The following is a 116,110-nucleotide window of genomic DNA, read 5'->3' as shown; positions in this document are numbered from 1 at the left end:
TTCCATTTTCCCCCTCACTTTCAGGCACCCCAATCAGATGTAGATTTGGTCTTTTCACATAATCCCATACTTCTTGGAGGCTTTGTTCATTTCTTTTTCCTCTTTTTTCTCTAGACTTCTCCTCTCCCTTCATTTCATTCATTTGATCTTCAATCACTGGTACTCTTTCTTCCAGTTGATCGAGTTGGTTACTGAAGCTTGTGCATTTGTCATGTACTTCTCGTGTCATGGTTTTTATCTCTGTCAGTTCATTTATGGCCTTCTCTGCATTGATTATTCTAGTTATCCATTCTTCCATTTATGTTTCAAGATTTGTAGTTTCTTTGCGCTGGGTATGTAGTTCCTCATTTAGCTCTGAGAAGTTTGATGGACTGAAGCCTTCTTCTCTCAACTCGCCGAAGTCATTCTCCGTCCAGCTTTGATCCATTGCTGGCGATGAGCTGCTTTCCTTTGGAGGAGGAGATGCGCTCTTATTTTTTGAATTTCCAGCTTTTCTGTACTGCTTTTTCACCATCTTTGTGGTTTTATCTGCCTGTGGTATTTGATGATGGTGACGTACTGATGGGGTTTTGGTGTGGGTGTCCTTTCTGTTTGTTAGTTTTCCTTTTAACAGTCAGCACCCTCAGCTGTAGGTCTGTTGGAGCTTGCTTGAGGTCCACTCCAGACTCTGTTTGCCTGGGTATCAGCTGCAGAGGCTGCAGAAGATTGAATATTGCTGAACAGCGAGTGTTCCTGTCTGATTCTTGCTCTGGAAGCTTCGTCTCGGGGTGGGGGGTGTGAGGTGGGGGGTGTTGGTCTGCACCTAGTGGGGGTATCTCCCAGTTAGGCTACTCAAGGCTCAGGGACCCACTTGAGCAGGCAGTCTGTCCGTTCTGAGATCTCACCTTCCATGTTGGGAGATCCACTGCTCTCTTCAAAGCTGTCAGACAGCGTCTTTTACATCTGCAGAGGTTTCTGCTGCTTTTTGTTTAGCTTTGCCCCATCCCCAGAGGTGGCGTCTACAGAGACAGGCAGGCCTCCTTGAGCTGCTGTGGGCTGCACCCAGTTCGAGCTTCCTGGCAGCTTTGTTTACTTAAGCCTCAGCAATGGTGGGCACCCCTCCCCCAGCCTCGCTGCTGCCTTGCAGTTAGATCTCAGACTGCCGCGCTAACAATGTGCGAGGCTCCGTGGGTGTGGGACCCTCCCAGCCAAGTGTGGGATATAATCTCCTGGTGTGCCGTTTGCTAAGAGCCTCGGTAAAGCACAGTATTAGGGTGGGAGTTACCTGATTTTCCAGGTGTTGTGTGTCTCAGATTCCCTTGGCTAGGAAGGGATTCCCTTTCCCCTTGCGCTTCCCAGGTGAGGTGATGCCTCTCCCTGCTTCAGCTCTGGCTGATCAGGCTGTACCAGCTGACCAGCACTGATTTTCCGGCACTCCCCAGTGAGATGAACCCTGTACCTCAGTTGAAAATGCAGAAATCACCCATCTTCTGTGTTGCTTCCGCTGGGAGCTGGAGGCTGGAGCTGTTCCTATTCGGCCATCTTGCTCCAGGACTCATTTCCTCATTTTTTGACATTCGTTCACTTGAAATCTCTTTCTCTTGTATGTGCTAGAAACTATTCACAAATGATTCAAGCTGTGATGTGTGGCACCTTGAATGTGTCACACAGGTGGATTAGTAATTCTTTTCTGGTTTTTTATTTTTGCCTCCACAGAATAACTGATTACATTGTAAGGTTAAGAGTAAGAATGTACGAGAAAAAATACATTGGTTTTTATTCTGCTAACAGTAGACCTAGGATTTCAGTGCCTTCACTTGCAAGGAAAAGTCTCCCCCAGAGCCTCTTAGAGGCTCCCAACTGTGTGAGCAAAGTTAAGGATAAGAGTGGGGTCATATGAGAAGACCTTAGAATTTATGTTATAGATGAGAGTGTTTGAAATCTTAAGATAATAAGAGGTACAGCAATCACACCACAGATGTGATAGGAGACCTAATATTCTCATTCTGAACCAAAGGTGTCTTCTGTCACTGCCTATGACAACTGGCATTGAACCCCATCCTCATTTTAGAGGACAATATTCATTTTTTCAGGCCATTGTGAGAGATCTCAGCTTAGCATAATGGGCAACTTCCCATTACACTGGGCCACTGGGTTATTCTGGGACTTAACTACCCTGAGTTTTCTCACTAGAAAGTTAGTGATCACACAAGGAAAAGGCAACAAGTACCTAGTGGTCTGGGGTTTACTCCTCTTCTCCAGTCTACACAACCCCCTCTCTCTGCATCCTTGCATACATTTGTATAGGTCTTGGAACCTTTTGCCCCCACACAAATGTCTACTGTTTGTCCAAGCTCTTGCCATAAGGCTATAGTTCTTTCTCTTACTTGGGAAGGAAAGTGCTTTGTAATGAAGTAAATGCCGATTCCTAGGAGTTGAAGAGTCCGAGGTCTCCCAGGAGCAACTCAGAGGCTTCATTTCCTGAGAGTTGGAACTGGCATGCCTGATAGGGTGAATCCTTGATCTTTAATAGAGAGTACCCTGGCCAGGGAGAACTAAGCTCACTCTGGTTCTTGTGTTTTGGAGGGCTGTTATTTACGTAGAAGCAGAGTCTGCCCTCTTGCCGGTCAAAAGGATTTCAAAGCTGCTGTACCAAGAACTGTTTTCAGATTACTGGTTTCAGAAACTGTTGACCCTTGTCCTCCCTTTCAATAGTGAAATCCCAAAATGGTCCTAGGAGAGACAAGTAAATTCTGACAGCTGCTTAGAGGTCATCTTAGAACTAAATTCCAAAGAAATACTTTTAGGCTGATAAAGAGTCTAGAAAAAGGAGGAGGGAGAGAAAAAGAAAAAATTAGATTAGTGTACAGAATGGTAGCTATTTGCAGCTCACCCAGGTGTGCTCTTAAGGTCAAAACCCTACATCAGCAATTTGTAGCAAACTCTTGATCTCCTCTACCTCTTAGAAAGCACAATTGAATCAGATATCATGCGAAAGACATACACACTTCATATAATGCTACCTGCAAGTCTCCCTAGAAAAGCAGTTTTTGTAGGTGAAAACAATGAAGCCAGGTAATATTCCAAGGAGGCTGTAATTTTAGCAGACCTACCAACAGCACTGATATAGGAAGGTCATTATTTTAATTTCTAGAGCCTTTTAATTTTTTCTTTAGAAAGTGTATAAATAGTTGCAGTGCTGCTTTGCTTCCAAAACTGGGCGGTGAGTTCAACAGCGACAACAGCAGCAGCAGCTCTTAACCTGGCTGTCATGGAGTTTCTTGAAAGAACTTATCTGGTGAATGATAAAGCTGCCAAGATGTACGCTTTCACACTAGAAAGGTAATAGATGCCTGTGTCTGCTTCACAATTTTCTCTCTTGAATATCATCCAATTAATTCCTATACCTTGTTGCTTCTGAACTGTAAACCTTTACTCTGCAACTTGGGGCACTCTGGAACATTTTATAAGTTGTTGACTGACATGTATTTTATATTCCGAAAAATGCAATACTTTATATAGTTGATTTGATTCCTTAAATAACCTAAGTGCGTAAAGAACACATTTTATTGATGTGTTTTTCATCTGTAGTGTTTATTCCAAAAAATAGACCTATATAATCTAATGTGTTGACTTTTCCTTTTCTCAATTATTCTCAGTTTTATGATAGATAGTAAATTTTATTATATTTAGAAAAAATTAAGACTTCAACTGTATGGCGTAATTGTAGTTATATTGATCTTAAAATGAGTTGTTGCTTTCATGCTCATAAAGTATCATTATTAATATACATACTTATAATAAATATAGCTGATTCTAATGTTCTACAAAGTATTCCATTTCTTTTTAATGTCTCCCACAGTGTCACATGCAATACATTCATTCATTTTTCACTTGGTTAACGATTATTGATTGAACACACCTGTGCTAAGTGCAGGACTTAGAAAAAAATGTCTAGTCTCAGATCTTTGTCCTCTTGAAACTTAGTCTAATGTGAAATACGTATTAGAGCGAGGCAATTACAAAACAGTGTATTTGTGTCATACTGAGGGCATTCAGTAAGAATAACTGGACTTTGGAATCAGAGGAAGCTTTTTCAGAAGTAATAGGCTAAGAGCTGAAAAAATAAAAAGGAATTAAAGTAGGGTTAGGGATAACCTACATAGAAAATAGGTTTAAGGAAGGTTTTGCAGACTTAGATAATTGCACAGTAAATATACTTTCACATACATAAGATGTGAGCTTGGTTTGTTTGAGGAGTTGAATCCAAATGGGGTTCAAAAAAGAAACACATTCAGTGAATATAAATGAGCTAATGAAAATCTGAAAAGAGTTCATGTTAGAAGAAGAATTTAAGAGAATACTTGCCCATTAATAGTATGTGTAACGTTCTTGTTTGTTTCACAAAGCCAAATTAATTTTCTAAGGACCAGTGATACTATGTTTGATAGCATCAAATATTTTAGCAACAGCAAGGAGACTTTATAAAAAGGATATTTATAACTTGTCTTAAAGAATCTAGCAGTCTCACATTGGAATAATTATTTTTCTTGGAAAATAATATTAGATATGATTTATTGAGGTTATTAACATAAAAAACAAAGCCTCGTGGTAAGTCAGGCAGAAATTTTGGACAGAAAATTGTTAGCCCTACAGATACTATCAATAGAGCATCTCCACATTACTGAAATAACAATGTTTCCCTTCTCAGTAACGTCGACTATTAACATTTTGTTGTGCAAATAAGCCAACCACTTATAGTTACAAAGTCTCATTCACCCCATAAATAGGTATGGTTTTCAGGACACAGTGTTTATAAGAATTGTCAAACTCATTTGTATTTTCTTGTCAAGGGTAATAAATTAAATCTGCAAGAGATTATTTATCTCGATCCCTCATTTTAACCATGTAGGAAACTGAATGCCAGATAGAACAAATGCCTTTCTTGAGGTCAAAATAAATGCCTTTCTTGAGGGCAGATGGCTAATTACAATAGAACTGTGCTGTGGACCCAGGCCCCCTGCTTGTTAATTTAGTGTTTGCCTTCTCCCTCTACATCTCCTGTACTCATACGTCCACCATCTGGGCTCTTGAATCCTTAATCTATTTCCTCCTTAGGTCACATGTCCCTGAATTCCCTCACTTACTCACTTTTTCCCTCACCTCTCCCAATCTATCTCATTTATTTTGTTCTGTCTCTATTAGTCATAGACAACTTTGTCCCCCGATATTCCTCCTCTTTTCTCCTTCTACTTCTTTTTCTTTCTACTTATGATCAGTTTTCTATTTAAACTGTTACCAGCTGTTAAGAAACTTAATCTGAAGAAAACTTTATTATCTAATTCCACAAATGGAGTGTTCCATTTATCTATTGCTTTGCAACAAACTACCCCAAGACATAGTGGCTTAAACAACAACTATTTTATTATGATTCTGTGGGTCAGGATTTGGGCAACATTCCATGTGATATTAGCTGGAATGGAAAGCTGCATTCTGCTGGTATCTGGGCTAGGCTAGGTTTAAGATGGCTTCACTTACATGACTGAGATCTTTGTGTCGGCTTTTTGCCTGGGGCGGGGGTCTTAATTCTTCTTCCCATGGCTTCTCTCTCTGTATGGTGTCTCACTTTATCTGGTTAGCCTGGAATTCCTTATGTGGCAGTCCAGAGTAGCAAGAGAGCAATAGTGGAAGCTGACCATTCTCAGATAGCTTAATCCCAGAACTGGCAGAGTATCATTTTTATCACAATTTATGGGTTGGTTAAAGCAAGTCCCAAGTCTCAGATTCCATGGGTGAGGCAATAGATTCTATCTCTTGATTGCATGTGCATATTGGATGACAGGAATTGCTGGAGGTAATCTTTACAGACATTTTACTACAGGAAGTAGTAATGTTGGACCCAGTAGGTGCCATGAACCATGTTTTTTACCCTCTCCAGTCTCTCCAAATGTGTTTCATTGATGGGATTCTCTGGGCTTTGGGTTCATTGTAGCGCAAAAAAAAAAAAAAAAAAAAAAGCTGTGTAAACTTGAACTACAACAAGAAAAACAATCAATGTTTTTCTTGGTGCTAGGTGGAAAGGATCAAGTTTCTCTTTTCCCCAGCCATATGTTGAAGAAGTGCAGAGGAAGTAAGGGTAGGGACAGATGATAGAGGTAAACTGCTAGAACATTTTCAACAACTATTTAACTGGTAAAAGTTATAAAAAAGAAATGAAAATCTCTGGAAGTTGTCTTAAGGTCATGCAGAAAATTAAGAATTATTTATTCTAGAAAATCTAAATCTCAGTAAGAAGTGACAGTCTATGGCATTTGAGCCAGGATCTGCTCCATTAACCTCTGCTCTTCCCCAAGCTCAGTATGACGGGAGCTCAACTCTTGAGTGGATGTAGCCAAAAGACAATGCTCCCTCTCCTCCCAGCTTCCAGTTAAAGATCATAGCTCACCCCTAGAGCAAAAGGCTGTTGGAATCTCTTATTGTCCCAGCCTCAGGTTGCAGAAATTCTCTTCATTGTAGACATGACCAAGAGGACTATGATTTCCTTCCTTCACCCAGCCTCCTCTCATAGGGTATAATCTCTAGCCCAGGAGGAGCAAGGTCCTGAATATCCCTGCCCTGGATCACTCATAGTGTGCAGGACGTATTCCAGGAGGCACAAGCAAAAAAGGCTAGGGACTACTATCCGTCATCAGTGCTGCACTTGTGGAGCAAGAATATGGCTCCAGGAGAAGTAGGTCATGGTCTCTTCTGCCAGCTCTAGTGCAGTGGTGTAAAGGTACTACTTATGGGAGAGGCAGGCCATAAGAATCGAGGGTTATGTATCTTTCCCTTAGAAGACTGATGATACACAAGCTGGAATTTTATTTGTAAGAGAGCATGGGGCATTTCAAGCTAATGGGGCACTGTTGAAAACAATGAAGATTCTTCTGGTGAGCAATTAAGAGTAGGCTTGTTGCTTCATGATAGCAATAAGCTATTGGCAGACCTGCTAGAAGTTAAACAGAGACAGGCAGAAAAAGAGGTAAGAAATGCCCTCCTGGATTTGGCACTAGCCACAAAATTTGGCCTCAAATATTACCCCTATACAGAAGCCTGTTATAGATTGAATGTTTATGTCCCCCACAATTATATGTTGAAGCACAAATGCCAGTGTGGCTGTATTTGGAAATGGGGCCTCTCAGGAATAATTAAGGTTAATTGGCGTTATAAGAGTGGGGTCCTGATCTGACAGAAGTAATGTTCTTATAAGAAGAGACTCTAGATAGCTCACTCTCTCTCTCTTTTTGGGTGCATACACTAAGGAAAGACCACGCGAGGAAGTAATGAAAAGGCAGGCATCTATTAGTCAGAAAGAGAATCTTCACCAGTGAATTTGCTAGCACCTTGTTTATGGAATTCCATCCTCTGAAGCTGTGAGAAAATAATATTTGTGTTATTTAAGACACACAGTCTGTGGTATGTTGTTATAGTAGCTGAAGCAGACAAATTTAATTGGATCAGATTGTTGGTCCATTCATACCTCAGAGTATTATTGAAAACCGTAGAGCAACAATTCAGCAAACAATTAAGAAGGCCAAAATCTGGGTGTGATACTAACACAGGCAGAACAATCACTTAACAGCGAGACCATGGAAAGAAACAGTCAAAGTGAACACAACTAAAGTGATTATTATCCTTTGGAAATGGGAGAGGATAAGAATGACTGTGCATCTACCCAGTCATGCACCCTCTGAGGAATGACAACAGAGGCTGCGCATGGAGGGGAAGTCAGACAACACCTGGTTTAAAAAAAGCAGTTAGTAGAAACAGTCCAGGTGTTGTATTTAGAATTCGAATGTTTCAAAACAGCTATTATAACTAGGTTAAAAGAATTAAAGACAATCACAGAACAAAGAGTTAAAGATAGGTATGATTAAAGTGTCTCATAAAATTGAGAATATCAATGAAGGGTTAGAAATTATTTTTTAAAAAAGAACCAGATGAAAATTCTGAAGCTGAAAAGTACAATAAGTGAAATTAAAAATTCACTAGAAGGGTTCAACAGTAGAACTGTACTCATAGAAGCTGGCAGAAGAAAGATTCACTGAAATTGAAAATAGGTTGGAAGATATTATGCAACATGAAAAACAGAAAATAGAATGAAGTAAAAAAATCAACAGAGCCTCAGAGAAATGTGGTACATTGTTAAATATATTTACATATGCATAATAAGAGGGCCAGAAGGAGAGAGAAAAAGGAGAAGAAAAATAAAGAAATAATGGTCCCAAACTTTTGAAGTTTGTTGAATATTAATCTATACATTCATGATGGTCAGTGAACTCTAAGAAGAATCAAGCAAATAGATTTACACGCTCACACATTATAGTAAAACTACTAAAAGCAAAACACAAATAAAAAACCTTGAAAGCAGCAAGAGGAAAAAAAAGATGCATTATGTGTGAGAGCATCCTGATCAGATTAACAACTGACTTCTACCAGAAGCAAAGGAGGATGGCAGTGAGATGACATTTAAAGTGGTAAAAGAAAAAGAAATTCCTATCAACCAATAATCTTATATCCACCTAAACTGTCTTCCTAAAATAAAGGTGAAATAAAGACAAACAAAATCTAAGATAATTTGTTGTTGGATTCACTTTACAAAAATCAGTAAAGAAAGCAATAGTAACAGAAATATTAGAGAAAACAAATGACACCAGATATTAAGTTGAACCAATACTAAAAAAAAAATAGCACCAATAAGGGTAATAATGTGGGTAATTATAAAAGACATGATTTGTTATCCTTTTTTCTCTTAACTGATAGTTAAGAGGAAACTGCATAAAATAAAATGTATATAATCTTAGATGAAATGGATAAATTCATAGAAAGACAAACTGCCACATGAACTTAAGAAATAGAAAATCTGATGAGTAAAGATATTGAATTATTAATAAATTTCATAAAACCGTATACAAAGAAAGCTCAAGTCCAGATGTCTTCACTGGTGATTTCTACCAAAATTTAAAATAGAATTAATATTAACTCATCACAAATTCTTCCCCAAAATAGAAGAGGTGTAAATACACTTCCCAACTCATTTTATGAGGTCAGTGTTCTGCTGATAGCAAAAAAGGAGGAAATATCACAAGAAAATAAAACTACAGAACAATATCCCTTATGAATACAGACACAGTAATCCTTGAAAAAGACTAATGAACTGAATCCAGCAACATATAAAAGTAATTACAAACAATGATGAAATGGGATTTATCCCAGTGACGCAAGCTTAATTTAACATCTGAAATATAATCAAAGTGATACAACATATTAATAGGATACAGAACAAAGCTCATATGATTATCTCACTGGATGCAGAAAATGAATAGACAAAATTCAACACCCTTTAATTATATAAACACCTGCAAAACTAGAAATAGAATGAAACTTCTTTAAAAGCATCTATGAAAAACCTGCAGCTCACATAATTTTTTTTCATTAGGTTTTTTGGGAACAGGTGGTGTTTGGTTACACAGATAGGCTCTTCAGTGGTGATTTCTGAGATTTTGGTGCACCCATCACCTGAGCAGTGTACACTGTACCAAAGTGCAGTCTTTCATAGTAATTATGGCGAAAGCCTGAACACTTTCCCCTAAAATCAGGTACAAGATAAGGATGTCCACTTTCATGAGTTCTACTCAACATGGTACTGTATGTTCTAGCCAGAGCAATTGGGAAGACGACAACATAAAAGACATTCAGATTGGAAAGAAAGAATTAATATTATCACTGTTTTCTTTTCTTTTCTTTTTTTTTGAGACAGAGTTTTGCTCTTATTGCCCAGGCTGGAGTGCAATGGCATGATTTCAGCTCACCACAACCTCCGCCTCCTGGGTTCAAGTGATTCTCCTGCCTCAGCCTCCTGAGTAGCTGGGATTACAGGCATGCGCTACCACACCCAGCTAATTTTTGTATTTTTAATAGAGACAGGGTTTCTTCATGTTGGTCAGGTTCGTCTCGAACTCCTGACCTCAGGTGATCCACCTGCCTCGGCCTCCCAAAGTGCTGGGATTACAGGCATGAGCCACCATGCCCAGCCTATCAGTTTTCAAATGACATTATCTTATATGTAGAAAGTCCTAAAAGATCCATTTTAAAAATTTTAGAACTAATAAACAAGTTTGGTAGGGTCACAGTAAAGGAGATTAATATACAAACAGTAATTGTATTTTTATACAGTAGCAATAGAAAATCTGAAAATGAAATTAAGAAATCAACTTCACTTACAATAGCATAAGATAATGATGTGTTTTAGAATAAATTTAACAAATGAAGTGCACAGCTTTTACACTAAAAATTACAAAACTGAGTTAGAAATATTAAAGAATAAAAGATATAAATCAATGAAAGATATCCCATGTTTGTGGATTAGAAAACGTAATATTGCTAAGATGACATTATTCCTAAAATTAACATGGAAATTTGATGCAATTACTACTAAAATCCTAACTGTCTTTTTGAAGAAGTTAAGCTAGCCTGATAATTTATATGGAACCAGTAGGGGCCTACAAAAGGCAAAAGAATCTTGAAAAAGAATAAACTTGGAGGACTCACACTTCCTGATTTCAGAATTTAATACGAAGCTATACTAATCACAACAAGAGTGTGATATTGGCATAAAGACAGACATACACACCAATGTGATAGAATTTATAGTCCATAAATAAGTTCTTATATGTGTGGTCAATTGTTTTTCACCAAGGATTCCAAGACAATTCAATGTAAAAAAAAAAAAAAAAGTGTTTTCAATAACTATTGCTGGGACAACTGGATGTACATAAGCAGAAAAATTAATTTGTATACGTTTCTGACACCATTAAAAAAATTCACTAAAAAGTTGATTACAGACCTAAATGTAAGAGCAAGAGCAAGAGCAAAACCTATAGAACTCTTTTTTTTTCTTTTTTTTTTTTTTTTGAGATGGAGTCTCGCTCTGTCGCCCATTCTGGAGTGCAGTGGTGCAATCTCGGCTCACTGCAAGCTCCACCTCCCGGGTTCAGGTCATTCTCCTGCCTCAGCCTCCCGCTGGGGACTACAGGCGCCTGCCACCATGCCTGGCTACTTTTTTTTGTATTTTTAGTAGAGATGGGGTTTCACTATGTTAACAAGGATGGTCTCGATCTCCTGATCTCGTGATCCACCCGCCCCAGCCTCCCAAGTGTTGGGATTACAGGCGTGAGCCACCACGCCCGGCCAAACCTATAGAACTCCTAAATGAAAACACGTGATCTTGGGTGAGGCCATGGTTTACTGGTATGATACCCAAAAGCATAAGTGATAAAAGAAAAATTATATATATTGGAGAGCATCAAAATAAAATATTTTGTTCTGTAAACAATACTAACAGGAAAATAAAAAGATAAGGCACATATTGAGATAAAATATTTATAAATTACATATATGATAAGGGATGTGTATAAGAATATGTAAAATAATTGTTATAATTAATAAAACTATAAATAAATCAATTAAAATATGTAAAGAATACTGATAGACATTTCTCCAAGAAAACATACCAATGTATAATAAGCACATGAAATATGCTCAACATCATTCGTCATTAGGGTAATGCAAATCAAAATCACAATGAGATGCCACTTCATACCCACTAGAATGGCTATAATAAAAAAAAAATAACAAGTGTTGGCAAGGATTTGGAGAAATAGGAACTCTCTTACACAGTGTATGGGAATGTCTAATGGTACTGTGCTTTGAAAAAGAGTCCAGCAGTTCTACAAAATGTCAAACATAAAGTTATCTTATGACTCAGGAATTCCATTGCTAGATTGGAAGAGAAGTGAAAACATACTTCTACAAAATACTTTTATACAACTTTTCATAACAACATTATTTGAAATAGTCAAAAAACAACAAACATTTTATTGTCTCTACTAAACAGACATTTTATTGTCTCTACTAAAGACAATATCCATCAACTGACTAGTAAAATTTTATGTATCCATACAATGAAATACTATTTGGAAATAAAAGGCAATGGAATACTGATGACATACTGATATTTGCTACAATATGGATAAACCTTGAAAGCATGATGCTAAGTGAGAGAAGCCATTCAAAAAAGTCCTCATATTATATGATTCTATTTATATGAAATGTCCAGAATGGGCAAATCTGTAAAGACAGAAAGTAGACTAGTGGTCACCTGGGAGAGGGTGCAAGGAGAATAGGGAATTACTGCTAATGAATATGAGTTTTTTTGGTAATAGTTTCACAACTCTGTGAATATACTGAAAACCATTAATTTATATAGATTACATAGACCATTTCCATAATATTAAAATTACATCTTTTTTTTTGATACAGAGTCTTGCTCTGTTTGTTGCCCAGGCTGGAGTGCAGTGGTGTGATCTCAGCTCACTGCAACCTCTGTCTCCTGAGTTCAATCAATTCTCCTGCCTTGGCCTCCCCAGTAGCTTGGATTACAGGTACCCACCACCACGCCTGGCAAATTTTTGTATATTTTTGGTAGAGATGAGATTTCACTCCATCTCTAATGAGTGGTCTTGAATTGCTGACCTCAAGTGACCTGCTTGCCTTGGCCTCCCGAAGCACACAAATTTTATAATTTTATCTTAATAAAGTTATTTAAAAAGGGGTGTGTGATTGAATGCCTGTCTAGGACAAAACATGACGTCTGATTCTGTAAATGTTTATATTTCCCACTTTCTCTAGTTCTCACCCTTCAAACTATTTCTTCTACATCACTCATTTATTTCATAAACATTGAGTGAAATATAATCTCAATAAATATGTACTGAGTATTATGCTGAAGACAGGGTCTCAGACATTGAGCATATAGGACTATTTCTAGGGCAGACAAGGAGAATGGTGAAGCAGGGAAACAGAAGTGAAGAACTGCTAAGGGATTACAGGAATGTTATTTCCCTCTTTGATATTTATCTTCTGTTCAGGAATGAACAGTCAATCTTCAGGGTCAATTCATACAAGACTGATGTCATGTCACTGGAGTAAAATCTGGAATAGTGGATGTGGGCAAAAGAGAAACAAAAAATTGCTTTTTTATTATCTAATTCTTGTTATAAAAATGCTTGTCATGAAAGTTGTTTTGCAGTATAGCCTACTTAATCCTTCCTAAATAACAATGATAATAATGTAATGTGGTTCATGAATATGGTAAAATGATTTTAAAATTTGTGCATTTATCTTGTTCCAGTTACACTTTGAAGTGATTTATATGAATTAGCTAAAATCTCTCAACCAGCCTATGAGAGTGATGCTATCATTATTCTTATTTTCAGATGGGGAAATTGAGGCACAGAGAGGTTAAGTAATTTTCTTACAGTCATATGACTAGTGAGTGGTAAGGTTGGAAGTTCGACTGAGGTGATGGGTTGCCAGAGCCCAAGCTCTCAGCCTCTATACTGCACTGCCTGCCACTCAGCCCCATCTTGGGAATTGGCATTCCTTCCTCCTGGTTACTGTAACCAGAAACCAACAAGTCATCTTTGAGTCCCACCTCTCTATTATTCCCCCTGAACTAATGCTATTGATTAGCAAGTCCTGTTGACTCCACCTCTCAAAAGTCCCTCAAATATGACTACTTCTTTCCATTTTTATTGTCACTACATAGGTCCAAGCCACCAATGTGTTGGCTGTAGTCATCTCCTAAGGGTTTCTATGTTTTGATCTTCTACACTCTAGTCTTCCAGGTAGCACCCAAAGCGATCATTTTAGAAATGTGAACCATGTAGTGTTACTTCCCAGCTCAAAACTTTCCAAATTTTTTCTTTGAGACCTTGAATTAAATTGAACTCTTTATAATGACCTGAATTGTTCTGCAAAATCTAATCCCTTTTCTGACTTCTTTCCATTTCACTCTTTCTTTATGCCACAGGGGCCGCCTATGTAGTTTTCTTTCTGTTCAAGACAAGCACTTAAACAAGAAAATCCTTCTTGTCTTTGGGCTTTTGCTCTAGCAATGCCCTCTACTTGTGATAGCCTTCACTTACGTAGGTTTTCTCCTGGTAATTCTGTAACTTGTTGCTGAGATATCACCTCCACAGAGGTGGCTTCCTTTCCCACCACATTTAAGGTAGTTCATCTTCCCTCTTCTGCTCACCATTCATCATACTATATAGCCTCTACTAAAGACAAAGTAAATTGATTCATTTACTCTTTGTCTCCCTCTACTAAAATACAAGCTCCTTACAGAAGGACCTTTGCTTGTCTTATACAACATGGTATCATTAACACTTCTGCTGGTGCAGGCCCTTTTTAGGCATGCAATAAATATTTAATGATGAATGAATAAAATGTTAAAAATTCATGGTGAGTTTGAAGCTTTTTCTCCCCTTCTAACAGGAATAGTGATTTGAGGTTCTTAGGGAAAGTGATGTGAAACTACAAAATCAAAGTGATTTTTATGTGCTCAACATTTGAAATAAGAGGGTAAAAAATAAAAATTTTACCAACATTATTTTGGGGATAGAAGCAAAAGAATTTAATTTCTACCACTGAACAAAAATAGAATTAAAAAATAAAAGTTTCTCCAAGATTGCAAAAGTAAAGTCCCATTGTCTAAATCCCATTTTTGCAGATGAAATCAAAGTTTTAGAATATTGGCATCAAATTTTCTAATATTTCCATACTTTTTCATCTCTGTTTCTCCATCTTTTTTTTCTTTGATGCTACAGGAAATTTCTTTGGCCTATTATTCCTAATTTTTAAAGCTTTGGCCATATTTGAATACATGGGAATGTTTTGGGATTTATTCATTAATAGCAGATTCACATTTCAGTGTTTGTTGCATCATAGAACTTGCTTTTTATAACTTTCTTCTTAAAATAATATTGAAAATTCACATCATTGTTGTGATCAAGAGCCGTTCCGCATCTAGGGAGACTTAGATAACTTTGCTTTAACGAGATTATGAGGAATATAAGTTCCTTTGGGTTTTAACTTCTTTGGGGTCACAGACTCTTTTGGAAGCCAAGTGAAGACTGTGTACTTTTGCCTGTCCCATAAAACACGCACACACACACACACGTGCACACACACACACACACACACAAACACATTGTATACAATTTCAATGGACCTTATGAAGCCCACTTTTGGATTTCTGGCTTAGTTCTTCAAGAAGCAGTCTCAGCTCATAGTATACCCATATTTGTTAAACTTAGAATCCAAGATAGGGAAACAGTACACAAAAGTAAAAATTGCCCACATTTTCATACTTTCCTCCTGGTGGCATTGCCCAGGGGCTTTTTCCCAGGTTTGATTCTTGCTTTGGTCTGGCTTCTAAGCTGCTCCAAGATAAATTCTCTCTCCTGGTCACTGACTACTTGGCTTTCCCTGATCATAAGATTTATGAAAACCTAACATAAAGCAATGCTTCATATGACCACAGCACACCAGGCAGTTCCAGAACAATTGGTGAGCCTGCTTTGCTCATGAGGTATTCTCAGCCAAGGAAGGAGTAAATCTCAACAATGTGTTTGTGTTAGTACTCAGGTTCCTCTGAGTTGATGGCCACTGGGGACCCATACTACCATATTCTATGGTTGTTTATTATTAGAATATTGTTACATAACAAAAGCAAAAGTCTATTGATTTTAAATATAAATACTTTATTTGTTACTTTCCAAATTGTTCTTATTCCAACTAAGAAGCTTATTTGGAACTACTCAGAATCCTGAGTGCTATTCACATAATTGATAAAAAATAAACCAATGATGTAACTTGGCTGTAATGTATATTCCAAAGCCGGTTTGGCAATATATGTCAAAATCCTTAGAAATGTAGGTATCTGTTGACCAAGTAATTTCCCCTTTAAGATTCCACTTTAAGGAGATAATATATTGAGCAAAGATTATAAGGATGTGAATCATAGTAGTGCTTATATGAGCAAGTAATTGCAAAAGAACGAGTTGTCCAATAATTTAAAAACATGAGTTAATTATGCTATGATGTAGCTATGTTAAATATATACTGCCCTCCATATTTTAAAAATAATGATGTACATTTTATAAATGGAAAAAGTATTAACAATATTTATAGCTAAGAATCAGGTTCAGAAGCTGTATCTTTGGTAGGATCTTCTTGTGATGCAATCATCTTATTCACATCCATTCTAGCACCTCCCCACTGAGGAGCAGCCAGGTTTAGGTAGAATTTTCCGTATTCTCAGCTCTGTGAGTCAGCATGGCTGGATTTTGCCAGTCTTCTGAGTATAACAATGCCTAAGTCAATCAGCTCTTCCATATTCCCCTGGCTATAGTGGTGGTTTCTCATTTAGCCAAATCCACATGCACATCAAGACTCTTGTTTAGCAGTTTGAGAGGGGATAATCTTTCTATGTATACGTTAAAAAATAAATACATAGTCTGATTACCTTTGGCAACCATCCTGCTACCATGGGAAAGACAAGCCTGAGGTTGAAGAATAGCTGAGAACCAAGACATGAATCTGGAGACCTCGTCAAAGAGTGTCTGAAACCTGGCCCCTCTAAATGTTTTCAGTTGCAGAACCAATAATTCTTACTTATTAATTATTCTAGCAAGAGTCTTGTTTTCCATACTTATAACCCAAAACATCCTAATATGAAATCTAATTATGTAAAAAGTGTATTCATATATTACAAAGCTATACAATAAAATATCAATAATAATTGTCTCTTGGAGAGGATTACCAGTTATTTTTCCCTCTGTGACTTTTTTGTAATTCCAGATTTTCTATAACGAATATATATTATTTTATTCAGAAAAATCATATATAATAATTAGAGTCAGAATAATAATGTTCATCTAAGCCAAAACCATCAGACTTTTAATCCTGAATGGTGATAGGCTAAATGAAATAAAGTGAAAGCTAATATATTGCTAATTTTGTTTGTTTGTTTGTTTTTACCTTTCAGAGTCACGAATGCAAAGTTCTTAATTCCAAGACCCTTATTTATTTCTGTACATGAATTTATTTTTAAAAATTTAAAAATATGATTAGTTCAAGATCCATGGATATTGACATCTGCCTTTCTGCCCCAACATTAGGACACCTAAAATTGGTTTTAGGCATGACAGAAGAAACACTGGGCTTGGGATTCCCACTCCAAAATTTCCTGGATATTTGACCTCAGGCAATTACTTAAACTCCCTGAACCTTAGTTACTTCAGCCAAGAAATATGGGTTGCAGTTAAGTAAAATAAGCCAAGCACGGAAAGACACATATCACGTGTTCTCGCTTATATATGCAGTGGCTCTCATGAAGATAGGAGAGTAGATTGGTGGTTACAAGAGGCTGAGAAGGGTAGAGAGGAGAAAGGTATGAAGGAAGGTTGATTAGTGGGTACAAACATATGATTTGAGAGAAGAAAATGATCTAGTGTTTGACAGATCTGTGAGGTGACTATGGTTTGCAGTTATCTGTTATATGCTTCAAAGTAGCCAGAAAAGAATAATAATTGAAATGTTTCTAGAATAAAGAAAAGAGAAATATTTAAGGTGATGGACATCTCAAGTGTACTGATTTGATCTTTAAAAATTATATTAATGTATTAAATTATCACATGTACCCTAAATTAGGTATATTTATTATGCATCAATAAAAATTGTTTAAAAAAAGAAAAAATAAGTGTTAGACCAAATGTTACCTACTTTTCCATCTGTGAAATTCTATGAGTGACTCTAAATTTTGCTTTATATTTGAATGGAACTGATATTCACTGCCTGCTTTGGGAAGTATAAGTAGGTTTCAACTCTCATAATAACATTGATTAATTAGTAGCCACTGTCTGCAGAGCAGTGGTAAGAAGGTCCCAGAGTACATAGGGAGTCAGCAGGAAAAAGTACTATGATCTGTCAATGATGTTGATGAATATTTGAATCCTCAGTCTGGCTCATATACACATATCGTACAATGTAGCCTGATTTATTTTATTATTATTTTTTGTAGCACAGTGTCCAAATCTTTTGAGAGTGAAATAACTGGGAAGAAATCCCTTTAAAATGTATCTGCTTCTTTTCTCCTATTCCTTTGATATCTCTTAATCATTGGTGGCATTGACTGAATAAGAGTTTGACTGAATAAAAGTACAACTTTTAGTAGTTAAAGTTTAGAAGGATATTTCTTGCTTGTTTCTTACACTTGATATTGTCTTGTAGAAAGAGCTGCAAATGGACACTTCCTAGCAAGTAAGCAAATGTCCTAATAGTGGTTCCAAGTATGGGTAGGGTGGGTCAGTGAGTGGCTGGTTTGCAACTATGTTCACTTCTTGCTTCTGTCAAACTCATTCCTAGTGTGGAACTCCAACAGAAACCGGTGAATAAAGATCAGTGTCCCAGAGAGAGACCAGAGGAGTTGGAGTCAGGAGGCATGTACCACTGCCACAGTGGCTCCAAGCCCACAGAGAACAGGGCGAATGAGCACGCCTATGCCAAGTGGAAGCTCTGTGCTGCTTCAGCAATATGCGTCATTTTCATGATTGCAGAGGTCGTGGGTGAGTCTTTCTGCAGACTTTTTTGATTAAACAAGCAAACAAACAAAACTCTGCATCATTATGGGAGGGTTACCTAAGTTCTTTTAAAGTAAGATTTAGTATTTTCTGTAAGTATAAGGTAACAGTATGCTCATTGTAGATAAGTTGAAAAACAGTAGGAAATAAAATAAAATTCATCACTATTCCATATTCGAGTCATAGCCTTCAATACTTTTAGGGAGTGTTTTGTGCAATGCATTTTCTGTTCATAGCTCACAGGTTTTATTTTTTAAACATAACTGAGACCATACTGAATGCTTTTGACCACACTGTCAAATACTCTTCAAAAACATTTTTATGCCTGAACAATATTCTCTAATATGCTCCACTGTAATTTACATAACGATTCCTCTATTGTTAGAAATTTAGGGAATTTTTTCCTGCTTATGGACAATGTTGCAATGCAAAATCTTGAAGAAAGTTCTGCCTGCCTTTCTGGTTAATCCCTTCAAAGAGATTCCTAAAAGTGGAAATAATTGCTTGAAGGACATGAATATTTGTATTACTTGATTCATATTGCCAGAGTGCTGTTGAGAAAGCTAAACAATTCATGTCTACCAGCTCTACTTGAGAATGATTCTGACTCCAAATCTTAATGACAACTAATTTTAATCTCTAAAATCTCTTTGCTATTGTATAGACGAATGTTTTAATATTTATTTATTTAATTGTTACTATTAGACTATTTTTGCATGTTTATTAGTGATCTGTATTTCCCTCTGTTAATGCATTTTCTCCTTGTCTCTTAATGTCTGTTACTCATTTGTTTTTTAGAAAATTTTTTAATTCTCTATATTGATCTCTGGGAGCTCTTTATGTATTAGGATATTAGACCTTTGTTATATTAGTTATAAGTACTTTTCCAGTTTGTTGTTTAACCTTTTGATGTTTGTGTTGACTTAGAGAAGTTTTAAATTTTACATAGGTAACTTTTTAAACTTTTCATGTTGAGCTCATTTATTTTACTACTCTTTTGCTGTTTTAGTGCTTAAGAATCCTTCTCCATCTACTGAGAAGATAGCTTTTTTGTTGTTTAATTTTTGTATTTAATTTTAAAATTATGTTGATATTAGATATATTTGTATGCTCTAAGAACTGAATTTTTTTCTAAATAGCTAACACAGTTTTCAGCATCATTTATGAAATAATTAATTATTTTCCCCATTGATTTTTGATATTTCTTTAATCACTTATCAACACTTTATAAATAGCAGGTCTATTTCTAAGGTGTTTCACTGATCTGTGTTTCTGGTCTCTGTCAAGGACATAATTAATGTAGATTTATATGTTATAATATCTGTTATTTCCTATTAATGATTTTTAATTTAGCAAAGCAAAGGCTGTTCATCTCTGTTTATTATCCTAATTAAACATGAGAATTGTTCTGTTCAGTTTTCCCCCATCCAATTATGATTTTATTAATATTTAAGTTAATTTGAGAACACAATATCTTTAAGTATTCGGCTTTCCCTCCAGGAATATGTTATGTTTCTCTATTTATCCAAATCTTCTACATGTCTCAGCAAGGTTTTATGGTGTTCATCTGACTACATGGACAGCCTACTTCTTGAAAGAGTTATTTCTGATTATTATATGTGCTTGGCTTATTCTTTCCAGGGGTGAGTGCAGTCCACCATTTTTCATGTTTTGTTTTCTAGATAATTACTTTTTGTATTCTAAAGTTTTGATTTTTGTATATTCACTTTGTACTCAAATATGCATTTGAATTATTGTCAATTCTAAATATATTTCAGTGCATGCCCCTTTTCCTGTCTCGTGCATCTTCCTCATCCCAGGACATCACCCTCTCTTGTGCAGAAAACATATTTCTCCTCATTTCAATAGTTATATCTCTTTTGTGTGTTTCATGTTTTTATCATGTTAAACAATACCTTATGCTAAATCAAATCTATGTTTGATTATGTAGCTGTTAAGCAAAATGCTTCTTGAAGGGTTGTTTTGTATTATGTTAATGAAATGTTTCTTTGTTTCAGTTTTGTAATGATTAACAAAGAATCAAGGATGAGTGTTGACTTTCAATCAAATACCTTTTCTTTTGAATTTATTGTTTTTTAAAGCTTTTTGACCTGTGTTTGAGGTGCGTTACATTAAGAGATTTTGAAACATGTTATGATCTTTGCATTTTTGGCATTATGATAATAGCTATTATTTATTTAATGCTTACTATGTGTTAGAAGCTGTGACAAGTGCTTTCCGTGTATTACCTTAATTAATCCTGGTGAATTCCCTAAGAGGTAGCTCTCATTGTTAATCTCACTTTATAGAAGGAACTAGAAGCACAAAGAGTAAAGTAACTCTCCCTTGGAAACATACCTGTAAGTGAGCAGGCTGTCTGAATTCCAGAGCTTATATTCCTAAGCCCTAACTATGGTGCCTCTCAAATTGACTGTGGTGGGCCATCCTTTTAATGCATTGCTGAATCTGAGTCACTGATATTTTTGTTAGGATTTTTACATCTTTATTAATAATTGAAATTTATAGTTTTCTGTTTTTATGTCATTTTTCTAGGTTTTTATATTTGAATTATGCATGCTTAAATGGAAAGTTTAATAATTTTATAAAGAAATAAAAACAGTTTATATAACATTTTATTATCTCTTCCTTTTTAACAAACTACCTAGTTATTTGTATGGCTTTGGAGACATTTTTGAAGATGATTTTTAGATATGATTTTTAGCTTCTTCCTCACTTATTGATATACTCAAAATTTCTCCATCTTGGGTACACTTTGGCCATTCATTTTTTTTTCAAAGTCATTCATCTCATTGAAAATTTCAAATGTATTATCATACCATGGAACATGATAGCCTCATGTTGGTATTAACTTCGTTCAAATGTCCTGATATGCAATGTTATCTTATTATTTTTCCCCAAATAGAAAAAAGAACACTGTAAAGTACCTGACATATAGGACCATAAGCTACTACCAATCTGTTATGAAATGTTACCTTCACACTCTGTTACCAATATTTTGGTGGCTACATTTCTGTTATCCAAAGGGGTAAATGAATCATAATCTGAGACTAAAGAAAAATAGACTCTGCTTAGCTATTTTTTGCATTATAATATCTAGCAACCAGAATTAGCTGGTTTCTTCTAGCTATGGAGTCTAATGGCCTATACACTCATATTTGGACATTTATAACTGTTGAAAACCATGAAAGAACTTAGACACGTCTAGTCCAAGACAATTCCAGGATTGGCAATATCCTTTCAGTCAAAGTTTACAGAACTAACTCATACCACAAAATTCCTGGAGTCAGTTCCTTTGAAGAAGCTGAATTAATAGCTTGATGGAGTCGCAAAGAACTTACTTTTAGCAGTTCTAATCTGGAAAACACCTTTTGGAAATTCACTAACATCTATACCAGAGCGATATTGTTTATCATTATGGGAATTAATAAATTTGTGGATAATATTCAATAGCTTATGTAAAAGATTGACATAATGAAAAACCTAATAACAGAATTCATTTGAAATGTGATTTGAAAAAGCCATGTTCTTGGACATCCAAATAAAATTCTGGCACTACCACCTGCAAACACAGCTCAGGAAGATTCATTGACTGACTTCTTTCTTCCACTACTTTCTTCCTCTGCTTTTCCCTGAATCCATATGGATGCTGAGAATAGATGGCATTGTCCCTCCGGCTGATATCTAATAAATACTCTGAAAAGAGATGATCTTCCGCTCACAAAATTAATTTATGTTAATTGACAAATAAAAATGATATATATTTAATATGTATAACATGATGTTTTGAAATATGCATATATGGTGAAATGACTAAATCGGGGTAATTAACATGGACATTACCTCACATACTTAACTTTTTTTGTGGTAAGAACACTTAAAATCTACTCATTTTAGCAATTTGGAAGAATCCAGTACATTGTGCTTAACTATAGTCACCATGTCCTACAATAGATCTCTTAAACTTATTCCTTCTATCTAACTAATATTATGTGTCCTTTGACCAACACCTCCCCAGCTTCTTCCTTCCCCAGCCCCTATCTCTGCCGCTGGTAACCACACTTGTACTTACTGCTCTATAAATTCAACTTTTTTAGATTACACATGTAAGTGAGATCATGTGGTGTTTGTCTGTCTGTTCCTGACTTATTTCACTTAATAAAATGTTCTCCAGGTTCATCAATGTTGCTGCAAATGACAGGGTTTCCTTCTTCTTAAAGGCTGAACAGAACTGCATTGTATATACATACCACATTCTCTTTATCCATTTATCTGTCTATGAACACTTAGATTGATTCCATATTTTGGCTATTGTGAATAATGCTGCAATGAACAGCATTGAAAGGCAGGGCAGATATATCTTCAACATATTGACTTCACTTCCTTTGGATATATACACAGTAGCAGAATTGCTGGATCATGTGGTAGTTCTATTTTTAATTTTTTAAGGAACTGGTTTCCATAATGGCTGTACTGACTTACATTGCAGTTTGCAAGATTTCTTTTCTTTTCTCCACATCCATCCCCTCACCAACATTTATCTCTCCTCTTTTTGGTAATAAGCACTCTAATAGATGTGAGGTGAATTTTGCTGATGATTAGTGATGTTGAACATATTTTCATAGACCTGTTAGCCATTTCTATGTCTTCTTTCAAGGAATGTCTGTTGAGGTTCCTTGCCCATTTTTAATCAGGTTATTTGTTTTCTTAGTATTGAGTTGTTTGGCTTCCTTATATATATTTTGGATATTAACCCCTTATCATATGTATGGTCTGCAAACATTTTCTCCCATTCTGTAGATTGTCTCTTCATTCTATTGATTGTTTCCTTTGCATTTGAGTTTGATGTAATCCCAATTGGGTAATTTCACTTTTGTTGACTGGGCTTTTGGGGTCACATTAAAAAAAAGCATTGCCCAAACCGATGTCATGGAGCTTTTTCTTTATATATTTTTTCTAGTAGTTTTAGATTTTCAGATCTTATATTTAGAGTAGTTTAGAGTAGTTTTAGAGTTTCAGATCTTATATTTAAGTCTCCAAGCCATGTTGAGTTGATTTTTGTGTATGGTATGAGATAAGGGTCTAATTTCATTCACAACCTCCTCTTTCCCTTCTCATTTTTATACATTAGAGTCTATGAGTTCTAATCTGACTTAAGGAGCAGAAGTAAGTGATGATGTCAGTAAATAAATTAAATTGATACGGACTGAAAATTATTCAGCATTTGAGCTATATTGAGATTGAGCCAATTTTCCTAAAACATTGCTCTCCTTGTGTTACTTCTGTCTTCAAAGTTTTTTACTGATGCCAGTGCGGTGGCTCATGCCTGTAATCCCAGCACTTTGGGAGATCAAGGCAGGTGGATCACATGAGGTCAGGAGTTCGAGACCAGCCTGGCCAACATGGCAAAACCCCATCTCTACTAAAAATATAAAAATTCACTGGATGTGGTGGCACATGCCTGTAATCTCAACTACTTGGGAGGCTGAAGCAGAAGAACTGTGCATGAACCCAGGAGGTGAACGTTGCAGTGAGCCAAGATTGCACTACTGCACTTCAGCCTGGGCGATAAAGTGAGACTCTGTCTCAAAAAAAAAATTTTTTTTTAACTGGCTCCCCTTTGCTTAGTTCAGGGTTCACAACCTTTTTCCCTTCATGACAAGCGTGGGACATTTTACTGAGCACTGGGATAAACTGACAAGGGTGTTTGTAGCTGGAAGAGACTGCTTCAGAGGCTCCCACTGTGCTAGGCACTAATTGCTTGCCTCAAGTCAAGAAAGATCAATATATTGGAAAGCTCTAGCATCCTGGACAAAATGAAAAATTCCTACTTCAGTTTTCAAGACATTGCATAATCTGGTGGCAAAACTATCAATATTCTTGTCTTGCTATTTCCCTGACTACTCTGTTTCAGCCACATCTGTTTATTCATTCTCTGCAAGATAATCTTTGCACTTTATTCTTATGCGTTTTTTCTTTGAATAGAAAAGCCTTCTCCTCTTTCTCCATACTCATTAAAATCCTGGTCATTAGTCAAGACCCTGATCCACAGCTCACCTCCTCCCCAAAGCCATTCTTGGCTATGTTAGAGAAAGCAATTACTATCCTCAGATCACTTTTGAAAATCTGAGAGGTCCTCCTGCAGGATATGGGGTTTGAGCAAGGCTTTGAAAAGTGAATAGGAATTGAGATGTGGCCAAAAGGTAGATGGAGTGGCCTGAAGGAACAGCACACTACTTACTGCTGTGGTCCAGGAGATAGATATTTATCAGGGCTTGCCTTGAAGGATTCCAAGTGCGTGAGTCTGAAAGAGGAAAGGAAATCTGTATTCTTAGAAATTTGGGTACCACTGTCTGTAGTAGACTGGTATTTCCTTTCAGCAAGCTTTGTCATATTCTTTTCTCTGGTTGCAATTTTGGTCCTGCTGGTCTGAGAACCTCATGCTCTTAGGCTGAGCTGGATATGAGATACCAAGCTGGACTGATCAGAGTCTCCGGGTCTTTACATAGGGAGGCTGGAAAAAAAGCGTTCTCTCTTTCCTCTACAAAAACTGAGCTGAAGTGATACAGGTCTGGAGCTTTTAGAGGTCTACCTTTGTTGCTGAAATGGAGGAAAAGTCTTTCTTAAACTGAACAATCAAAAGCAGTAGCTGGAGACAGAGCAGACAAGAACATTTTTGAACCTTAGGACTGGGCTGCATCTGATCCAATCCCACTCAGATTTGTTCTCAGTTGTATGAGCCAATATACTGGTATATTATTGTTGTTGGTATTGTTTAAGCTAGTTTGGGTTAGGCATTCATAGCTTACAACTGCGAAAGCCTATCCAAGGCAGGAGTGTAGGGTAAAATGTGGTTAATGGAGAATATAACTAGAATGGTAGTTGGAGGGCCAAGAAGAGCTGAGGCTCGGCTGGGGAATATGGATTCATTCATAGATTTTGGGAAATAATTGACATTTAGAATGGGGGAGAAGCAGGTCATAGAGCTGTGTTGAGGGAAATAATTTGCAACAGAGTACAGAGCAAACTGGAGAATGAACTAAAGAAGGATATAAGCATAATGTATCCACCTTTAAGGGACCTTTGAACCTGTTGAATTGGGACTCTTTCTGATAGCTTGTGAAAATTCCTACTTGTAGAAAGGCCAAAAAGAGGTGTTATGTTGCAGATGTAAACATGTTTCTCTATTTGAATGGATACACGTTCAGATGCTAAGACCTCAGAAGAAAAATAAGCTCAGGTATGGCCTTTGCTGGAAGAAATTGAGAGTAGTTAGGGGAGATATCTGAAGTAGGACTATTCCGAATTGAGTAAGAATAGAGAAAACACGGGCCGGGCACGGTGGCTCACGCCTGTAATCCCAGCAGTTTGGGAGGCCAGACGGGTGGATCACGAGGTCAGGAGATCGAGACCATCCTGGCTAACACGGTGAAACCCCGTCTCTACTAAAAAATACAAAAAACTAGCCGGGTGAGGTGGCGGGTGCCTGTAGTCCCAGCTACTCAGGAGGCTGAGGCAGGAGAGTGGCCTGAACCCGGGAGGCGGAGCTTGCAGTGAGCTGAGATCCGGCCACTGCACTCCAGCCTGGGCGACAGAGCGAGACTCCATCTCAAAAAAAAAAAAAAAAAAAAAAATAGAGAAAACACCAGATTATCAGACAGGAATTCAGATCTGGGAGCAGCCTGGGGAAGACGGTAAGTATCTGAGTGAAAAACTTCTCTTTTACTAAGAGAAAGATATTGCTGGGTGGCGTGATAACCACAAGTTTTATCGATCAGGGCACTTACCTTGTTCTACACAGCCAAGGAATTATAGTAGCTCAGGCCTCTTATATTTTTGGAGGTTCCTGGTATTAGTATTTTAAGAAATGTCAAAACATGGCTGTGAGAACTGTGATATATTTTAAACACAGTAAGTCCTCACTTAACATCATGGAGAGGTTCTTGGAAACTTTGCCTTTCAGTGAAACGACATATGACAAAAACCAGTTTTACCATAGGCCAACTGATAGAAACGAGTCAAGTTTCCATGCCATATTACTGGTCACAAAAACATCACAAAACTTCTAAATAAAGGCCAAAACACTTCAAATATGAAACACTGAAATAAACGTGAGCTCTACATACATCAAAGAAAGATGATAAACACAAGTGATACGATGACGCGATTTTGGGTGAATCCGTGAGTGAGGGTGGTCGTAATGGTGGTGGTTACATCAAGGAATAAATGTTTGCAAAGTGAGAATTGTCAGGAGTGCCTCCTACCACCACACAGTTCAAACCCAAGTAAGAAAAAATGAGCTGGGCTTGCTGAGCACTTTCATACGCTTTCTTGTTAGGCCTCTGTCTGATGATCATCTACCTTCACATATTTATTTTACAATCATTTGTTTTCATTCATTCTTTTTTCAGCCTTCCTATTCCAGTTTCACAGCTGGAGCCTTTCACAGCTCAGGGCTCAAGGTGGGAAGCAGCCCTGAACAGGATGCCTCCCATTACAGGACACAGTCACACCCACACTCACTCCCGCCAGGACCAGGACGATGTAGATGCGCCAGTGAACCTCACGTGCACAGTTCTGGAATGTGGGAAGAAACTCTAATACTCAGAGAAAACCCACGCAGACATGGGGAGAACGTGTGAACTCCACACAGACAGCGGCCCTGGTCAGGAATCCATTTTATTTTCTTATCGACGTTATAAACAAAGGATGTTGAATGAAATGATGTTATTTGAGGACCTGTTGTATTTGTTAAGTAACAACTCAATGGGGTTTTGACACAACATATGGTATAGTATCATAATACTGTTCACAAAATAATTAAAGAATTTAAAAAAATTAATTAATAGCACACAACTGTGTAGCCCAGCAATGGGACACATGGCTAATGTTGTCAGATAAACATTTACTTTTTTCATTGCTGTCAGTGAGTCTCTGTTCTCCATGGAAACCCGCATGGGGAATTAACACCATCTTAATTGGAGGTAGTTTGTGAGACCCAGGCCCCATAGTTCCTCTGCTCTATTGCTGTCACCTTCACCCCACAGGCCTTAAGTAAAGTCTTCCAGGTCTGAGTCTTTTCTGTGTGTCTCTTATCTTGGTATAAGTGTACTGCTCTCCACATCTTGTCAAGTATTCCAGAAATATGACTGCTGCTGCCCTAGTTCATGCCTTTATCATAATTTCCCTTGGCTAACACTGTCGAGTCTTAACCTCTAGCTCCTCCTCTCTCCAAAGTCATCCTCCGTATTGCTGGCTAAGACGTCTCTCTTAAAAATAGATCTCAACATACCACAACCTTGCCTCAAAATAATAAGTAGATCCCCTTAGCCATAGAATCACATTCAAACCCCTTGGCTTGACATATAATACCCCACACAGGCATTTCCAGTGTGCTTTCTCAGGCTCATTTCCCATTTTTCCTCCAACGCTCCATACCTTCTGCTTTTCCCGAAAAGTGCTATGTTCTTTCGCTCTATTTTAGCCCGTGGTTTTATCTCTTCCTGAAAACCCCTTCTGTTTTTGCTAATTCTTACCCCTCTCTTTGTGAAAAGTTCCTCACTCCTCCCAGTGAGAGCAGCTCTCTGATCCCTTAGCCCATTACCTTGTCTCTGGTACAGTTAGTGTTAAACAAGGAGATCACTGAACAGAGGCTGTGATTTGTTTATCTTTGTATACCCAATCCCCGGTACCATGCACAATAAGGGCTCAATAAATATTGGCTGGATAATTGAATTAATTGTCAATAGTACTCCATGCTTTCAGAAGCAAATGCAAGATCAGTCACAAATTACCTCTTGCAAGCAGTTTGCTCTATGTGTCAGTGATTGCCTACAGTTTTCTGGATGGCTCCTATAAGTAGCTCTGAACGTTGCAAAATGGTTCTCAGTTTCCAAGCCTCCATAGTAACATGCTTTCTTCCAAAGCAAGCCCTTTTTCTTCCTCAGGTGCTTCCTGCCTCAGCTGAGACTGTTGAAGAGACTTTGTAAGACTGACTTCATTTCCTTGATTTAGACTATATTTCATCCCAGCACGTAGAATCATCATCACTCATTGCTGTGATTGCAGCATACTGCTTATCTGCATGGAGTTATTCTCCAGGCAAGAAATAATGCCTTATTAACACAGTTTTATCATCAGGACCAAGTTTGGCAGATAGAGCAACATTAGAGGATAATTGGAAGGACAGCTGATTTGTTAGCAAAATGTTGCTTTTTGGCTAATGAATCATTCTGATTTTTGTACTGACTGTTTGGTAACAGGCTCGAAGATTACTTTGCTTCAGCCCATTAAACCTTGACAAACCAGTTATTAACTACAGCTAGAGCCAATGGCCTGTGGGGATTATTGCAATTATGAGCTATCTATGTAATTTTTAAAAATCATTAGGCGAGACAAGGTGAGTCTGATGATGGCGGGGCTGATGGCTGACAGTCTGCTATTTTGTAGTACACAAGGCAATAAACAGCTGTAGGGAGAACCAATCAGTCAGCAAAAGCCCTTTGCTAAGAAGATGTAGTAAGAGCAATAAAGGTTATTGCTCTCAAACAACAAACCATGTCTGGGAAGGAAAGGGCAAGGTTTTTCTTTAACTTCTATTTTGGAGGCTGGAGGTCTTTTCTCAAAGGAGGATTAGAGGGAAGTAGAGGGAGCACATCAAATAAAGGGAAAAGCCAGGCAGGACTCTATGGCTTACATTGCATCCCTGTGCTTTATTGGATTGTAGCACTCAAGACGCCCATTGGAAGGTACCTGCCCTTTCTCCTTTCTGCTCCCTATTATTTAGTACAGGGATTTCAAGCTCAGGTGGATAATATGAATTAATAGAGAAAAAGGAAAGGGTAAAGATGATGATTAAATTATAAGTCAAATAAAAACACATCTGTGGGCCAGATCGCAACATCTAGTTTATAAACAAAAGTCCATGTCCTCAGTTTGGATTATGAGACTCTTTGAATCTGGCCCACACTGCTTCATTCAGCCTGATCCTCTTGTATTTTTCTCTTTTGAATCCTCTTACCCCAGTCTAACTAAGGTGTTCCCAAGATGTGCCTGCCCCACACTTTCTAATCTCTATGTCTTTGCTACCCAAGGAATGGCTTCTCCTTTGAAATTGATGTCTACGTGTTCAAATCATATCCACTCTCTGAGTTGCAGAAGGAGTGAATTAAATCAACTTTAAGATCTCTTTCTCCTCTAAAGTTTTGTGAGTCTGTGGCATTTTCACCCACGATGGTTAGCATGTCTATGAATCTAGCTGTATTCTAGGGCCTTAACACAGTGTACTATTTTGCATTCTCTAGGTGGGCACTTTGCTGGGAGTCTTGCTGTCGTCACAGATGCTGCCCACCTCTTAATTGACCTGACCAGTTTCCTGCTCAGTCTCTTCTCCCTGTGGTTGTCATCGAAGCCTCCCTCTAAGCGGCTGACGTTTGGATGGCACCGAGCAGGTACAGGTCATAGAGTGAGCAATAACAGCAGGCTGGTGCTGCAAAGTCAAACCAAGGGTAAAAATGGAAGATACAAAGCAAAGCCTTGTTGGAAAATCCTTAGAGACACATTTCTGATGCACAGGATAAAACAAACGTCTATGTGGGAATGTGTGTTTTCAATATTAATTCAGATAACAGATTAATGGTGCTATCTCTAGTCCTCTGGGACAACAGGAACACGTGTATCACTTCAGCAACCGCCCCAGCCTCAGGGACTCTGTGCATGGTGACAGACATAACACAATTCACTAAATTACTCTGCATCCCTGGAAGAGAGGATAGGAGTAAAGCTTCTGCCATGTTGCAAAATGAGGCACGGAGCACCCAAGACAGTTACAGAGATTGAAGAACTTCTTATAGAGGATTCAGGAATAGAATATAGGCTTCCTGCTCACATACAGCATTTAGCCATTCAGTGGATGGTCCAACTGAATATCTTGCTCACTCAATCAACAATAATGCAAAAAAGGAGGAGGAGAAGGAGGAGGAGAGGATGAAAGTTTAGTTTTTCTCCTTTCTTGCAGCTGGTTCCTTCACTGAGTAACTGCTTACTCTTGTATAGGAAGTAGCCAAAGTAATGATAAGGGGTGTGTGTTCATTTTTTATGGCTCAGTTGACTGTTGTAACAGGATGAAAGCAAACATGTGCTGAAACATGTGCCTGAGCCTTGCCTTCCATTTATTTAATGTGGTTCACATGTGCTTCCTTAAATAATTTCACAACAATAGACAAATGAATCCACTCTGATTAAGAAAGGGAGAGAAGAAGTCCAGGGCAAATTCCAGCTTTCTCAACTAATAATTATAGGGATTTCAAATAGCATGTATGCACTAAAACAGACATAAATAACTTAACCAAGCAGCATAAATAAACAACTTGGAGGTCTCTAAATTTGGTTGGTAACACATTTGACTGTATGCTTTTATAAATTTTAATTTTAATAAATTCTGGGGTACACGTGCAGGATGTTTAGGTTTGTTACATAGGTCAACATGTGCCATCATGGTTTGCTGCACCTATCAACCCATCACCTAGGTCTTGATACGGGTTTTTACTTTGACTCATTTTTACAATCCCTCCCTTACCCACCCCCACAACCCCACACTCTGTAACTTCAGTTCTCCTCTGTGTTATTCCTTATATCAGCTGGAGGAGCTTCTGACTGAATATTTTGTGCAAATCATGTGAACAAATAGCCACAATTCCACATTTTCACACTGGTTGAGAACCTCAATGTAGAGGAAATCGGAGAGCTGAGCAAGGGTGGCCAGCCTTCACTGAAAGGGCTGCTAGACACGTGTCACAGCTTGTAGACTGACACCTGTGGACTGCAGTTTCTTAAGTTTAGAATGGTAGGAAGTCCTAATTTCATACTAAACCACTGATCATCACAGGTGTTTTGACTTGCTTCCCTTTAACATCCAGGAGACGAGGCAATAAACAGCAGTAAAGAGAGTTCGTGACAATGTGATGTGAAAATGCTTTTTCCGGTGCTTGAACAGCACTACACTTGGAAAACATGGACCTCTGGCTAAGCACCCATTATTTGTCGGTGTAAAGTTTTACATGTACTTGACCCTTTCTGATACCATTTGTCAAAGCAGTTTTGTAAACCTAAGATGGTTTGAAAACGTAGGGTGAACTCAGAATTTAGATCTCTGCTTGTACTTTGGTATCGTGGCCATGGAAGACCCTGAGCTGTTCATAGAACTCTCTGCTGCGAGGGCAATATTCTGTGATATACAGTATGATGTAGCTATTGAGCACTTTAAATGCGGCTAGTGCTACTGAAGAACCAGATTTTTAAATTTACTTAATTTCATTTTAAACAGCCATGCATGATTGGTGGCTACCATATTAAACAGCACCTCTATAGACATAGAGGTGAGTCCAACACATTCATACCCAACACACCCATCATCTGGTCAACCCAGTGAGCCCAGCTAAGCTATTTTTTTTTTTAAGCAATCATGGTAGCATTTACCAATGATCCTCATGTGTCTCCTGTTCTAACTAGTTACTTTTGGGTTTTTGACTCTTTGTTTTGTCTTGAGATCTGACTCCTGACTCTTGCTGTTGGTATTGAGCTTTACACCTGCAGCGCTTTTCCCACTGTGCTTCCTAACCATGGGTTTTGAGTTAGACATGCTCCACTTTCATACCCTGATTTGGATTTTCACGGGTAGGAAACACACTTCCTGACATCCACAGACTCAACTTCCATTTCCGGCAAACCAGAAATTTTTGGGCCTGTTCCTCATAAACTTCTGCAAAGGGGAGTTGTAAGTAGCCTGAGTAGACTAATAACAGATTCTTGAGTGTTTGCTGTATGTCATATTAGGTTCCTATGGCTACCTTAATAATGTACTACAAATTGGGTACATTATTTTGGGGGTACATTATTAATTTTCATAACAGATTATGAAGGTTGTCTATGAATGACTGAAGTCTGGGAAGTAATTGCCACACACTGGGTAATAATACATTACTCGGTTTTAAATACATTTCTGTTTCAACAACTGACATTTATTGCCTCACAGTTAGGAAAAACAGAAGTCTGCCATTGGGCGTCAGTGGGGTTGGTTCCTTCTGAGGTCTGTAAGGGGAAATCAGTTTCAGGCCTCTCTCTCAGCTTCTGGTGGTTTTCTGGCAAACTTTGTCAGAAACTTTGTCTGTCATTCCTTGGCTCATAGAGCTCTGCTTTCATCTTTACATGGCATTTTCCCCATGTGCATGTCTGTGTCCAGGTTTCCACTTTAAGTAAGGACACCAGCCATATTGGGCCCATCCTTCTCCAGTATGATCTCATCTTAACAACTTCATTTGCAATTACCCTATGTTCAAATAAGGTCACAATCTGTGGAATTGAAGATTAGTACTTTTTTTTTTTTTTTTTTTTTTTACACAGAGTCTCGCTCTGTTGCCCAGGCTAGAGTGCAGTGGCACAATCTTGGCTCATTGCAACCTCCACCTCCCTGGTTCAAGCAATACCCCTGCCTCAGCCTCCCGAGTAGCTGGGATTACAGGTGCACACCACCACGCCCAGCTAATTTTTTTTTGTTTTTTTTTTTGTATTTTTAGTAGAGATGGGGTTTCAACATGTTGGCCAGACTGGTCTTGAACTACTGACCTCAGGCAATCCGCTTGCCTCGGCTTCACAAAGTGCTGGGATTATAGACATGAGCTGCCGCACCTGGCCAAAGATTAGCACTTTAACATATAAATTTGGGCGGAACATAATTTAACCCATAATCTATGTATATTTTATTACTCTATTATTATATTCTACATATATTCTATCATTATAATACATATAGATAAGAACATTCAGGCTCAGATAGGTTAAGTGACTTGTCTAAAGTCACAGAGCCAGTCCATATACGTCTGACACTTGAGCTCATGCCTTAAACATCTGCATCAGCATTTCCCATAGTGTGAGATGTTCCACAGTTGGTTAGTCAGATAATTTTAAGTATCACATGGACAATACTTACACATCCTGATGTCCATTACAAAATAAACTAGCACATCAAATATGTAATTTCATGGATAACATTGTTTAGGAAGAAGCTAAGTATAAAAAGGGAATTTATTTGAAAAAAATATTGAGTGGTTAATAAGGCAGGTAGCATGTGGATTTGGAAAACGTTATGAAGGTTGTCTGTAAATGACTAAAGTCTGGGAAATTATTGCCACACACTGAGTAATAATATATTACATTGCTCTGCTTTAAAAGGAGCTAATCTCTGGGATTAGCTTAAAGTGGGGAAGGACTAAATGATGGATTGTACCTGACCACTGACTCAAAGAATGTTTCTAGACCCTTCTGGGTTTTTAGAATCTATCTATGGTTTTGAATTAAAGGTCAGAATGAAGTGTTAACTCCTAAGTGAGCAAATGCACTTTCCTCAGTGGGCAGATTGAACACCATTTTATCTTTACATATTGATGTAAACGCTTCTATTCTGATGCTTCTTTTCCTTACTGTTGCTCTTAAAATGCAGTCAGAGTGTTAGTAAGCCTCTGAGTTCACCTCTGTGTTTATAATATGTTGCATTGGCAAATAAAACTCATTTTCTTCAAGTGCTCTCTGAAGCTTTCCCTTTTCACTATTTTATTCCATTGAAGGTGCTGGCACTGGCAGGTTGTAAATGTTTTATGGTGAAATTAAGAGTTTCTAAACACATTTTACTCTCTGTGTCTCATTATTTTACCTCCTAATAAGTTTCAATCATTTTAGCACCTGTTTAAATTAAGATCCCCAAGGAAAACGGTGGTGGGGGGTTGGGAGGATAGGCAGCAGTTAATATGTTCTAAAAATTTGCTGGAAATTACTTAGTAACATGGAGCATAATGACTTACACGCTGGTGTTTTATGAATGCAACATTAAAATTCCTTCTCTTAGTTTTAAAATCTGTCCAGACTTTTACTTTGTGAATCACTGAGTGAACTAGTGTGAAGCCTCTTTTTGGGGTAAGTGGCAAAGAGTCTTATGACTTTTGGGGGTATAGGTGATGGAGTTATATGTGTGTGGGTTTCTGTATGTGTTTGAATTCCTAGAGATCCTTGGTGCCCTGCTCTCCATCCTGTGCATCTGGGTGGTGACTGGCGTGCTGGTGTACCTGGCGTGTGAGCGCCTGCTGTATCCGGATTACCAGATCCAGGCGACTGTGATGATCATCGTTTCCAGCTGCGCAGTGGCAGCCAACATTGTGTAAGTCATCCCCTGGTCCCCACACAGTGCCCATGAGGCTCTCCTGTAACTCTACCTGGACAAAGACTTTTTAAAAACTCAGTACTTGTGAAGATGATAGAGGCCAGACAGAGTGTTTGAATGGTTTTAAGATTGAAAATAAGGTTGACTGCTTTTGTTTAAGCTAAAGTGTTTTTTAATACTGGCTTCTGCTAGCTATCATGTTTTGAAAGCTTCTGGTGTGCAAGAGGCAGGGTTAGGATGTTTGGATATACATTACCAACTTTAATGTTCACAACACCCCTATGTTATAGATCAGGAAACTGAAGCCCAGTGAGGTTAAGTAGTACAGAGCCAGGATTTTAATCCAGATTCACAGGCCAGAATTGCGCTCCTTTACATTCTGCTCTCAGGCATGTTGATGGTTCCACATGGGGCGTGACTTACTACTGTTCCATTTCTGTGAGGTGAGCAGATGATGGCCTCCCAGTGGGCTGCATTGGAAGGACCCTAAGTTGTATTTACTTCAGTCCCCGTTTTACTTTTGCATTCTCTTTTGCAACATTTCCATAAAATGGTCATTAGTTTCATATATTTTAATAGAACTCATAAAAGGAAATTTATTTCCCTCAAAAACAGCCTCTATTATCTTTGCAGCATTGTGACTGCATGAAAATTCTTCCTTGTGCTATGTTAAATTCTCCCTTTGGTTTCAACCTGCCGGTCCATTCTTTTATCTAGGCAGTCTTAAATCTTCTTACAGGAGATGAGCATGTGTCCCTTGACAAATGAGTCTGCCTTTCCTAAAATGAACTACTGGATTGCTCAGGCAATGGGGTTTTGAGGCCAGGACTTTGATCTTTTTGAGTCAAATTTCTCCTTCCTATTTGAAGATCTAATTCTGGGCAACTCTACTTAAAACTCCATCCATCCATCTCTCTGTCTAGTGATCTAGTTAGCTATCATGTTGGTGGACAGAATAATGACCCACTCCCCTAAAAAGATTTAAACATCCTAACCCCTGGAACTTCTGAATATGTTATCTCATATGGCAAAAGGAACTATGCAAATGTGATGAAGGATATTAAGATAGGGGATTATCCTGGATTATCCAGGTGGGCCCACATAATGACAAGCATCCTTATAAGAAGCAGACAAGAGATCAGAGAGGAGAGAAGATGCTGTATTTCTGATGTTGAAAATGGAGAAGACAGCCTGGAGCCAGGTGACCTCTAGAAGCTGGAAAAGACAAGAACATGAATTCCCTTCTAGAACCTCTAGAAAAGATGCAGTCCTAGAGACCCGCTTTAGACTTCTGACCTCCAGAACTATAAGTTTGTGTTGTTTTAAGCTGCTAAAACATCATGGTAATTTGTTACAGAAGCAATAGGAAACTCAGCCTATTTATTATCTCCCTATCTAGCTTGCAATGCAACTTGATACATGCTCTGAGGTAGATTTTCACATGAAGGTAGAGAAGACAGTGATCGAAAAATGAAGTTTTAAACAGTGGATTTTAAGAGGGGGCACAATGGCATCTCTGGAATTCAAGAATAGCTGAGCACGTACACTTTGAAAAAGGTCCTCAGGTCATTCTAAAGCCTTGCCCCTTGACATCTCACTTACCCAGCTCTCAGTTTGTGAGCCATTGCTCAAAATCTCTGAGCTAAATAATTAGAAGAATGGTGTTTGATCTGCTGTCAGTGACTAGATCCCCATCTTCAGCCAGTTAACTTGAAAATGTGTTTCACATTGGCACTGGGAGAACAAGTGTGAGTAGATCAATGTAAATCTGTCACCTCTAGGAGACAAATATGCCAGAGCACACATATTGCTGACTACGGGTCAATAATGTCTGCTTTGCATAAGGAGAACAATATGGTCTTGAGGCAGAAGGAAGAATACAAGTATTAACTTCCTGAGAGTCATATGTCACGTAGGCTGTCTTGATGCTACACAAAGATGAAGGCTACAAACCTACCCAAGTATCACATCAATCTGGAGCCTCAATGATCAGGTTTGATTTTCTAAACGGATATCATCCAAATTTTCTTTTTCTTGTAACTGCTTTTGAACATTGCAGTGAACAATGTTAATTGCAGGTGCTTTTTACACTCAGAAAGTCAAGGCGGTTGGAAATCTCTGCCTTCTTTGTGCGAGTAGATATTTATGGATAAGAATGCCGAGTGACTATAATATTTTCTCCAAAAACTGGGATTACAGGTTTCAAATGCTGCTAGATGCTGTATTGTTTGAATATAAAGATATCAGAACCGCGATTCAGGAATAAATCTATCCCTTGGGGACTCAAAATCACGACAGAAAGTTCCAATAGAAGTTGTGAAGAGATGCTAGGATGAAGGTTATAAATAGAGCCTGAAGGCTATTGCCTGCTAAGTTTTCACTGCCTGAAACGTTTCCCTCCCTCAGCATATTTAACTCTAGCTTAAGCTTTTGAGTTCAACTCAGCTGTTATGTCTTTCTAACTAAATCAGACTCCTCTGTTGTATTACCCATAGTACCAGTTCTTGGTGGACTTATTGTAATTAGAATTTTCCACTTGTGTGTGTGGAGGAGAGGAGGGTGCTTAAACTTTACCTTCTCCAGCACATTTAAAGCTACACTGGGGAATGACCACATCTGTTTTCACTCACCTTTATGGCCCAAGATTTTACAGGTGTCTGCATATGAGTGACTACATACGTTTTTTTCCTGTCTCTTTTTGTCAGTAAGATGAGTAAAAGAATGAATGACAATGTGATGAACACACTTGGCAGATCAGATGAGGGTCTATGATCTGTCAGCCATATCAGGCTGTCTAAGGGACCTTAAATGGTAACTCCTAGTGGAGAGTGAATTTCTACCCAAACACTGAAAACTGTACATTCTGTAGTGATCAGATCTTGATGCCTAGTGGTCATTCCACTTTGTGGTGATGACCTGAGATTTAACAGACACTTTACCTGAAAATAGAATGGGATACATGACATTGAACAATATGTTGCTATTTTTAAATATTTGTTCCAAAATGTTTAGAAAAGGTTCAGAAAGGCAAAACACTAAGCTGTCAATGAAAATGTTCTGATTTTACCTGTAGTCTAATACCTCTTAAAGGTATAGATAAACAGAATTATGTACATAGTTTGTAGTATTTGCTATTGATCACTTTGAGACAAGAGATGCTCAGCTTTGCAGTATATTGTGTATATATATATATATATGTACACATACCAGATCATTTTTAATACATTAATATATTTCTACTCCTGGATTAAGAGCTTTATATACATGAGCACAATATTCTCATCACTGGACATTAAGAAATCATTCAAATTTCAAATTCTTTTGAAAATGCACAAAATTAAGTAAAATAAAAGGTAAAATAGAACCTCAATAAAATTCACTATTTTATTTTTCCCTTATTTATCCCTTTCTGTGTTTTTTGCATGTGAAACCAGTACTTTTAATTAAGCTCCCAATGAGGCTTGACTTTAAGTCAGCTCAGTGCCTGACAGTCAACCTTCAATAAAGGAGATTTTCTCCCTTCATTGTCAAATGCTTGATTTTCATCTAAGAAGTGATGCTTTCCAGTTTCAGTGTGAAACAGAGAAACATTAGGTGGATGAATGAGTAAACTGGGTGTGTCTTTGTGGTTTGTTTTTGTATAAAAGTATTAAAATTTTATGACAAGTGTATTTAAACATTAGTCAAAGATAGTTCTTTTTAAAGCATAAATACTTCAACTATCCATCATTTTGGATAATGCATGTTATTGTCAGCTCCTCCATTATGCTGCCTACATTTTGAAAACTGATCTCATGTGTGCTAAGAACATTGTTCTCTCTTTCAGACTAACTGTGGTTTTGCACCAGAGACACCTTGGCCACAATCACAAGGAAGTGCAAGCCAATGCCAGCGTCAGAGCTGCTTTTGTGCATGCCCTTGGAGATCTATTTCAGAGTATCAGTGTGCTAATTAGTGCACTTATTATCTACTTTAAGGTGAGTTTGAGTTTACCCACCATCATAGTACTTACGTAGATTAGGTAGTACAGAAGTTCCAACATTAACTTAAAGAGAATGGGCATCCTCTGTTTACCTATACAAACTACTTTGCAAAGCTAAAGCAAGCAAACAAACCCTCAGCCATGTGTTAAGATGAACAGCAACAAAACTGTGAATACCTTCAGGTTCTTGGATTCTAAGCAATAGGGAACATCTCTGGCTCACTTCAGCAAAAAGTATATTTATTGGCTGAAATGTACTGTGTGTGCTCCTAGACAGACATCAAAGTAGAAATAAGGGCAAATTTTGATATCTAGATTTTAGAAACGATCCAACTTCTGTCCGAGACACCACACTGAAATAAATGTGTCTCAACAAATTTTTTTTTTCTGTTTTTGTCACTTCTGAAGAATGATATTTCTGTGAACGGGAGTCCAGTTGACCTAGGTTGTGTCTTGTGTCTGCTGCTTGGCTGAAGGGAGGTTAGGGTACCTGATTTATTGTTCCACCAGTATTGCCCACAATGGGGGAGAGGTAGCTTCTCCCCCAAAAGCCAAAGTGCTAATGAAAAGTGGGAAAGACTCCCTGGTAAGCCTCTGACCCTAAATAAATAAATATCCACTACAGATCTCTACCTGGTAATACTGGTAAGAGAGATGGGTTAGCAGGCACAGAATGGAGAAGAACATTTAGCTCTGTCTGTTTGCATCACAATTGTCTAATTTGCAGAGACTCACAGCTTTTCCTGAAAAGGGGAAAACATGTAAATAAAAATTACAAAAATATCTGAATTCAGTTGAGCAAAATGATCACTGAAAGCTTTAAGTCTAAGGCAAATCTAGTTCAAAATTATAAGGGTACGTGGAGTTTGAGGGTCCACTTACAGAAGTTGAGTTGATGCTGAATTTCTTAAAGAGAGTGGGGCACAGACTTTTCTGTGGCAAAGAACGTCATCAAGGATAGAAAAGCAGACATTTCACCCTGAGACTAAGGGTTCCAGTGAGGAGACTGAGCAAGGATGACACTTTGGTTCACACCCTTAAGACTGCATCAAAGATGCCAGCCTTGAGTATGTGCAATACTTGAGAGGCAAAGAAAGAAACTCACTCCAGTCAACCAAGAGTATAGTCCAGCTGTATGCTGGCCATATGCAATTTCTGAGCAAGTAATATCCTTTCTTCTGCTCATTATAATTAAGGCCAAAACGTCATTGGATCTTGTGGGCATATTTGTGCATACTTTCATCACATACTCTGTACTTTTATTAATCTTCAAGAAGTTAAATCAGGGCTCTTGAGAACAAACTTAAGAATATTCTTCCTTTTAGTTCTTAAATTATGGGGAGAGCATGTCTTGTAGTCTCACTTCTTTATTTGCTGGTAGTTTAAAGCTAAAAGGAAGGATTGAGTCTTCAAAAACAAAGTCTTGCCTCTGAGTTGGATGACACATGTCAAAAGGGTGAATGAGTGACAAAGAAGGAAAGACACAGGGAGGTTTACTTATTAATCAGACTTTCTGGAAGAGAGGTATGAATTCAGTTAACCAAAATCCTTGTTTTTTTCTAGCCAGAGTATAAACTAGCCGACCCAATCTGCACATTCATCTTTTCCATCCTGGTTTTGGCCAGCACCATCACTATCTTAAAGGACTTCTCCATCTTACTCATGGAAGGTAGGAGTGATTTTATTATCACTCCCAGGGTCAGTGTTTTCTCTTCCCTAGAATCACAAAAGGGAAAGACTGTAAGGCATGCTCACTGTTAATTTGAATTATGGGAAAAATTTAAAGTGATAAGGAATTTTTGTGAAAACGATCATTTGATTTTGTTCATATGCGAACAAGTAAAAAGAACTGGCTTCTATTCCTGCTCTAGCAACTGTTATGTAATATCTTACAGTGTAAAAACAGTAAGTATAAACACCATGAGGAGATACTGCAAAAATATAAATTATTCCCTAAATATACCTGGAAAAGACCTAAGAAAAAACTACATAAATTTACCTCCTAGGCTGCATTAGAGCTAAACATATTTTTTCAAATTGTATCTCAGAGTAGAAGAAAACAAGGGTGACCCTTTATTTGTTTGGCAAGTGTTTATTGAGCCCCAACTCCGTGCGAGGTAATGTGCTCAGAACTAGAGTTACAGAGATGAGCAGAGCAGAACACAGCTCTCTTAGGAAGTTCTGGGCTGTAGTGTGCTATGAGGTTCAGATGTCTGCACTAAGTTTAACATCAACATGGCCTCCTGGGAACAGGGTACCACTAGGTTGCCTAAGGAAGGGTGAACTGGCACAGATCAGAAACAGAGTGGGTCAAAGCTCTTGTGCTGATCAGTAGTGGGATTGTGCCTGTGAATAGGCACCGCCCTACAGCCTGGGCAACATAGTGAGACCCCATCCCTCAAAATAAAGTATAGTGAAATGAAATATGGGCTGGGCACAGTGGCTCATGCCTATAATTCCAGGAATTACAGTTTGGGAGGCTGAGGTGGGAGGATTGCTTGAATCTGGGAGTTTGAGACCAACCTGGGCAATATGGGAAAACCTCATCTCTACAAAAAATACAAAAAATTACCTGGGCATTGTGGTGCAAGCCTGTAGTCCCAGCTACTCAGGAGCCTGAGGTGGGAGGATCACTTGAGGTTGGGAGGCAGAGGCTGCAGTGAGCTGAGATGGCGCCACTCTACTCCAGTCTGGGTGACAGAGTAAGACCCTACCTCAACAAAATTAAAAAAAAAAAAAAAAAAAAAAAGGCTTTGTCCTCATGGGGATAATACTTTAATAAGGGGAGAAAGAGATTATTCAAAAAATTACACTGAAATGCAATAGTGGGAACCGCTACAAAGAAGAGGTGTGGGTCTTTTATTAGAGATCTTAACATGGCTGGGAGCAGGGGCCAGTGGTCCCAGAGGCTTTGCTGAGGCCTCCTATTAGGCCCGAGTAGGATCTTACATTATTAACCTCATCACTTACAGCCCCATTATCATTATCCTTGACTACTCTCCCAGGCCTGTGAAATTTCTGTGTGGCTCTTTGAGTCTTCCAACTATCCAGGAACAGATCACATAAATAACCCTCACTGCAAAGAAATCCATCCTTATGCCTAAAGCTTACTGCCTGCCTCCTTTCCTCCTTTCCCCCATTCTGCAATTTGGTGATTTTCTTTTCATTTGGCATAAAATGGTTGAAGAACTACTGGTTTCTGCCCTTTCTAGGCTACATCTTTACTGGCAGAGTTAGCTCAGAGAGACACATCATATAGTTGAAAAAGCAAGGTCTTTGTATCAGACCCACCTCCGTTCAAATGCTAGTCATGCAAGTTTCTAGCTGTGAGACCTCAGGTAACCTCCTCTGAACTTCAGTTTCGCCACTCAAAAATGGGAGTATCACATCCACAATACAGTGTTGTTGAGACCATTAGATGAAATAAATGGCATTACGCTAGAACACAGTGGAAGCTCGGTAAATATAAACTATCAGCTAGCATTTTTGTGTTGACTGGAATATAGAAAATATGAAGCTACACTGTGGAAATAAACACTGTCCTGTATATTTATCTGCACAGGGAGAAATTCCCAATTCTTTGTTATAGACTGTGGTGATAGCACTAGTCAGCCATAGATGCTGATGGCCTCAGAAAGGCCAGATAAGAGAGTCTTGATCAGAATAAAGCCATCTTCATCACCAGAAGAACTATTCAGTGGTACTTGGAATGGGAGAACTACTGACTCCCGTTGACATTATCTTAGAATATTAAAGTATGTCAGAGAGTGACATCAGCAAGATGGCTGACTAGAGATGCTGGGGCTAGTCCCCCCAACAAGGAAGGGCCAAGGCAACAAATAACCAGAGGAGATTTGACTGGAGCATCAAAGGGAAAGTGTGGTAGTACAACCTAGGAGTCCAACAATAGATGAATGGATCAAGAAAATGCAGTGTATATACACAATGGAATACTATTCAGTGATAAAAAAGAAGGAAATCCTGTTATTTGCAGAAAAATGGATGGAACTGGAGGACATTATGCTAAGTAAAATAAGCCAGGAAATGAAAGTTAAACATCACATGTTTTGGCTCATATGTGGAAGCTAAAAAAAAATGTTCTCATAGAAGTAAAAAGTAGAACAGATAACAGAGGCAGGGAAGGGGAAGAGTAGGATAAGGAGAGAGTTGTCAAAGGATGCAAAATTACAATGAGATAGGAGGAATAAGCTCTAGTGTTCTATAGCACTATAGAATGACAAGAATATAGTTAACAATAATACATAGTTTCAAATAGCTAGAAGGAAGATATTGAATGCTGCCAACACAATGAAATGATAAATGTATGACAGGATGAATTTGCTAATCACCCTCATCTGATCACTGTGCATTATCTGTATGGCAATAGCACTGTGTGTCCTGTACATATGTACAATTATTATGTCAACTTAAAACTGCTTAAAATTTTAAAATAAGGTTTATTGGAGACCCAAGGTGCTCAATTATATTTAGAAGGTGATTTATCATTGCTACATTGACCATTTGTAATTAACAAACGATACCATTTTCTATCCCACATTCCAGGAAAATAGGTATTATGAAGGACTTGCCTAAAACCCTTATTAGACTAACCCAGCAGTTCTCAAACTTTAGTGGCATGAGAATCACCTGGAGGGTTTATTAAAACACAGATATCTGAACCCACTCCCACAATTCTTGAGTCAGTATATCTTATTGGGCAAGAATTTGAATTTCTAACAAGATGCTGGTGCTGCTGGTCCCAGGACAACATTTCAGGAACCACTGGACTATCATCTTTTCGTACCACTGAAGGGATTCCCACATGCTGGCCCTGGGAATGGCACCTGTAAAATTCAGCCAGAGCTATAAGTTTGCATCATATCAAATATCTGGATGATTGAAATATCCAGACAGTAGCTGATTTTTAGTAACATAAGCATCATCTCAGAGCAGAACTTACCATACTATGATTTTTTTTTTTTTGTCCAGCACATTTTGACATAAGGTAGATCTGGTCTCAGAGTGCAATTGCCTTTAGTGACAGCTCACATTTCATTAGCGTTCACTGCTAAGTATACATTTAAAGGTTTGTTCTTGGTGGTCACTACAATTGTTGAAAGATGATAGTGTTGACAACAGTGAAATGGATAATGGAGTCAAATGTCACAGAGTAACAGTGAATTTTCTGGCTCTAATATTTGGCTTGTTAAGCCACAGAAGCACCCATTTTCTTTCCTGAGCACCAAGTGCTGAGCTGCAGCTGTTGTTGCTATTATGGAAGTTATTGACTTAAAGAAAGATAAAAGACAAGTTGATACACAATTTGAAATGAGTTATATTCCACTTTTTTTGTGTGTCTCACTATAGCTCTTCCTTGGTGATTATCTTTCTTATTTTACTTCAGGAAAAGTGCAGAGACTGGTCTACGTCAGCTAATTATAGAAACTGGCAGATAACTCCTTTCTGGAAGACAGTTACTTTTTAACTCAGGTTTTCAGATTGTGTTAGTATAGTACTTAGTAAAATTTAAAAATAATACAGAAAAGTATGCAATAATTTTAAAAAGTCTCCTTATATTTCCATCTTTGACTTCTTAGTCCTATTCTTCAGGGATAATACCTATTAATAAGTTGACATTTATCTTTCCAAAGATATTTGTGCATTTGCATATATATACACACACACATGTATATGTATATGTGTATGTGATGTATGTGTGTGCCTTTTTTTATAAAAGTGGGATTACATATTGATTCACATTTTTCTCTGCACCTGACATTTTTCACTTGGAGATCTTTTATATTAGCACATACATAGATATACCCCATTCTTCACAGCTGTAATTACTCCACAGCATGGAAGGACTTGCTTGTGATGGACATTATAAACAATGATGTAATTATCATCCTTGGATATATATATTTTTAGCACTTGAATATCTGTGGAATAATTCCTAGAAGTGATATTGCTGTTTCAAAACTTACATGCTGTATTAGTTTGTTTTTGCACTGCTCATAAAGACATACCTGAGACTGGGTAATTATAAAGAACAAGAGGTTTAATGGACTCGCAGTTTCACATGGCTGGGGAGGCTTCACAGTCATGGCAGAAGGCAAAAGAGGAGCACAGTCACACCTTACATGGCAGCAGGCAAGAAAGCTTTTGCAGAAGAACTCCCATTTGTAAAACCATTAGATCTATGAGACTTATTCACTACCAGGAGAACAGTATGGGGGAACTGCCCTCATGATTCAATTATCTTTACCTGGCCCCACCCTTGACATGTGGGGATTACTACAATTAAAGGTGAGATTTGGGTGAGATTTGGTGGGGACACAGCCAAACTATATCACATGCATTTCAGAATTTGATAGATACTACCATTTCTACCAAAGATATAGTATCAATTTCCTTCCCCCCAACAGCATATGAAAATGTCCCTTTCCTCACATCATCGCAACCACTGAGTATTATCAAACTGTTCATTCTTTTCTACTCTGATAGGTGAAATATTGTATCTTATTGATTTCAAATGCAATTATTTAACTATGAATGGTGTTCAGTGGTTTTTAAAATACATTTATAAGTCTGGGAAGTTATTTATTAAACACTAATTTAGATATTTTTCTGGATGCATTAATATTTTTTTCAGACTCCCCCCCAGGCAAAAGAAAGTTCTAGGATGTGATGGAGCATTGAGGCCAGTAGGGCCATGCCTCTTGCCTGGCAGCACGATTTCTTATAATAAAATAAGTCATGGTGGACCTGTGTTCTCTATAATAGTAATGAGATGAAGGAGACAAGTGAAAAAAGGGTAGTGGGATCATGACTTAATTTCAAAGGGCCTAGATGAATGATAACAGGTCTTCAAATGGTAATTCCCCAAAGAGATGACACACATTAGGCATAACAGACAATGTTTCGATTGCAATTCCTAGACTCTAGTATTTGCATAACACTTTGTACTCAGAGCACAGACGTTGGGATCTGATATCCCTGATTCTGCTACTTCTCTTTGTGGCCTTAGCAATGTTCCTTAATCTAACTGACCCCAATTTCCTCTCCTCTAGTTAAATAAGAATTGTAACCTTAATAACTAGCTTCTAAAGTTTTTAGGACTATTAAATGAGATAATTGCTATAAATGAAGTATTTTGCACAAACTTTACACATAGTGAGCCCTCAATAAAAGTTTGTTATTATTATTAAAACGGTTTTACCCATGACTTTATTCACATTTCATGGCTAATTTGAGACAAGAACTCCTTTCATCTGCTTCTAGGAGCCTAATTCTCTTGCCACTCATAGAGTAAAACAGCATAATGACCAGCTCTTTGTTACTTCCCCAAACAATATTAGGTAGGATCGAACACTCCGCTTATACTGTAGAGAATTTTGAGTTAACTTCAAGGAAGAAATCCCCCATAAACAAGGTTCTTAGCCTATTTATGCCTAGTGTTCCATTATTGGAATGCTAAGCATGTGGGAGTTATTTATATCCTACTGTTTAAGGTCATTGCCAAGGTCTGATTACAAAAATTCAAAAAATTGCAACCTCAGGCATAAATGGGTTAAATTTTTCAAAAGGAGGGTTAAGGGTTCCCTATTTCTTTAAGTAGATGGTTCTCAGCTCTAGCTGCTCATTATCATCCTCTGGGAAGCTTTTAAAAAATACTTATGCTCAGGCTTCCCATACCCAGTGTATTAGGCTGTTCTCACATTGCTATAAAGAAATACCTGAGACTGGATAATTTCTAAAGAAAGTAAGTTTAATTGGCTCATGGTTCTGTAGGCTACACAGGAAGCATGGTGGCATTTGCTTCTGGGGAGGCCTCAAGAAGCTTCCAATAGTGGCAAAGGGCAAAGGGGGAGCAGGCACGTCACATAATGAGAATGGAGCAAGGGCAGGGAGGTGCCACACACTTTTAAATGACCAAATCTTGTAAGAATTCACTCGTCATCCCAAAGACAGCACCAAGCCATGAGGAATCTGGCACCATGACGCAAACACCTCCCACCAGGCCCCATCTCCAGCATTGGGGATTACAATTTAACATGAGACACTGGCAAGGACAAATATGCAAACTATACCACCCAGAGATTCTGATTTAATTGTCTGGGGTTGGGGCTGGCTTTGGTATTTTTAAAAACATGTAGTCAGGCTAGAGAACCACTGCAAAGCAGAGTCGCTCAGTGGCTCATGAATGTTAGTGCAGTGGTTCAATCTCGGCTGCCTGTTAGAATCACCAAATGAGCATTGATGTTGGGCCTTCTCCAGAGAGATTCTGATTTAATTGGTCTTGGATTATAACTTAGTCATCAGGATTTCTAAAATCTCCTCTGGTAATACTAATGTGCATCCAAGGTTGAAAACCACTCCAAAAGACTCTAGATTTTGGAGCTTCATCCATAGAAATTTCCTTTTAGGTCTGGAATGGAGTCGTGGTACATTTATTTTTAATAAACACCCCAGGTGTTTGTGTTGCTTGTACATAACTGAAGTAGAGGCTAAAAAAGGGCTGTACTTAGACGTCTCTTATACAGCATCATCCAACATAGCTAAAATAATGAAAAACTTACAAAAGGAATAAGATGGTATTATACAATGTTAGGATCTTCTATTAGCACAGTTCACTAAATGACCTGTTGGGTAACTAATCTTTGTACAACATTGCCGTTCATAATGTTTAGATATTTTCTGAATTGCTCCTCAAAGAGTTCTGTGATCTATGTGTTGTTCTTATCACCCATATTTTACTACAAATGTGCTGAGGATCAGAGAAGTTCTGGGATTTGGGTAAATTCACAATAGTTGTCATCAGCATGCTAACCCATGATTATTTGATACCAAATTTCATGTTATTCATGTTACTTTGCAGAGTGTATATAAAGATAGTTGGAAAAGGCACAGTTATAGTATATCATAAAAACTAAGGATAATCACCGTTGTTGGTTATTGCGTAGTAAATTCTGCAAGTATTCTGAGTGGGAACTTTTGGTTGATGGTAAACCTTGAAGTAGTCAGGTAAATCTTCTTTGTAAACATTTGAAGTAAGAAACCAGCAAAGGGATAAGCACATTGAAATTTGGGTGAGGACTTTGCAGCTTGTTTAGGTAATTCAGTGAACTGTATTTAGTTGAATAACTACAGCCTCCATCTCTTACCTTTTGTCAGGTGTGCCAAAGAGCCTGCATTACAATGGTGTGAAAGAGCTTATTTTAGCAGTCGACGGGGTGGTGTCTGTGCACAGCCTGCACATCTGGTCTCTAACAATGAATCAAGTAATTCTCTCAGCTCATGTTGCTACAGGTCAGTGAGTTTTGTAAACACCCTAGAAAAAAATTCAGTCCTTGTCCTGTAAAGTCAGTAATTTCCCTCCTTTTTGTAGAGCTGCCCTTATTGTCTGTTGCTTGTCAAAACACTATAAAGTGTTTTCTATTACCAAGGGCCTTTGAAACCAGCCCACTTATTGATGTTGTCATAGCAACAATGATACCCATGACATCGCTGGGGCTGACTACAGAGGGCCGAGGACAGACAATTTCAAGGCCTTGGACTCTGACAATTCAACTTCTTCTGCTTGGCTTGGTGTCCTATCAGTCAAATAATAGGAATGAATTAAAAACTTAATCTTAATTGAGTATCTCCTCTATATATGATGTTTTTCTTAGCACTGAAAATAGGAAGATGAAAGAGACACAGGCCCCACTCTTCACTTTCTAACAAGCAAATGGATGTGCTAATAGAAATTACGGCGGGTCCCGCACTGTGTGGTTAGAAATTCTGTAGCCATGTGAGAAAATTCTTATAATATTAGGTTTATACTAAAAATTACCTTTTCAGAAAGTTAATTTTGTCTCTGATATGTCCTAGAGCTGGGAGACTAGGTAGTGAGAGAGCATTTACTGCCTCAAGAGAAAGCTCAGGCCAAGGATGATACATTAGGCTGCTAAAAAATGACTCAAGAAGTTACTTAGGGGCAGGGGACAGGAACACTAGTGACAGTCATTTGAAAACTGTGCTTTCTCAGACATCCTCTTCTTCTCGACGGGGCTCAGGTCTGACTTCAGGGAATTTACAGCATTCACTATGCCAATATTTCACTGCAAATGGAAGAATCTAGTAAACACTCAGGTTGCTATGGAGGGGACTTTACAGCCTGCTGATAGCATTTGGGACAGGAAAAAAATATGGCAGTGAGGGTTGCTGCTCTAAGAAAGGTCTGTGGGGAGCTCTAAACGCTTCTTGGTTCCTGTCACTATCCTTGATATAAATTCTGATTACATACAAGGCCTGCAACCCAGAGATCCCTGGGAGCTGGTGAGCAGGGCTGTATAAGAAATAATAGTTCTGTCTTGGCTTTTTCCAGGGCTTGTCTCCCCTTCCATACTAAGCTCCTAGGAATGCCAGACTCCAGAGATAACAGTGGACAGAGAGTTCCCATAGCGACAGGGCACTTTCCTGCACTAGAGTTTCCCCTGCCTTGTCTGTGTGAGTGTAGCTGATTGTCAGAGCCAACATGGCTTCCTCTGAGTGCCCTGCCTCTGCCCTGCCCCAGGAGGTCAAAGACAAAGTACTTGAAGTTGGAGTCACAGCAGTCACCCATGCGTGTGCAATCAGCGCTAATCTCCCTGTGGTTCTTTATCAACAGCAGCCAGCCGGGACAGCCAAGTGGTTCGGAGAGAAATTGCTAGAGCCCTCAGCAAAAGCTTTACGGTGTACTCACTCACCATTCAGACGGAATCTCCAGTCGACCAGGATCCAGACTGCCTTTTCTGTGAAGACCCCCGTGACTAGCTCAGTCACACTGTCAGCCTCCCAAATTTGACAGGCCACCTTCAAACATGCTGCTATGTAGTTTCTGCATCATAGAAAATAAGGAACCAAATGAAGCAATTCATGTCATGGTGCAATGCACATTTTATCTAGTTAGCTAGCTCCATTCACCATGAAGGAAGAGGCACTGAGATCCATCCATCAATTGGATTATATACTGATCAGTAGCTGTATTCAATTACAGGAATGTGTATATAGATTATTCCTGAGTGGAGCCGAAATAACAGCTGTTTGTAACTATCGGCAATACAAAATTCATCTCCCTCCCAATCATGCATCTTGAGGACATGCAGGTAAATTTGAACTCAGGAAAGTCTTACTAGAAATCAGTGGAAGGGACAAATAGTCACAAAATTTTCCCAAAACATGAGAAACAAAAAATAAGGAGAGCCAAGTCAGGAATAAAATGACTCTGTATGCTTAACACCCCATTAGAACTTGGTTCTCTCACCAAGCTGTAATGTGATTTTTTTTTCTACTCTGAATTGGAAATATATATGAATATACAGAGAGGCACTTAACAACTAATTTTTATTTACTTGTCACATTTTGGCAATAAATCCCTCTTATTTCTGAATTCTAACTTGTTTATTTCAAAACTTTATGTAATCACTGTTCAAAAGAAAATATTTTTACCTACCAGAGTGCTTAAACACTGGCACCAGCCAAAGAATGTGGTTGTAGAGACCCAGCAGTCTTCAAGAACAGCTGACAAAAACATTCGAGTTGACCCCATCAAGTTGTTGCTACAGATAATTTAGATATTTACCTGCAAGAAGGAATAAAGCAGATGCAGCTGATTCATTCAGTCCACGAGCATGATCTGAGCACTGCTTTGTACTAGACATTGGGCTTAGCATTGGAACTATAAAGAGGAATCAGATGCAGCAAGTGCTTCTATGTCATGGTAGCAACTCAACACTATATGTGGAGAGTAAACTAAAGATGTGAGATGTGCAGGCCAACATTCTGGAAATCCTAAGTCAATGGGTTTGGTTTGGACCCTGGACTTCTGCATTTTTAAAAGTTACCCAGAGATGCTTCTAAAGATGAGCCATAGTCTAGAAGACTGTCAACCACAGGAGGTCATTGAGCGGGACACCTGGACACGTACACAGGCAGCTACAGTAATATCTTGAATTGCAATGATATAGTGGGGTATAAAAGGAAAGCAATAGATACTGCTGGATGGGCATGGCCAGTGAGGTTTTATGTCACTGAGGTGACAACCCTGTTGGACTTTGAATTACATATGGAGGTTCTCCAGGCAGATGAAGAAGAGAAGGCATTCTAGAGAAAAGGAAGACTAGGCGCAAGGCACACTTACGTTTGTCTGTTAGCTTTTAGTTGATAAAGCAAAATACGTGATGCAAAGAAAACTCTCCACGCTGTGATTTTTAAAACTACATACTTTTTGCAGCTTTATGGTTATGAATATTGTAGAGAACAGGAGATAGGTCTTAGATGATTTTTATGTTGTTGTCAGTCTCTAGCAGGGTACTAGAAACCTAGCAGGCATTAATAATTGTTGAGGCAATGACTCTGAGACTGTATCTGGGCCTTGTCATTATTTGTCATTTATATTTGTATTTTTTTCTGAAATTTGAGGACCAAGGAAACATTGACTTTGACTGAGAAGGTCACATCTGTGCCATCTCTGCAAATCAATCAGCACCACTGAAATAGCTACTTAGCATTCTGCTGAGCTTTCCCTGCTCAGTTGAGACAAATATACTCATCCCCCACCTCAATGAGCATGTTTAGGCAACCAGGATTAGAGCCCCTCAGGTTCCCAATGTCTCCTGCCACATCAGAGTCTCAAAATGGAAAGAATGGTTTATGCCAAATCATTTTTCCTGTCTCAAGGACCACTGAATGGTTTTGCTTTCCATATTTTGCATAGGACACCCTAAAGACTACGTGACTTGGCAAACACACAAGTTTTAGTATAATTCTTGGCTTCTGCTTCCTTTTGAAAACCATGTTTAGATTTGATTTTATGTCAGAAATTCACTGAATGTCAGGTAATCATTAGGGAGGGAGATTTGTGTGTCAACCAAAGGAACCCATGGCCGCAGGGTGTTTCTGCTATTTCCCTGAAATTCTGCTTTTTTAGTGAGCTAGACTGAAAACTCTGAACAGTAGATGTTTATGTGGCAAAATGCAAGGCAAACTACAACAGAGATTTTAAGGATTTTGAGATGAAAAAACAGATGCTACTCAGGGGCTTTATCCACCATCCATCAATTCTGAAGTTCTGACTCCCATTACCATTTCCCTAGTGTGGTTAGAACTCCAGGCCACCAGAAGTAAGTGGAATAATGTAGTTGAATTCTTTACTTCATGGTGTTGTGTCCTCTCCAGCTATCAAGACGTTAATGATTTTCTATGTCTTTTCTTTTTTTAGTATTATTATACTTCAAGTTCTGGGGTACATGTGCAGAACATGTAGGTTTGTTACATAGGTATACACATGCCATGGTGGTTTGCTGCACTCATCAACCTGTCATCTACATTCCTTTATGTCTTTCAAAGCAACACTCTATTCTTCTGAGTGGTGAAATCAGGTCAACTTTACCACCACCCTCCATTTTTAATATGCTTTACTGTCATCCAGCACCCACTTAAGATTTATCTAGGGCTCTATGGTGATGTTAGGACCCATAAAAGAAATTGATGCCTTCCATATGTTTGGTTACAGATGTGAAATGGGAGTGTTGAAGGACATGAAAGAAAGGATGTTTACACATTAAGCATCAGTTCTCAAGCTAGATTGCCTGAATTTGAATCTTAGTTCTTCCCTTCATTAGCTCTGTGACCTCGAGCTAGTTACTTAAATGCTCTGATCCTCTATTTCCTGATCAGTAAAACCTCCCTATTCAAATGTGTGAGAGTTTAATAAATTCGGACACTTTAAAAGGTTGGAGCTGTGCATAGCATGTAGTTAGCATTCAGTACATGTTAACTGTTATTTTTTATTATGTACAAACATGAGTGGGCACAGAATTTTAAATCATCTAAACTTTTGAGAAATTTTGAGTTATCAACACAGTTCCCACAAGACAGTGGCAAAATTATTGGTGAGAATTAAACAGCTGTTTCTCTGAGGAAGCAGTGGAGGCTTGCTGGGATAAAGGCATTTACTGAGAGGCTGTTACCTAGTGAGAGTGATGAATTAATTAAAATAGTCGAATCCCTTTCTGACTCTCTGAAAGCTTCCACTTTTATCTTTGAAGAGCAGAATTGTCACTCCAAGGACATTTATTAACAAAAAGTACAACTGTCCACTGCGATGAAGGCAAAGTCATAGGTCTCCCAAGTCTTACCCTATTCCTGTGAAATATCATGTCCTTGGCTTTTCTCTGTCATGTAGCCTCAACTTTCTCTGACCAGGTGCATTTCCTTCTCTGGTTTCTAAACTGCCAGGGGCAAATTTGGATCACTTAATATCTGTTAAATTTTGTGACCTGACAAAGTCTTTTAGCACCGTAGTGTCAAAAAGAAAAACACCTCCCAGGCATATACATTTTACAGATTCCTGAAGAATGTTGCTCTCCAGCTCCATCCCCACCCAGTGAAATATGATCCAGAGAGTCTTGCAAAGAGACAAGCCTCATTTTCCACAATTAGCTCTAAAGTGCCTCCAGGAAATGATTTTCTCAGCTCATCTCTCTGTATTCCCTGTTTTGGATCACAGGGCAATCTGTTTAAATGACTAATTACAGAAATCATTAAAGGCACCAAGCAAATGTCATCTTTGAATACCCACATCCCAAGTTTTACAAATCCTGCCTGGCTTGACAGTGATGAGGCCACTTAACAGTCCAGCGCAGGCGGATGTTAAAAAAAATAAAAAGGTGACCATCTGCGGTTTAGTTTTTTAACTTTCTGATTTCACACTTAACGTTTGTCATTCTGTTACTGGGCACCTGTTTAAATTCTATTTTAAAATGTTTGTGTGTGTTGTTTAAAATAAAATCAAGAAAGAGAGAGTTTGGGTTAAGTCATCAACTTTTTATCACCAAAATCATGGCAGGACATGTTTTTCATGACACCAATGAGGACTGTAATGAGAATACATTTTTCACTCTCAGTCGTTTATTGGAAGAAATAACTCATTTGGGGGAACATATTTGTCTAGAGAGATGGAAGATAATGTGTTAGAATCCAGGGTGCTTTTGAAATTACGGGCATAAAACCCCAATGGGGGAAGAAGATGGTGATCAGATGTGGCAGGAGCCCTTGACAGTTGTGAAAAACAAACTTGTGCTTCTTCAACCATAAAGCCAGGAAGTGATGAGAGATGTTAAGCTGAATTGCACCCCTTTCAGGAGTGTCAATCAAGTCCTGGAGACAATGCATCATTATAATTGCCCTATATTTCCTTTCTTCAAAGGGATACCCATTTGTCAAAAACATAATTATCCTATTTACAGCCATTAAAACCCTATGGTTGTTATACACAGTCCAACAGTCTATCAAACATTATTTCGCTGAATCTGTTGAGGTTAGGAGTATTTTGGGATATTGCAGAAAAAGAAAGGGCACCAGCTGTACTGAAGATATTGTAAACCATGGTGAGTTAACCTGTACAATGGAATTAGGATCAGATGCAAATTTAGGGTCTCCTTTGAAGTTAAATTGTGTTCTTCAAATGGGAATCAGTAGAGATTTAATGAACCAATGCCCTGGTTTGTTTCTAACTCCTCCTCCATTTTTATAGAGATGAATAGGGGATTTTATTGGGCATATACGTGAGATTGATGAACAAGAATTTCTGTCATTGCCTTATTCTCCACTCCAAAATTGCCTCTGACATGGCAAAAGTCCATGGTCAGGGAAATAAGAATACCCTGTGTTGGCATTTCTTTACAGCAACACTTTCTATGAATAATTAATGCCCCAGAAAGACGAAGCCTTTTTTTCTGGTTTCCACCTACTCATAAAGTTCAGCACCTTGTATCAACTTGGATGGGGAAAGGAGAGTAGATTTCCCTGGCTCAATAAGCTCTGAATTCATAAACAAGAAGCAGATTCCCTTTCCATTCAACCTCCAATCCTTTATAAAGATAAAGCTGTGGAGATGGTCTTTCAGGATCTTAGATTAGATAATTTTTCATGTTCTAATAAGAAAGTTCTGAGGGAAGCACTGTGATCAAACATAGCTGATGAGAATACACAATTATTTTTATTCTTTTTCTTATCCTCCTCCTTTTCCTCTTTCTGCTCCTCCGCCTCCTCTTCCCCCTTCATCTTGATAGCTCTTAAACACTGTAGAATTTACCACTTATCCTTCAACGAAAGAATTCTTTTTGCCCAAGAATAAACATTTGCACAATAGTAGCGCTATTACAATATATAGATTTTGGAAAGAAAAACCCTCAAATCCTATACCCTGAGACTTTTAATTCGTTAATTCAATTAATGTATTCATCAATCAACTGCAAGTCAAAACAACAGCAGGGAGTAGAATATTGCTTTAGGTAAGTTTGTATTTGTCCAGAAGAGTTTTATTAATATTTGGAATTAAAATATTACTGAATTGCTAAACCCTAAGGGTCCTGAAAAAACTCAATACTGATATGGTAGGCATCAACTTTAGGAAGTCAACACACCTGCATTGCTTCTCCCTTGAAAAATATATTTCATAAAGATACTTTTCAGGGTAAGCAAATCATGGAGTAATTTATATTCCCTGATGAAATTTTCCTGTTTATTCCAGAACTTGGTATTTCACTTTACTTTCCTTCTCTCATTACTGAGGTGACAGTTTCTGCATTGTCCAGTGGTAAATATTGGGCAATGATGTGAATGTTGGTATTAGGCTTGGACTGTTAGTGCTGGAATAGATCTTAGAAGTAGAGCCAAGAAAGATTAGAGGGGAGGATGCCTATAAGATGGGGCAGGATTAGGAATTTGGTATTGGGCAAGTTGAGTTATTAAGCACATAAAGATGTCAGATAGGCAGTTGTTTATATGAATGTGGGCTAGAGTTACAAAAATAGTATTTTCATCCAGGAGAGAAGTCTGGGCTGCCTTACAAAAGTCATTATCTTGTGAGGGCCACACAGTTACACAGGTGTTCATAATAATGAAGGCCCTTCCATCTTGTAATTGCACCATCTGGAACATTATTTAGCCTCTGAGATAGCAAGGGAAGAGAGAGAAGAAGGGAAACCACATCTTAAATTTGTTACAGTGCCTTTTAAAATGGATGCTTTTCACTTCTGCTTGGAGGCCATTGGCCAAAATTAATCCCATAGCCCTAACCTAACTGAAGGGAAGCTGGGAAATACAGAGAAACACATGGGTTTCTGATGGGTATTAACTGCCACCAACTCACAGAGAGAGGAGAGAATTGCTGGAGTGGTATACATGAGGAAGCAAGAAATGATGGAATCTAGTGCACAGGCCGTGTACCTGGTTCTAGATGGAGGTATTTATGTACAACACAGAGCTTTTACAATAATAGACTTCTGCTGGTAGATGGCTAGGTACGATGGAGGCAATCTGGCATTTTCTTCTGATTGCTTCATTCTTCTAATTGAAGTAGGAAGCAAGGTTATTCTGAGTGTGACAATGAAAGAGGAGGTATTAGTGATGTAAAACAAGAGGAGCAAGAGTGAAATTGTCATCTAGGAGAGTGGAGAGTGAAAAGGCCATAAGGAAAGTAAGATTGCCTGGTTGTGCCAGTTTTTAAGCTATTGTCTCTCAACCCCCAACTCTCTCAGGTATTCTTGGCTTCATGATGCTGGGGGCAGGGACTGTGATAACTACATTTCTCCTTTGCTGGCTGCTCCTTGTTAGGAGGCCCTAGAGGGGTATCAGAAGCCTAGAGGGAGGAAAAGGGGACTTTCTTCTTGTTTTGTTTCCTGCTTGATCCTCTCTCAAACAGTGTCAACCCGGTAATACTTCTTCACTATGGCAGCAGTACTTCATTCTCTTTTCCTGCAGTATTTCCAGTTTGCAGTTTACCCCAAACTCAAAGAACCAGCCTCATCACATCCCCTCAGAGAAAAGCACCAGGTTACTATACTCTTTCCTTGGAGGTCTAGATCCCAGCTCCATAGTGGCTCTCCCTGGCCAAGATATCAGCATTAATTAATCAGTGTCTCCTCCTCAGAGGACAGTGTTTTAGCTTGGGGTTTACTCCTCCAAGCTTCTGGGTTCTATTAATTCCCTAAGCCTTAGGAGGGTTAACTGCTTTATGCAATTCTACTTCTGTTATTTTTTATTCTCTTTTTGCTTTCAATTTCTTCAATATCTGGCTAAATTTTACTTATAAAATAATATAAAATAATTGTGATCTTGTTGGACTATGTTTGATACAGTGGTTGTCTGAGCACCAGCAACCTAGTCAATCTATCTGTCTCAGTTTTTTACTCAGTGAAGGAATGAAAACTACCCATTTTAGAATAGATGTGAGGATTAAATGAGAAGCTGTATGTAAAACACTTAAGGCAATTCACTGTTCATAGTAAGTTCTCAATAAATTCTAGTTATCATTTTTTGAGAATCCATTCAGATGGCCCCTTGTCCAGAAAGCTTTTCCTAATATTCTACCCAATGCCAATCATTCCATCTTCAGTGCTGCCTTTCAAGCAATCACCTTTTTGTGTTCTTGCTTTTGTCACTTTGTGTCTTGTGTGTTTTGTTTTTCTATGTTCCCCTCCTTAACGTATTAGTTTCTATTTATCTCTGAATAATAACACCTAGCACCGGGCCCAGCACAGAGTAGTAGTATTACGTTATCTGCAGGAACACACCTTCATCTAGCAGACCTCAATAGTTATCAATAAGATGATGAAGCATTTTAATTCTTTCAGATGTTTCATTGTAAACACCAGACATCTGTGTCTAACCTCTAACATTATATTCACTCAGCCTCTGCTTCTAATCCAGTACATCTTCTTTCTAGCTGCATGGTTTTGGCCACATTGTGAAGCAGGCTTCAGTTACCTCACAATAAAATGGGGAAAACGACACCTATATCACAAGGTGGTTGTAATCATTAGCTAACTAATGTGCTGCTCTCAGCACAATGGCTGGTGTATAATGTGAACTGAGAGCATTAAAATTTCTTTTTCTCTGAACTAAATCCCTGCTTTTAAAACATTACTGATGGTGTCATAGAAGGGATGCGTTCCTTACTTAAAGATTGATGGACTATTTGAAGAACCAAGTGATCAAAATATGCCATAAAAATTGTTGTGGCATATATCAAAGGACCTTTAAAATTAGATTCATTCTATTGGATATACAACTATTTTAAGGAATTGGTAGAAATAAATAAGAGGTGAAAAGATAGAAGGCAAAAAGGAGTTTTTGTTTTTATTTTTTAAAAAAGGAAATAGGTAAGTGGAACAGTTACAATGCAAATGTGTAGGGTCTGGCAATATTCAGAAAGTGTTTATAATAAATCAGATTCAGAGATCATACTTAAGAAGTGCTTAGTGCGGTACTTGGTATGGAAGGGCGTTATACCAGATAGTGAGCTAAAGCGTACATTCCTTCCCTATCACTCACAGAAATAGACTAGATTGGGAGAATGGGGACATGGTGGGGAGAATGGGGACATGGGGAGGAAAATGGGGTGGAGTGAAGGGTCAGGAGTTGGGGGTAAAGAAAAATTGATTCACAAGTTACTTAGATGAAGGATATTAAAATAATGTGATGAAAGTGAGATAATATATAGCTGTTTCTTTCCGTAGCTGGAAAAGTCAAGTAGAAATTGGGGTGTTTGAAATATTGATGCCTATAGAGGCAGAATTTGACTGTCTCCAAAACTACCTTTGCTTTTTCTGTCACTTTTTTATTTAATGGGTGACTATTCTGTGCCAGGCCTTGTGGTGAACATGGGGATCCCGGTAATAATGACACATTATAGTGGGAGATATGGACAAAAAACAAATAAAGACCAAAATAAGACATTTTCAGATAGTGATAAGTGGTAAGATAGAAATAAAACCAATGGATATGGTAATAATTGGGAGAGGGCTAGAGCGAGGCAGCTATATCTGCATGACCTTTATGAAGAGGAGACATTTGGGCTGAGCCAGCCATGCAAAGTGGAGGAGGAAAAGGAAGGATAGCTTGGACAGAGGCCACAGGTAGGAAGAACCTGGCAGCCTTGAGAAAAAGAAAGGAAGCAGATGTACTGAGTGCAGCGAGCAAGGCTGGGGGAAGAGGGGTGATCTGGGCTGGACTGGGCAAAAGCCCTGTAGGCCATGAGAAGGAGCTAGAATTTTATGGTAAGTGCAAAGCTCTTGACTGAAAGGAAGAAGAACCACAGCCAAAGTGTGGCAGGCTGCAGTTCTTTAGTTAGGTTTGTATTATTTTGGCAAAATACATTTTCTACCAAATTTGTCAAACAGGTACCAAGTACCCCAAAATCCCTTGTAAAGAAGTGCTTCACATATTTATTTATTTATTAGGTATTTGTACTTACTATCCACATACACTCACTGCAAAGCACTAAACAGGGAAATATAACCCACAGTCAGTACGGGAGAATCATCAGGTGGAGAGGTGGGAGACTGGAGAATTAGTCCCTCCCATCTCCATGCTCTTGAGACACATCTCTTCCTCAGAGTCTTTCTGCTATCTGCCATCGCCAACATATAAATAAGATTATAAGATTATAATAAATTAGAACCATCCTTTTTTTTTTTTTCTTTTGACATGGCTTCCTTCTCTGGGTCTGCACAAGCTGTCCCTTTTCTTCATGTGGCCACCCAGAAATAGCCACGGCACCCAGACAATCTCCACTATTGATCTCCAGGCCCATATCCTATCTACGCCTGTCTTGGAACAAACTTGGCCTTCTTCCACAGAAGGCATTTCAAATATTGATGTACTTGGTGCTTGGTACTGACCAAGTACTTAGGTGAAATGCTTATTTACAAAACTTTTTTTTAAAAAAATTAAATTCTGGAAATATATATAACGCACAGGTTTAGGAACTAGATGTCTCAGTATGGAGCCATCTGGCCTGATTTTATTCTGTAGTCTCACCTATTACCAGTTCTCCCAAATATCCTATAATGTAACACACCGAGCTGCTCATCTTTTCACAAGTAGGCCATATTTGTTCATGACTCCGTGCCTGTGCTCATTTCCCCTTACTCAAATACCCTCCCTTCTCTTCCTTTCTCTTCTCTGCCTTGAAACTCTTATTTATCCTTTAAAGCCCTGCCAAAGATCAACCCTTTCTGAAGTTTCACTGACTTCCACTCTCAGAAAAGTTTATTCTTCTCTCTTCTTTGCTTATTGAACACTTTGTAGGGACTTACCACATTACACAAAAATATTTACAATTTTAACTTCTCCAAGTAGACTTTGAGTTCTGCAAAAACAGTGATCTTTATCTTATTTAATGTTTTCTCTTCCTCCACAACCCATTATGGTGCCTACTATCTAAGTAATCACTGGATAATTTATTCAATAAATGATTATGCAATATGTCAACTTTTAAAGTATAGGAGTGGATTCAGTGATCCCGGATTGAGCCCTTAAGGAAGAGAAGCATCAGGAGCAGCTGAGAATATGTGATAGGGAGTGTAGCAGGAGAAGTGTCAACATGGCCAATTCTGTCACTGTAAATTGCTCACAGCTGACTCTAGGGGCGCTGCTTCCCTGTGGATAAAACAGGAATAAGAATCCTGATCCTTCTTACTTCCTTCAATTGTTACGGAGATCAAATGAGATACCATAGACAAAAGTCCTTTGTGAACCATCAACCGTCATATAATCAGCAGTTAGTATCATTATTAACTGAAATGATTCCTGTGGCAACATACTGTAGACATTTTACAATAGATTTGCCTATTTTCATGGGACTACAAATATTCCTCCTCCCCTCTCCAACTTACAACATGTCTAGAGCACACACATTCATATCTACATTGACTATTTGCTTGTCTGGTTATGCAGAATTGCTTTTGAGACCTTCCTGTAATACTACCTGACCATGAAGTTTGGAAATAAATACCAGTGGAGCTAAAGTTGCAAATAAAAACCCATGGAAGCTGAGGAATAGTTCTTTTGGTTGTACTGAATTTAGCAGACATTGGACCAAGCACCTTCCATGTGCTTGTTACTGTATCTGGGGAAGTAAAGATAATACCATGAAAAATGAGGCAGAGGGTCTGATCTGAAATTTCCCTCAGCATTTTATGTGAAATGGGTCAAATTTATAAGATAGGGTTTTAAAAAGAAGGTCTTGCTTAATTCTCTGTGGAAAAGTGGATACCCTTAGACTTCCCTGAATACCATTTGTCTGGGCTGAAGCAGGTAATGAAGTAAAGAAAGCAATTACAGGATGCATTTTGTGACTTAGAACTGAACCCTGTCACTAATCAACCTGTTGGAGGGGACAGCTTCTATACTAATGTTATGTCCAGAATTCAGAACACCCTTGGCCTTAAAGCAGTTTTTGGAAGGCTAGGAGGTCATGAACTGGGCAATACTAGAAGCAGTGCTTGGCCCTTTTTCTAAAAAGAAAGGGAATTTGGCATTTTTTCAGTAGAATTATTATTGGACTGGCAAGGCCTTAAGTCCCCAACTGTGTTCAGGGCTCTTAAAGCGAGAGTTTGGCAGTGGTGTTCAGTCAAATTAGGGTTTTACTTTATTTTAAGGGGAAGGTTTTACTTTATTTTAAGGTCTCTGTTTTCCAGGGGATCAACCTAGCTGACAGAGGTGAGATGAGGCAGAAGAAAAGAGCAACTTGATTGATGTGGGTGCCTATACTTCACATGCCTCTTTAGGATAAATTAGCATCTTAGACGGGAGGGCTTGGAGAATGTTAATGTTAAGTTGATTAGAAGCCAAATAACTTAGTTTAGTCAGAGGCCCCACAGATTTCCTGGGAACCCTGGTTGCACTGGTCCAGATGGTCTTTTTTGGCTGTACTGTTCTCAGCCACATATCCAGCCAGCTCCAGGTTTCCTTCTCCACTCAGAGTGGGAGAGGCTGCCTCTACCTCCTTCTGTGTTCCCACAAATGCTGCATTCTCTCAGTGCTCAGTGAATACTAAATAATCAAAATGGCAATAAATCCTGAGCTTGGCACATTCCTTTAGAAGTCTTGAACAAGACACTGGTAATGCTGAACTGGCTGTTGGAGGGAAAAATAGAGTCCTAATCTTTTCTCATTATAAATTATAATTGCAATATATTATTAACATAATATCAATAATAATGATAGTAATGCTTGGCAAGATGTCAGGCACTGGGCTGAGAAATTAAATTCATATACTTATTTAACCCTTAGTAAAACAATGATGTATGTATGATAACCTCCATGTCACAGATGGAAAATAGTTCAGAGAATTTAAGTGACTTGCCTAAATCTAATAAACAGTAGAACTAAGATTCAAATTCTGATTTGTGTCATTCCAAATCATGTGCTCTAGAACTTTATTCTATACTCCTCCTCTAGTCCATTTTCTATTGTGGCTACATGAATATATGAATAACTTTGGATGGCATGAATGGGCCTTCAACCTCCTCATTTGGCACCAAAGGAGCAAAATTTCTAAGTAGTAGTAGATGGTGAGGTGAAGACTTGGGGCTGGAGTGAACAGACTAATAATAAAGAAGGGAAAATCACATTATGGTTTCCACATTCTGTCTCTTGAACCCACTACCCCAAGATATAGTGCATTTTGCCTCATTAGAGAAAGACAATTATACTACTAATAATGGTGATTATAATGGCCACAAAACTTCAGAGAAAATGTTCCCAGTTGTTGAATAATACTAAAAATATTATCAAGATTAATTGGCTATAGAATTGTAAATGCAGCCCCCATATACGATGACCTGGAAACATCAAATGGCCTAAGAAACTTACTGGCATTAAATATGCCCCAATTTATTCTACTTAAATGAGAATCTAGGATTTGTGCATGCCCTTAGCTACTGTTGAAATAGAAACTGAAATGGCTTTATTTAAGAATGTCAACATCTTTCACATTCTCTTTTAGGTTGTCAGGAAAAACAAGTAGACTAGGAAAATTAAAACCTTTATGCTCCATTTTCAGTCACTCTAGGAGATGGATGTAATATTGATTCCAGTATTTGCATAAGACTTTCAACATTAGCTAGTATTGAGCAGAAGATGCATGTGAAAAAACGAAGAAGCATAGAGAGAGGACCAGTAGGACAGAAAAAGCAGATCTAAGACGTTTACTTGTAGCCAAAATGGAGTAACAGAGACTTACCATGATGTCAAACAAATAAAACGTGGACAAAAATCAATGGTCCTCAAGACATTGAACACCAGTCAATGAAGGACAATTATTCCCAGGAGTCAGGGAACCAAATAGTGAGCCCAATAATTTCCCTAGTTTATTGTGTTGAAAAAGTGTCCAGACTGTGTCACAGGGCAGGGAATTGTAGACAGTCTGGCAGTCTCCCTGAGTGGGAGAGATAGAGCTAAGAGTCTGAGGATGCCTGAGTAGGTAGAGTTCATAGGACATGGCACTAGAGGTGAGGGAGATACACAGAGAGAGAGAGAGAGAGAGCTCCAGAGATCTGCAGGAAGACTCCCTCAAGTCCTCAGCTGAGGAGTGATCAGTGTCTGTCAGTGGAAACACTAATTAAGTCTGGAAAGGACCTACTGAAAGAATAAAAGGGAATCATTCATAACTCAAACAAGGCTGAAATAGTGCTTGTTCCCAACACTCAGACTGGAAAACCTCATAAGTTAGGAGGCTTTAGTTAGAGTAGTAAAAATGGATCTTTATTCAATAGCAGAGAAAATCAACCCTAGACTAAATGGTGCTCAGCTAAACAAAGCTAAAAAACAAGGCCCAAAATGATTAAATTCTTTTAAAGTAGTCTAATTAGTAAAGGAGATTAAAACAGCTATTATGAGTGTATTCCATAAACTTGAGGAGCTAGATTGGGCATGTAAAGCAGAAACAAGATTTATAAAAAGGCCCAAATCAAACTTGTAGGGGTGAAAACTGCATCTAAAATGAAAAATACATTGGATGAGATTATCAGCTGAACAGACATTGCAAATGAAAAGTGGTGTATTTGAAGATATAGCAATAGAAACTATCTAAAATGAAACAGAGAAAAAGGACTAGGAAAACAACAACAACAACAAGAAATTGAGCGCTGTGACACTGTAGGGCAAACTTAAATGGTCAAAGGTGTATGTAACTAGAGTCCTTAAAGGAGAGAATTGGAGTGATGAGGCACACAGAATGTTTGTGAACATATCAGCCAAAAAATTTTTCAAACAGTGAGCCCCCAGGTCCAAGAAGTTCAACAAATGCCAGTGACAAAATATGAAGAAAACTATAACAAAACTTATCACAATCAAATTGTTTAACCCAGTGATAAAGAAAAAAATCTTAAAAATATCAAGAGAAAATATGCATTGCCCAAAGAGGAACAAAAACAAGGGTAATATTATATTTCTTATTTGAAACAATGCAAGCTAGAAAACATCAGGAAAACATTTTTAAAGTAATGAAAAAAAGTTTTCTGTCAGTCTATACTTCTTTAGACAAAATAAAACATTTCAAATATAATAAAGCTGAAAGAATCCATCTCAAGTAGACCAGCACTATGAGACATATATTTTTAAAAGTTCATGCAGGAGAAAAATAATATGAGACAAAAATGTTGAGCTCCACAAGGTAATGAAGCACACTGAAAATGGTAGTTACAAAAATAAAATGCAGATATTTCTTCTTCTTAAATTCCTTTTGAAAGATGGTTGACTTTTGAAACAAAATTATACATGGAGTTTATACAATATGTTGAAGTAAACAAAGGGCAACAATATCCGAAATATCAGAATAGCAGTAAATTGCTGCAGTATGTTTACGGTACATGTGATGTGGGAGACTATCACTTGAAGACAGACTGTGATAAGTTAAAGATGTATAGCATAAGTCCTAGCAACTAATAAAATAATACAACATAGAGTTGTAGCTAATACATCAAGTGATGAAATGAAATCATTAAAAATATTAATTTAACCCAAATGAAGGCAAAAAATGGAAAAGAGGTCACAAAGAACATAGAGAACAAATAAGCAGGATGATGGATTTAAATGTAATACAATTCAAATCACATTAAATATAAATGGCCTGAATACTCAATTTAGAAGGCAAAAATTATCACACTGGATATAAAAGACCCAAATAAATGCTACCTGTAAGAAATTCACTTTTTATATAAGCACAGAAATACACAATTATTTAGACTTCTTGTGTAGATATAAATTAACCCAAATATTTAAGAAAAAGAATTTTAAAAATTAGAAAGAGGTAAAACTATCACTATTTCCAGACCATAATGATTATATATTTTCTTTGGAAACCAAAGATAATCAACTAAAAACTATTAAAAAGAATACAAGTTTTCAGAAAAACATACTACTACAAAATTATTAAATTAGTATTTTTATATATTAAAGCAAGAATAAATTATTAGATGTGATTACATAATCTTATTAACATAAATAATAGCAACAAAAGAGATAAAATACCTAGAAAAAATAAGAAATATGCAAGACATATATGAAGAAAAAGATAAAACATCATAGTACGTCAAAAACAATTGAGAAATTCGATAGATACTATGGCTCGAGTAGGAATAGTCTACATCATGAAGAATGTCAAGTTTACCTAAGTTAATTTATAAATACAATGCTAACCTGATAAAAGTATCACCATTTCAAAAACCAGATAGACTGTTTCTAGGGTCATATAGCAATATAAGGAAATAAATATATCCAGGAATAGGAAAAAAATTAAGTGAATTTGAGAAATCAATCTATTAGATTATTGAAACGAATACATTTTGAAGAGTCAATAAAAAAGCAGCATGGTGCTGAGACATTAGTAGGAAGACAATCCAGTGGAACAGAAAAGAAAAATCTGAAAATATTACTTTGAGAGTTTATTATATAGATACTAATTCATATTAATGTGCAACTATGTTATGTAAAATGGTGACATTTCAAATAAATAAAAACAAGTTTTGATAGACCAAAAAAATCAGAAAAAGATTACTGTAAATCTTTCTTACATCTTACTCCAGGATATACTTCAAATGGATTTATTACATGTAATAAATAAAAGCATAAATGTTCTAGGAAAAAAAGACAATGGAAATTCTAATTGCCTTAGCATAAAATAGACATTTCTATTTATTGCTAATAATCAGAAACCATATATAAAAATCTCTAAATTTTACCCAATAATATTTTAAAAAATGCTGCATAGCAAAAAGTTTAAAAAAAAAAAGTCAAGTTGCATTTTCCCTAATTTAAAAAAGTGCTTTTATAACTACATTTATAACCATATTGTAAAACATCAGTATCCTCATTAAAAGATAAGCAAGGCCTAGGAATAAACACTGAAAACAGTAGACCCTGAAAATGGCTCCCAAAACATGAAAATGGATGGGCCCTGAAAATGGCTCCCAAAACATGAAAACAATGCTCATGGTTACTAATGTGGAACTATTAAGAAGACAGGTATCCAAAAATTTGATACCACTCAGCTTCCAAGCTTGTGATCAAATGTTCAATTTCATGCATGACTTGCAGAAATGTAAATGGATTCCAGCTCTACAGAGCTTTTAAACAATACATATCAAAATAGTTATTTGATAATAACAATTCTACTTCTGAAATTACATACATATGGGCTGACTCATTGCAGCATTATTTGTAAACAGTAAGCAATTAAAAAACTCCAATCAATATGGAACTGGATAAGTAAACCATTCACACACACTGGAATAATATACAGCTCTAAAAAAAAAGGAAGAGGGACAAACCAAATCCAGCAACATATGAGAAGGATTATAAACCATGTTCAAGTGGAATTTATCCCAGGAATGTAATGTTAGTTTAACATTCAAAAGCCAATCTGTATAATGCAGCATATTAATACAATTAAGAACACAACCTACATGATCATCTCAATAAACATTTTTTTATCATGAAAGGGTGTTTGATTTTGTGAAATATTTTATCTGTAAATATTTGACAAAATCAAACACCCTTTCTTGATTAAAAAATGTTCAACAAACTAGAAATAGAAGGTAGATTCTTCAACCTTATAAATGATATCTAATGAAAAACGCATAGCTAACATCATAGTTAATGGTGAGGGACTGAATGCTTTCTTCTTAAGATCAGGAACAAGGCAAGAATGTTTGCTTTCACCATTTCTAATAAACATTTTACTGTGCATAAAAATTAAAGATGTCTAGATCAGAAAAGGAGAATTACAATTAATTTTCTTTATAAATGGCATGATCTCTCATATATAGAAATTCTAAGAAATCAACTGAGAATTTATTGGAACTAATTAATGAGTTCAATAAGTTTACAGTATATAAGATCAATATACAAAAGTTAACAGTAATTCTATGACTAACAATGAAGAATTCAAAAATGAAATTAAAAAACAATTCAATTTATGATAGCATCAAAAAGAATAAAATATTTAGAAATAAAGGAAACAAGGGTAAGACTTATACATTGAAAACTAGAAACACTGTTGATAGCAATTAAAAATCTAAGTAAATGGAGGCAACCCATATACATGGACCAGAATACTTAATTTTGTTAAGGAAGTCTTATTCTGAGAATTGATTTACAGACTCAGTGCCATCCCTAACAATATCTCACCTGGCTTTTTTTTTTTTTTTTTTCCAGACACTGACAAGCCACTTCCAAATTGATATGAAAGTGCAAGGAGCCCAGAATGACTAAAAGAATCTTAACAGAGAAAAATAAAGTAAAAAGACACTCACTTCCTAATTTTAAAATGTAATACAAGAAAATGGTAATTAAGACAGTGTAGAACTAGCATTAAGAATAGCATTTAGACATATAACTCATTGTGGGAGATAACTGAGAATCTAAAAATAAACCTTTACATTTATGGTTAATTGATTTTCAACAAAGGTGCAAACCAATTTAAGGGAGAAAGCGTCTTTTCAAAAAATGATACAGGGTCAACTGGATATCCATGTGCATAAAAGAATGAAGTTGGACTTCTTCCATTCATCATACACACAAATTCACTCAAAATAAATCAAAGACTTAAATTTACTCAAAATTGATCAAAGATCTATAGTTAAAACTATAAAACCCTTAGAAGAAAACCTAGGAGTAAATCTTCATGGAGCTGGGTTAGGAAATGATTTCTTAGATATAACACCAAAAACACAAACAAAAATATACAAATTTGACTTCAGCAAAATTAAAAACTTATGTGTCACAAATGATACCATCAAGAGAAAAGAAAAATCAACAGAATGGAATAAAATATTTGCAAATTATGTGTTTGATAAGGTACTTTATCTAGAATGTATAAGGAATTATTACAACTTATTGATAAAAAGACAACCCATTTTAAAAATAGGGAAAGGATTTGAATAGACATTACTTGTAAGGCATACAAAAAGCCAATAAGCACATGAAAAGAAACTCAAAATCATTAGTCATTCGGAAAATGAAAATGAAAACTACGAGATACCACTCCACATATACTAGGATGGCTATAATAAAAAAGAGACAATAATAAGTGTTGATGAAGATGTGGAGAAGTTGGAAACCTCATATATTGCTCGTAATGCAAAATAGTGCAGCCACCTTGGAAAACAACTGGCAGTTTCTCAAAATGTTAAACACAGAGTTACCCATATGACCCAGCAATTACACTCCCATGTATAAACCCAAGAGAAATGAAACATATAGAAGCTCAAAGACAGATGTTTGAATATTACATGCTGCAACATGGATGAATCTTGAAAACATTATACTAAATGAAAGAAGCTATTCACAAAAGACCACGAATGGTTTGATTCCATTTAAATTAAATATCAAGAATAGGAATATCTGTGGAGATAGAAAATATACTAGTATTTCTTAGGACTAAAGGAGAGGAGTTTGAGGGAGCGAATGGGGACTAACTACTAATGAGCATTAGGGTTCTTTGCGGGGGGTGATGAAAATATTCTAAAATTAGATTGTGGTGATTGTACCTAATTCTGTGAATATACTACAGACACTGAATTGTACAATTTATTTTTATTTTTTACAGATTTTTTTTTTTTTTTTTAATTTGGAGATGAGATCTTGCTTTGTTGGCCAGGCTGGAGTGTAATGGTGTGATCACAGTTCACTGCAATCTTGACCTCCTGGGCTCAAGAGATCCTCCTGTCTCAGTCTCCAGAGTAGCTGGGACTATAGGTGCATGGCACCATGCCTGGATAATTTTGTTTATTTTATTTTTTGTAGAGAAGGGGTCTCTGTATGTTTCCCAGGCTGGTCTCAAACTCCTGGGCCAAGCAATCCTCTGGCCTCAGCCTCCTAGATTGCTGGGATTACAAGCCTGAACCACTATGCCTAGTCTGAATTATACAATTTAAATAAGTGAATTATGTCATGTGAATACTATCTCAAGCTATTAAAAGACAAAAAGTTGTTCTAGCCACATGCTCAATAATCACATATGACAAATAGTTTAAAGAAAAGTGAAGACACTTCCTAAATATTTATGTTATATGAAAAACAATGGCTGCAGAATAGTGTGCATAGTATGCTCTTTTGTGTAAGAATGAGGAAAAAAAATCAATCTCTGGATGGGTACAGAAGAAACTAATAACAGAACTTACCTATTTTGGAGACGTTTGGTGGGAACAAGAGACTTAGAGTAGGAGGAATAATTGAAACTCTGTTTCCATATACACAAATATATGTGCATATGTATGTACATATATATCTCCATGTGCATATATGTATATATGTATGTATATGCATATAATTTTAGTAGGATGAGTGAAAAATTGTATTTGTATTGCAAATATATTACTTATTTAAAAAACAGACTTTGAGTGAAACTTTCAACAGCTTAAAATGCTTAGTTAAAATACGCTTACTGTAGAGTTCTACATCTATATTCTCTGAATTTTCCATATGCAAAAATACACAAAACACAACTAAACAATGAGCTTTTTGTGTTTTATTTCCCTTGTTTCTCACACTCAGGAGCTAGGTGGGGAAGAGTTTTCTGTAGTAGGTGGTCCTGGGGAAGCAAAACTCAGTAAGTTTCTAGCCTTTAAAACATTGGCTACAGTTGCTAAGATTCAGAACCACCCAAGGGCTCAAGATCTGGGTTTGAACTTGTGCTTCTCACCTTCAAATTATTGCACTATGACATCAGGAGTAGAATACAGGATGGCTGGGTAAATGAGAGAAGAGCACTTTCACTAAGTAAGGAAGATCTTATTTATCCAAGGCTTGCCACATGACAGGAAGTGTGGGAAAGGTACATGACAGCTTAATGGAAGTTGCTGAAATATGGACTGCCTTCCATTTTTTTTCAGAGGCTTTTAAGTGCAAAAATGTCTAATAGGTGCAGAAAGTACTTCTGGTTGTGATGTTCACATTTGTCAAAAGGCCTCCACCAGCTGTACACAGCCAAGGCAGATAGATGTCCAGTGATTTCTTCTTGAGATCCTATTCTACTCTTGTTCACGGACATCCAACTGAAGAAATGTGTACGGAACACGTTTAACAATCTGCTGCCCTCTGAAGCACAAAGCTGCTCATAAGAGGCAATGTCAGGTAACAGTTCAGCTCGGTTCTGGAGCCAGGCTGCTGGGTGTGAATCCCTGTTTGGCTTTTCTGCTGATTGTCCAACATCAGTTACTGAAATTTCTAAGGCTGAACACCCCATCTGATAGAGGAGATCAGTTTATCTACCTAGTAGGATTGTAGAGTTAACAGATTGTAAAGTTAACAAACACAGAAGAATTCCTGGCTCGTCATTACTATGTTATACCCAAGCTTAAGACCCTTCATGTGACCTCTCAGTGTCCTTAGATTAGTCTGAAATGCCAAATGTGGTTGATAATGGCTTCCCTCACAATCCATCTCTCCAGTCTCTTTAACACTGCTCTTCCTTCCCTCTGTTCATACTCCAGCCACATTCCCATGTATCAGAAATTCCAACTTTCTCCTTTAGGAACTTCACGTATTCTATTTCTCTCTTTCGAAGATTCTTTCTTTCTTCCTTACAGAACAAAAGTAAAACTCCCATTCAAGTCTTAATTTAAATTACACACAATTAGGCCGAATTTAGATCCCCTACATTGAATTCCCACAGCATCCTGGACTTCTTTGTAGCACTAATCACATTTACAATTAAACATACATTTCTGTATTTTTAAAATGTTCTCCCCACCCTAGATTGACTGTAAGTATATGTATGGTGTTGACATTTAATAGATGCTGGAGAAATATTGGCTGAATAAATAAATGAATGGATGAATTCAAATCTACTGTGAACCTGTGTTACACAGTAATAGACATAGTTCCAAGTTCACCAATATGGGCCTGATGCACAAGTCTTGGAAAATGTTGAACAACAATACTTCTGGCATGTTTTGTCCCAGTAGCTGCTGCTGTGTCTATCTCCTGAAGTATGTAGCTCTCAAAGACAGAAGCTGATGGTTGAACTACAATGAATCTAACATAAAATCTGCAGAAATTATTTAGTTAAAAATAATTTTAAAAGATTGGTTACTCTGTGTTCTACAAACCCACTTGGCCTAGTGAACAACATTCTCTGTTGCACATAGTGTGTAAGAATTCACCTAGAAGTTGACACTTTAGGGGTGTTCTTACTTACAATTATCTGAGTGCTGATAATGCTCAAGGTTATGCATGTGGCACCTGACCTCTCTGTGCTACATTCCAGATAAGCATCTCTGTCTACACCTGGATGTCATCTGTCACTTTGTTTTGGTCTTTGCTCCAGTGGTTGTTAGTGCTTCCTGCTCAGAATCAGCCTATCTTATTACCACATATCCACATATGCCAGTGTGTCTTTCTGCCACAGAGGTGTCTTAGCTGCACTATGCTTCAAGTAGGGTGTGTGGTTCTCTTGTACCAGTGTTTCAACCTGCCTGTCTACTATTGTTTCCCTCTGAGCTGTGGCTTCAGCATCTGTAGGTAAAGGCACCAGTAATCTTGGTCCAGTGGTTTCCACAATAGCTTCTGTGCAACATGTAAGTTAGCATGATTGGTGTCTCCAGAAACAACACGGAGAGGTAGGTATGAGCATGAACAATGAAGTGAGGGGAACCGGGGTTCATTTCTGCCATTGACATGTACTAGTTATGTGGCTTTGATAAATCTGACCCCGTTTCATCAGCTTTTAAATGACCATCTTGCAGAATGTAAAAATAATTTAGTGAAAAAATGTATGTAAAGTGATTAACATGGTGACTATTACTACTACGACTATTACCATTACTACCGCTACTATTAATATTTCATGTTATGCCTGAGCTGAATGAATTTCACTAATCCATATGATCTATGGCAGATATCCAGAGACCATTTTCCTACAATTAAAAGTGCCTTAAAATATCCAAATAGACAGTTCTATACTCTTTTGGGAAGCCTTCAGGCAATTCTTCAGAATGTTTATGCTGATAGATCTGTTTAGGTTCAAATGATGTTAAAGAAAAGAAGGGCAGATGAAAAGTGAGGACAGATAAAAGACTTGTAAATTGAAAGTCATACTTGAGAATCACATGGAAGCCCTTGTTATCTATTCTGCAAATTAGTTTGCTTTTTAAATTTCCAAAAAGCTCAGCTTGCCTAGCTAGCAAGTCAGCAGAAGCAAGATTTTGGTGAGTTTCTTATGCATACTGCATATTCATAATAATTCATTTCATAAAGTATATAAACACGTGTGTAACGTATCCTTAGGTACAAATACATAGGCTCCTGTTTGGAGTCTGATTTTCAAAATTACCATTTGTCAGCACTAGATAGCTTTGCCCTAGGGCTACTAAAGATGGTGGAGAACAGAGAAAGAGGCATGGTGGCTTCTGCACAGGTGGCCATTGTCCCTTCTCTCCAGTGCCCTTGTAACTTTCACATGGGGGATCTTTTCTCTGGTGATGGGGTAAGTACAAGCATCACATCAGGCTCATTGGCAGGTGAGTTGACTATAGGGTGTTTTCAGTGACATTTCAAGGTAGAGGAGAATGTGCATATTCTTCATCTTGGGTGTTTTTGAAGTTTTAACCCTCTTTGTTGGGCATTGGGTGAGAAGATAAAGTGATTGTTCCAGGTCTTGAACTCCAGATATTAGACTCAGGGTAGGGTCATATTTACTTTATCTACCCATGAGGCTTCCCTACCCACCTTCTTTGGACTTGGGGCCCACTGCCATGATGATTTTTACTTAATTTTACAGATAAATTTTATCTCAGTGAATTTTCATCTGAACCATACTAAACAATATCTGCCACCATCTTTGGTAATTTACAGAGATGAATTTATGATGCTTGGAAATATACTTGTGCAGGAATATATATACACATACATGCATATATGTATCTATATCTATGTAAATGTAATATACACATACATAAAATAGGTGTACAAACATACATATCTGTGTGTGTGTGTATATATATGTGTGTGTGTATTTATGCTGTCCAATGAAAGAAACTTCAGTTTCTGTAAACTTGTTTTATGAATCTTACAACTGACAAACAGTATTTCTATAGCTATTCTTGACCAGTTCCGAAATGGAAGAGAACCTTCTGCAGATACCCTTCTGTGCCACTGCATCTAAACATTCAAATTATATATGTATATTACATTGTATGTATCACAGACTGATGATAATCCTGATGCAAGTTGCTAGGGGCCTCACGTTACAACTATGGAGGTTCAGATTTCCACTTTATCCCATTTCTCAGGCATCCCATTTGGGGGTTGTCTGTGCTGGGGAGCAGAGGAGAGATGCCAATTTTTCACTTCTCACCTATAGGGAAGTGATATCTCCTGAAACTGCAAGCTGTGTTCATTTCTTCCTTTAGGCTTACCGGCTAATTCCAGGACTCTGAGCTATTTGTGACTATTGGGATTATGCTTTCTCAACCTCAGCAGCCTTCTGTGGATTGATACTTAGAAGTTTCCAGCACACTGAATATGAGTTCTGCTGTCTTTGCTCTTTTGACATCAGGCAAAGATAACATGTTTCAGTCCAGATGGTGTCAGTTTAATCACTGCACCTAATGTAGCATGATACACTAGTGTTGACCCAACGTACATTATGGGTAATTTTCTGAGATTTTGCTTTGGAGAAGAGAATAGAGAAGGCTTTGGAGAAAAAAAATTATTTGTAGTAGTATGAAAAGCTGACTTAAGATTTTTATTTTTCAAAATTAGCATCAAATATGTAAATATTGCCATTTTAATAGTAGTAATAATCACTTATTGAAAATCTAAAATGTGCCATTGAATGTAATTGGTTGCTTTATATGTGCTTGTAATCCTTAAATTCTACACTCTTTGCCATGCATGGTCTGCCTTCTGTTAACCTCTACAACTGTATCAGCTAGGAATAGTGGTTGTGTGTTAGGTAAAAGAAAATTCAACAAAATGAGTCAGTAAAGAAAGAAACCAACTTTTCTTGTGTAAAGGTTTTTCTAAAGTAGGAAATCCGAGCAGATAATCAAGAGACTCATCCAAGAGCCCAGGCCCCTTCTATCTTTCTTCTATGCTCTCTTTATCATGGAGTTTTTGTCTTTATGGTCACAAGATGGTTGCTACATCTCCAGATACTGCATCACTGTTCTAGGCAAGAATAAAGACGTATAAAGGGCAAATGTAAGAGTTTGATACTGTTTTCAATTCAGACAGAGAGGCTCTCCACTGGGAATTGTGCCTCATCTCATTGGCTAGAGCTGTGTCACATGGCCAGCCTCATGCAAGGTAATCAAAGATATTATTGGGAGCAAACAAGGGCAGAATGGAAGTCAGTCAGTGTCTGCCTCTATAACTGCATCTTACACCACTCTGTGCATCATTCACTGTGCTCCAGTCACACTGGTTTCCTTCAATGTGGCAAGCTCTTGTCTCCTCAGAGGATCTTTCCATTTACAGCTTTTTCTGCTTGGAATATGCTAAGCAGAGCTATGGCTATACTATGTCAGATGGTGCCCCTACTATTCCTAACCAGTTGTTCTCTATTTCATGACTCTAGTCCCTGTCCATAATTATACCATTTATTTGTTTACTTGTATAATATCTGATTATGTGAACTATCCATACAGTTTTCTATTTTTTTTCTGTTGCTCATCCCTGTGTTCCTAACACCAAACATGTCAGCTGCATAGAAAGCGCTAAATAGAAGTTAATTAATTGAATATTTTACTATTTCCAGAAGTCCAGTGGATAGGTAGCCACTTGCTTGCAGTCACAGAAGTATTGAATGCATCAGAGCCAGAATTAGAACCTAGGTTTGCCTGGCTCTTTCCAAAAACACTGTTTCTCACAGAAGGAGGCTCATCTGGCAGTTCTCAGAAGTCTCTCTATTTCAGAGCCCAAGGTCATGCTCTACACCAAGCTAATTGATTTGTTTGTCACTTCCATAATAGCCCGGGGTTACTGACATTAGCACTTCTCTAGAAAGCCAGTTTTTCATTTGATTCTCCCAAGAAGGCCAGAAGCAAGAGTATTTGTGGTTTCCCTTGAATGGCTTCATTCTCAATGATGGAAAATTAACTTCATTTTGCTGACCAGTAAATGGGAAACTGAAGTCCTTAAGATATTGATTAACAAAGCTTTTTTGCTCAGAGATAAGAAAGTTATTCTTTTCAGAGAAAGGATGGCTTTTCGATTCAGGTTAGTTATTTCCAAGCATTAGTTCTAAACTGTAGTCAAAATTCGTTCTGCACATAAATCCTGTTTAATGAGACCCTCTCCTGATACACCTTTTATGAAACTATTGATCAAAGGCTCTGGTACTGGAAAAAGACTCTGACATTAGAAATGGATCAGCTCTAGTGATCTAGTATACAGCATGGTGACATAGCTAATAATACCACACTGTATACTTGAAATTTGCTAAGAAGTTTGATTGTTAAGTATTCGTACCACACACATATACACTAAATAGTTAACTATGTGAGGTGATATGTTAATTAGCTTGATTGCAATAGTCATTTCACAAAGTCTATATACAAACATCAAAACATTACATTGTACCCCTCATATATGTACAATTTTTTACTTGTCAAGTATAACTCAATGAAGCCGGAAACAAAAGCCAGGCACCGTGGCTCATACCTGTAATCCCAGCCCTTTGGGAGGCTGAGGTGGAAGTGTCGCTTGAGCCTGGGAGGTCGAGACTGCACTGAGCTGAGATAGTGTCACTGCACTTCAGCCTGGGTGACAGAGTGAGACCTTGTCAAAGAAAAAAAAAAAAGCAGAGAAATGGATGAGGTCTCATTAGTTGTCTTACCCTCTTGGCAATTCAAAGTTTCTCGCTCTTGCACACTTGGTAATTTCTCCAGTCCATTTTGAGAACTCTTAATGTGTTTCTATTCCCACTCTGGAAGCTTTGCTGCACATCTGGAAGGCTTATTTTTGTTATTATTGTTGTTAATTTTTCTGTCAGCCATGCTTCTCTGCCTGCTTCTGCCTGAATCACCACCAGAATATGTACTTTTTAAAGCCTTCAAATTCTTTTTAAAAATTTTCAGGGGTTTGTGTTTAATTTATCTTGGAATAAAAAATAAAGACCCAGCTTGATTTTTCTTCCAATCTGTTCCCATTTTCTTCAGTTCTACACCTTTTTCTCATTGGTTTGAAATGCCACATTTACCATGTATTAAATTTCTATTTGTATTTGGTTCTAGTTCTTCATTTTTTTAGTTCCATTGAAACTGATACTCTCGTGTAGTATAAAATGTTTTATGTACCAAAGTTTTGTCATTACTCCTATCTGGCAGAGCTAATTCTGCTCAATGCTGTTTTACAGAATTTCCCCACACATTCTGCATTCATTCAGCAACTATTTATTGAAAATTTTACCATGCGCCGTACACTATTCTAGGCCCTGGAGATATGGTAGAAAACAAAACAGAAAAAGTCCTTGCGTTTGTGGAGCCTACAGTTTTGGTAGAGGATACAATCTATAGGAAATTAGGACTTGGAGAACATTAGAGAAAGGTAAAGGAAAGCAGGGTGCCAGGAGCCCTGGGGGGTGGTTTTAAGTGAGGCATCACTGAGATGACATTTGAATGGAGATTTCAGGGAGGCAGAAATTAGCTATTTGGGGATGAACATTCTATGACTAACAAAGAGCAGGCACAAAGTTGTTGATATGAGTATGCACCTTGTTTCTTACAAAAATAACAAAGAGGCCAATGGGTCTAAAGTGAACAAAGTGGGCAGGGAAGGTATTAGGATACAGGTTCAGAGGGGGATGTAGGCCAGGTGGTGTCAGACATTGAAGGCCATTGCACGGATGTTGGCTTTTACCCTGCCCAACGTTGGAAACTATGAGAAGGTTTTGTCCAGTAGAGTGACATGAAATGCCTTAGGTTTTAAAGTAAATGAGGCCAGGCATGGTGGCTCATGCCTGTAATCCCAGCACTTTGGGAGGCTGAGGCAGGTGGACCACTTGAGGCCAGGGATTCAAGACCAGCCTGGCCAACATGGTGAAACCCCGTCTTTAATAAAAATACAAAAATTAGCTGGGCGTGGTGGTGAACATCTGTAATCCTAACTACTTGGGAGACTGAGGCAGGAGAATCACTTGAACCCAGGAGGCGGAAGTTGCAGTGAGCACCACTGCACTCCAGCCTGGGTGACAGAGGAAGATTCCATCCACCCGCCTCCCCCCCCAAAATAATAATAATAAATAAAAAAAAAAAAGAAAAGAAATGACCTGACTGCTCTTTTAAGAGTATACTGTGGGGTAGCGGCAGATACAAGAGAGCAGTTGATAGACCGCAGCTGTAATCCAGGTAGACAGATGATGTTAGATGGAGCAGAGTGATAGTAGTGGAGGTTATAAGAAGTGGAAGGAATCTGAATATATTTTCGAGGTATAATTGGAAGTATTTTATGACTGATTGGATATGGGGTATTGGAAAAAGAAAGACATCTTTAAAAACTCTAAGGATATTTTTGGTCTAAACCAATGGATGATTAGAATTGGCGCTAAATGAGATAAAGAAGGCTGCAGGTGGAGAGACTTAGGGAAAGTCAGGGCTCTGCTTCGATATGTTCTTCTACAATATCTTTTATTATCTGATTGAAGATATTAAGTACGGAGTTGCATACATGCATCTAGAGTCTGAGATGTCTGAAGTGGATCTGAACATTTATGGGATTTTGGTATATTGATGATATTTAAAACATGAGATAGGCTTTTATCATTTTTTTTGATAAAATATGCCTAAATCAAAATCCAATTAACTTTATAGATTAAAAAGATAAACTACTTAGCCTCCCAAGTAGTTGGGATTACAAACATGATTAGGGAGAACTGATTTCATTGAGTCTTCTCACTCAAAATAAAAAATCTTCCATTTTCCAATTATTCAAGTCTTTTTAGTCCTCAATCTGATTTTTATGTCTTCTTCATATAGATAGTACACATTTGTTATTGTTTATTCCTAGATATTTTTATAACTTTTTGTTACGAAATACGAACATCATATTCTCTGAATCGGGGTCAGCACTTCTTTTTGGTAAAGGCCAGATAGTAAATGTTCCAGTCTTTTCAGGACCCTGTCACATATGTGTGCAGGCGTGTGTGTGTTTTACAATCCCTCTACCATGTAGGGGCTAGGCGCAGTGGCTAGCACCTGTAATCCCAGCACTTTTGGAACCCCTGGGCAGGAGGATTGCTTGAGACCAAGAATTCTGGACCAGCTTAGGCAACATAGCAAGACTGTGTCTCTACAAAAAAAAAATGAAACAAAAAAAGGGTGTGGTGGTGTACACCTATGGTCCCAGTTACTCAGGAGTCTGAGGCAGGAAGATCACTTGAGCCCAGGAGTTTGAGGCTGCAGTAAGGTAGGATCATGCCACTGTGCTCCAGCCTGGGCAACAGAGCAAGACACTGTCTCAAAATATAAATAAATGAGGATATTAAAACCATCCTTAGTCTGCTGGATTAGGTGCTCACACCATAGTTTGTCAATCTTTGCTCTAAGTAGTTACTACTTATAAATAGGAAAGCTATTGATTTGTATATATTAATGTTGTAACCAGTAGCATTACTTAATTTGTAAAATTAATCTTAGTTTCCTGATATAAAATTATATTATCTGAAAATAGTAACTTTTCCCTTTATTAATTTTAATAGATCATTCTTTTTTCTTGTTTAATGATAAGGGCTAGCATCTTCAAAACTCTGTAAAATTATAACGGTGTCTTATCTTCACTTAGATTTATTTCAGAGTTTCAGAATCTATATTATAAAGTGATGTCTTTAGAAAACATTTATTCCTATTTTACTAAGAATTTTTATTTTCAGAAATAAATATATACATTTTATAAAATGCTTTCCAATATTTATGATGACCCTTACATGGTTTTTCTTCTTGGGTCTATTAAAATATTAATTTAAATGGCTATTGAAGTGATAAGTAAAATGTAATAGGCAGGCTGTATGTCTGCAGAAGTTAGGGAGGACCATTCCGCCAAGGGAGCCTGGCTGAGGGTTGCTGATAGGAGCTGAAATCTACCTTCCTCTCCTGCTGGCAACTCTGTCACTATTCCCCTGGAGTAATGTTCTCCCTCCTTAGCATCTATCAGAATCACCCAATCGATCTGTTAAAACTGATTACTGGTCTCTACCCCTAAGGTTTTTGATTCAGTAGGTCCAAGTAGGGCTGAGAATTTGCATTTCTAAAAAGTTCCCAAGTGAAACTGGTACTGCTAGTACTGGGATCCACAGTTTGAGAACAATTGACCTAGAGAAGGATCTGTCATTTTCTAATTTGTACAAAGGAACCTGGGTAGCTAATGACAGTCTTGGTGAATCAGAATGGAATATGAGCATGTAGACAGTATTGACACTATAGGAAAAACTACAGATGTAAGATACCATCCAAAGGGAATGGTGGATGACTCAGCTTTGGTAGACTTCAGGATATATGTAGGAGTCTATTAATGGATAGCCTTTGAGAGATCAATTTTAGTAGGATGATTAAGGTGGAGGCTAAATTTCAAGAGGTTAGAAGTGAGTGATATATTAGGAATTAGAATTAAACAATTGGATAATAAGAAGAAAAGGAGCTAGCAGAAAGGAAAAGACTGCAAATTATACAAATTTGAGACAGACATTTGTAAGGAAAAATATCAGGAACATCTAAAAAATTTTTTAAATAGGGGTTGTCCAGGAACTGAAGCAAGCCAGAAATGCTCACATCTTGGCACGGTTTGCTTTGTGTATGATGAAAACTGTTAAAGTGTTTTGTGCATGGGTGCTTTCATTTGCTTCTTCCTATGGCAAAGTGTAGAAATAAAAAATCCATGAGGAATGATGCGAGTCCAGTTGATGATCCCCTATGCCTTTGCCTGTTAAATAAATGGGAGGTAAAAAGAGTCTTGAAGATATACAATCAGAGATATTGCTGTTACAACAGAAAGTTGTGAAAAAATAAATAAACCTACTCAAAACGTTTTTAGGCTGCTGAATGGAGTCTCAAATGCCTCTGCCAGCAAAAGATGCCATTAGGTAGGTCTTATCCTCTTTCATCCTTCCCTGTGACATGAACTTCCCTTCTTTACTTCATTCAACCACTGGTAGAGAAAGAAGACCAGAGATAGCTACGATCAATACTTTGCAACTGTCTTTGGCTGAAATCCTATAATGACCAAAGGCAGATAGACAACTCTGTGCAACAAGGCCTCTTGGGGAGCTGTGATAGGAAGTGAATTTGAAAAAAAAAGATCAAGAGCTTTTGGTTTCCATGGAACTGAAAACCCTAATACTAGATAAACTAGAAATCACTGTAATTATAATTGGAAGTAGCAGTACTCAATCCAGAGCCAAGACTTGTGCCCATAATGTGAACTAGAGAATTAGCTTGGGGCTGGGTGTGTGTACACATGTGTATATTCTGGACTTTCTATTGCCTTAAGCAAGTGCAACATGGAATATTGACTTGAGCACTGCAAAGAATGAACCATTTTAATTCATGTATTACACTTCAGAGTCTGATCTTGCTTCAATATGGCATATAAGTTTTAAGTAACAACCTGTCATTTTCATATACACTGATTCATTTGATGCCTCCACCAATCTGTGAAAGTGATCTCCTTATTGCTATGGAAAAAACACTGGTCAAAGAATGAGCTAAGCTGAAGTATAATTAATATTAGCTCACGTTCACCAAGGAAACACTGTGCACCCATCACTTTATATGTATTTTCTTTAATACCTGAAAATACACTGTGAGGTAGAGATAGTAGTTCTCAACGAGAGGCTATTTATCCCTGACATTTGGTAATATCGGGAGACATTTTGGGTTGTCATAGCTGGGGGTGAAAAGGTGAAAAAGGTTATGCTATTAGCATCAAATGAATAGAAGCCAGGAATGTTGCTTTATCTCCAGCCCAAATGATAATAGTACCAAGATGGAGACACCTGCTCTACATCTCATTGTATGGGTGATGAGATGATGAAACTACAGGTCAAAGAGGTAAGATGACATTCCAAGCACACAACCAGTAATAATAGAGCCTACATTTGACATAGATTAACTAGCTTGAAAGTTTCTGCTGGTCCCACTACAGGGCACTGATCCTGAATTTTCTATAACCTTAAGTAAAACATTTGACTTCTTGGTATCTCCGTGTTCTGATTTTTTAAAATGAAAATGTCACTGTCTGTCTTGCTCTCTTGAATATATTTTTTAAATAATCAAATAAGGTCTCACATCTGAAAGTGTTTCACAAAGTAAGATTTCATTTCTAGAGGGAATGTTAGCATGGTGATGGAGAGCACAGACTCTGGAGTCAGGATGACCAGAGTTCAAAACCTAGCTCTGCTATTTGTTTTCCCTATGACCTTGGCCAGCCTTGTTGAGATACCCCTCTTTACCTCAGTTTTCTTATCTGTAAAATGGGAGATGAAAATAGTACCTCTTGGTAAGATGGTTGAGTTAGATAGCACGTGAAATGGGTTTAGATGAGTGCCTGATACATGCTAAATAAGGGTTAGCTCTTATAAATCTTATTATAAATATAACTGTACATATCTAATTATGAAGGATCTAGATTGAGAATACAGCCAGATTCACAAACCCACATCCCAAGCACCTCTGTCAACAGCCCCTATAGTTGGTAGGAGCAAACCTAAACCAAACCAAATCAGCTAGAGCAATTGAGATGATTAAAGAGGTTCTAACTCAGAAGCAATCAACAAACTATACATTCCTCCCCTCACTGCCACCAGAAGACTAAGAACAAAACTGAGTGGACAAAGTTAGAGTTGAATTACATGATATGGGGTTGAAAAGGCTGCACTGTAGACAAGCTTCAGAGTGTACTTATTAAGAGTTACAGAATATTTTATCTTGAAGGAAAAACTCCCCATAGTATTAATTATTACAAAAGAGACCCACAGGATTAAATCCTAAATGTAACTGTGTGTATTGGCCTTCGGGGAGTTGTAGATTTTCATTAGCAGTATCCTCGTCTAAGAATCTAAAGACCCTTATAAAAGGTGTAAGACCAACTTAATACAGAAATTTAATTTCAGACTGCCGATTGATACAGTGACAGTGCATGACTACATTAGTTTTAGGTCCTAGGTTCCAACAGAGTCCCGGCCTTTCAATGAACCTAATATAAAGTCACTCTGCTTTAGAAATATTTTTTACATTGATTCTGAACAGTCATAGTGGCTGGGTTCTTCACTGTGAATATTCTAGTGTGGAATAAGAAAATCATTAAGAAAATTGGACTCACGGGTAAACACTCCCATCTGCAGTAAAACTAAAGTAAAAAAAAGTCATTCATTCATTCAAAGTAGTTATTGAATGCCTGTGTTTTGTGTCAGGAACTGTTTTAGGGGCTGGAGATGACTTAGTGAGTAAGACTGATATGAGCCTTGTCCTCCAGTGAGGGGAGGCAAGCGATGCACAACTGAGCAAATCCATAAATGGGATGATTTCAGATAGTGGTAAGTCCAATGAAAGAAATAAACAAAGAAATAATGTGAAGCATTGGGAGCTTCAAGAAAAAGAGATAGGAAAAAAGAACACCCGATAATGCTTTAAACTCATTGAACAAATATTTGACAGCTGAAAAGTTCAGGCCTGATTATGAGGGATCTTGCACCTTTCCAGCTTATTAGTCTTCGATCCATTCTTAAGGTACCAACCTTGTCCTCATGGTTCAAGATGACTAAAGAGTTCTAGCCATTACATCTCTGTTCCAAGCAGCAAGATGGGCAATAATGAAGACAAGGAAATATCTCATCCCTCTGGAAGACTTCCTAGTATTCCTACAAGATACTTATTCTCCCACTTCATTACTCTAAGTCACTTGGCCTTACATGCCTGCAAGAAGATGTGAAATGTAGCCTTTAAGTCGGTTAGTGACGTATCCAATGAAAAGTTGCAGGTTTGTTAATGTGAAAGCAGAGAGGATAAAATATTGGGTAGAAAGCCAACAGTGTCTGCCATGAGGGATACTTTAGAATGCATAGTCACAAATGGTTTTCTGCCAACATAGTATTTGAGCTACAGCATGAAGAGATAAGAAGGAACAGATATTTGAACAACTCTAGGAAAATCATGAGCAAAGTGGTGAGAACAAAGGCCCTGGAGTGGACATAAGTGTGGCTTTTTAAAGAAGGGAGAGACGATGTGTGAGAGGTATGACTTGAGTATTGGGAGCCAGGGAGAAAATGGCCTGGGTAAGAATGTAGAGATTAGCATGGGTGGATCACACTGGGCTTTCACTGGCAAATTGGTGAAGGTTTTAAGCAGATAAAAGATGAGATCAGATTTACAGGTTTGTAAGATTGCTTTAGATGCTCTGTGGAAAATGAAGAACAGAGAAGATGAGTCGATGTTTGGGAAAAATACATAGGCTTCTGATAAAATTCAACATCCCTTGTTGTTAAAAACTCTACATAAACTAGGTATTCAAGGAACATACCTCAAAATAATAAGAACCATATATGACAAACCCACAGCCATTATTATACTGAATGGGCAAAAACTGGAAACGTTCCCCTTGAAAACCGGTACAAGACAAGGATGCCCTCTCTCACCACTCTTATTCAACATAGTATTGGAAGTTCTGGAAGTGAAATCAGGCAAGAGAAAGAAAGTAAGGGCATTCAAATAGGAAGAGAGGAAGTCAAACTATCCCTGTTTGCAGATGACATGATTCTATATCTAGAAAATCCCATCATCTAAGCCCAAAAGCTTCTTAAGCTGATAAGCAACTTCAGGAAAGTCTCAGTATACAAAATCAATGTGCAAAAATTGCTAACATTTCTATACACCAACAACAGCCAAACTGAGAGCCAAATCACGAAAGAACTTCCATTCAAAATTGCCACAAAAGAATAAAATGCCTAGGAATACAGCTAATAAGGGAACTGAAAAATCTCTACAAAAAGAACTACAAACCACTGCTCAAAGAAATCAGAGATGACACAAACAAAAGGAATAATATTCCATGCTCACGGATAGGAAGAATCAATATCTTTAAAATGGCCATCTTGCCCAAAGCAATTTATAGATTCAATGCTATTCCCATTAAAATACCATGGACATTCTTCACAGAACTAGAAAAAATGATTTTAAAGTTCATATGGAACAAAAATGAGCCTGAATAGCTAAAGCAATCCTAAGCAAAAAGCACAAAGCTAGAGGCATCACACTATCTGACTTCAAAATATACTACAGGGCTACAGTAACCAAAACAGCCTGGTACTGGTACAAGAACAGACACATAGACCAATGGAACAGAATAGAGAACCCAGAACTAAGACCACACACCTACAACTATCTGATCTTTGACAAACCTGACAAAAACAAGCAATGGGGAAAGGAATTTTCATTCAATAAATGGTGCTGGGAGAATTGGCTAACCATATGCAGAAAATTGAAAATATACCCTTTCCTTACACCATATACAAAAATTAACTCAGTATGGATTAAAGATTTTAATGTAAAACTCAAAACTGTAAAAACTCTGCAAGACAACCTAGACAATACCATTCAGGACATAGGCATGGGCAAAGATTTCATGATGAAGATGTCACAGGCAATTGCAACAAAAGCAAAAATTGACAAATGGGATCTAATTACACCAAAGAGCTTCTGCACAGCAACATAAACTATCAATAGAGTAAACAGACAATCTACAGAATGGGAGAAAAGTTGTGCAAACTATGTATCTGACAAAGATCTAATATCCACCATCTGTAAGAAACTTAGATAAAATGTACACGAGAAAAACAAACAACTCCATTAAAAAATGGGCAAAGGACCTGAACAGACACTTATCAAAAGAAGACATACATACAGCCAACAAGCATATGAAAGAAAGTTTAACACCACTAATTATTAGCAAAATGTAAATCAAAACTACAATGAGATACCATCTGACACCAATTAGAACGGCCATTATTTAAAAAACCAAAAAAATAATAGATGCTGGCGAGGTTACAGAGAAAAAGGAACACTTACACATTGTTGGTAGGAGTGTAAATTTGTTCAACCATTGTAGAAGACGGTGTGGCAATTCCTAAAGACCTAGTCAGAAATACCATTTAACCTAGCAATCCCATTACTAGGTATATACCCAAAGGAATATAAATCATTCTCTTATAAAGTCACATGCATGCATATGTTCATTGCAGCACTATTCGCAATAGCAAACACATGAAACCAACCCAAATACCCATCAATGATAGACTGGATAAAGAAAACGTGGCACATATACACCATGGAATACTACACAGCCACAGAAAAAAATGAGATCATGTCCTTTGCAAGGACATAGAGCTGGAGACCATTATCCTTAGCAATTAACGCAGGAACAGAAAACCAAATACCACATGTTCTCACTTATGTGTGGGAGCTAAATGATGAGAACACAAAGACACACAGAGGGGAACAACACACACTGGGCTCTATCGGAGAGTGGATGGTGGGAGGAGGGAGAGGATCAGAAAAAACAACCAATTGATACTAGACTTAATATCTGGGTGATGAAATAATAGGTGCAATAAACCCCCATGACATGTTCTCCTCCTATGTAACAAATCTACACATCCACACGTGTACCCCTGATCTATCTATCTATCTATCTATCTATCTTATCCATCTATCTACCTACCCACCCACCTACCCAAAACTCTTAAGTGGAAGGCATGAAAGGAGGAAAGAAGACTGTCTTTGTCGTCATTCTGGATGTCTTCATTTGCCCCCTCCAGCTGCTTTTCACCTTTCTCTACCCTGCCTTTGCATTAACAGCCATCCTTGCTCTCTGACTTGTCTGCTAATCTGGGTAGTGGTAGGAATGCAGGCAGGACACAAGCAGATCAGGCCACACGAAGTGAGTGCGTTTGCGGTATTTTTCTGCCTATCTCGCTGCTAAGTTGCCAAGGGTCTACTGGATCTCTCTACTGAACACAGCTCCTGCTAGGTGAGCTCTTCCACGCCCGCCCTCCTTAGGACTGGTAAACACTTCTCACCAGCTCAAGGCTAGGAATGGTAATGGGTCCTCACAGTTGCTAGCCCTGGGCTGCTACATGATCCCTTAGAGCTCCCTAAACTTTATCCTCAGCTTTGTAAAGAGTTCAACAATTAAACATTCTCCAGTGACTCAATTTAAATGTACTGTCTAATTATTAGCAGGGCAAAGCTAGCAGAGCTACTTTCAAAGTGCTGCGTACTGCACGCCATCTAACTTCCAAAATAAAATGGTAGGGGAGGAATTATAATGACTGTTTTAAATATGAAGATATTCATTTCTGAAATATTAAATTAACATAGTGGCAGGGGAGCCAGGTGTCTTGACATTTCTTTAACCTCCCTTTGTTTCTAACTACAAAAACCTGACTTCAGCATGTTTTTCTTCTTTCCTTTTATTTCAGTGCTCAAAGTGTATTCATTATTTTTTCTTTCAGGCTCTTTTTCTCCCCTTTGTGTTATATACACTACATATGTGCATTTGAGGGACTTCTCTGTCAACTTTATTATGGATAGCCTGTGAAAATGAAAGTACAGAGAAGACCATTTCTCACCCACCACTGGTACATAAGAGCAGTAAAGAAAATAAAGCTCAATTCTTGCAAGTGACAACCACAGATAATAGATACTACCAAACCAGGAATTTGAGGGTGGATTATAAATCAAAAGAACACAATATGCAATCAAATAAACAAGAAATAGGAGCGATAAAGGCTCTTTTCATCTATATATTTATCCACTCTCAGCAAAAGGCACTGACTCTGGAGAATTTGGGCTCCTAGAAATGCCAATTCTCATTGCTGAGCAAGGTTGGATGCTGACATGTTATTTCACACCAGGCATCAAGCTGCCACTGTGGTCTCCATGGCAAAATCTACTAAGCACCTGAGAAGGCTGTGATAGAGGAGTGCATGTTTTCAACAAGGGTAAGAAAAATAATAAGGTCCAGCAACGGAAACATCCACCAGAACAGAAGCTGACAGTTGTCTTTGACAGTAAAAGGGTCGACTGCTCCTTCACTGTAATTCCATGAGAAGCTGAGTGACACTTTTAGATTATGATATGATATCACTATTTAAGATTTATAATGCCTCTTTTATTTGGTAGGAGACAGAGAGTGGGAAAACCACAGAAGGTATTGTGAGTTTTGCTCATTTCATGCTAATTGCCCCGGCTATAAAATAGTTCATGGAGTCTGGACAATGTAACAAGCTAGCTTACAACTTATCTTGCTTCTAAATTAGTAGTTTGCTGGTTCTGAAAATACGGTGTCAATTAATGATACACAGTAGACTTTTTTCCTACAATATGTATGTGCATCAGATATTACATTGTTTTGTTTTCTTAAATCAGAATAAATTTGGTTCTGAGTGCCCCCAGAACTACGATGGAATAGCCAACATCTGTCTGTATTAAGGAGTTTTCTTTTCACCTTGGTTGTTCGGAGTCCCAAATGGCTTATGTAATCCAGTGAACTTGAGCAGGGGTCCTTCAGCTTCATGGCATCAGGGCTTTCCTTCCAGGAAGGGAAGCTTAAGATCTTTGCCCGGGGCTTCCTAGTCCATTTAAATGTACCTGCTTTCACCAACTTGGTGCTAAGCTGGGACACAGAGAACTCTGCCAATGGCTCCCTAGGCCACCGTCCTTCGTGTTTGCTTTCCACTCCATCCCTTTTGAAATCCATGTATTAGCCCATCCATCAAAGGAACTGTCAATCCTAGGTATCTCACAGAAGTGGAACTTGGCTTCCTCCACACTCTTGGAATTCACCACCATTGTCCTCCTCTCTTTGGTCCCAAGGAAAGAGGTCCCTAAGGAAAACTGCACTTTAATTCTCCTCAATCAGGGGTTGACAAACTATGAGACCTACCAAAGGCCAAATCCAGCCAAAAGCCTGTTTATTTATGGCTTATAACCAAATTTTTAAAAAATGTTTTTAAATAGTTGTATTTCCAAATTGTTATATAAGTACCTATATAATATCATTGATATTTCTTCTTGGTCCCAAGTGCCTAAAATATTTACTATCTGTCTCTTTAAGAAACTTTGCCAACTCCTGCTCTAGATTCCCATACAAAAGCCTGGTGACCTGGAGTCTCTGGTTCAGACTCTGAAATAGGAAAGTCATTAACAATCTCACTATAAGCCAGAAAACAAATTAGTATCAGTTAACTATGAAGAAATGGAGGAAGAAGGGAAATGTTATTTTGATAGTTGTCTAAGGATTTGCTACAATATGCGAAAACAGAACTGTGTATCTCAATAAAGTATGTTGTCATAGAAAATCTTGAAAGTTTCTAAGGACAGGACTTATTTTCATTTTTCTCACTCATGTACTCGAATTCCCCTAATTTTGACTTGGTCAATCCTAGACATAAATCTGGCCCAGTGACCGCTACAGAAAACAAGAATGACCATGAAAATAACTACCTGTCTGTTTTTCTATATCCAGCCTCTATGGAACAGGGGGACACTCAATACTTTCACAGGCCATAATTCCTTCTCAAGCTCTGAGAACACCTATTTTTCTGGTATTAGGGAAGCTAAGGGATGTTGAGGCAGCAGTTTAGTGACAACAACACCAGCTTTGCTGCTGGAATCACTCTGTTGTTTTACCACTGGTGTAATAACAAATTACTATCATCCTTACAGTTTTGTTTAGGTATATAAGTTATGTTATATAATTTATATAGAGTAAACTACACTCATCTTAAGTATACAGTTTTAAGTTTTGACAAAAAACATATCATGTGCTACTACCATATTTAAGGCATTCTTATCACTCCAACAAGCTTCCTGGTATCTCTTTGCATTGAATCTAGCCTCTATTCTTCTATCTCAGGCAATAACTGATCTGATCTCTGTTGTTATACATTAGTTTTTACTGCTGTCTAATTTAGATAAATGGGAAGGATATAGTAAGTATTCTTTTGGTTTGGCTTTTTTTGCTCTGCAATGCATTTTTTTTTTTCAGATTAATCCATGTTATGTGCATCTGTGGTTTGTTCGTTTATTTCGGTTATTATGAGTAAAGCTGCCATGAACATTTAATATAAGTTTTTGTGTGGATGTATGTGTTCTGTTTATTTGGTAAAAACTTAGAATTGTTGGGTCATATGATAAGTATATATTTAACTTTATAAGATGATAATCACGTTTTAAAAGTGATTGTCCCATTTCACATTAAGCAATGTTTGAGGATTCCAGTTGACATATATAATGGGATCTCAGTTTGGCTTTAATTAGCATTTCATTGATGACTAATGATATTGAGCATCTTTACACTTGCTTATTGATTATCGTCTGTGAAGTCCATTCAAATCTTGTACCCATTTTTGACTTATTATTGAGATGTAGGAATTATTTAGGGATTCTGGATGTGAGTGTTTTGTCAGATATGTGGATTGCAATTATATATTTCTTGTATTTTTAGTGTTTTTATGCTGTCTTTCAATGAGCAGAAGTTTTAAAATTTAATAAATTCCAATTTATCAATTTTTAAATGATTTGTGCTATTTGTGATCTATCCAAGGAAACCTTGCCTGTGTCAACTGCAAAGATTGAAGATTGTTCCTTTTGTTTTAACCTTTGTACTATTAAGAACTGGCAGCATTTTACCTCCATATATCTACCTTAGTTCCAAATTTAATTGTCTGCCTACTTCTTGATTTTCTAGAAGAATAAAGAGAAGGAAGTAGTGGTATCAGTCAACCATGATTTTGGGTTTTTATGATGTGGAAGGCATAAGTAGTGAGGCCTTACAGACATACAGGGCTAGGAGTTGGAGTTAAGACTATTGCATAATTCTGGGACCCTTGAAGAACTGCATTTGTTGTGAACATCTATGGTTTGTAACAAGTAGAAAACAAAGATTGTTGTCTGTCTAGGCTTGGCTTATGGCAGAAAAAATAATTACAAATTCAAGATTTATGTTGCATTGAGGTGTATGTTTTGAACTACCCCACTCATGTAACCTGGAAACCTTAACCCCAAAATTCAATAGGTCTCAAGTAGTTCCTGTCAGAAACAAATGCAAACTAATCCTTGAAAGAAACTTCTAGAATTCAGGTCACACAAAATACTCAGTTAAAACAATAACAAAATATATCACCTAACAATGAGCTTGTTATAAGAAAGCATATGAAGAAACAATTTAAAGGCTTAGAGGCAACACACAAGGTAACAGTGGGATTAGTGTCATAGAAACTTGAGGTATTTGAATGACAGTTTGAAAAGGAACATAAAATAATCATATTTAAGATGAATGAGAGTTAAAGAAAGGAATCAAAACATCAAACACACACAAAACATTACATGAAATAAAAATATTTGGAAACATAAATAAAACTTGGAGAAGTAAAAAAGAGTATAAACACTGGAACTAAAAACTCAATAAACATGCTTAACATCAGATAAACACAACTAAAACAGAATTAATGAACAGAAACATATATCTGAGAAAAAAATCAATAATGCATCATAAATGATAAGAGACAAAATAGGAAAGCAATGTTTAGAATTGAAGGCAAAGAAATGAGAAGGTCCAACATACATCTAATAGGAATGCCTATGGAAACTCTAGAGTGAATAAGACAATGGCAATATTCATATAAGAAAATAGCTGCTAATTATTTTTAATTAAGAAAAGAAAGGGATCTACAAATTCATAAGTAGAACAATACTGAAAAATAATAAATTAAAAATTTTAAAAAGAGAAAAATAAATTACCTTTAATAGAAATAGGGACACTGAAATGAAACTTCTCAACAGCAATGACAGACATCAAATACCTTTGATGCTAAGGGAAAATAATTGATAACCTAGTTAGCCTAAGCCACACAGAATATACTAATGTTAAATTATATACCTACAAGATGGAAATTACATATAGTTTAGTTACACACCAAATTTTATTCAGACACATTCTTATTTAACAGTGAAGGTGAGATTATGACATTGTCAGTAAAAGACAGATATTCGCAGTTTTTTATTACAGACACAATTTTACTTTGTTCATTACTGTACTTCAAGTATCTAGAATAGGTCCTAGTACTCATAAGTAACTAAATGAATGCTTTAATGCTTGGTTGAAATAATAAAAATTGAGTTGCAATCCTATTATATTCTATTATTTACAAGTGACACATTTAAAACAAAACGAAATAAACAAACTAAAAAGGCTTAAAAGTAAATGACAAGTAAAAAATTCACCAAATTACTACAAATTAAAAGAAGGCTAATGTTTCATGTATAACACAAAATATAGCATAAGCAATTTATTAAGGATAAAAGCCTCATTGAGGATAAGGAATCACCACATATATTAGTGACATAAGAAAGGTTTTGCTTCAGTAAAAATTAGCTCCAAATCCATCCTGTTTAACATGTTTTACTCATATTGTATAACCACTACAGGTCAGAATGGTATACTATTCCACACAATCATCCAGAAACTCAGGCTGATAGAGCCTCTATTGTCTTGTAGTGGCCCTGTCAGAAATGCATAACCTTCTTTTTGCCATGGAAAGGTAAGACAGCACTGGATTGTCTCACGCTATAAATTGAATGCTTCAGCCTGCAAGTGGTATTTACTTCTTCTCATAGACACTTTGTATGAACTAGTCACTTTTAGTCTTGCCTTATTTCAGAAAGTCAGGGAATTATTATACTCTACTGTACCCAGAAGGAGAGAAGAATTATGTATATGGATTAATCCATTTCTGCATTGCTATAAAGAAATACATGAGGCTGGGTAATTTATGAAGAAAAGAGGTTTAAATGGCTCACAGTTGTATAGGCTGTACCAGCATGGCTCCAGCATCTGCTTCTGGGGAGCCCTTAGGAACCCTACAATCACGGAAGAAGGTGAAGGAGGAGCAAGTGCATCAAATGGCCAGAACACGAGCAAGAGAAAGAGACAAAAGGTGCCACACACTTTTAAATAACCAGGTCCCACATGAACTCATCACCAAGGGGATGATGCTAAGCCATTCATGAGGGGTGAATGATGCAAACACCTCCCACCAAGCCCCACCTCCAACACCGGGGATTACATTTCAACATGAGATTTGGAGGAGACAAATATCCAAACAATATTAATGAGCCAGCACTAGAAGCCTCTATCATAACGATAGAATTACAGTTCTAAACTTTTATGAGCCTAATATGTCCTCATATAAAACAATATTTAGCATCTTTAAAGGAAAAACATGTCCAATCTACCACCATAAACATAGGTTTTCATGCATTAATTAGTAATTGATAAGCTGACAAAAATTAGTAAGGATAAAACAGTTAAACAACATAATAATACATTTTAATGACTGAATTAATAATTAGATCTAATAAGCAAACATGGAATTCAGCACCCAGCAGTTATAGAACACTTATTCTTTCCAAGAACACAATTATTGAAAAAACAAAAATTTTAAACTAAAATTTTATACCTGGTGGTAATATCTTTCAAAAAGGAAGTTGAAATAGACACACAAAAATTTAAAAAAATTATCACCAACAAGTCTGTTCTACAGCAATATTAAAGGACATCTTTCTGACAGAAAGATGATGGGACGAGGATGACATGTGGATCTACAAAAAGGAATGAAAACCAATGAAAATGGTAAAGACATTGGTAACAATATATATTCTTTAAAATTGTGTATAAATGACAGTTTAAACAAAAATATTAACTATGTAATATGGGGCTCATAACACATGGTACAAATAAATTGCATGGCAATAAGAGTGCAATCATCTGCAGGGTAGAAATGGATGTATACCACGATATCATTCTTATACCGCAATGTGAAGTTGTATCATATCACCTGAATATAGACTGTGATAAGTTAAAATGTGTACTAGAAACCAAAAAGTAACCACTAGAATAGTAAAATAAAGAAATATACCTAATGATTCTAAAAAGGAGATAAAATGGAAGCAAAACTCAAAAGGGAGCAGAAACAGTGGCAAAAGAGAAGGAAAAACAGAAGCAAAAGAAAAAAATAGCACAATGATAGATGGAAAACTAACCCTACCTGTATTCACATTAAATGTGGTAGTGGAAAATGGTATAACCACTTTGAAAACAGTTTGGCAGTTTCTTTTTTTCTTTTTTTTGAGACGGAGTCTTGCTCTGTCGCCCAGGCTGGAGTGCAGTGGCCGGATCTCAGCTCACGGCAAGCTCCGCCTCCCGGGTTTACGCCATTCTCCTGCCTCAGCCTCCCAAGTAGCTGGGACTACAGGCGCCCGCCACCTCACCCGGCTAGTTTTTTTGTATTTTTTAGTAGAGACGGGGTTTCACTGTGTTAGCCAGGATGGTCTCGATCTCCTGACCTCGTGATCCGCCCGTCTCGGCCTCCCAAAGTGCTGGGATTACAGGCTTGAGCCACCGCGCCCGGCCAGTTTCTTAAGATTTTAATCATACATATACCATATGATCCAGTCATTCCATTCCTAGGTATTTGTACCAAAGAGAAATGAAAGTATATATTGTGAAAGGCTTGTTCACAAATATTTAAAGTTTCCTTATTTGTAATAGCCTCAAATGGAAAATAGCCAAAATGTCCACTAACAAGTGAATAGTTGAATAAATCGTAGCATATCCGTACAATGTCGTACCCTTCAGGAATAAAATGTAATGCACTATTATACACTCATCAGCATGGATAAAGTTCCAGTTATTATATAAGTGAAAGAAGCCAGACAAAAATAATACATAACTAGATGATGTCATTTATTATAAAATTCTATAAAGTGGAAACAAATATAGAGTGACAGAAAGCAGATCAATGGCTGCCTGGGGGTGGGTGGGGGACAGGAAGACGTGGGAGGCACAGTGATTTGGAGGATGATGATATGCTCATTACCTTGATTATGGTGGTTGCTATGGTTTGGTTGTGTCCCTACCCAAATCTTATCTTGAACTGTAGCTCCCATAATGCCCATGTGTCATGGGAGGCACCCAGTGGGAAGTAATTAAATCACGAGGGTTGGTTTTTTGCATGCTGTTCTCATGACAGTGAATAAGTCTCATGAGAGCTGATGGTTTTATAAAGGGCGGTTCCCCTGCACACACGGTCTTGCCTGCTGCCATGTAAGATGTGTCTTTGCCTCCTTTGCCTTCCACCATGATTGCGAGGCCTCCCCAGCCACGTGGAACTGAGTCCATTAAGCTTCTTTCCTTTATAAATTACCCAGTCTCAGGTATGTCTTTATTGGCAGCATGAGAACGGACTAATACAGTGGTGATAAAGGGTCTATATGTCAAAACTTATCAAATTACACAGTTTGAATATGTGTGGTTTATTCTGTGATAAGCCTGTTTTTAAAAAAATCTCAGTTTCTACTGGTTCCCTATATCATCTGTCCAAGAAAGTCACATCAAATATGACAACATCGGTTAGGGGTCAGTAAACTGTGGCTCATGAGTCAAGCACTTGTTCTTACAAATAAACTATTGAAATACAGACATGCCCATTCATTTACAAGTTGTTTTGGCTGCTTTCATGCTACAAAGGCAGAATTAAGTAGTTATGAAACAAACCACATGGACCACAAACCTAAAATATTTGCCATCTGAACCTTTAGGAGAAAAGTCTGATGACCCAGTATAGATAGGTTGAAAGTAAAAATGGAAAAAGTATATAGCATGCAGACACTAATTTTGAAAAAGCACTAATTTTGAAAAAGCTGGAGAGGCTGTATTAATATTAGACGAAGTAGACTTCAGAGTTAAAACCTTATGAGGGATAAAGAGGTATGTTACATAATGATGAAAAATTCAATTCAAAAAGACTTAATCCTAAGTAGTTATGCAGTTAATAACAATGCTTCAAAATACATGAAGCAAAAACTGATAAAATTAAAAAGAAATGCACAAATCCAAAAATGCAGCTGGATATTCCAAGACTCGTTTCTCAGTAATTGATATAACTAGGAGATGGAAAACAAAACATTTTCTTGAAACCATTGACAAATCATTTGAAGAATGCTTGGTGTATACAGTTTTCTTTTGATATCATGTTTCAATAAGTGGATCATATATACATTAAACACACATTAACACACAGTCTGATTTATTTTTAATTTCTCATTTTATTATGTCATTATAAGTTCTCTATATTGTAGTGTATAATATCAGACTGAATTTCCTGATTTTATAAATAAAGCACTTATATGGTAGTAGCTATTCTTTCAGGAACTAATAATTAGAAAAGTAACATATTTTGAGAATTGCACGATGAGTAACAAAAAATTAATTTGCACTTTTTAATGTTTGTTTTGTTTTCTTTTTTGGTCTTAAGTGCATCTAACTCTCTCAGCTAAGATCTTGTCTTCTGCCAGTGTGGTAGAGTATATAACCAGAAAATCTTCCTGCAGCATAACATCCAGAAATACTGGGGAAAATAGAATTTTAAAATGTATCGCTGAGCTCATAAGAAAATAAGGGAAAATTCCAGGAAGCTGAAAATTCAGTAGCTGCACTTGGGGTGGGAACAGGGTTAGAAAAGGTCTGTAGGTTGCAAGTTGAAATTCAATAACTATGCAGGAGCAAGAGAAGCCTTTAAGTCTTCACAATATAGTACATTGGCATTGGGCCTCAGAATGCTGCATCCTGGTTGAAATGACAGTGTGGAAATGATTCATTCGCCATCATTAGAAGAAGCTAAAAGAGTTTCTACTTTTTTAACTGGAATTTGGTGGGGGAAGATCGCTTCTAAAATTGGTAACCAGATAGATTTGAGGTTTGACTTTCTACTACCTGTGTTTTTCAAAAACCACTCAAGTAGATATTAACAAAAGAACAGGTCCAGGTTAGTAATACTGGGGCACTTGATAGACTCTAACACCAAATCTGCTTCTCAGGACACATCCTAAATCCAGACCTCTCAGGACATCCACAAATGAATACCTTGAAGGTGTGCTCATGATTCAAAATTGGAAAGCTCAAATGAAAAACAGTGAGCAAATTAAGGAAACAGCAAGTTAGTCTCCCAAAAACCTCAGAAAAAAGCATGCATAGACAATGTTAACTGGAACAAAATACTGCCACATTTTGTAGTTAATTTAATTTAAGCATTATTTATTTCTTTGAACTGTGGTCTTTTACTTCATAAAACTCACTGCTATGTGTCATAAAATAATAATGCTTTGAATTTACCAAACAAATGTGTGGATTTCATAATCATATATTTTCAGGGTTGGGACTAACTCAATAATTCCACAGGTAGTTTCTCTTGTTTTAAAATATTATTAGAAAGCTCTCATTTTCTCTTCTGATTTTCTTGTTTTTGAGGTGCTAGACATATAAACAATATCACATCTAACTTGAAAATAAAATTGTATAAATTTAGAGGTCGGTATCAATCTATGTTGAAGCAGGAAATAGACTTTAAATTTTGGTTTATTTTATACTAGGCTTAATTTTTAACACATGTAGTATATATATATTTGTGTGTGTGTGTGTGTGTGTGTATTTAAAAATGGCTATTAACAGACTAGATTTTTTAAAAGAGGGTGTCTGAGAATCAAACAAAGTTAGGCAAAGATTATCTGATTTTACCTGATTTTAATTTTATTCAATAATAAAATTTGAGACTTTTTAGCCTAATAGTCATTTTCTTTTGAAAGCTTGGTTTGTAAGACACTATTTGACTGAGCTCATTTTTCTTCTGCAGGAATCATGAAATGATGGCTGCAACTTGGTAATGACCTTGCTTACTTTATACTAAGCATTTAATATCACCGGCATATTAAGGGGACTTAGGATTGTTTCATAACTGATTTCTTTTTCCAGTGGTGCTCTAATTGCAATTTGCACTCAGTCTATTGCTCCAGCAACTAATGAGTTCAGTAGTTTCAAGGACTTCATGCATTATTTGCTGTGAACACAAAGGATCTTTGCAGAAAAGTAAAGAAACACAGAGATGGGTTTTATACAGGGGCATTTCTGGAAACTATATGGAAATTCAGGAAAAGGAATCTGACTAAATCCATCACAGTTAACTCACTGTGAAAGAAAGAAAGGAAGAAGAAAGAAAGAAAGAGAGAGGGAGGGAGGGAGGGAGGGAAGGAAGGAAGGAAGGAAGGAAGGAAGGAAGGAAAGAGAAAGGAGAGAAAGAAAATGATTCAACAAATGTTTCAACCTCAGTACAGATGTGGACTGCAAGTCCCAGGAAAGCCTGAAGCTTTGTGAAAGTGATTATAAAATTTCCTTTCAGAACAAACATTGAGATGATCACATCTGAATTTCAGATTTCTTCTTCACCATTAGAAACCCTGAAGGGCTGTAAAAAAGAGAGTATATGGCCTAGGCCTTCAAATTCTCTAATTGAGGTGAAAATCCACTTTTTAAAAGAGATTTAAGTAATTTCATAATAGCATGACTCAACCATGGTAACTTTACCAGGGTATTATTAGTGGGATTGGCCCAGGCTGAATTGTAGGATAAATGATGTATGATTTCTGATGCCTGGAACATTCTATTTCTAGCACCCTGCATGTGGGCCAAACCTTCTGAAGAGTCCTGTCTGCCAATGCTTTTCAACCATCCCAAACACCAAGGATTAGTGGTTTATGTCATGAATGTTTATCATACGCTTTAAATATTTGAGTCTTTGAGTCAAGTGTGCTGACATTAAAGAGAGGAGAGGCAGACAACTGACCAAGAATTCATGATGAGGGGGGACCACTGCTCAGATAGGGAGGTGTGTGGACGTTCTGAGAACACTTAGAAAAGGTCCACCATGCATCCTGGAGGATCAATAAAGAACTCCTGGGTGGGAAGTGACATTAGGCTGAAACCTGGAGGAAGAGAATTAGCCAGGTGAAATAAAGAGGAAGGGTGTTTCCGACAAATGAATGGTCAAAGGGAAATAACCTGGCATATCTACGGAAGGAGAGTAGTTCTTACTCGGCACTCATCAAAACACTCTGGGCACCTCCTTCAGAAATGCTTGGCAGCTGCTGTTTTCAAAAACATTTGCTCCTTAACTATCTGATATTGGCAAACCTGTATTGACAGGTGGTTTTGAAGCCTGGCACTTTTAAGACGTGTTTAAGAATAAGTTCTTCCCAGAAGGTTGTGACAACATTGCCAGTGTGAAATAATTCTGCAGGGTGCTTTTTATTCAAGTGGCTGAAATTTAACTTTCTAATTTTATTCCAGTGACCAATCCTCCACAATTCATAGACTTTGGAGATAGCATCTTCTTTGTGACTCATCTCTAGAGTTCATCTGGTACCTCTATCACCAGACATTTAATAAGTGTATGCTCAGTGCCAGGCACTGTGCCAGACACCAGGGCTAAACAGATTGGTTGGGAAGAGCTCCAGCAATGATGACCACTCAAGATTTGCCTCTGCTCAAACCAGTTTCATGACAAATGTTCCATTACAGAAAATTCATTCAAGTAATAATTTCTTCATTTTGTTTCTGCCTTATAAAACATTCACTCATTTGCTTACTCATTGATTCAAAAATATCTATTAAATATTTATTATGAAATATAACAATTTCACCTTTTGTGGGGCCTCTTAGGGGAGACTCATGAAAATCAGTAAGTACAGTGACAAGCAATTAATTATTAATTAATAATTAATGTGATACAGGTTGTCATTAAAGCTCCAGAGAAGTCCTATGAGTGCTCAAAGGAAGATGTCTCTTACTTCTACCCAGAGAAGTTATGAAGGGCTGCCTGGAGGAGGTGATATTTGTCTTAAACAAATACTACTGCCTTGTATTTCCCTGAGAATTATAACAGAAGAGAGAAACTGAAAAAAAAAATTAAATATTGGCTAATAAGAAATGGCAGAATGAAGGGAATGGGCGGACAAGGAGGAAAGAGCATCCTGGGATGGAAACTACACATGCAAAGATACAGAGATGAGAAAGAGAACAAAAAAGTACTCTATTGGGCACTGAGCACTGGGTGAGTGACTGAGCCTGGGTGGGCAGAGATGTGGTGGCAGATGTGATTGGAAAAGTAGGCAGGGTTGGATAGTAAAGCTCTTTTAATCCTCACAACCACCAAAAGTAACAAGTACTTATATTATCTAAATGTCAACTCCATAATTCCACCTGGAAATCTACTTGGCCTTTCAAGTTACACATAGAAAACCAAACTCCAGTCCTGCCCCCACCAACCGGTGGCTTCTGCTGATTTCTCTGACTCAGTAAACAGCATCTTTCAAAGTACCCTAGCTCAAGTCAAAGTCAGCCTCAACTTCTCTCTTTCCTCACATTGCACATTTTACCTATTAGTAAATCCTGCTGATTCTACATAGGAGATGCACCCAGAATTCAGCATTTCTCATCACATCCCGGCCCAAGCCACTACCATCTCTTGTTTGAATAATGAGTCAGCCTGTTGAGCCATCTTCTTGTATCTGTCCTTGTTCACCCTGATCCCCTTCTGTTCTGAAACTGGTGGTCAGAGTGACACTTTTCTATATCACTCTGTTCAAATCCTTATTACTCAAAGGAAAGCTGACACAGTACAAAGGATGAGAAGTCCAGAGATTTGTGCCCGCATCAGCTCTTTATCTTTATATCCTATTACTCTACCAGTCTTCTCTTTTCTCCCACCGCTCCAGGCTCCTTGCTTTTCCTGGAACTCAAGCATTCTACCTTATCTCTTCCTTCTATTTCCTTGTTAAACCCCGAGTTCTCCATAGTTCTAACCCTCTCCTCCTTGCAGAGCCTGCTACAATGTCACCATCTCAGAAAGACCTTCACAGTCTCCCCTATTTAAAACTGCAACTGGCTGGGCACAATGGCTCATGCCTGTAATGCCAGCACTTTGGGAGGCCGAGGCAGATGGATCACCTGAGTTCAAGAATTCAAGACCAGCCTGACCAACATAGTGAAACCCTGTCTCTACTAAAAATACAAAAATTAGCCAGGAGTGGTGGTGCACGCCTATAATCCCAGCTACTTGGGGGGCTGAGGCAGGAGAATCACTTGAACCTGGGAGGTGGAGGCTACAGTGAACCAAAATCATGCCACCACATTCCAACCTGGGTCACAGAGCAAGACTCTGTCTCAAAAACAAAAAGCAAAACAACAACAAAAAGAAAAAACTGCAACTCTCTCCTCCACTTCTATTTTCCTTCTCTGCTTTACTCTTCTCTACAGTAATTTATTCATTCAATTTTTAAAAATTGTCTAAATCCTCTTAGTAGAAGGTAAGCTAATTTAAGGTACAGATTTATTAATTTATTGCCTTTTCTCAAGGGTCAATGATGTAGTCTTAGTACCTAAAACAGTTCCTGGCATATTCAGAAACATTCAAAAAATATTTGCTAAATGAATACATTGTCCACATTTTACAAATGAGAGTCAGAGGCACAGAGATGTTAAGAAACTTGCACAAGGTCCCACAGCAACTTGTGTGTCATGCTGATCTCGGGCTGGCTATTTTACAAGGGGTGAACAAAGTTTACAGAACTGAGTGAAGGCTTTTATGCCGAACCCTATCGTTTTAGAAATACGAGAGCTGGAATCAGAGTGGAGGACTGGCAAAGGTCAGAGGGGGCCTTTAGGAGCGAAGGGCACTGACTTATGTTGCTGTGGAAAGTGGTTTCAAGGTGACCCCACTGAGCTGCCTCACGTGAGCTAGAGCTCCTGTCATCTCTGGCTAACAGGTCAGGGGCTCTTCCTGCCTTTTTGCCTTTGCAGGAACTTGCTTCTGCCTCCTCTTCCTCCAGGTCAAGAGTCCCTTTTGCAGTCTCCAATAGGGTGAGTAGAGTGTGAGGGACTTTAGGAGTCCCTGTTATGAGACCAGCACCCTCTGCTAAGGGAATGCTTTGAAGACTTGCTTCTGAAAAGGTCCTCTGATGGTTCCATGGGGTTTGCCTTTTGGAGGCTCTCTATTAAGAAAAAACGCCAAACACCTTTATGGTAAAAGTTGCTAATTCTGCTTTGACTGTTTCTTGATAAATATGTGTGAAATCTAAAATTCTCATTTCAAAAAGGAAAAGGTTGTCCTTATTCAATGGAATTCTATTAAAAAAAAATTTGGAGAGAGAAGGGATTTATCTATTGTCAATTCATCTTTATGTAGCGAGACAAGCTTTGATGTAACTGATAGCTTGGTTACATAATAGCTCAAGAATACAAAAACGGCATGTGATGTATTATGCAGCAATTGAGACCAAAAGTTTGCTTCCCTTAGACGAGCATGAAAGTTCAGCCTGAAAGCTTTTGTTGAAAAGGGACTTTCTTTGTAATAAATCAGGAGAACCTGTAAAAGTTATCTTCAGTAGGCACCTCATACACACTTTGGGGAAAAAAATTGTTAACTCATTAAGCTTAATGGCCCCAGAAGCATCCCAGAATGCTACAGGAGCTAAACCTTTAACAAAGAACCTCACTTCTAAGGAGGTAGTATTGAACCTACAGAAGAGAAATTCTTTCAAGTGGAGATCAGAAAGCTGAGCTATTATTATGAAAGAGCCAGAAACGAAGCCATTCTTTACTAAGGGCAGTTAACAATTTCAGAGATGGATACTACAAATTATGTACACCAGGGAAAACACTTAATAATGATCATCTGGTTAAAAAAAAAAGTTTTAAAGGCCAGCTCCTCAAAAAGGGCCAGGAGAAAAAGCTATTTAAATTGGGAATCCTTGTAAGAGCATATCTGAATAAGAGAGAGAGAGAGAGAGAGAGAGAGAGAGAGAGTGCTTGTGTGCTGCACACACAAAATATTCATATTCATCCTGGACATGGTATAAATTGAAAAGTGCTGAAGACAGTAAACGTATACTTGGTCGTAAGGTCTTCCATCTTCAATTAGTAGTATGCAAATAAAGACTAAAAGATTCAAGTTTTGTGATCATCAGTTCAACTTAGAAAATGTAAAACTAAATGCAAAAGTGAGTCATAATTGCACATAAAGGAACATAATACTTTCTGAACTCCACATTTAATGCAATAATAAGAATGTTGAGCTTAATGTCTGGCTTATAATAAGAGCTCAATTATTATTAGCAATCATAATTATTATCATCCCAGTAAAGAATAAAGTTTGTATTATCCGATTTATATGCACTATTTTATTTAATTGCATATAAAAAGCTAAAAAGACTGAATTGAAAATTTTTTTCAAGGTAAAGTTAGTAGCAACAAATTAATATCTCAGGAAATCTAGATATGAATAAAAGAAATCCAGTTCCACATTTGCCTACAGATGATGCCTTTCATCTGACCATCTCAGACCACCAAACTGAATTAGGCATCAGGCAAACATATAGCATGGCTTACATTGCATCACTTTTCTAATAGTTCAGATGTTTGTTTTCCTAATTTATTACAGCCAGATACTCGCTTCCAGTTCTTTTTCCATCTTTTCTTCTGGCATTGCAGTGCAAGCTCCCGTTAGTCATCCAGAGATATATTACTTGTCCTGTTCTTGTCCAAATTATTTGCAAAGATGCTGTAATTTAGTGTGGGCAACTTAGGTGAGTGCTACAGTTAAAATTATTGCTTGCCTAAGGTTTCATTTTGAAATCCTGATAAGTCATTTCGAATGTAAGCTGTGTTGAGTACATTTCAATTTATTACTTTTTCTAAGTAAACTAATCTAAATTAAAATCTAGCAGAATCAATACCTCATTTTTATCATAGAGCATTGTGATTTTACCTTCCAATCATTCATCTATCGTTCACTGTGGCTTGGGAATTGCTAACAACGAAAAGCTATTTTATATCATATTGTGGAAATGACACATTTGTAGCCTGTTGTCTCATATATATGGGCCCAAGTTCTACAATAAAAGTTGCATCACTCTAACCCCCTCATACTATTTATTGTGCAGAACATTCCTCTAATGTCTTATCATGAGGATTATCTAATGTTTATTATGTGTTCATGATGTTCACAATCTGAAAACTGTCACTAAAAACTGTCTCATAGTTTGTTTGGATTTAGTTTCTTATTACAGTATTAGCCATCAACCTAGACAAATGAGTAGATATTTTCAGGTTTTCCAAACATTATCCAGTGACCTTCCTCCAAGCTATTCATTTTGGGTATTTCCTTTTGGAACATAAAGGTCTAGTGTTGAGTTGGAGATATTGCAAAGATTTTTAATATGCATGTCATTCTTCTAATACATTTTCATTTCTAGTGACCTAGAAAAGAACAGAAGCAAAAACCAGTACAAGGAGAATTTATTCTCATGACAAAGTGTTAAGGAAAAAAAGCTCTCAAAGGATTTATTTAGTCAGGTCTCGTCTTTTCCATTATTCTTTTATGTCCCACTTGTATTGCATAGTCTATGGCCAATCCATAAAAGAATAATAAAAAGGCCCCATTTTATGCAACCACGTACCAGCATGTCTGCATAAAACAGGTGATGCATGTATTTTATGTCCAGAATTCCAAATGGCCACTCATATTTTTTTTTACCTCTCAGCTTTCAAGGTTGAGTTCATAGTCTTCCAAGAGTCAAAGATCTTCAGTGCATTTGCTCCATGAGGGCAGGATCTGTGTCTGTCTTATTCACTGATTAATTCCAGAACCTAGGATTGATCCTAGCTGATAGCAGGATTTTAATAAATGTTTGCAGTTAATCTTTCTTCTCTAACTAATTATTATAGTTAACATTTGAGACAGGTACCCTGGGCACTCTCATTGCCTAAAAATCTGAGAAAGTGGTTGGCAATTACCCAGTAGGTTCTGTGCCAACTTGGGCATACATTATCAGTGATTTTGCCCTGAAATCTCTAGCAAACAAAAGAGAATCTATGGTTCATAATTCAGAAGGGATGAAAAGACAGTAATTTACTTCGAGATACTCATAATCCAGCTGCAGACAAAACACATTTTTAAAAAAGATAAATGAGAACACAAGTCTAAATATGGTGAATACCTAATAAGATGAGGAGAAAGAGGTCCTATTGGGCTATGGTGGGCAGAGGAAGCTTCAGGAAGGTTTTGGATAATATCTGAGCCCCTAAGAACAGATGAAAATTACAAAATTGGGTAGGAAGGATATGGGGTTGAGGAAAGGTGAAAAAGAATGAAAGTTACTTGGGGAAGAAGGAATGGTGCCTGCTAGTCATGTTTGGATACAGGAGTGAGTACAGCACTAGCTAGTGAAGTCTGGATACAGCAACACATACAGAGGGGGTTTGTTCTGTAAGCCAGGATTGATGCAAATATCATAGCCATAGAATTGGATGGGCTCAGAGTTTTTCCAAAACACATAAATATGTTTATGCACAAGAATATATCTGGTTGCTGACTGCAAATGAGTCATTTGGCCAAGTGTTGACTGAGAAATTATATTCACCACTGGAAACAGAGTTAAAAGCTGAGCAGAGATGAGTCTCACTAGTGCCCCAGGCAACAGATGGACTTTGGAGTGTTGTTCTTTGTGGTTGATTTGCTTCTTTTTTTGTGACCAGCCAACAGCAGAAAACAAATAAGAAGAGGACTAAATACACTTGGCAGGGGAAATGCAGACGAAACATGGGTACTTGGTGACTTGTGCAGTTAATTCAGCAATTCCATGGGTTATCTGAGCGCAATTCAGAATAAGCACACACATCATCCCAAAATCTTATCTAGGAAGCCAGAGGTGCTCACTTGCTCCTTCTGTGGCTGACTTTACATTTGGTGAAAATATATATCCCAATCCAGAATAGAATCAGGGCCAAGCAGAGCACTGGCTTCCATAGAAAGGCAGCTAATGGTGCCCTGTCTATTCCTGAATGTCAGCACCTCTTACCCTAACAGTCACTATGCAGAAACCATAAGATTTCCATTGCAGAGGAGGGATGATTGCACTCTCATTTCTAGGGAGCAATTTTAGTGATATTCAGGAGATGGTTTTATAGCTTATACATCAAGAGTGGGTTAAGACCATGCATCCTAAATTAAGAAGTCTATCTAAAGACAATAACCATGGCTATTGTGCTACAATTTACAAATGGGGGTTAAAAATTGCAAAAGCTTGGTAACAAAGATCCATCAGGAGGAGTTTGGTTAAGTAAGACAGGATCATGCACATCCACTGGGACAGTGAAAGTGTAGCCCTTAAAAGAAGACGAGGTCTATAAGGTACCTATCGATGTTCTTTGAAGGCAAAAAAAAGAAGAACTCCCTGTTCAAATACCCTTGAGAAACACTGTGTTAAATCCAGCAACTGAGTTAAACCAAGCAACTTGCTATTTGATTTCTGAGAACCTTTAATGTGTAAGGGTACCCAGTGACTCTCTTAGAGGCAGATAGAATAGACAGGCTTTTCTGAGATCATTAACTACCTTGGGAGTGTGGGATACATTTGCCTAGCACAATATTTTGAACACCGAAGATCTCAAGAATTATTGACGGTCCGAGATAGGATTTTATGCTTTAATTTGCTTTGTTTCTTAGTCTTGACGGAAAGAGTGGGTGTCATCTTCTGCAAGTCAAGAGAAATCAAACTTTCTGTTTGTCAAACTTCTAATAACTCTGTTTTACCCTGGAGTTCAAGTCTGGTATAAACAGCCATTTTTTAAGGATATCATTTAGAATTTCTGAAATTAATGTGAAAATATGCATATTCTGGGCAAGAGCAACAAGTTTTATTTAATCAGCACCCTATTCATCACTGTATAATGTATGCAGTCTCTGGAAATGCATAGGAAGGCATGAAAAATCGGAGCTGATGAATTACAGAAACCTTATACATATGCTTAATGCATTAAACACTTTCTACTAACCCTTTCCCTCAACCTCTCAGCAAATACATCCCAAATAATTTGAGGTAAACAAAGCCTCTTAATCACCCTTAATATTCAAAAAGAGAACATAGTTGGTTAACATGCTCAGTTTTAAAATATGATCCCATTTTCCTATGTGCTAAACTCAGCTGTATTATTGTTTATACCAAGACTGTTAACTAAGGGAAAAAATGGAAATTTGCTCCCAGCTTCAGGCTCCTATTAATTATAGTGTTGTATATCCTATCAAATTGAATAATTAAAAAAGTAATTCATAAGTGCAGTACTTGCACAATCAATAATGTGGATCACATTTATTATCCAAAAATAAGTAATGGGCACCTGGAACTTGGAGGATTTTAGCTTTTCAGTTGGTATTTAAAGTCAGACTATAAGAAGAGTCTATTTAAAATCAAAGCATAAGAACCAACCTTATATGAACATACACAGTCATTTACTCATCATGTGAGTGCAATATTCACTCACCTGTTACCATGAAGACTTTTGGTTAAGAGATCTTAGACTTCAGATTAAAAGATTTTTATGCACTTTAGGTTAAAAGATTTTGCTTCAATAATTTTATTTTGTCTTGTTTGCAACCTGGAGAGATTATGTAATGGGCAATTATTTAATGTTTCAGCTTCTGTTTGTGTGTCTCCAAAATGTGTCTACTATGTATTGGCATTTACTCCATCCCAGCCAGTGGGCTGATCCCTTTAGACCTTATCTCACTTAAGCCTCATGAGAATTCTATCATATTTGAGTTTACAGATAAGGCAACAAAAACCCTGCAAGGTTAAGTAACTTTTCCCAGTATGACTCAGAAAATAAAATATAAAGAGAGGATTTGGACCCAGACCTATTGGGCTCCTTTTTAATAAAACGTTTTAAAGTGCTCCCTCTTGATGAAAAAAGACTAAAATATTTGCCTTAACCATCTCCCAGGTTTCTGTGAGGGAGGTTGTGGCAGATTTTTTTCTTTCAAAGGTGTTTGTGCCAGTACATATCTCATTCTGTGTGCTCTTCTTATCATGTAAATGTTGACAAACCTCCTTTGAGAGGTAAGGTTTATATTTCTTCCACTTGCATCTAGACTGACTTTGTAACTCCTATACCAAGAGAATCCAAGGAAAATGACATTGATGACTTCCTATGTTGGATCATAATCGGCAAGGATGTTTTCTCTCTCTCTGGTTGCTTGCTCTAGGGGAAGCTGGCCACCATGCCAAGGGGACACTTAAGTAGCCCAAAAGAGGCCCCTACATGGGGTAGTACTGAGGCTCCAAGCTAACAGCCAGGACCAACTTGCCAGCTATGCCAGTGAGCCCCACGGAAGTAAATCCTCTGGCCTGTGCTAAGCCTACAGATGACTGCGGCCCCAACCAACATCCAACTATAAACACATGAGACCCGAAGCTAGAATCACTCAGCTGAACAACTTCCTAGTATCTGACCCACACATAGCATGAGAAAACATGAGAAAATACATGATTAGTATTGTTTTAAGACACCACTCTACATCTCCTGGTTTTTTGTTATAGACCAAGAGACAATGCAGTGCTACTAATAGAAGTATGTATTTTAAGTGTTCTATTGACTGAACTAGTCACTTATAAATTGAAATCTTGTTTTCTACACAGAATTGGGTATATATATTCCGAGACAGGAAATTTAATATGAACTTTTCATTGAGAAATATGGGTTGTAGCTGTGATACAAATAATCTAAACTCCAACTTACACCAACTTTACTGCAGTGATATTTTCTATCAGGTTACAGCTCTGGAAATGGGAAACATGAAAACTATACCTTTCCTTTATACAGTACTGTAGTTCACAACTCATGACAACCTTTAACAAACATCATCTCAGAAAGTTGTTTACCATAAAGCTAACTGTGTTAGTCTGTTCTCATGCTGCTGATAAAGATATACCCAAGACTGGGTAATTTATAAAGAAAAAGAGGTTTAATAGACTCTCAGTTCCATATGGCTAGGAAGGCCTCACAATCATGGCAGAAGCCAAAGGAGGACCAAAGTCACGTCTTACCTGGTGGCAGGTAAGGGAGAGAGCATGTGCGGGGAAACTCCTATTTATAAAACCATCAGGTCTTGTAGACTTATTCACTACCATGAGAAAGACCCACCTCAATGATTCAGTTACCTCCCACTGGGTCCCTCCCATGACACGTGGGAATATTGGAGCTACAATTCAAAATGAGATTTGGATATGAACACAGCAATACTATATCACTAACAAAGCTTGAGCTTCTGAGCTTTTCAATGGTACTAGCCCCTTTCAATGGAAAACACTGCTAGCAATGTATTCATATAGTCTGCAGTTTTTGGTAAGACAACTTTCTTTACTTCAACTTCCTCTGTATCATGTTCCTCCCCCTGGCTGCTGGCTTTGGTGTGAGCACAGGTATTTTTGGCAAGTGGCTAAGATAAATTTGAGCTGGGAGTACAGTTTTGGCTTGTTGTTGTTTTAGTTTGTTGTTGTTGTTGTTGTTATTGTTGTTGTTTGAAGGGGGTTACAGGATTTTTCATAATGTATTATGATTTCTTTTCATATTCTAAATTTCTATCTCTATATCTTTTTTTTTTATATAATTTTGTGATCTTTTTTCTTAAAGAGGGTGTCCCAAATTCTGTTAGTTTCAGGCTTCACAGAACCTGAACCTTCTCTGATCACCTTTTGCTATAATTGCAATAGCCCTGTGAGGTTACTAAGGAAAATGCTATTAACCCAGTTTTACAATGAGAAAACCAAGATTCTAAAATTCCCAATGACTCATCCAAAGACAGGTAGTTTGTAAGAAACAAAGAGAAGATTCAAACTGCATACCTCTGATTCTTGGTTCAATTCTCTTTCCACCAACCCACTCTACTGGAAGCATGTGTTCGCTCTTCTGCTTCCTTTAATTTCCAACAAAACTGATCTATCCTATGTCCCATTCTTCCCTGCACCTTGGTCTCTTTTATGATTAATATGATAACGTAATTCAGTTCAATTAACTACAAAAAATTGGAAATATTTAAGATCTTCCTTCAAAGTTATAACCTTTGAAATGACTGGTATGGGGATTTCAGGCACCAGAGCAGACTCACATCATTTACATTTTAAGTGCAGGAGTTTTCCCAGCGCTCAAGAATCACATAATCCACCTGTACCTCAGACTAGAAAAGGGAATTCTAGGCAGAGGGTACACCAAGTGCAAAGTCAGGAAGGTCTGATGATACTGGGCTGTAGTTTCCTAAAAGAGTCATGGGAGGTATAGCATAAATAATGTCCCCCTGAAGACGATTTGGTTGAACCATTTTAACACTGCCTCAGGGAATTGCCCCTCAGCTTCACATGCCCTTAAGCTGAACAAGCCGTCCCTCAATGAGTGTCATGCCATCTTCCCAGAATCCCTCCTGCTCTGGCTTCTCATGAGAAAGCATAGACCCCAATTCTGCATTCCAGTGAAAACACAGTTGGTTTTGTAAGCTGAATTATTAATACATCATTGAGGCCTCTTGTATTTTTGTAACAGAGCTAGCAAATCTGAACCCTGTTTGTTGACTCAGATGTGGGAAGAGATAAAGTTTTCCCAAGGGCAAAACAAAACTGGGCAGAGTTGAGGCACTGGAACAATTGATTTCAATTAGTCTTAAATAGTAATAATGAATGCTCAAAAGAACTCTTCCCAAAATGTCCTTCAGCTGATAATTTATTTCCACTCCTTTCCCTCTTCAGAGGCAAAACTTTAATGGACTGTCTTTTTGCAGCAAATCTTAATATAACAGTTAATATGCAGACAAAGTGACCGAGTCCCCTTGACACATATGTCTGATTTCCATTTAGCAGGAATGGGGGGGAGACAAGGAGGAGGAAGTACTTAAGTGAGATGCGATCCCCTCCTCCACTGCAAAGTGCAATGCCTGTCTGTGTCATTAAGATTCTTCCATTAGTTTCTTACACATCTCTCCAAAGGCAGCAAATTGTGGGGCCATCATATTCAATTCTGCTTATGGCATCTGAGCTAAAATATAATTTCTTCATTTGCTATTGTGAATATTACTTGCAGTTGATATTTTCTATTATGTAATATTTTAGTCATTTCATTTAATCTGTTTCATGTTAAACAATGAAGAAAATGGCATTAATTTGACTAGCTCTTTTTTCTTCATTTTATATCTAAAATATCCCAACTGGGCCCTTCTCCTATCTTTCCTTTGCTTTATCTACAATTTCCTAATAAGCCACTCATTAAAATCCCCCACTAATGGGCACATCATTTGGGTCTAAGCCTTTTTGTCCCCTTCACTTCTTAATTTTCCCAGGATTCCACATCTTGTTGATAACGGTTTTTTTATTTTCTTCCTTTCTTTCTATAAAGAGGTTTGTATTCTAGGGAGATGCCCTCAGAGAGAAGTGAGCAATCAGACCTGGATGGACTGGATGTCCTGTGTGCTGGAAACTGCTGCAGGTCAGCTACATGGCTGCAAGTGCCAGAGCTTGGGGAAGGAAATAGGACGTGAGAAAGGCAAGAGATGTGAATGAAGGGAATAGTTGAGAGATGATGTGGCACCAAGTGGACCCAGACAAGAGAATCTGGGAGAGGAGATTTGTAAGTAGCCCTCATGAAGACTTCAGCAAGATGGGCACAAGAAATTTCAGTATGCTTTGCTGTGATTTGTTGTGTTCCATTTTCCAAGAAAACCTAGAGTAAAGAAATACTTTATTTTCTAAATTTTTCTGTAACTGAGTTATGTGTGTGTGTGTGTGTGTGTGTGTGTGTGTCTGAGTTGTGTAGGGGATTCAGAGACACAACTATCAGCTTTGAGGTAGCCTAGAAACATTTGGGGACAGCTCTCTCCCCTGATCTTCCTTCACAGCCTTTACTCAATTTCACTTACAAAAAAGCCCCAACCACTTTCATGAGAAAAGGAAAAGACTCCCCAGTAGACAGGACTGGCCTTGGGTTGCACTTCCATTGAGAATTTATTGTAGTGACATGGTATTATTGATGGCTCACGGTGCCATGGTTGTATTGGCTTTGACTTCTGGCAACAGGTGAGATGTCCTTGCTGCAATAAGGAAGTTGTTTACAATATTTAGAAATGAGTGGGAATGACCAAGCTGCAGGTCATGAGTGTGATATCTCAAGTTTCACAGCCATGAGGACTCCCTCATTCACACCAAGGGATTCTTTCTTTTCTCAGGCAAAAGTCTTGTAAATGCTGGTTGCTAACCATCACAGCCCATGTGCCAATTTGACCACTTCTATTTCTGGAGCAAAGCTGTAGTCTTTCTCCTCGTCAGTCTTCATGAACAAAATAAATAGGAAAATTAGTTATAATTGTGTGTCTGGGGTGTGTGTGTGTGTGTCTGTGTGTGTCACCCTCTTCCCCTGCTGTAAACAGTTGCTTTGAAAAGGAAAGACCTTAGAGAAAGAATCCTGAGCCACCTACAATCTCAGCATCATTCACTGGTTAGTTTCAAGAAAGGACTTTGTGCATTGAATTGACTTCAAGAACAGGAAATAATTTGAGGAGGTATCTGGTTAGTGATGTGGATGTATCTAGCTGATAAACTCTTTTGTCAAACAAAATTCTTAAGCCAGATCCTGATATGTGAGGTTGAAGCTGTCAACTGGTTGTGACACCTGATCCCTGTTCCAGCTTTCTCCTTACTACCCTTCCCAGCCCCCTTCCCCTCATCACACAGCTGGGTGACCTTGGGCAAGGTCTGACCTTGCTGAGTATCTTCCAGAGTCTTTCTCTGCCAAAGAGGAAAGATAGTAGGACCTGCTGCATAGAGTTGCTGTAAGGATTAAACAAGAGGGTACTTGGGAAACCCTTAGCACCATGCCTGGAAAACAGCAATCCCTAATAAATGTTGCCATGACAGTTTTTATTATTAATGGCACAATGAAGACTAGAGACCTTCTCACTCCTCATTTGTGCTCTTACATTTCTCTACACTGAAACACACGCACAATCTGTGTTAGCTTTACTTTTGGTAATCCTGTGGTGCATTTTTGCTTTCCTGTTGTTTTCATTAGTCCCTCACTTGCCAGTTCCTGGTTATATCACTGCCTGCAGCACAGGACAGCTTTAAGCTGTTTTATCTCTCAGTGCTGTTTGTCAGTTCTCCCCCTCCAGCAGTGTCACTCTCTGTCTCAGCCTCAGTCTTGACCTCTTCCCCTTCACCTTTTAGGATGAGATTTTCTCTCTCCTCCTTCTCCCTCCAGTTTAAAAACTCTTTCTGCCTTTTCCTTCCCTTGCTTCCCTTACAAGCTTCTTTTGCCTTCCTTGTCTTTCCTCTCTCCCACTCCTGCCTCCTTTCTGACAGATGAACCTACTCAATGCCATGTCTGGTTCTATTTTATTCATTGTGCCCAGTGAGTTTCCTCAGCCCCTGCCTTGTTCTGGGGGCATTCCGTTCAGAAATGGAAATGTCATGCTAATGCTTGTGGCAGTGCCATTGTCTCATAGCAGGTCTGAAGGCCACAGCAGGGCGCTGCTGGAATAGACACCAGGGACCACAGGTGGCACCAGGAGGAGGACCCTAAGCCTCAGCCAAGGGCTTTAGAAGACCACCGTGATTTACTGCCAGATGAATGAGTGTCATCTGCATGCTGCAGGTCTGGCGAGGAGGGCAGTAAAGTCATGGTGCTCGGTATTTAATTTTAATTTCCCCTGAAAAATTCAAAGTGAATTTTGTAATTCACAATATTGTGAATTTTATCAAAATGAGGGGAAGTATAAACACTGTTTATCCAGTGCACTCTGGCTAATCACACCCTGACTGTCCTTCTGATTGCAGATTCATTTTGTTCATTCTTACAAGGAAAGAAATGTATTCCAGAGAAAACATTCATCTAGATGGGCTTTGAAGACAAAGCAAAGGCTGAACTACTAAGGATAATTGGGTTCAGAGTTAAAATGTGCTGCTTCCAGTGGAAAGTAAAGTTATGAATACCAAAGGAGTTAATTTCTTGGGTATAACAGGGATAAATCAATGAGCCTTGAAGTTAAATTTACTTTCCCAGACTCCCTGGTCATTCAAGGTAATTATTTCTCCATCATATCTTCTATTGACCAATGACAAAACTAGATTCTTTTACCAAAAATTCTGTCAACTAGAAAATTCTATTCACCAGAAATTTCTATTATTGGTGATTTGCTATGTATACTTTTTAATGTAATATATTATATATAATATATAATAGATATAATTATATGATATATAAGCAGATATTGATATAATCTATATCATATAAATAATCTATATCATATGGAATGTATATACTGCATGTGTAACACATAATTATTGTGTTTTGCCAGTAAAATTAGATATGTAATAAGTATGATGTAATGTGTGTAAAGAACTCTTGGTTTCATTAAATTATAAGCCACATCTCTAATAATTTAATAAATTTATCCATCATTTTGACAAATATTTAGGAAATTTCTGTAGGTGTGATAGGATGTGGAATACAAAATTGTGGTCATTTAGTTTCCATGTTAAGAATATTTTATTTCATTTTAATCATTTAAAGATTTATGTGCATATAGAGGATCCAGTTTGGTTTTCCTTTCTTCTTGAATGCCATATATTGAATGATAGAGATGATTCCATATATAATCTGTGCAAAGGACATATGCTTCCTTTGTCTGCCCAGCATGTCTTTCTTCTTCATGTGAATAGTGCACCAATGTATCTTTGGGGAACTACCTCTGCCCCACTGCAAAAAGTGAAATAATATGTATTTAAAGGGCACATATTTAATCAAATAGCTTCCACAGATAATTTACTTATTTTTCCTCTTTGATTATTTGCGAATCAAGTGGTTCCCTTTTGTTTCCTCTTCAATACTTTCCATCTTCCCCACAAATCAATTACATTGAGGCCACTGGGGCAATGTTTTTCCCAAATTTATAATTCAAATGGTTTTCTTTTGTCTCTGCCCCTCCCCATAACGTCCCCTTCCTGAGAGCTCATGATTTCAACTGTATTTGATTTTCTGGGGTCTCTGTGGCTTATAGGCTCCTCAGTCAGAAGAGCAGAGAACAAAGGGAGTTAATAGGAGCATGCCGAACAGGCATATATACCACTGTGTCTCACCTCTTTTGCAATGTTTAGATGAGTTTAAGGATATACTTGAGGTCTTTTTCCTCTCCAAGCTGGGAGATTCAGCCATCAGCTAGCCTGAAGGACCTCATTATAACAGTGCCACCCATAACGTAAGCCCACGGCCTGGACCCAAGAACTGCATAATAGAATGAGGTAACAGCATCATGAATAAATGGGAAAAGCTTGAAGCTTTAATAACATTTGCAAGTTTTACATCCCAGTGACTTTTTGGAGGATTAATTACAGTTTTCTGTAAGAGCAAACTGTGAAACTTAGTAGCTCACCCGACCTTCCTGCAGAGATGATTCTCATTTGGCTAAAATTAATAATTTAAATACGTACCCAGGAGCCCAGGTAGCTTAAGAACTGCCTGGATCCTCTTTACAGCCAAGTTATGTGCTGCAAACTCCTGTTAGAGAAACCACCTGTGACTGAGATGCTGCAGAGACTTCTTCTCATATTTACTTCATTAATTTTTTCCTTCTCCTTCTCCCAGTAAAAACCTGACAATGTGGTGGCCTGTGTGGGTAGATGACAATGACATTCCTGTTTGGGAAGTCCACTGAGGTGTTTTGCCATTCCTCTATCAATGAACCATATTTCTCTCAATTTTCCTGATGTGATATATTTGTCACTCTAATTCTTTCCTCTCCTATTTACATATTTCTCACATTGTTTACTATATAAGATCTTGGGGGGAAAAGAGAAGGCATATGTGTTGTTGCCTTGGTTGAAAAGCACCTGGTTTGAGTGAGAAGATAATTACCTCCCACCCACCCATCCCACCAGCCTACACTCTACTTACTGTTTCTTACTGATAATTGCTTCACCTGAACTAATTTTGATGTCTGTAGAAAACTGAATGTTTTTGTATCATCTATCTCTAAACGAAAAGCTTCTTTGTGTATCCATTGCACTGCATCATCAATGAATTCTTGAAATAAATATTGATTTAATCTAATTGTCTAATTTTCTAGATCGAATGATTTGGAATGAGACACCATGCCTTTAAATTTGAACTCTGCCCCTTAACTGTGTAACCTTGCTCAGGCTCTTTATCTCTCTGTACCTCAGTTTTCTCATCTGTAAGATGGAGACTGATAGTAATGGTACCAATCTCAGAGGGCGTTATGATGAGGACTAAGTAAGGCAACCTGTGAAAGTGCTTACCCCACATCTGTACCTGGTAAGTACTCAATTAATGTTAGGTATTAAGTTGCTACAGGAAAGATCACTGTAACTGGGCCTGCATCCTTTCTCTACTCAAACATTCACCAAGCATCTACTGTTCAGGTCTTTCTTGTCTCTGGGCAACAATGATGAATAAAATACAATTCTTATCCTTAAGGAGAAAACAGTCAGTCCAGGGAGACGAACTGCTTTCTCCTTGAGGATAAAAACTGTATTTCTTATCAGTTACGTGTCCTAGGATATGGTTAGAAAGAGTAATAACCATTAACATATATTGACTCTTTAATACTGTGCTGGATTACTTTATTTAATATTTTTAGAAACTTATGAGGTAGGCACTATTTTACTATTGTTCAGATAAAGAAACTGCAGCTTAGAAAAATTAAGTTCAACTCTGTCAGACTCCAAAACTATGATTTTCACCATTTTTTTAACTGGGTGTTAACATATGAATACGTATCCATGTGCAATGGGTGCCCACAAATAGAGAAGATAGTGCTGTGTTTTGAGAACCTGTGAAGTGGCAGTGACATATGATACAGGCATTGATGGAAAAAGGGAAACTTGGCTGGGTGCAGTGGCTCACGCCTATAATCCCAGCACTTTGGGAGGCTGAGGCAGATGGATCACAAGGACAGGAGATCGAGACCATCCTGGCCAACATGGTGAAACCCCATCTCTACTAAAATACAAAAAGTTAGCTGGGCATGGTGGTGGGTGCCTGTAGTCCCAGATACTCCAGAGGCTGAGGCAGGAAAATCGCTTGAACCTGGGAGGCGGAGGTTGCAGTGAGCCGAGATCGCGCCACTGCACTCCAGCCTGGTGACAGACCAAGACTCCGTCTCAAGAGAAAAAAAAAGGAAAAAGGGAAACTTACCAAAAGAATGAGGGCGTGCAAGGTTATTTATAGATTCAATGCCATCCCCATCAAGCTACCAATGAGTTTCTTCACAGAATTGGAAAAAACTGCTTTAAAGTTCATATGGAA

General features: G+C 37.7%; 1 protein-coding gene across 2 annotated transcripts; it reads left to right on the top strand.

Moving 5' to 3' along the window:
• Positions 1 to 2,737: 2,737 nt before the first annotated feature.
• On the top strand, positions 2,738 to 53,543 carry SLC30A8 (solute carrier family 30 (zinc transporter), member 8). 2 transcript variants are annotated; one of them, XM_011941087.1, is made up of 9 exons: positions 2,738 to 3,321; positions 18,157 to 18,186; positions 18,292 to 18,491; positions 29,828 to 29,974; positions 34,578 to 34,731; positions 38,561 to 38,711; positions 40,280 to 40,385; positions 47,891 to 48,025; positions 49,368 to 53,543. In XM_011941087.1, exons 1-9 carry the CDS (start codon positions 3,251 to 3,253, stop codon positions 49,511 to 49,513), a joined length of 1,140 nt encoding a protein of 379 aa, XP_011796477.1. In that variant the 5' UTR covers positions 2,738 to 3,250; the 3' UTR covers positions 49,514 to 53,543. The 2 variants fall into 2 exon arrangements, with proteins under 2 accessions (XP_011796477.1, XP_011796478.1); XM_011941088.1 differs by lacking the exon at positions 18,157 to 18,186.
• The last annotated feature ends 62,567 nt before the right edge of the window (positions 53,544 to 116,110 follow it).

Source organism: Colobus angolensis, unplaced genomic scaffold, assembly GCF_000951035.1.
Source record: "Colobus angolensis palliatus isolate OR3802 unplaced genomic scaffold, Cang.pa_1.0 Scaffold198, whole genome shotgun sequence".
In the NCBI taxonomy this organism is placed as follows: domain Eukaryota; kingdom Metazoa; phylum Chordata; class Mammalia; order Primates; family Cercopithecidae; genus Colobus; species Colobus angolensis.
Note: the sequence above shows the minus strand (reverse complement) of the source record. Positions and strands in the feature narration are given on the sequence as shown.

Coding starts and splice junctions, on each gene's coding strand:
- SLC30A8 (XM_011941087.1), top strand. CDS start 3,251: ATGGAGTTTCTTGAAAGAACTTATCTGGTGAATGATAAAGCTGCCAAG. Junction 18,187..18,291: donor AAATGGACACTTCCTAGCAA/GTAAGCAAATGT, acceptor ACTCATTCCTAG/TGTGGAACTCCAACAGAAAC. Junction 40,386..47,890: donor CTCCATCTTACTCATGGAAG/GTAGGAGTGATT, acceptor ACCTTTTGTCAG/GTGTGCCAAAGAGCCTGCAT.